The sequence below is a fragment of the Nelumbo nucifera genome, chromosome 6 (assembly GCF_055504915.1).
Source record: "Nelumbo nucifera cultivar China Antique chromosome 6, China Antique-T2T, whole genome shotgun sequence".
Lineage (NCBI taxonomy): Eukaryota > Viridiplantae > Streptophyta > Magnoliopsida > Proteales > Nelumbonaceae > Nelumbo > Nelumbo nucifera.
This window is the reverse complement of record NC_142654.1, coordinates 19,611,824-19,724,373: the sequence shown is the minus strand read 5'-3', so window position 1 is coordinate 19,724,373 and position 112,550 is coordinate 19,611,824. Positions and strand designations below refer to the sequence as shown.

At 36.4% G+C, this 112,550-nt stretch overlaps 5 protein-coding genes, 3 long non-coding RNA genes and 1 other non-coding gene across 24 annotated transcripts in view; 5 read left to right on the top strand and 4 right to left on the bottom strand.

The window, feature by feature from the left end:
- Positions 1-12,703: 12,703 nt before the first annotated feature.
- On the bottom strand, positions 12,704-15,546 carry LOC104591281 (uncharacterized). The gene is made up of 2 exons (XR_016077237.1): positions 15,073-15,546; positions 12,704-14,910 (listed from the first exon to the last, which is right to left on the bottom strand). It is a non-coding gene; the product is annotated as an uncharacterized LOC104591281 (long non-coding RNA).
- An 11,777-nt stretch (positions 15,547-27,323) lies between these two features.
- LOC104591391 (uncharacterized) lies at positions 27,324-33,678 on the bottom strand. 3 transcript variants are annotated; one of them, XM_088889946.1, is made up of 8 exons: positions 33,480-33,678; positions 33,007-33,079; positions 32,017-32,390; positions 29,263-29,490; positions 28,824-29,178; positions 28,596-28,723; positions 28,342-28,477; positions 27,324-27,924 (listed from the first exon to the last, which is right to left on the bottom strand). In XM_088889946.1, the coding sequence occupies exons 3-8, from the start codon at positions 32,358-32,360 to the stop codon at positions 27,685-27,687; spliced, it is 1,431 nt and encodes a 476-aa protein (XP_088746072.1). In that variant the 5' UTR covers positions 32,361-32,390; positions 33,007-33,079; positions 33,480-33,678; the 3' UTR covers positions 27,324-27,684. The 3 variants fall into 3 exon arrangements, with proteins under 3 accessions (XP_088746072.1, XP_088746074.1, XP_088746071.1); XM_088889948.1 differs by having other exon boundaries at positions 33,064-33,079; positions 33,480-33,675; XM_088889945.1 differs by lacking the exon at positions 33,007-33,079.
- A 4,783-nt stretch (positions 33,679-38,461) lies between these two features.
- On the bottom strand, positions 38,462-43,057 carry LOC104591280 (uncharacterized). 5 transcript variants are annotated; one of them, XR_016077898.1, is made up of 5 exons: positions 42,682-43,044; positions 40,971-42,572; positions 40,467-40,530; positions 40,263-40,312; positions 38,462-38,821 (listed from the first exon to the last, which is right to left on the bottom strand). It is a non-coding gene; the product is annotated as an uncharacterized LOC104591280 (long non-coding RNA). The 5 variants fall into 5 exon arrangements; XR_734248.3 differs by having other exon boundaries at positions 40,467-42,572; positions 42,682-43,057; XR_016077899.1 differs by lacking the exon at positions 40,467-40,530.
- Positions 43,058-51,259: 8,202 nt separating this feature from the next.
- On the top strand, positions 51,260-61,824 carry LOC104591279 (uncharacterized). Its single transcript, XM_010250083.2, has 7 exons — positions 51,260-51,643; positions 51,788-51,856; positions 51,980-52,147; positions 52,415-52,585; positions 52,733-52,942; positions 60,338-60,426; positions 61,025-61,824. Exons 1-7 carry the CDS (start codon positions 51,559-51,561, stop codon positions 61,673-61,675), a joined length of 1,443 nt encoding a protein of 480 aa, XP_010248385.1. The 5' UTR covers positions 51,260-51,558; the 3' UTR covers positions 61,676-61,824.
- Positions 61,825-62,502: 678 nt separating this feature from the next.
- TRNAA-UGC (transfer RNA alanine (anticodon UGC)) lies at positions 62,503-62,575 on the top strand. Its single transcript has one exon. It is a non-coding gene; the product is annotated as a tRNA-Ala (tRNA).
- Positions 62,576-64,883: 2,308 nt separating this feature from the next.
- Positions 64,884-69,859, bottom strand: LOC104591278 (ATP-dependent zinc metalloprotease FTSH 2, chloroplastic). Of its 2 annotated transcripts, XM_088889502.1 has the most exons (6): positions 69,673-69,773; positions 69,325-69,367; positions 67,978-69,202; positions 67,543-67,856; positions 65,618-65,858; positions 64,884-65,485 (listed from the first exon to the last, which is right to left on the bottom strand). In XM_088889502.1, exons 3-6 carry the CDS (start codon positions 69,163-69,165, stop codon positions 65,147-65,149), a joined length of 2,082 nt encoding a protein of 693 aa, XP_088745628.1. In that variant the 5' UTR covers positions 69,166-69,202; positions 69,325-69,367; positions 69,673-69,773; the 3' UTR covers positions 64,884-65,146. The 2 variants fall into 2 exon arrangements, with proteins under 2 accessions (XP_088745628.1, XP_010248384.1); XM_010250082.3 differs by lacking the exon at positions 69,325-69,367 and having other exon boundaries at positions 69,673-69,859.
- Positions 69,860-73,463: 3,604 nt separating this feature from the next.
- On the top strand, positions 73,464-85,280 carry LOC104591277 (uncharacterized). Of its 9 annotated transcripts, none has more exons than XR_016077933.1 (7): positions 73,464-73,811; positions 74,035-74,786; positions 75,268-75,451; positions 78,447-78,565; positions 80,560-80,646; positions 82,265-82,403; positions 83,534-85,280. It is a non-coding gene; the product is annotated as an uncharacterized LOC104591277 (long non-coding RNA). The 9 variants fall into 9 exon arrangements; XR_016077934.1 differs by having other exon boundaries at positions 74,010-74,786; XR_016077932.1 differs by having other exon boundaries at positions 73,465-73,811; positions 74,043-74,786.
- A 3,633-nt stretch (positions 85,281-88,913) lies between these two features.
- LOC104591276 (germin-like protein subfamily T member 2) lies at positions 88,914-90,783 on the top strand. The gene has a single exon (XM_010250080.3). The coding sequence runs from the start codon at positions 89,784-89,786 to the stop codon at positions 90,462-90,464; it is 681 nt and encodes a 226-aa protein (XP_010248382.1). The 5' UTR covers positions 88,914-89,783; the 3' UTR covers positions 90,465-90,783.
- Positions 90,784-108,935: 18,152 nt separating this feature from the next.
- Positions 108,936-112,550, top strand: part of LOC104591390 (putative disease resistance RPP13-like protein 1) — a 10,415-nt gene continuing 6,800 nt past the window's right edge. The window contains 1 exon segment of the mRNA XM_010250176.2: positions 108,936-112,550. This exon segment is cut by the window's right edge and continues 1,338 nt beyond it. Within this exon segment, the coding sequence (XP_010248478.2) occupies positions 109,892-112,550 (2,659 nt within the window). The 5' untranslated portion in view covers positions 108,936-109,891.

The window sequence follows — 112,550 nt, the reverse complement described above, 5'->3', positions numbered from 1 at the left end:
GTTCCCAATTCTAGAAAACTGTTAACCAGCTGTGTTTCCCATTTCCTCAGTGATTCAAGAATTCAGGAATTTAAGGCTGTTGATGAGTTGGAGTAAAAACAGCTTCTACTTGAGCTCCACCATTGGATCCATGGCCCCAAATTGATCTTAAGTTGGCCTACAACTGCCAATTTGTTTTTGGGCTTTGGTTTGATTTCTTCCCCATCCACATAATAAACACTTCAATTTTTTTTCTTTTTTTTTAAATCAATTGGTTCAACTTTCATAGTTAATTAGTTAATTAATTAATGACTAACTCAGAGGAAAGTCCTATGACCTTTCTTGTTCATGCATAACTAGTAAATGGTGATCCTGCCAAGGTTTATAATCCCTATTTTTAACATAATGATGTTTTTATGTGCGAAGCCGACCTCGACCTCTTTTTTTTTTGCAAAATTTGTAGGCTAAAGCTCCACAAAGCTCAATTGGAAATGCAATGAGGCATGACCACAACAACAAAAATAGGCTGTTGCTACTTGCTTGTACAAAAAAGAAGGTAGCCCATCTGCAAGAGAGTTGTCCTTTCAATTATCTTTATTTAACAATTTTAAGAGAAAAGTAATAACAATACAGTACTTGTTGAAAACCTTTTAATTTTCAAAGCATTCAGACCAAGGTTTAAAATATCAATATGCATCGGCTAATATGTATTGTGCCGATGGTTTACTGATATGTTCCTCTAGGGATTGTATCGGGTCAACCACTGGTTTAGAGGGTAGTTGGACCTTAAACTGACTCTTTTGAAAAAACAAAAAAAAAACAAATGAAACTTTAAAAAAAAAAAAAAAAGATGTACCAACACGGGCCAATATGCCCTATCATGTCGATATTTAGAACCTTGAATCAGAGCAGATCTCTGTAAATGACAAAATATGGTCAAATTTCTTTGTTCTCACCAAACATTGCTCAAACTACTTTCCATGCCTTAAAATCTGTGAAAGCTTACAAGCAGCTCTGGATAGCCCTCTCAGATGGATATACATTTTTTGAGTAATTAGATAAGAATATAACCTTGACCATTGCTTTAACATACTATCTTCATCAAAAAAAGTATTGTATTGTTTGTTTTATGCAAACATATCAATAAGGAAAACACCCACCAAAATCCAGCTCAGCCTCATATGGTTTGACAGGACATACGCCAGCCAGTCTGATGAAGCAACACAACACTGAAATGAAGTAGGATTATTTGGTGAGAATTGTTAGATGACACATCTCACTTGCCTATCACCCAAGGCTGCATTTGGATTAGATTTTCATATGTTGAGCCAAGCTTAATAAAAATAGGTCAGAAATCAGCAAAACAATGTGCGAAAAATAAAGGGCCTAAGTCGCCACATAGAAGGCATCTGGGTGGTGCCCATATCCTTTTTTTAGTCTAGTAAACATATCCTATGTGCATAGAAAAGGGATAAATTCTTGAAGGAAGAAATGAAAACAAACCCAAAAAACAAAAAATAAAGAGAATTGTGGACTCCCTACCCCACCGTTAAATCTTTATTAGAGCCACTTGGGAAGGACAGCAGCTCCTAAAGAAGGGCAGATGCGATTAGACCATTTGGTTGAAGACTTAGTATGTTGTCTTACCAGCTTTTCCTTCTTTTTAATCGGAAAAAGCACAAGGTGCCCACAGCCAAAACAGCAAACCTATAATTTAAAACTTCAGCTGCATCCAACCAAACACAAGTCCATGGACTGTTAGCTGTGCTTTAGGGCCTCCATAATTATCCATGTTCAAAAGAGTGGCAGTACATGCATGCTGAAAACTGCAGCGCTGGATGACTTTAGCTCAATTGCTTTTGGAGCATTGTGAGCCATTTAAGCCTTATCCTAATCACAACTAGCTCCAATACTACTAGAAATATCCTGTTTCTGATTCCTGGTAAAAATAATTAGACAACAAGCTCAAACTCCTTGCAACATATTGGTGCACATCACCATCATTTAAGTTTTATCCTAATCAAGGTTCAAAATATCGCAACATATTGGTGTATATCATATGATATGTATCACTTTTCGAGGTCATTAACATGTGTGTTATCTAGATTTTGGATTTTTAAAAAGGTTCAATAATAGATGCCATACATTGTCCAACTATCAAAAAAAAAAAAAGTAAAAATAAATAAGAGTTTCAATGCTTCAAAAATTTTGATACACAAGAAACGTATATTAAGAGTATCAATACTTTCAACCTTGGCTTCAATTATATGGGGTCAGCTACATTAATCCTGTTTTGTCATTCTACAACTTAGAATGTCCTACCCTACGGTTTAAGCTCCGTCCAAACAAGCTTTTACTTTGAACTTTAGGAAGTGGAAACATAATTGAGGGAAAAAGTACTGAGCCTTTAATTAGTTTGAGTTGTTTTTAAAAACATTATGATCTAAAGCCAAGACACTTTTAAGCCCAAAGCAAAAAGCCTGAAATTGGGGCTTTGCATTCCAGGCTTTAAATGAAAGTATAACATCGTACTTTTCAGGCTTTAAAGGCACAAATCCTGAAACTTTATCTAAATGCGCATGCTTCCATCTGATACGAGATAAGATAATAAATGGATTGCTGCAAGGTTAAAATTTCATCACAAGAACAGAAAAAGCTAGGATGTTCCTGCTTTTAAACCAGAGGAATCTGTGATCAATTCCTTTTGTTTTATCCTTCTCCAGAGGGCCAGAGCACCAGCCACACTGCCACAGTGTTCCAACAAGGGGCTCTCCAGTGGCTTGATGGGAGCTAAGTTTAGACCAGCACCATGTAATTAGTGGACCATAAAGTAGGGAAGAAAAAAAGGGAATATTAATTATTAATTGATTGCAGTATAGGTTTCCTAGTGATTGGTTCAAGAAAGAATGGAACAAGTCTGTTTTCTGAAGGTTGCTGAACTTAAACTATGAAAGCCTGAGTGTTGCTCTTAGTCTTTAACAATCTTGGGTTAGATAAATAGTTAAATACCCTGCATGGAACCGAAGTGGTTCAGTATCAGTAGTAGTTACTGATGATCATTTTGGTTACTGTCCCAGACTGAAATGATAGATAGTTAAAACCGATTAGATAAATAGCTATACCAACCAAGGGTGAAGTGTTTTTGCCTTTGGGTTGCGGGTCAGAAGTTTGACCATCAATGGATCAGACCTTGACTTGGTGGCCGGGTCAAGTGGATCAATGGTTCAACTGCATGTGTTGAATCGATATTGATCGAGTCGAGGTTTTTTGGTCAAATCCTAAATTTTTAGAAATCCGGACCCAGAAATAAGGTTGGATGAGGGGTGGAATGATTTAACCATCCAGATCAACGGCATCTTGAAAACATTGGTTCGAAGTGCAGAAGTAGAGACTAGAGAGGGCAGAGAAATGGTGATAAGATCATCGCCAATTGGTGGTAATCCAGCCCAGCTAAAAGTCCATTCTGGATATGGCGTGAAGCTTGGGCCAGGCCCACAAGGCTGGTGAGCCGCACTTGCAATCTAGACCCATTTGGTCTGACTTTGACCATGATTAAATTGTCCAGCCCATTGCATGCATCACTTTAGCAGAGTTAAATAACTAGGCAGAGCACCATGGATTGCTGCCTCATTGCAAGGAAATTGAGTTATGGCACATAATACATAACTAAATTGGAGTTTGGCTTCAGTCAAGGCAAAACCCATTCGAGCAGTCTTTATTGTCTTGCATTGAGAATATTTTCATACTTTGGTGTTTTATTTCATAGGGAAATATTCCCAATATAAGGTTGAAAAAATCTGTGAGAACGATGTGGGCACAGGTTTGCCCTGATAGAGGCCAATCTCATAAAGGGGCATTTGAAATTTGGAGGGCAGGGATTATTATGCTAAGGCCACAGAGTCGGGATCTACTGCTAGAATTAAACACGCTTTACACGTTTTAATATAGCAATCCAGTCATACATTAGGAACATTTTCCCATGAATAACAATACAAGTATGGGCAATGTTCCCAAAGTCAAAGTGTAGGTGGATGGTGTTAATAAAGCATGTTAACACATTTTGCTAGCAGAAGATCCAGACTTAGGGCCTAGGGGTGTCAATTGGACTGGATTTGGTCCAATCCTATCTAGTCTAATGTGAATCCATTATAAATGGACCAGGTCCAATTCAATCCAATGAATGTTTTGAATCAATTTGGACCAGTTCAATTCAATATCTGACTGTCCAATTTGTTCAAATCCATTTTGATTTAGATTAGTTTTAACCTAAACCTGGTCGATTGATATATATATAGATAGATAGATAAATAAATAGATAGATAGATAGATATACATTCTTATCTTATATCAATGAACCAGATATTAACTTAATCTAACCTAATCTTTGTTACAGACAGATCAGGTCCAATCCAATCTAATAAATATTTTGGACCAAATTGGTCCAATCCAAGTATACACATTAATTAATACTATTAAATTGGAAATTTTAGGAGTAAAATAATAATTAATAAGTCAGATTGTTGTAAATAATAAAATTAAATTCCCAGGGTTATTTTGAGTTTATTAATTTACAACTCATTCTAAGAATACAAATCGAAACTAGGAGTAGCAATTAATTTCCAAAAGTCTTCATGGGTAAGAAGCTTAAGCCTTTTAAGGTGCTTTGATTCAAATTTTAAGACAATAATATAGTGGAATTTGTGACACTTTTTGAAGCAAGCATTAACATGTCTTAATTGGATAATATCTAGCTAGCTTATACATACACTTCGATACAAGAAAAGAAAACCTCGGACTCTAGACCATATGAGTTCTTATTAGGCCATTTCTCCTTTTTTACCAAAATAAGTTTCTTTTTGCTTGACCAACTTAACATAACTATAAATCATATATTTTGGATATTAGGTTAAAAATGTGATTATCTTTTGAGGATTTAATAGCAATTTTATATTAGTTGTTTGATCTCAAGATAGTTTTTCTGTGTAAAAATTTATCCACAGTGGGTTTTTTAGATCAATAGCTTATCAAAGGAGCCATATACAATTATATGCGAATAAAAGTTACGTGATTATTAATATTTTCATAGATTTTACATTATTTTTTTAGGCATATACCTAGTCTCTCTAAACTCAGCAGCATTGCCTCCACCTAGGAATGGCAACGGGGTGGGTTCGGGGCGGGGATTATATTTTCTGTCCCCGACCTGATTTCTAAATCATTTCCCATCTCCGTTCCTGATCCCCGTTGGAGAAAGAAATGCTCATCCACCCCGATCCCGTCGGGGATGAGTTCCCCATTGGAGACTCGGATCCCCGATTGCTTTTGAATTCCCCGTCAGAGAAAGGAAAGCTCCTCCATCTCAGATCTGTGGCTGAGATTCACATTGATTATCGCCACGACTAAGATTCACATTGATTCACACGAGTTGCAAAGTTTCAGATATGCAACTTGTGAACACTGAGTTGAGAGAAAGAGAAAGAGACGAGTAGCAAAGTTTCAGATCTGCAACTTGTGAGCACTAAGTTGAGAGAAAGAGAAAGAAAGGACCATTGCGGGCTTGCGACGTTGTCTCACCTGAGAGAGAAAGAGAGCACCGACGGCGACTACGGATTTTGAAGACAATAGGATGGACAAAGAATGGAAGAAAAAGAAGAAGGGTAGGGTTTTGAGTTTCAAATACCACACTCTGTCCTTTCTTCTTTCTTTGTTGAATGTCTTATGTCTAGGTAGTAGAAGAGAGTGACTCTCGAGAGTTGAGAGTTTTAAGTTTTTGTCTTTTACTTTTTTAAGTTTTTGTTATTTGTGTAATTATAATATAATAATATTATATAAAGTAATATATATATATATATATATTAATCAGGGCCAGGGCGGGGCGGGGATTGCATTCCCCATTCCCATCCCCGAACCCGATTGGGGATTCAATTTTAGCCCCATCCCCGACCCCGCCAAAGCACTCCCCATACCCAACCCCACCAGATCGAAGAGCCTGGGTACCCGTCAAGGACGGGGAAAATTGCCATCCCTACCTCCACCTTTAGCCTTTTAAAAACTTTGTCAACAACACTAAGACCATGTTTGGGAGCAAGATTCAAAATATCAATATGTCTGATATGCCGATAGGGGCATAGAGGGCAAATCAATACACATTTTGGAGACATTTTATTTTATTTTATTTTATTCGCAACTGGTTCAGGGGGGCGGTTTAGGTCTCCTCTACCCCTTAAACCGGTGAGACCTCTGATACACCCATTGTAGGGGTGTATCGGAGGGGTCCCGAAATGATACGTATCGGCTGATACGGGCCAATACGTGTTGATACTTTGAACCTTATTTGGGAGTGCTTAGAAATAACTTAATAAGTGCTTATTTGGGTTGGGATCACACCATTAAGGACTTATTGGTGTTTGGTAAATAAGCCCAAATTAAGTTCTTATTTTAAAAATAAGGCTCAATTTGGAAAGAGTACAAATGCAAATATGTACAATGTAAATACATACAAAATAATATAAATTATAAGGTTTTGCACTCTACATATTTGTATTTGTACTCCTTCCAAACTCAGCCTAAGGGCTTATTTTTTAAACCCAAATTTCCAGCTATTTTTTAAGTGCTTATACAATAAGCACTTATTAAGATTTTTTTTTCTCCCAGAATTGTTCCCAATAAATTTTTAGAATATCAATTATACCCTTTTCAATATTGTTACTTTTAGCAACAATATTGTTACTTTTACGAAATCACTTTTATCAAAGTACTTTTACTTATTCACTTTCGATTGGATGTTTTGAAAATTTGAAAGAAAATGAAGGACAAAAGAGTCACAAATGTTTATTGGAGAAAAAGACTACCAAACCCCAAATATAAAATTAGTTCTTATTTTTTTAAATAATCACTTGAAAAAGATAAATGTCGAATGCAAATAAGTGATTATTCAAATAAGCACTTATTTTAAACATAAACTCTTAAACGTAACCTAAATAATAAATATGAAATATTGATACTTAGTAGTTAATAATAATACTAAATACCGGCTTTCAGGGCCACCGATATGCCAAATACTGTGAATTAGTTCATTTTAATTGCTTTAAATGTTAATACAATATCACCTATATACTGATAACTAGCCATACACAACAGATAAAAATGTTAAAAGTTTTGACAAAATAAAATTTTAACATATTTTTTGTATCGATATTTGAACCTTGATTATAAAGGTATATACACATAAAGAAACAAATACTTTAATAATTCCAGTGTAAACTATGTGTATACACTTAGCAAGCATTGAGAAATGATAGAATAACTAAAATATGCAATATTATAATATTTATAAGTACATAAAACGCAATAATTAGTTGTGCTTTATATTTTTGTCATGGTTTTCACAATCAGACCGGACCGGAAAAACCGGGAACCAGTCTCTTGACTGGTTCTATTTTCCCTTAAAACCGTTTTTTTTTCTAAAATTGTTGATTTTGGTCAGCAAACCGTTGAACAGCCGGTTAACCATTCGAACGGTTAATGACCGTTTTTCAATTTTTTAAAATTTTTTTATTTTTTTGTTAGAACGGACGGCCATTCGGGTTGAACAATCGAACCGTTCGAACCGATAACCAGACCCCTGACTAGTTTAGTCACCGATTCGTTTTTAAAAACCATGATTTTTGTCATACATGCACTAAGAAGAAAAAAATGTCTGATTGTGAAAATTTAGAATTAATCCATATAATATATAGCAATTGAAACGTAGTGCAGTGGTGGATTTACTGCTTTTCAATCTAGAGACCCAAGTTTAAATTTTCTTACTTGTGGATCTCTTATATCTCAAAATTTATAAGGTACATAGTTGATTGGGGAAATTTAATGGAAGATGCAGATGGTGGCAATTGGACTAGATTTCCAATCCGATCTAGTCAATGTGAGTTCATTATAAATGGATGAGGTTCAATCCGGTCCAATGAATGTTTTAAATCAATTTGGATTGGTCCAATTCAATATCTGAATCATTCAATTTGTTCAAATTTATTTCGATTTAGATTGGATTCAACCCAAACCCGGTCCATTAACACATATATTCTTATCTTATCAATGAATCAGATATTGGCTTAATCCAACCCAATCCAATATAAATTTATTACAGATAGACCAGGTCCAATCCAATCTATTAAATATTTTGGACTGGATTGGTCCAATCCAATATATCTTATTGGTCCGTCCAATCCATCCAAAAAGATTTAAGACTGGACGGGTCCAATCCAAAACCGGTCCATTGACACCTTTGCCGCTATGCTCAATCGCAATCTCAGTGGACTCAAAAGCCTTGAACCATAAACCCAACTGACAGTAGTGCACTAGATAGGGGTGCAACTTGCTCAGGTTGAGTTTTTGTCAAAATTTTGAATAGGCTCAAGTTGGGCTTTTGTCAATATCTGTGGGCATCAAAAGCTGCCCTCACTTCCGCTGTAGCTAACTAGCTATAGATGAAGATATCCACACCTGTTTTCGCCCATTTTAATCATTTCTCCTTTACGGTTTCGGATAATAAAACCAAAAGCACATAGGTTACGTTGTTGCCAACACAATTTTGGCACAAAGTTCATTTTTAACTCCTTCAGCTTTGGAGTTTGAAGGTGACCAACTAACCCAAACGTCTGTGTTTAGATGTTGCTCATTTATCAGGCCCATAAGTTTTTGGGCTTCTATAAACTCTCTGGACCTTGTGAAAGCTTGATCAAGAATTTCAGGGGATTGTAGATTTTATTATTAAATATTTTTTTATTTCTGCTTTTCGATAAATACCACATTATATATCCAATTTTCTCCCAAATTCCATATTCTTCCTTAAACATCTTTGCCTCATAGATGATAGATCTCATTTCACCATTCAACTAAGTTTTGGTGGAATAGTGCATTAATTAGTATTCTACCTCTCCACACACTTGGGATTCATATTGAAACCCAGGCCCCATCAAATAAGAAGGCCTTAGTTGGAAGTTTGTTTATCATGGCAATCCAAAGAAATTGTTTTAGGGAAATTGTCAAAAACTCACCATGAGTTTTCAGCATTTCTCTTAAATTCATCACAACTTTTCAAAATGTCTAAAACTCACCATGTCACTAACTTGACGTTAAAGACACTAACGGCTGTTAATATATTATCATTTTAACCGTCATAGAAAAATATAAAATATATACATATTTTAATATTTAGACATGAAAAAAAGGAAAAAGTTCAAAAAATATTTTCAAATATAAAAACACAGAAATTACAAAAAAGTATAAAAAAAATTATAAAAATTGCACACAAAATAAAAAATTATTTTCTAATTATAGAAAAACACAGAAATTGCTAATAAATAACAAAAAATACAGGAAATATTATAAATGGTAGAAAATAGAAAAATGTAAAAAACAGAAATTATAAAAAAAAACATTAGAAATTATAACAAAACACTAAAAATGAAAAAAAAAAAGAAATTTGAATAATGAAAAAGACCCTTTTTTCTTTAACTCGCCAATTGCCATTCAAGGATGATTTAGTCATAAAAATTGTTATTTATGCTGATGTGGACACTTCTGTTAAGAAACATTAACAGTACACTAACGGAAGGTGAGTTTTGGACATAATAAAAATTTAACTGTGTACATTTATTTGTTTACTACTTTTACCACTGTTCTTTGAACATAATTATTGGGGTCTTCCTCTTTATTAAGTAGCTCATATAGGATGATTTAACTGTTAATTCTCCACTAGGGCTGGCTCCCCATACTAAATCTTCTCTTCTTCACTCAGAACAGTCCCCAATCAATACTCAAATCTTCAAAGAAACTTCGTTGCTGCTATATATGTTTCGTTCAAATTTTCAAATCATTTTTCTGGCAACCTAGTGGTCCCTTGTAGTGGATGGATCTTCTAAAACTAAACTACAGATTCCATCCTCCTTTATACCACATCCTTTGTGTGTTTAGTTCAAACTTAGGTTTTGAATGTTGAATGCATCATTTTTCCTGTTTGTTTCTTTCAAATAAAATCAAGATATTTTTTCAATCAATTGTTCTTTAATATTCACCTTGTTCATCTGTTTTACCGCTTTTGATTTCAACTTTCCTGTTCAACGGCCTATCTTTGGTTTGCTATAAATGGTTCAGATTTTCTCTACGCTTGGACCAAACTGATTTAACTCATTTAATCCATTTAGGTAAAATTTCTATGTTCTGATTGCGCAAATGCCTTCAACAATCTCAGGCTTTCGGCTACCATTGAAAACAAAAACAAAAACAAAAAGGAATTACACAATTGCTTCCTCTTTGTTGTTGTTTTTTTAATTTCTATGTTTTCTATAATTTCTATTATTTTTCTCTCCAATATTTTTATACTTTTTGTGTTTTCCTATAATTTTTGTTATTTTTCTGCAACTCTTATATTTTTATTGTAATTTTTGTTTTTTATAATTTCTACTTTATGGTTTTTTCTATAATTTCATTTATTTTTCTTCATTTTTCTGTGGTTTTCTATATTTTTCTCCTTTTTTTCTATCTTTGTTTTTTATTTATATATTTTCCTCTATTTTTTGCATTTTCTTTGTTTTTTTTCATAATCATTTATATTTTTCCATGCAATTCATATATATCTCACTAAAAAGTTATTGGGTTGGTTTAAGACGGATTTGGGTTGAACCCAATCCTTTAATTTCATCTAAATGGATCACTAATGAATTGTGGGTTAGATGGTTTGAGTTGAAGTTCAACCCAAAACCAACCCACTCAAACCTTCCCAATTGCCACCCTTACTCGGCTACTCCAACCTTCTAATTTCTTTTTAACTTTCCTTAGACAATCCTAGACGGTAGCTTTGGAAATTCTACGTACCTTTTATCATTAATAGGGCTCCTAAGTATTTGCCCCTATCTCCTTTTCCTGAATTCTCGTAATTCTTGCTATAAATTTTCTTTGCTTTTGAGCGATGTTGTCGGAGAAGTAAATTTTAGTTTTTCCATAATTTGGGAGTTGGTAAGATCCTTTTGCAAAATTTTCCAATAGGTCCTTAACCTTTAGGGTGGCTTCAATTGAGGCTTTTGAGAAGATTAAGGGGGTGTTCTATAATGTGGATGAGAAATTGGTGGGTGTAGACTGTCACCACTTTTATAAATGTGGACCATTTTTATAAATAAATATATACATTTATAGGTCGAATCAGATTGGATAGGGGTGCTCCGAATTCTAATTGGATCCAATCCAAAAAACCCGGCAAAGGGTTATCTAAGTTTAACAAAAATAGGATCAGATTCGGATTGGATGATCCGATCCATTTTCACCATATAATCATGAATGAAAAAATCACAATTTAAGCCAAAAATAATCTGAAATAAGAATATAAAATAAAATACAAATACGTAATTACTAATAAAAATAAAAATAAATATATTTATCATTATAATATCATCTTCAGCAATAAACAATTTAAAAAATAATTTCAATATAAATTAAAATATATTAAAATATTAAGTAAAATGAGGGTAGTTTGACCAATGTTAATGCACCTACATTACACTAAATCCTTTCCACAAACTGTCCACATCATATTGAGGCCATCGACGAGAAAATACTGCGGATGATAAATTGGGGTTTGGTTTGTCCCTGTCCACGCTATTTTGTGGATGGGGACTGTCCACACAAAGCAAAACAACACATTCTATTATGGGCAAGACCAAAACGGTCTCGTCCATGATATTTTCACACTGCCAAGCATCCTTTAACTTGATCACAACTGCTGGCTTGTATGAATTGCATGGACTTGACACATGGCAGAATGGGATTCCCTAATATGGGGAATGACCATTTCGGGCTTCCCCCTTAGGAATGGGATACCATTCTAGAGTTTGTCAAGAAGTAAAGAATTCTTTACAAAAAAAACCTTAATATTAATAAAAATATTAATAAAATAATAAAATAGTAATATATTAAAAGTTAAATAATAATATATTAATATTAAAATAATAAAACATAAATAATAGGATATTAATAAAGTAATAAGAAAATAAAATAAAATAAAATAAAATAATATTAATAAATTGGTAATAAAATAATAACAAAACAATAGTATATAAATAAATATTAAATAATAATAAAAAAGTATTAATAAAATAATAATTATACATTCATAAAATATTAATAAATGAATAATAAAATACTAAGATATTGATTGTTAAATACTAATAAATCAATAATAAAGTATGAATAAAATCATAATATTATTAAACTGATAAAAAATTAAAATTTTTCAATTGATTCAAATTCCATATCCATATAAACCAAACAACAATGATTGGAATCACACTCTGTTTCTATTGGTCGGAATTAAATAGTTGGGAATTGACGATTCTTATTCCGACTCTCATTCCTATTTCAATTCCAAGTGTGAACGAAACGGACCCTCATACATCCATGCATCCTTTAAATTTAGGGGATGTTTGGAACCGTGGCCGTTTTTCAAAAAAACGGTGCCACATTGGATCCACATATGTGTGTATCCTTTGTGGTGTTTACCTGTCAACACATACATGAAAAACGGTGATGAAAATCACCATACCAAACAGCATAGTATTGCTCACTGTTTATGTGGCAGAAGCGTTTTTTCGTGAAAAATGAGTCTTGAAAGCATAGACGTTTTTTCTTGAAAATCGGTCCCAAAAAGCGCCCACACTTCCAAACACCTACTTAATTTAGAAATAATAATGTAAAGTATAAATAGGTATAAAATAATTCAAAATACAAGGTTTTGTACTCTACATATTTGTATTTATATTCCTTCCAACCTGAGCATTAGGCAATACAAATGCAAATATGTAGTGTAAATACTTACAAAATATGAGGTTTTGCACCCCAAAATAATTTCATTTATACTCCTTCCAAACTGAGCCTTACAGTCTCTTTGATTGGTGCGACTGACAAATGAGAATATTCTCTTTAGATTCCCATTTTCATTTGTTTGTTTTGCGAGACGGAACGAGAAACAGTGAGATGTGGTTTCCCAAAACTTTGAACGCAGGGTCGCACTAAAATGGTGTGACCCCGTGAGAAAGGAAACCACACGCGAAAAAAGATCGTCGTCAGCACTGAAATAGTAGCGGCGTCGTCAGACCGTCGTTGACGTCAAAGGTCCGGTGGAGGCGCACTGAAATAGTAGTGGCGTCATCAAATCGTCGTCGACGTTAGAGGTCCGATGGAGGCGCACTGAAATAGTAGCAGCATCGTCAGCTTGTCGACAACGTCAGAGGTTCGGTGGAGGTGCACTCAAAATGGTCGCTTGACTCTGGTTCAAGTAGCAGACTAGAGGCAAGCAAAGAAAAAGATGAAGAAGAAGAGGAAAAAAAAAGAAAAGGGAGAGGAGGAAAAAGAGGAGAGATATCTTGATCGATTGAAAATCTCCTTGAGAAATCGTCTTCTTTCATGACCTTCATTGCTATTATTGCCGAAGAAACCACCACTAGAACCGATTTGCAGAGATATAAGCGGTGCAGTCAAGGATGAAGAAAATAAATTTTCCCTTCTCTTCCCATCCATTGCGCAACCAAACGGACTGTTAGGAAATTTCACCGAAAAACCTGTGGTTGTTGATTTGCAGTCGTCTTAAATTCAAGGAAATTTGCTGGGAAGCCTTCCAGAAAAATGAGTTGTTGCTTATAATCAAAATCGTTAGATTGGACACTAACCAAAGATTGGCAGGAATCTCGCCGGAAAATTCATTATTCTGAATCAAAACATCGGTCAGACTATTGCAATTTCCAAGGGATGACGGCACTTCTCCTCTGAGATTGTTCGAAGAAACCGACACTCCCATTAACACACCACCGGCGCATAAATGAGCCGGCAAATTGCCTGTTAGCCTATTGTTCGCAAATTCGATACTTTTAAGTTTCGAATGAAGGCCTAATTCGGGAGGCAGGACCCCAGTGAAGTCGTTGTTGAATAGCCGAATGTCTTTCAGAGCTGGAAGTCGACCAATATTTGCCTGTATCTCGCCAGATAATCGATTATAATACATAAACAAATACTCCAAATTATTCAACTTTCCAAAATCTTCCGGTATCGTACCGGTCAAGTTGTTGATCGAAAGATCTAGTTTGTTCATACTCAAACATTCAATCCTTCTAGGAATCTCACCGGAAAATTTGTTGTCGTAAAGATACAGATGTTCTAGCTTATTCAAAAGAAAAATACTGTTAGGAATCCATCCGTTCAAATTGTTCCATGCGAGATCCAAGTGGCGAAGCTCCGTAACATTGCCGATTGATTCTGGAATTTGCCCAATAAAATTTGTACTCGTCATCCACAAATACGTCAGTTTCTTTAACCGAGTGAATTCAACCGGGAACCTCGAAGGCAAGAAATTATTGTAAGCCATTTCCAGGGATTCAAGGTTCGACAAATTACCGATTTCCGGAGGGAAGGTCCCATTAAAAGTATTGTGATTAAGACGAAGGGTCTTCAAGTCTGATAAAAGTCCAATTGCCGCCGGGATGTCACCGGTGAAGTTGTTGAAGGCTTGAAGCCCAGATTTAGGTAGGTGAGGCGAGAAAGTCGGTGGATATCACCAGGAATCAAGCCGGCGAAGTAATTCTGAGAAAGGTCAAGATATATGAGTTTCGAACAGTTGTACAGAAAGGTGGGGAATTCTCCAGTAACGTAGTTGTATGCAAGGTCGAGGTGGTTGAGATTCTCGAGATTGCAGATGACCGGAGGGATTTTTCCTGTGATGTTCCAGTTGTAAAATGAAATGGCGGTGACGGAACCATCGTGGCAGGTGATTCCAGTCCAATTGCAGAAAGGAAACGATGAGTGCCATGAGTTCATGGGAGGTTGATTCTGCCAGTTTTGCTGTAGTTTGAGTAGGATGAACTGTTCATCGTTTGTCGTTTGGGAGTTGGCCTGCAAGAAGGGTAAGAAGAAGAGGAGGAAGAAGAGGAGACGAGCAAATAGAGGGAGTGAAATCCCAGATATTGTATACATTGGAGTGGGGATTGATGAATGAAGGATGACGATGAAACTGACATAACTTTAGTTTTTTGCTTTGCCAGGAAAGGACGTTACCTGTATTAGCATGTGGCAAACAGCTTATGAAGAAAGAGCAAAGCCCAGTTTTGAAACTCAAGACCGGAATTCGAGCTTGACTTGTTTACCTTGGGAAAGGTTATCTGCAGCGAGGAGGGAAGTCGCCGGAGAGGAGAGGGCTGGGAGTCCTTGCAGGCGATCACTTCACCGAGGCACTGACGGACGGATACTTTTGTATTTTTAATGATTTGGGCTATGTCCTATAATATGTGTGTGTTAGTTCTATATCGTCGTTCATCACCCAATGGATTGTGCTGAATCAAATGAACCGAGTAGACGTAGAGATGGACGGCTGAGATCTTGGCGTATCAAATCTGCATATAGGAGAAAAAGAGTAGCGCACAATATAGGATCGTCAAAAAAATGCAAAAAAGAACTGTCAAATCTGGATGGAGCCAAAATTTGGAAGTTGTTTGACCTTCTAAGTTATCTTTGATTTTTGCACGCTCGCTATCTTTGTGATAGCTATATATATACATGATCATCCAGTCTAGACTGGGTTAAATGGATATCCATGATTCAATAAGAACTGAAATTTGGATCCAGAATAATCCAACAATATTGGTATCTTCATGTATAAAAACATTTTCAAATAAATAATCAAATAAATTTCTTTTTATAGAAAATAAATAAATAGATGATAATTTAAAATGAATGATTGTGTGTGAAAGTATTGCAGAGAGCATAAAATAATCGTCTTCCATCAACATGTGGCATTAAATAAGGGTCTATAGCCACTTTAAAGTCTTCAGGACGCCATTGTTGACAAAAAGAACGTAGAAAAACACAGTAAACTAACAACAGACGACGAAACAACAATGAACACTAGGAGTGAGGATTCAAACAATGTTGAATCCGGGTTTGAATTCCGTGGAGTGTGATGAGTACTTTTCAAACTCTTCTCTTCGCTTCCATCCAAAAAAAAAACTCTCTTTCATGGTGTTTATCATCTAAGACCTACATATTATGCCTTACAGAAAGAGTTCTTATGGTCAATGTTTTGGTGCTGCTTCCCAACTTCACTCTGTGGTCAATGGGCCATAACACCGCCATTGAAGCACCATCTCTGTCACAACGGATGGAGTAAAAAAGCAGCCCAAGTTTTCATTCATTGACAATGGAAACGTTTTTTTTTTCCCTTACCATAAAAGTATCTACCTAATATTTTTTGGCAAAAAGGAAGCAACTTCATTAATATGAAGAACAAATTACATGGTCATGAGTGTTCAGGTTATAAGATTTATTCATTTGGCCCTTACAAGCAAGATAAGCAAATAGATGGACTAATTTGTTACGATCTCTGTTTATGTGGACAAAAGAAACTGATTGAAATAAAAGTTTGAATCCGGTAATACGAGCCCAATGAAGCTGTTCTGCCCCACATGGTAGGCTTTCCTTATAAGTTCAAAAGATCTACCAAGTCTTTACCGTCAGAACATCATAACTCCCAATTGCATAGCATACTCTTCCTTCTGTAATGGTGATGCTGCTACTGGAGCATTGGAGGAAGAAACCTTGTCCTGCAAAAACTGTTTCAGGGTCGTACGAACCATCAATACAGAGATGCAAGAGCTGTGTGGCTTGCATCATTGGTAGGTTGCTGAACTCATATACTTGGTTGGTTGGTTGGATAATCTCTTCAGCCACCAGATGGTATTGAAGTTTGTGGAGAATATCAGTGGGCATTGGTTGCAAATTTTCATGAATTTTCTTGCTTTCCAGCTTCCCAGATGAAATATAAAAGTATGCAAAACTTACTTAAGTTAAGATTGACTTCCTGTTTGCTCAAATTAGCCTCCAACGATTTTAACCAATGTTGGAGAATAACGTGTAGGGACTGTTGCTGTAATGAATCTGGACTGTGTCTTATCTGTGCCCCACACCATACAGCCCTACGAAAAGAACAGAGAAAAAACAAGTGATGAAAAGTTTCACCCTGAGCTCTGCATAGACAGCAAGTTCGATCTTGACTTCTTGAATACCGGAAATGAGTCCATTACAAATAGGCCAGGTCCAGTCCAATACGATGAATACTTTGGACTATTTTGGACCAGTCTAATTCAATGTCTGGACCTTCCAATCTGTTTGAATTGGTTTTAATTTAGATTGGTTCCAAACCAAATTTGGTCGATTGACACTATTTTTACCTTCTATCAATGGGCCAGATATTGGTTCAATCCAACCCAATCCAATATAAATCCATTGTGGATGGACCAGGTCCAATCCAATCCAATCCGATAAATACTTTTGACCATTAAGTCTAGACATATCCAATTTAATGTGTCTAATTGGTCCATTCAATCTGTCCAAATTGATTTTGACTTGGATGAGTCCAGCCCAAAATCGGTCCATTGACACCACTATTTCCAAGTAATGATTTGAAAGCGAAAAAGGATACACAAGAAAAACAGGTTCATTGATTAAAAAATAATTTTACAAGGTTTTGGATAGAAGAATGATATGCTAGAGTGACTTTACCCTTACAAGCAAAGTAAGCAAAAAGATGGGCCATTGAAGGATTGGAAACTAAGCAGCAGCTTCTGGATGTGAGCCCAGTACATCTGTTCTACCCATGAACTTGGTCTGGTGTGAATTGTGAAGAAATTAACCAGTTTTTGGCAATCAGAGTATACTGTTATATCAACTATATTGGTTGTTGAGGCTGCTTCTAGACCACTAGTTAAGGCATGAAGCTCCGCATCATAATTTTCTACGGCCCAACAACTTCTGCCTTCCACTATTCTGAGGTTTCTACCGGTGTCTTGAAGAACGAAAGCATGTCCTGCAGCACCTGTGTTTGGGTCAAATGATCCATCTATGTGAAGAGTAGCACAATTCCCTACTCCAATCATGTTAATGCGTTGTGCTTGCATACCCCTTGTCAATTGATTGTTATCACCGGAGAGATAGTATTTGGCTTTGCTTGTTATATCAGAAGGCATCATCTCAACTCCATCAAATATTTTCTTGTTGCGTGCATGCCATATTATGTAAACCATTACACAGAATTTCCCAAAGTAGGAAGAGATTTCTTGCTTGGTCATTTGAAATTGCAAAGACCTAAGCCACTCTTTAATTAAGAGTTGCAGAGGTTGCGTCACCATTGCCTCTGGATTGATCCCAATCTGTGCTTCACACCAAACAGCCCTAGCATAAGGACATGTGAAAAAAAAGATGATGAAAAGTTTCTTGCTGTTGTAAACAAAAACAGCAAATTTGATCATGTGGAGATAGCCATTTAGCACACTTGTCCTTTGTTAATACACCACCCCATAACGCTTTCCAAACAAAAACTTGGCATCTATAAGGGATCTTAAGCTTCCAAAGCAGATTCCAATTGAAGTGAGGGGCTAAAGGAGAAGGCAGTAAAGAGAGAAAACTTGTATACACAGATTTGACTGCAAAAGCCCCAGAATTGGTTCTTTTCCAAATCATTTGATCCCTTTCTAGATCTGTCTGAGGTCTTACTTGTGTGATGCGACTCAAAGTAGCCTCATCAAAGAATTGTTGTAGGACTCTTAGATCCCATGTACCTTCCCCACTTAGAAGGTCTGCTACCTTCGGCTTCAAGGTGTGTAACTCACATGTAGGACTTGGTATCGGTATTCCACTTGGAATAGTTGGTACCCAAAGATCATCAAAAGACGATATGGATGAGCCATCCCTTACAATCCATAGTAGATTTGGCTTTAAATCAGCTAATAAACTTTGAGCTTGTTTCCACCATTTTGAGCTTTGCTGCCCTTTCTTTGCCATGAAGGGATTGCATTTAGGAAAATATTTTTCCTTAACTAATTTGCACCATATACTGCTCTGCTGTGTGAACAACCTCCATATCTATTTGCTGAACATAGCTCTATTCATTAGTAGACTCTTCCTGAGACCTAATCCTCCAGCTGCTTTAGGAAGACATAATTTTTGCCATGAGATAGTGTGTTTAACACTATGTGATTCAGCTTGCCACCAAAAGTCCCTTGTGAGCTTATGTTAAGTATTAAATGTATTAGGAAGAATCATAGATACCATTGAATAGTTTGGAATGGATTGTATGACTGACTTCACTAGTGTGGTTCTTCTCGCTTGAGAGAGTAGCTTTGAGCTCAGAATTAATTCTGGAGTGTATGCGGCCCAGCAATTCTTTATTGGAAAGCTGATTTTCGGCATTTAGTTCCACTCTAGAACCTAAATATTTAGTGCCCCACATGGATTTACTCACCTTGAGAACTTTTGAGTAGAACTTTTGATGCTGACGTGGTACATTTCTGCTAAACATCAAGTTTGATTTCCCATAATTGATTCTTTGTTCTGATATGTTCTCAAAATTATGAAGTATTTCTCTGAGGGTCTTGATTTGCGGTAGATCAGCTTCAAGAAAGTATGTAGTTATCAGCAAATAAGAGATGTGTGATAGGTGTGCCATCACGATATAGTTTGATACTGATGAAGGGTATTTTTGGTAGCACCCTGTTATTCGGACTACTTCTAGGTAGTCGATGACTCAGAGGCCAAAGTGGAGGATTCTTATTGGATGAGGACTTGGATCCCGAGATGACTAGGCCGAGCTGGGGATAGATTGGGTGCCGAGGTAGGTTGATTGCTGAGCTGGGTAGTTCTTCAGAGAAACCTGCAAGGAATCAAGGTTAGAGGACCTGGGGTGGCAAACCCGACGAGGTCGCTCCGATGATTAAGTTAGTACTCTCATAGTAGATCGTGAGCTAAAAAATCATAAAGTATGAGAGCTAGAATGTGCTTACTCGCCTCCTCCTATGTCATTGGGGTTGGTGCCTTTATATAGGCATTGATTGGTTTGGGCCTCACGCACCGCATCCGACATTTCTGAGAGGTCGTGCCTAATCGGTCCGAGATCCTCGAAGGTAACTGCCATGCACGTTGACCATCTTCCAGAACATTAGATACGTGGGCCAACTTCTAAGAAACCCTGGAGCGTCTAGATATGCATGCCGAATTTGTCGGTGAGCACATCTTGCAGGTTGCCGCCTGGTCCCCAGTCAGGTCGGCAAGCCCTCGAGGGAGGTCGCTCCTCGCGTCGAGGTCACTTCGGCCAATGACGAGGTGCTACAGGCTGACCCTAGACGAGGTGCTACAAGCCAACCTAAGTTGTGGTCGAGGTCGCTAGGTTGGCGTAAAGGTATGTCGCCAAGCCGGCGGTGAAGGTAGGTCGCCAGGTCGGCAGTAAAGGCAGGTCACCAGGTCGGGGTAAAAACGAGCCGCAATATGGGACTCCAAATCATCACTTAGGTGGTGTCTAGGTGTCATCTACCTATTCTAAGATGCCATGTGTCACAATATCATTGGAGGGCCAAATCCGCCCTCATCAATTACCCCCCACTCCCGAGTTGAAAGTAGCTCGATGAAGGGAGTAGATCGCTCCTTTTGGCCTAGAATGACTGATTCGATAAGCTCATAGTCGTAAGCGTCAGTCCAATTTGCTTCTCAAGTCGGAAGAGTCCAAGTGTTTGCAACCTTACGTAGGACCTCGCCGTCTTGATTATCGGGGCACAAGAGCGAATTCACTTACTCGATAAGAGGTGGAGTAGGTACCCCAAGAGCATCTACCTTATTAGGGATGCGACCATCAAGGGGTTCTACAGTCCAACTAAGTACCTCAAGAACGAAGCTCATCATGCCATCCTCAAGAAGGGGTTCTGTGTGGTTGTTTTATCAGGTCGCTCCACCTAGGTAGACTTCGATGCAGTGTTTCTCGAGCTGGTTCTCAAAAGAGTAGTCAACGAGTTTGATGCAGAGCTAGGAACCAAGGTGGAGGTCGACCGTGAAGAGATCATCCAAGTTTGCGTCCATCATAATGCTAAAAGCAAACTACTCTTTCCTTTGTTTTTCTTTCTTGTGTCGAATTAATCTTCCTTCTGTCGTTTCTTTTTCTCTTTTTCTTTTTCTCCAAAAAAATTTCTAAGTGTGGATTCACCCGAGGTGCCGAACTGGTGGGCCGGGCATAGTTAGGAATAATCCGAGGTCGATGTAAGCCGAGGGGCATGAACACTATAGGGAATGTATCCGACATGTTTGCACACCGATGAACGCGAACTGCTTTTTTTATTTCGCCCATGCTGGAGAGGCGACTGGGGTTTAGGTTACCCCTGCCGAAGCGACTAGGGTTTATGTTGCCCATGCCGAAGCGACTGGGTCTTGTGTGGTGCGGAGTTCCTCTATCAGCTCGCCAACATAACCCTTAGGCCTAGGGAGTGACTCATAGTCCACTCTCCTTATTCTTGACTTTGCCCATGCCAAAGGGGCGGCTGGGTCTCAAGTTGTGTCGAGGTCTTTATCAACTCAGCACCTTAGCACTTAAGCTCTGAGAGTGACTTCGTAGTCCACTCTCCTTAATATTATTTGACCGATGTCAGCCTGACCTTTCCGCCTACGCGGGTAGTCATTCTGTAGTAACTTCTCATATGGTTGCTTCTACGTCATCTCGTGGAATTATCTTCCTGAGTGAGTGCTTGTGAGACCACGGCGTATATGTTCTGCCCCCCTTGCAAGGGCATAATGTTGTTGTCGGTGTGATTCGGAAGTTCAAGGCCACGGCTGCACTACATCAGCCTCGTAATGACGTCGATTGTCCACTCCTACGAGAAGCAACAGGAAGCTCGACCTACGAGAGTAGCTCTACTAACTGTAGGTCGTCGACTCGCTCGGGAGCCTTGAGGGGCTCGACCCGCAAGGATGTTCGCATAGTTCGTAGGTCGCTAACTCCCACGGAAGCCACGAAGGGTTCAATCTGTAGGGGAGACCTCGCAAAGAGGACTGATGAGTCTTATCTGGGCTAAAATAAAGTCGACAGAGATGCTTAGTCTATTGGCCATCAACTTCCTGGGGGAACCATGACTGACTCTTGACCTATGGGGACAGCCTTACTCCGAGGTGCTTGTCACCAGACTGCTGGTTGTTAAGGTCATTCTAATGTTGCCTATTCTGCATCGACATGAATATGCCGTGCTGCTCCCATGCTCATATCTGGAAATTCATGCTTCATCTCATGGAACTGCCTCGCTTCGATCCGGCAGGAACTACTGATGACTCTACCGCAGGGAGAGGGGTGTTCACATGCGGTAGCGGGGTATTTATCTGGGGCACTGGGGATGCTAAGTTCGGCCTGAACTTGTCTGATTGTCATAGGGGAGTTCTCTAGGTTCATCACAAATGTTTTTGCCCCCCCCCTAGTAATCGGTATTCGTTCTGGGTGTTGATGCTACTCAAAAGTGCCTTTGATTTCATAAAAAATGGAAATTAGAAAGTGAGAACTTTAATTTCTAAAATGTGAGATCTTAGTTTTCTAGATGATAAGGACTTAGCTTTTTAGAGGTGAGAACTTAGCTTCTTGTAGCATTTTCCATAGACAGCACCAGTTGATGAAGGGTTTTTTTGGCAGCACCTTGTTGTTCGGACTACTTCCAGGTGACCGATGACTCAGAGGCCGAAGTGGAGGGTTTTTGCTGGATGAGGACTTGGATGCCGAGCTGACTAGGCTGAGCTGGGGGTAGATTGGGTGTCGAGCTAGGTTGATTGCTGAGTTGGGTAGCTCTTCAGAGAAACCTACAAGGAATCAATGTTAGAGGACCCGGGGTGGCTAACCCGGCGAGGTCGCTCCGATGATTAAGTTAGAATGAGAGCTAGAATGTGCTTACTCGCCTCCTCCTGTGTCATTGGGGTCGGTGCCTTTATATAGGCATTGTTTGGTTTTGGCCTCACGCACCACATCCGACATTTCCGAGAGGTCGTGCCTAACTGGTCCGAGATTCTCGGAGGTAACCGCCATGCACGTTGACCATCCTCTGAAACATTCGATACGTGGGCCAACTTCTGAGAAACCTGGGAGCGTCGGGATATGCATGTCGAATTTGTCAACGAGCACATCTCGTAGGTCACCACCTGGTCCCCAGTCAGGTCAACAAACCCTCGAGGGAGGTCTCTCCTCGCGTCAAGGTCACTTCGGCCAGTGACAAAGTGCTACAGGCTGACCTTGGATCAAGTGCTACAAGCCGACCTAAGTTGTGGTCAAGGTCGCCAGGTCGACGGTAAAGGCAAGTCACCAAGTCAGCAGTAAAGGCAGGTTGCCAGGTCGGGGTAAAGACGAGCCGCAATCTGGAACTCCAAATCATCACTTAGGTGGTGTCCAGGTGTCATCTAGCTATTCTAAGATGCCATGTGTCACAATGTCATTAGAGGGCGAAATCCACCCACATTAGATACCTTCTATGAGACCTGAAGTAGTTGCATTGTTTAATAATTGGGAGAGAACCTCCATGCCGATTATAAATAAATAAGGGGAGAGTGGATCTCCTTGACGAAGGCCTCTTTTGAGATGAAAGTGGTCATGGGCTTCCCCTCCTAATTTAATGGAAAAAGAGGGAGTGGAGATGCATTGATGTATTAGATTGCACCATTTACTAGGAAAATTCATTTTATGAAGAGTCTCTTGTAAAAATCCCACCCCATTCTATCGAAAGCTTTCGACATGTCAAGCTTGAGGGCTATGTATCCCTTAACTCTTTTATGAGCTTTCGTCATATGTGCAACTTCCATTACTAGAAGAATGTTGTTGATAATTTGCAGCTCCTTTAAAAAACCTGTCTGAAATGGTGAGATAATCTCCTGCAACACTGGTTGTAATCTCATGACTAGCCATTTGGAAATGATCTTGTAGAGCATGTTCCAAAGGCTAATCAACCTGTAACTAGTTGCATCCATTGGTTGGTTGTTCTTTGGAACAAAAGCCAAGTTAGTATTATTTATCTCCTTTGGCAAAAGCTCAAAAGTGAAGAAATGGCACACAATGCTATAGATATCATTTCCTATTGTGCTCCAGTATTGTTGGTAGAAGAAAGGTATAAATCTATCTAGGCTTGGGGCTTTATGGGGGTGCATCTGCTTCACAACTGCTGAGGCTTCCTCATAAGTTGGCGGCTGCATCAATGAGTTCACATGGTTGTCTTGAAGCTGAGGGAGAGTGAGATTGTCTAATGATGAGGGATCAAAATTTCCGTCCAATCCTCCAACCTCTAAAATGCTATTCTTGAAGATTTCTGCTATTTCGGCCTTGTTGGAAGTCCAGGTATCATCTGATTTCTTCATCCATTCTATATTATTTTTCATATTCTTGCAGTTTGCAATATGATGAAAAATTTGGTGTTCTTGTCTCCATCTCTTAGCCAAAGCTCTCTAGATTTCAACCTCCATAATTTCTCCTCTTATTCTTGTATAAGGAGATTTAGTTGCTTTGAGTCTACGTCTGAGCCTATGCTCATTTGAAGACTAGAGATGTGACTTGAGAGTCTTTGGAGCTGGACTTGTATGAGACCAAAACTTTTTTTGTTCCATTCCCGTAGGGGTTGTTTACATTGTTTCAGCTTTGAAGTGATTTGATAAGCTAGGGTACCACTCATATAATTTCCCCATATATCAGAGATGATCTTTAAACAATCTGGATGCTCAGACCAAAAGGGGAGGAAGTGAAATTGAGACCTTCTACCGTTGGATATATGTCTGTGGATAACTTAATAGGCCCATGATCTGATTGGATAATTGGGAGATGATGAAGAACTGCTTGAGGGAAAAGGTGTGTCCAGTTTGAGGTTGGAGCTCTGTCTAATCTCTCAAGTACTTTTGATGGTCCTATTTGACCATTAGACCAGGTAAAAGGTGGGCCTATAAAGTCAAGATCCATTAAATTGAAATGATCAATAAAACTTTTCATGATTTTGGATAATCTTGGAGCTGAGTGACGAAAATTTTTTTTGATCTTGATGAAGATAAATGTCATTCATGTCTCCCAAAAGAAAGCCACGGAATGGTGGTATTTGATTGCAAGTGCAATAAATATTTCCAAATTTCTTTCCAATGTTGTCTTTGCGGATGGCCATAGAACAAGAGTAACTGCCAGGGGTGATTAGGAGGGGAATTTTCAACATGTATTCTTATAAGGTTCGCTTGCACTTGCAATGTTGTTATTGCTAAATTGTTGTTCCAGCAACATAGCAATCCTCCTGAAAGACCTTCTAATGAGGGTTAATCGAAGTAATGTGATTAATAGTGGAGGTGTCAAACAAATTAGACAACACAGACATGTCCCATGAACGATCTGAATTTAAGAAGTCAGATGCTTTCAAATGGTGGAAGACAGGAAGATACTATTTGCAGTTGGGTGTGGTTGAGGTATTCCACCCTCAATTGTTGTACCCATGGAGATATTGAAGATCCATCCCTTATCAACCATAGCAAGTGAGGTTTTATTTCAAAGAGCAAACTATGTGCCACTAAAAGCTACATTGACCTATCTTAGCTAAGAAAAGGTTGGCAGCTGGAAAATATGCTTCCTTAATGGCACTACTCCAAGTGTTGTTCTGATTGGTTCCCAACCTCCTTGGCACTGTGCAAATATGATTGCCACCAAAAAATTCTTGAGGATTTATCCAGCTAAAAGGGAAAATTGTTGGGAAGAATAGTAGAAGTCATAGAGTAATTTGGGATTGATTGTATAAAAGATTGAACAAGGGTAGTTCAACCAGCTTGTGAAAGAAATTTAGAGCTCCAAGAGTTGATTCGAGAATGTATTTGATCCAATACTTCCTTTATGGAAACTGATCTTTAGGGTTGAGACCTGATGAGGGGTAATTTAGCCCGACCTGCTAGCATGTAGACATGTGGAAGCGATCTATTGATTGGATGATGACTCGGCATTCCCCGCCACCTCAGTAAGCCAGGTCAGCTCGGGTATCTCGAGCACCTTGACCAAGACCAAAGTTCAAAAAGCTCGTGATGGCCCGACCCGCCGAAGTGACACATAACCAACTTCTAGAAGCTAGCCAGCTGTCTCCGACCTCTCCAGGGTCACATCGCACATCTGCAAAGCCTTATCCTTATCCTGTCCGGATCAGACGGACTCGATAAGCCTTATCAGCTCACATGAAGTCCACCTCCAAGTGCAGAACGGACTCCTATCAGCACGGGCCGAGAATCTCGAAGGTGTTACATAAGACCTATGACAACTTGCCTATATAAGGGCCTCAACCCCAACGTTACAAGGTACACACGATTATTTGCTCACTAGCCTTCTAGCTTACAAACCTTCAGTTCACATACAGTTACTAACTTAAGCATCGGAGCACCCATACTGGGTAAATCACCCCAGGTCCTCTGAGCTCACTTTTTTGCAATTCGATCGGCCAACCAAACGAATCGATGTCCAAGCTACCCTCTAGCTAGGAGCAACCAGATCGTACACCATCAAGACCCACAAAGGAAACCAAGTATTTGTGGAAGAAATTTTTCTAGTGCCGCGGTTCGTTTTGGCTAACCATCAAACTGGACTTTCCATGATTAATCTTCTGACCTGAGAGGAACTCAAACAATGTACTTGTTATAATACTTTGACTTGTTGGATCTCATTCGTCAACAAACAACAAATGAATTATAAGGAAGAATAGCATTCCTGTATAACTTGATACCCTCTAATTGTTGCAAGAGTGAGGACTGTCCTACCAATAATGAAGAAGGTGACAAAAGATCACCTTGTCTAAGTCCTCTTTTGAGGTATTTAACTAAATTGGGAACCAATTGATTGAACTATGTTTGTTTTACTTGCAATTATTACTTGCATTTCCAACAAATTGAATTACTAAATTTTGATCTTCACATAAACTTGGAGTACCTTTCCCATCTTGTCTTCCAAAAGAGAAGGGATGTTTTACCCCTTGCAAAATCCCAATCTATATGTGCCATTTTCTATTTTGGAGAACAAAGAATTGCCCTGGTTCGCCGTGTGAAAGAAAAAAATTAAAAAAAAAAATCCTGTTAACTCATTTATTTAAGAATACAAGACCAGCCGCTGTTTGTTCATCACATGAAGACAAAGGTCTCTGCCTCTCTGGAATAAAACCCAGTCTTAATAGTTTTGAAAACATATTTGCCGCTGCTGCTTAACCACTACTACCTGTCCTCCGAAGAAAGGGTTTCAAAAATTAATCCTGTGGTTCGAATGGTTAAAACTAGATTGAGCACCACCGCAGACGATCCGGAGTGGTCTGGCGTATGGTTGCATTTTTCCTTTTCCTTTTTTTTTTAAGCAATTTTTTTTGGTAGAATTTTTTTATGCCATTTGTGCTTGCATAACTCAATAATGACAAGCAAGATCAAGATATGATAACAAATTTAGGCAAAGAATTAAAAGAAAAAAAAAATGAACAAGTAAGGTCTCTTGGGAACTTATGATCAGTAATCCTTAAGTAAGGTCTTAAGAGACCAGTTTTACAGTTAACATGACCCAATGGTAGAGGAGTAAATTAGATGAACATCTGTTTTTACTGAAAGCGCCTCATATCTGCCATGTGCCCTCAAGTGTATATCAAGCAGTTCCCCACCAAAAAGCAAAAAGCAAAAAGGGAAAGAAACCTACAGCTGGACTACCTTGCGACCTTGATTTCAATCTCTAACCTTCTGATGTTAAAAAAGGGAGGATCTACTTACATCTCTCGGCCCACCAAAACTGTTGGGCAGCTCGTTGGCACTACCACCCATTTCTTTTGTAAAGGAAACAACCGTAGGGCAAGAAGGGACTTAGAGACCGAAGAACCCCAGCTCACTGGCTCTTTCCTTCTCAAATGTCTCGAAGTACTGGTAGATGATCGTGACTGCAAGCAGAATACCAGTTCCGGAACCAATTGCTCCCATGAAATCTGCCAGCACTGTCAATGCACCAATGCACATGCCTCCAAAGGCAGCCGCAGTGGGTATGTAGCGGTTCAATTCCTTCTGCAAATTCGACTCTCTATGTCCGGGCATCACCATTTGTTGTTCCTGCTCATGGGAAAAAAACATGTAAATGGCACAAACACGTAGTCCAAAACATACTGTTCACTTGTTCAAACTTCGAGACCATTTTCATTATCGTTTATAGTTGCACCAATACACATAACGCATGCTTTAACTTAGGGAACACATAATGTATGGTGTCACCTCCTACAACATCATACATCAAAACCACCATGAAATTTTGAACAAGAATCTTAAGTAAAAAGTCCATAAATACTCAAAAGTCAAACACTGTTTAACTTGGATAAGATTACCAAAACCCCAGATATAAATGATGTACTTTGAAACCCAGATAAGAACACACAAGACCCAACAGCGTCTATAACTGTTTATGCTTGTAAATTCAAAATAAACCAAAAAACATCCACACAATTAAGAAAACCAAAGGCCACATAACAATACCTTCAACTGCTTGGCTACATCTCTAGCAGATGATCCAGATACTTCAATCCAGGTTTTTGAGAAGAGTGCACATGCTGATAGCATAAACACAAGATAGAATAGAGCATGAAAAGGATTTGCTGCCATATCTTCCAAGCTGAAAATCACAATGCAAATATTGGAACATAAGACTCGCAGTAAAAAAAGATGCACAAAAGGAATCCTCCACACTGCTAATACACTCAGGAAGTAAAAGAATTAAAATCAGTAACCACCTTGATGGTGCAGTGATGTAGTAGGCAAGACCACCAACAGGGATAAATTGACCGCCTGAATATTCAGATTCCTTCCACTTACCTAGCAGATTGACGAAGAAGTTTCCACTGTACCTTCTGTACAGAAGCTGTATGGAAACAAATAGCATTAGAACCTCCATAATGTTAAAACAAGGAAAATGACTCCAAATTCCAGACTTGAAGAACAAAATTGTCTTCCTGCTTTACCTGAGAAATAAAGTAAAGGTTGGACACAAGTGCAGATTGTAGAATAATGGGCATATTGGAGGTGTAGAACAGCTTGATTGGGTATGAGCCTTGCTGTCCACGAGCATTCTTTGACCTCACAGGCAAGACAACACGGAACCCTTGGAAATAGATGACAATAAGGAAGATCAAGACTGTAGCTAGTAAATTGGTCACATTCGGAAGGTTCTGTCGGTAGAAAGCCTCACGAAGAGCTCGGACTTTATCAGTCCGGGTTATCAGCAGATGGAACAAAGCAATAACAGCACCTTCAAATTCAGCTCCACGACCACTATTAATAGTTGTGGGGCTAAAAGCCTTCCAAATGATGTTCTCACTGCAGAAAGAAGCAAAACTGTTTGGGTAAATGTCCACAAGAATAATATTGCAGAGTAAAAAGAAATACAAATTAGATACTCACCAAATATTGGTTGCTATGAAAAGAGAAATACCAGATCCTAGACCATATCCTTTCTGAAGAAGTTCATCTAAGCATATAACAATGATACCGGCAAAGCAAAGTTGAACAATTATGAGGATGGCATTACCAACTCCAAGTTGGCTCACGCTACCATACATCCCAGATAGAACATATGCAACCGCTTCACCAACAGCAATAAGGATACCCAACAGCTTCTGTGCACCATTTCTGGAGGAGGAAAAAGGCATTGTCAAGCACACTGCTATAGCACAAACCCAATTGTCAAGACAATGATGTAGATATTATTGCATATGTCAACACCTCTGAAAAATGTGGCATTTTTCAAAGAACATGAATGACTGACACTATCCATTTCTCAAAAGAAAAATGGCAATTCTGAAGACCTCAATCTAAAAATAACATTGCTAGAAGTCAAGAATCCTGTTAAATTGGAGCTTTGCCAACATTTTCTACTTTGACAAAAGTAGAAATCACTGTTTGTAAATCAGGATGAATTCCTTGTGAAGAGAAAGAAGAAGATGAAGAGTTTCAGTAACAGAGAAGAAAAGAGAGGAAAGAAAGAGTGGGACACTAACCAGAATTGAATTAGTTCCGGCTGCCAACCCCTCATTATATTTTATACTTAACTTAAAAGAATGAAAGATTACAATAATGCCCTTAGTAGGGCGGCTACTTAAGTAGCTAAACAGTCACAACTTAAAAAACATAAGCTAATGGGCCTAAAGCCCAACAACTTCCTAACTTAACAACTTAAAATAAGAACAAAACTGGGCCCACCAATAACTAGAAATCAGGCCAACTCAACAACAAATATGGTACTGGTGGCTCTTTACTATATCCCAGATAGTATTTATAACCTGTCTCAAAGTTTAAGCATTCTGATGCTCATTGCAGCCTCTTTAAAATTTCAAAATTGTTATAGAAAACAGCTTAGCAAGGAATGTTAATAGAAGGACCAGGAAAAGAATAGAGGCATTTCTTAATCACATGAATCCCTATAAAGATCAGGTGGAAGCATTAAGGTAGAGTTTAGAAGTCTGAATATGTCTAAAAGTAATTAAGTGGTTATCACCCTTTTAGTGTGTTTGGTTATGCCCAAGGATTAAAACATCGACACGATACGGGGCATATCGTATCGGTATCGACCTCACTGGCACTACGTCACCACTGGATACTTATCCTGCAAGTTGTGTATCGGTCCAATACGCTACTGTATCGGTGCGTATCGTATAGAATCGGGCGATATGCACTGATACGCCAACGTACCGTGCTTTCGTGTCCATACCTTCGTCTGACAACTACAAACCACGTCTCACTTTTAAAAAATGAGGCTGGTGTGATTCAAACATAGAACTAAAGTCACCCAACGGCAAAGAGCATATGCCTGCCTCTTCAACCACCAAGCCACTTACCACTTTTTGATAATAAAAGAAATACATCAACCTATATCAACATTAAAGTCTAGTAGTCTACATACAACCCAAATAAATAATATATACTAATATTCAACAACTCCAACTATAAATTAAAAAGAATAATTTTTAAAATTAGTATTTTATGAACAATGGAATAAATAATTTATAAAATCTACATATATACCAAAAAGTGATTTTTAATTTCAAGAAATTTATACAAATAAAATTATTATATAGAATAATTATTGTAATACTTAAAATATATAAATTTGTACATTATATGTATATTCAAATTTTTATAAATTATTAATTAATACTTTAATCTACATTAAATAATAACGTATTTACTATTTAAAAAAATAAAAATATTATTTACAAAATATTTGAGAATATAACATAAATTAAATTGGTTAATTCCACTAATCTACATTTATATAAAAGTAAAATAATTTTGTATTAAGAAATTTTATAAAATAAAAATATTAATAATGGAATAATTATTTTAGTAATTAAAACTTATGAATTATCATATGATATATATCTTCAAAATTTTAATAGATTTGATATATTTTAAGTTAAGATTATATATTTTTTATAAATTATTAATTAATACTTCACTTTACATTTTATAATAACATTTATTTTTTTTAAAAATGAAAATATTGTTTACCAAACATTTGAGAATTGATTTTTTTTGTTATTGTTAAAAAATAAAAATAGTAAAATAGAAATATTGATATAGTAATTCAAATAGAATATAGCATACATTTTGTGCCTTGGACTTTAATAGAAAATAAAATAATAACGGCTTTGTTCATGTATTAATTTCTAAGAATCTACATAATATGTCTTAGATTCTTGATTGATGCACTATCAATAAAATTGCATAATATCTATGCATCTCGCTATATTAGTTGTAACATATTTCTTCATATATACCATTAAAATATAAAGCTCCTATGTATTTATATATTATTTATAATTATTTTAACATTAAACTTAATATTATAAATATATTTATGGAATTTTTGTGCATTTCCCTAGTGTATCAAAGCGTTTCCATATTTTTCGTCCATATCCATGTGTTTCCCAAGAATATCTGTATCCATATCCATATCCAATTTGTCTGATATGATACCCGATACCAATACTTTGGTCCTTGGTTATACCTCTTGTAGGACCACTTGTATCTGAAATTTGCTCTAATCACAAGTGACTGAATCATCACTTGCTCTAATTAACAAGTTACTGAGTTAGATGAGCATCAGAAGTAGAATATTAGCTAGAAGCCTAGAAGAGAGAGATAATTGTTACTTACAAAAGGGCCCGGTCTTCACGAACACTATTGTCCACTTCAATGATCTTTGAACCAGCCAAAAGTTGCATCACCAAGCCAGATGTCACAATTGGGGTGATGCCAAGTTCCATGACAGTCCCACGGTTTGAAGCAAGAATGACACGCATCCAATAGAATGGATCTGCTCCTGTTGTAGAGTGTATGCCATAGAGAGGGAGCTGACTGCACACTAGAAAGATGAAAAGAGAGATCACAGTGTATATCACCTTCTCTCTGAAGGGAACTTTGCGGTCAGCACTCTGAACTTCAGGTAGAAATGACAGAAATGGTCTGACAAGATGCAAAACTCTGAACCCTCCTCCCATTTTGAGTTGACCAAATTAAACCAATGCAACCTGAGGCCAGACATTCATTAAAGGGAATATATATATATTGCCATCAATTTGGCATAATGTCATGCTTAAAGCCTTAAAAATACAAATTCAACTCAAACAAAACATGATACAAGAAGTTTTGTTGTTATCATTATTATGGAACCCAAATACTTCTGCAGTCCTGTCAGAAATGGAGTTATAGGAACAACAATAAATTCAATGCACAAGGAAAAAAACAGATATCATATCTTCAATATGAAAAATGCATTGAAGTAGACTAAATGATACCCAGAATCCTACGTTTTCCAGAAGAACAGACAAGTAAGACTCAAGCAGGTAGAATTCATTCAACGACCAGATATAAGAATAACCACACATTGTCAGAACCAGTAAATTATGATCATGGTCATTGCTCGTAGGAGGCATGTACAGAGAACACTTAAATTATCACGTATAATTCAATCATACACGGAACAAGAAGCAGGGTACGCCTATCCACCTAAAACTAGGCATAGATTAACATATGCGTGAACGCAAATCCATCAACTTTGAAATCCTAGCAAGGCAAGTTTATTAGATTAAAAGCACCCGTTGATTCACAAATGCAGACATACACATCCATTCTAGAAAAGTGTACCTTTGAATTGGTCAAAAACTGAAGAATAGAACAGTTATGTGTACATTCAGCAGATACCTTTCCAGAGAAGTTTCTGCAAAGGCAACAACATCAACTCAATAGACAAACCAGGAGATCAACAGCCGCATGCTGCATATTAAACAGATCCACAACATTTCCCTCTGTCTACACATTTATTTGAAAAAAAATGGCAATTAACACAAAGTTGAATCCGATTCTACAGCAATTCCATTATAGGAATTACAAGCATCTCGTATTTATAGACTAACGCTTACAAACAACTCCCAAGCATCCGATTTCCAGATCCACAATCAAATTAAAAAACAATCCATCTCCGTGGAACAGTAAATGATACCATAAAAGCACGATGTGAGAAGAAACTAAAAGGAACAAAAAAAAAAGTAAAATTCGAGTACAGATCTACAAATCCTCGAACCAAATAAAACAGCGTTGAGTACGATTTAGAAGCTCACCCTTCGGAATCAAAGATCTGAAGCCCTAAGAGATCTGACGGAAATGATATTCCAAAAATCAGCGCCAGAGATCGAAACCCTAGGGATTCTCCCAAACCTTCCCGGATCGAAGAGACGAAGAAATAAAAAAGAGAAATGAAAACCCTCGCAGGGTTTCAGAGACCAGTCCAACTGAAAATCATGCCGAGAGACATCTGTCGAAAAGTAAAAGTCGACTCTCTTTTTATATATCTGACACGTGTCTTGGTGCCACGGAGAATCGCCCAATGGAACCTCGCTACGTGTGAAATCGCATGACATGGACTCGAGTTGTCGAACTTCATCATTTTTTACTTCACGTACAGTTGTACCCCTGTATGTGGATTAAATTACAAAGATACCTTCAACCTTGTCAAAAACTCAAAAAATATCCAATAGGAGATTTATCTAGCAGTGGATCCCATCAGAGCTCACGCAATAAAATTGGACGGCTGTACATCTCTACGGGCCTGCTACCTGACTCAGAACTAGAATTGGTGCTTTGATTATTAACACGTCATTTCTAACTCATGCAATGGACGGTTTTGATGAGCGGAGTACAAATTGCCATGGAATTTAGAGTATAGATCGACCAACTGGTAGCTTTTGACTGGTCTACTCCCAGTGGTCGGCTCCGGCCCCGGAGCTCCATCGATATGATTCAGGTCAGTTGGAGTAAGAAGTTCCAACTTCCAAGGAGACTAGGATAGGAGAGCATTCAAAAAGATGACGGGTTGTCGGATCGGATCGGACTAATAATTGTCGCACATTGCAAGCTGGGAAAACTGGGTCAACGCTGTGGTGGGTGTGGGTTGGACGAAAGATTTATTTTTCTTTTTTATTTATATTACATGTGTTGCCTAGTGGCTTGCACGTTCCACTCAACCAGATAAATGGATTAAAAATTGTTTAGACTTATATGGCGCCGTTCGTAAAGCTACGTAAGTGTATCCAGTGTGACAGGTATTTATCCATCGGGGGAGATTGGTATCAAAGTGATATTCCAAATAAAGCGAATTTACTGTGGGTTTCATGTAAATTTGTGATACGAATATAGAAAAAAAAAAAAAGGAGAATGATGGTTCAGTCCAAATTATGAATTTTTAGGCCTAAATACAGTTGGATGGGTGTCAGCTCGGAGTTGATGCCAATTCATAAGCAGATATTGGTGTAAATGGGGGTTTTGACATTTTGAATGTTTACAGTTCTTTAATAGAAATCAGAAATCTGTACTGGGTATGTCCATATTTCTCTGAAAAAATAATCAATGGTAAATTAGTAATTACAATCTTATGAAAATACTATGACCGTTTTGAACTTAGTTGTTTTGAGAACCTATGTGAATGACACTTAATCATGTAGGTAAAACAGTATTTATACTTAATATTTTTTTAATTGAAAAGAGAAATGAGGACCTGAATTACTTAAGGTGTCATGTGTAGAGGCTCCCGAAACACAGGACCTGAATTACCTAAGGCATCATGTGTAGAGATTCCCAAAACAGCCTGACTGTTTTGTAAAAACAGCCAAAGTAATCGCCAATCTTTCCCTTCAAAATCTGGAAAATGAATGAGACTTTAAATATCATAATTTTTCCCGATTGGTTGGCAATTTAGTTTTAAAATTGGGTATAGTTGGCATCAATTTAAATGTGGAATTGTGGATGAGAGGTGACCCATACTGATGTTTTCCATAAATATATATTTAGTAGTAATGAAATTTAGCCTTTTTGGCTTTTAAATAAACTAAAGACAGCGTTTGGGGAGAAAACTTTGGCTGTTGAGGGCCAATAGCCTAGGCTGCAAGGTTCAAAATATCAACATAGGGTGATATGTCGGTACGGCATATTGGCCTGTATCGATTACTGCTTTTATGCATTTTTTTTTTATTTTTTTCGAAACTAATTCAGAAAGGCCGGTTTAAGGCCAGTCTATCCTCTGAGCCACTCGTCAACCTGAAACACCTCTGTAGGGGTATATCGGGAAGACTCCAAAAAGATACATATTGGCCAATATGGACCAATATGTGAGGTAATTTTAATCCTTACTAGGTTATTGGCCCTGTTTCTATTTCGGAGGACTTTTATGTAGCGGTTTATGGCATGGTAAGGTAGGCCTTGCATGGAAAGCCATAAAAAAGCCCAAAAATACTTGTATTGAATTGAGAAATTGAATTTTTGAACTTGTAGAAGGCAAGCTCTCTACGTTGTAAATGCCAGTGGGCCCGTGTACATTCTTGCTAACCCCACTTATATATAGGGGCCAAAGCTACATCAGTGTTTTAAAAATGGAACCGTTTTTCTTTCAAGGTGGCGAGTCAGTGGATCAATCATAATTGGATCAACTTGTATTATTGTGTTGCATCCGATTTCAGAATACATCAACAGTAGGCAGTAGGGTGTTCTTTTTTAAGTTGTTATTTCATTTGAGCCAACAAAATGTGGTTTCTGCATAGCTCAAAAATATTGTAAGTTGTTCACATAGTTTATTTCTTGTGTCCCCAATAACACCACATTGTATGTTTTGGGTTTTATTTAGCATTATTGCAACTGTGCATGGGCATATGCTATGCATACATGTAGAAAAAGATGAAGGCCCCTTTCGCTTTTCGGTAAGTTATTTATCCGGATAAATGCAACTATCTGGGTAACTGAGAAATACTTACCCAAGTAATTGCATTTACCCATGTTCTTTTATTTTTCAGGTAAATAAAGCAATAACCATTTTAACCATAGAAATCCATTATTAAAAGGAACATTTTTGTTCCAATCAAGTTTTGTCAATTTTCCTCTTATGTGGAAAAGTTATTTGTCCACCTAAGCCCACGAAAATAAACTTTCCCTGGTCCCCACATAAAGTTGAAAAAAGAACATGGAATTCTTAGTCAATGGGAACCAAAATCCCATTAACCAGCTTCCCCCCTCTCCAAATCCAAAAAGAAAACACCCCCAAAAAGGTAAATTAGGTATTAAGTTTATATGATATGATACTTTGATTCAACTTTTATGACTTATACCAAAATAAAGGCAAACTAAGTGTCAAGATTATATAGTATAAATACATAGATAATTTGGTGAAGGTGCATGGTAGACTGTCGGTAAAGTTTTTACCTGGGACCAAGTCCCGCTTTAGCCCGAGTTAAGGGAAGTCCGGATCACCTGCTAACAAAACACGTTCCAACTTCCAACCCTCTACCAATATGACCTCATACCGCACATCTCATACATGGTAGGTCCCACTTTTATGGTAGGTCCTTGTTTCATGGTGAGATGTGCAGTGTTAAATGTAGTTGGTAGAGGATTGAGACGTGTTTTATTGGCAGATGACCTCAAGGGTATAGAGGTTTGGGGAAGAGAAAACATTTCCTATAACAATATCGCATGTCACTTGCAATGAATTTTTTTAGCATTCTTCCAATGAATTGCGTTACACCACGATTTTGAATCAGAAAAGAGATTTCAAGAAATGGAAAATCTATTCACTCTATCAATAATCGAGCCAGATCTGGTGTATCATAAGGGATTTGTCTTTTCTATTGATACCTATGGATTGGATAAAAAAAAAGTTCTTGAATAATGAATAAGGTATTCAACTCTATGGATGAATCGAAAAAGAAATCTTTATTGGTTCTACCTCCTATTTTTTATGAAGAGAATGAATCTATTTATCAAAGGATTAAGGAAAAAAAAATCGGTTCAAATCTCCTGCAGGATTGACTATTTGTCCCTCTATTAGAGATATTCCAGAAATATCTACTGTCAAGTAAATAGCTCTATGAACGAATAGATCGATATATTAGATACATATGACTTGATTGATGAAATAGTATCTCTCTCCAAAAATGCAAAACAACGGGTCTTTGAAATTAAAAAAATAAATAAAAATCAATTGATGTGGTGTATTAGATTTAACCGCAGGTGTGCTTGAATATGTTATTGAGGGGTCCATGCATTGCCCACCACAGCACAGCATACACAACATTACCAAAGGTGTGGTGAGCAACCTATGGTTTCAAGCACACCGAGATGGGACCCAATGGTTTAAAATACACTACACCTATTTACAACCACAATAGAGCACATCCTAAGGCTATTCATCTACTGTACCAATGATACGGATGAGAAGTTAATGCTTTAATTGATTTCATAGAATCATAGCTTATGATAGGTGTTTCCCTGGCCCCATTTTGTTGCATTTGAAACATCTTTTACTTTTAGTACACGATTTTGATTGATTATAAATGTTTTTCCTTGTATATGTTGCTGGTTATTGTGAGATTTGGTCAATTTACCACCAATATAAGTATGTAGTGTTAATAAAGGATCTTCTAGACAATGGATGATATTAATTACTTTCGTTTTTAATCATCTTATATAAATATCAGAAACAAACAATTAATTATTTCTGATTTGTGGAGTGCAAAATTTTACATCTAATTTAGGAGTGCAATTCTTGATTCTCCATTTTTCTTAATTCATGTGATGTAATAAATACTAGAGGGATTCATGTGATGTACGGGTTTTGTTAAGTGAAATTGAATAAAAAGAAGGCCATTAAATTAAAAAAGTACTAGCGGGGTGGCCCCCGCAACGTATAGAAAAACAATTCTTATAATATGTGAAATTTTCTGCTTTGGAGAGGCTACGAGACCAGTTGGTTGAAGGTAAAGTTATATTGATTGTGGGGCCATCATGATGACACCCCAGCATAGCCCCCACCCCCTGAGGGGTGTTTTGACAAAAGAGTGCGTCACAGAAATAGTGAGCAATTAATTAAGGATTGCAGGAATTCGTTTTTAAAAGAAATTAATTAAATATTTGGAAGTTGTGTAATAAGCAACGCCCATATGAATTTGGTTGCAATGCAAATGATTTGAAGGTAAATTCTGACCTATTTTTGTTTCAAATTTTAACTTATTTTGTTTGATTGTAGTCCAAATGAAGGAATTTAAGACATGAAGCAAAATAAAGTAAAATCCAAAACAAACTTAAACAAGAATTTGCATATTTTACATTTGTACTCCCATGCATTTGTAATGGTGCAAATAAATTTGCATTGCAACCAAACATAGCCCAAGTTGAAAAGTTTCGACCTATATGCTTCTTACAAAATAAGAAAAAAAAAACGTGTTCTTTACATAAACAAGTTAACATCTTCCACTTGAGGTAAGCTATTTGAATCGCTTTGTATAGCAGACATTTCTCTTCAATGGACAATTTCGTCTCTCAACACCATGACTAATTATTTGTGATTAAACGCCAGGACAGAGAATCAAACTTGCGGTTGTCCCAACTGATCATCTTCCATCTTCAATAAAAACCAAACCTGCTCAATTAAAAAGGAAAATAAATTATTAAGGAGCTGCTAACAAGGGAAAAAGATTGGCAGCCTAGTCTGAACGTACAACAATAAAAAATAAAGGAAATTTAGTGCAGTTCTTGCTTTTTGTTAAACGAAAGAGATAACCAGACAAATAAATAAAAAGATAAGAAAAAAGATTTGATCAAGAAACTATAGATTGTCACAACTAAGAACCAACTTTTCCAATTCCTATTTCTTTGAAAAATCTATAGGGAATTTTGTTTCATTTGGGAGGAAAATGACTCAAAAAGGTCTGTAGATGTTCATTTGGATGTTCTCTTTTCACTGGAACCTTTCAGAAAATTACCATACCATGTGGTCATTGGTTAAAATATCAGTCCCAACACTTGGGTTATAGAAATTACATACAAGGTGAGCTTAATTATCACTATCTAAAAAATTTCCTTGCTTGATAAATAGATGATCATGTTATATATACATCTTATATGAAACAAGGTATATCAATTTTTCAAACTTCATTGATGGGGCAAAAACTCAATGATCCCTGCTGATCTCTCTAACAATGTGAGTTTTGTAAGACCTCACTATGCACCTCCAACCAAAAATATAAAAAGAAGAAAGAACAAAACAGAAATTGATTCTCTCTCTCTCTCTCATAACTCCAATCCTTCTCCCCATTTAGTGTTGGCACTTGTCTTAAAACCATGATATTCACCTTTGCTAAAACCATATGATATTCACATTTCACAAATAGAAATGAACAGGTAGTCTGGTATATTTAAATAGGTACTTATTCACATGTTTTACACCTGTAGTAGCCAAACCCATTATTCTCTTTAGGCACTTGTCCTTCAGCCCAATCCCAACAAACATGTATGAACATGAGGATCAACAATATAGCAAATATAATATAACCTAACCAAGAATAACAAAAATATCATGTGTTGTACTAAGGGAGGTAATATGGGAATACAAACAATAAATCCAAGAATTTTGAAACATATTCCCTAATCTTAATTGTATGGGAGATACAAACCATACCGCCAATGCAAAAGAAATTTGGGGGTTGTGCGGCCTCCTAACTCCTAATAGAAATTGAGTCTCCAATAGTTAGGACTCGCTTAAATTTGTATCTTCATAAGCCAACATTGTTTTACAACCTCTATACCCACATAGATAGGATTTAACAAAATTCTATCTCCTATCCCCCATTACTTCTTAGTTGATTGTATCAAACTCAAAACCTAAAATATGATGATAAGTTTCTCTAGAAACCAAAAAAGAAAAGATCAAGTGATCATCCTAAGTGGAACTGTAAAATACACCATTTACTTTAATTGTTAGGGAAGATTTCAGATAAATCAAAATCAAGAGAAGGGGCAAATTTTAACAAGATAGCCACATTCTTATCCATTTATGAAATTACTCAAGATATGAACTATACCAGTCATGGTTCCACTTGAGAATATTTGGTGCCAGCAGGCACTGCCTCTCCTGCATAAAAATGGTCCATACAGTGAGTTTAAGAAATGGAAAATGGTGAATTAGAAAATAAAACCTAGCTGCCTTAAATTAAAAGAGAGAGAAAGAGAGATGGAAGGAACAGGGTTTGAAAGTAGCAGTAGTAGAAGAAGAACAAGAAAAATACCTGTAAGAAATGCAACCTTGTTAATCATGTTTTAGTGTTTCTTCAATCCACTATGCATCCACTCCTCATTTGTTTAAGGAAAGGAAAAATAGGTAACATGAATGAATCTTGTATCCATTGAATATAAATAAATACTTGCTTTGGTTTAGTACAAACAAAAAAGAATAAAATTCTAATCCCTACAAAAGATTCACGGTTGGTCTCCAAAGGTAAATATGACTTCATAATCTAAAATGAATAAAATAATCCTTCCTAAACTAAAATTTGTCGTGATTAATTCCATAAAAATGATCCAATCCTTCATAATCTGAAAACTGTTTTGCACAATTCCATAGAAATGATCCACATTTTTAGCCATTTAGTTGTGTATCTCACCCATGGAATCAAGTGCAAATTTATAGAATAAGTAGAAGTTAATTTCCCTCTTACGTAAGCTTTCAATACATTTTTTTTTTAAATCTGTAGAAGTTCATTTCTTTAAAGCACAATTTTAAGCACCCTTACCATTAATTAGGCGGCAACACTTTTAGCCATTCAATTTTGCATCTCACCCCTGGAAGATCCTGGGATCCACTTTTCTCAGTGATATTCAGGTAACAAACCTATAAATCCTAATTTTTTCATGTGCATATTAGAAAAAGGTCATTATCTAGTAAAAAAGACAAGAAGTAAGATGCAAGAATGAGAAGAACATAACAAATTAGAGAGAATAAAATCAAAGAAAAAGTGTACAAAAACTTGCAACTCATAAATAAAATACTATTAGATGGTTATAATCTAGTAAAAAAGACAAGTAGGATGCAAGAATGAGAAGAACATAAGAGATTAGAGAGAAGAAAATAAAAGAAAAAGTGCACACAAACTTGCAACTTAAACCAACCTTTCACGGTTACTCATTGGTTGTAGCTGGGAAGCAATAATTTTTCTTACAAACTTTAGGGCCAAGAATCAATGCTAGCCAAGAGAACCGTTTAGAAACATTGCAATTCATACTAATTAGGCATTGCATCATCGTTTTTGAGGTTGTTATAAGGCCACTAAACTAAATTGATAAAACCTACCAAGCTCTAGCAATTAATTACCTCCAAGACACTTTGCCTTCAAGCAAGAAAAAAAATAATAATAATAAAATAATAAAAAACAAATGCAAAATTTTAGCGAAATGCCACACCTGAGCTACTAATTGACTCCGTTGAACCGCAACATTAATAACCTAGTGTAATGCTCTCTCCTTTGGGAAACAAAAAAATCCAAAAAGAAAACAACTGTAGAAATCGACAAGAGTTCAGTACAGTAGACAATAGATACATAGGATTTGTCCATATCATTTTGTGCACCATCCATGTTCACATTCACATTCTCGTCTTGTGGCTTTGGCTGGAGAAGCACCTGAAACAATGGGTTATGGAGCTGCAATTAAAGTTTCCATGAAAGATGCCATAATTGAAAACCAGGCGTTGTCAGTATCATGGTTTTGCAATCTAATGACTACACTTGGCATGCAGATCCAAACTCTTAATAAATTAGTCATTATTCAAAGTTAAATCGAAAAATTGAAAGGTTATAACATAGTTAAAACCTACATATATAATCAATCATTCTAAACCTCTAGTAACACAAGACTAAAAAATACTATTTCCAAGAGCCAAATGATAAAATTTCCAAAGTTACACCTGAATAGGTAAGGGCAATTGAGCAAAAGAAAAACCTGAAACGAAAAATCAACAAGGAAAAATGCACAAGTAAGAAAAAAACTTAAAAAATGAAAAGCATCAAAAGTAAAAACCTAGGAAACCATTCGGCCCATAACAGTAATACCACTCAATGCTAAAGCCAAAAAACCATTCATGCAGTAGAAGACCTAGAAAAGATAACAAAATCTTAACCATGACCAAAAGCCAAAACCATCATAGCAAGGAGGAGAAAATGAAAACTCCTAATGAACTGTACCTCTACGCCATAATCAACAGTTGGGGGGAATAAAAGCAAAAGAAAAGATCAAACATTTCAGGACCAAAAGCAAACAAACCTCCCTGTTTAATAACGATTCAAGATATTTGGGTGAACAGATCGATCCAAGATCGAAGAAAAACTTTCCCCATTAACCTGTAACCACCATCGTAAATGGGAAAACAATCAAAAGCCTGGTCAAGGAAAATGAAAAGATTAAAAATCGAAGAAAGAATAGGAAAAGTAGAGCATAGCTAAAACCAACCTCTGACTTTACCACTTGCAGTAGCTATATGGAGTGTAGAGAGACTATCATAAACAGTGGTTTAATGCAAGAGACTTTGAGTCTCGCTCCAACAAAACTTCAAATTTGTCCATGTCTACAAAAGAGAAAAAGGGAGGGAGGAGAAGGGAGAACTGGAGAAGACATGGCGGGAGAGAGAATGCATTAGAAAAGGGAAAAGGGAGAGTGGAGAGAAATTGAGAAGGGAAGGTGACTTGCTCGACAAGCTTCTCCTCGGGAGAGGTGAGTGAAAAAAGAGGGGGGGAGAAGGAGAAGACCGAAAAGAGAGAGGAGGCGAAAAAGGAGAGGAGAGAGAAAAGTACATGACCCATGTCGAGTTTACTGGCGTTTGGATATCTGTCACGTGTATATATATATATATATATTTGTGTAAGAGTGCAACTTAGGTGAGTCCAACCTGAACAACCCAACCCAACCAAAGTTTTGCATGAATTGGGCCTAAGATTTTGTGCTGCGGGTTGGGACTAGGTCAAACCCGGTTGAGCCTAACACAACCCAATTTGGGCTTGGCCCAAGCCGAGTCCACCTCAAAAAAATATATACATAAGTGTATTATATTCATATAAAAATATATTTTTTGTAATTATGTATACATGTGTATATGTATAGAATATGTATATGTACACTTGTAAATGAAATTTGTACATTTTAATCAATTATACTGTTAATTGGGCCATAAATCCTAATAAAAGATGACTATCTGAAAATATATGCAGATATTCATTCAAACCTAACTAACCCACCCAAACCCGTCTAACCTGGTTCAGCCCATCCTAAGCCCAAGCCCAACCCAAGTTATGTTGGGTTAAGCTTGGTTAGGCTTGGGTTGATAAACTTGGGTTTAACGTCAGGTTGGGCCAGGCCTGAGTCCAAGGTTTGCACCTTTAGGCTTAGGCCTAAGTTGACCTTTAACCAATCCAATCCACCTGAGTTGCACCCCTAGTTTTGGGGTTATGGATATAGGGGATGTGCTATCCTCATTGTGTGTACCGATGAATCAAAAAAATAAAATATTTATAGTATATTATCAATTTCTAAGGTCACTTGTGCCCGATCCAACCCATTTTACAAATTAAAGTTGTTATTTGATTTTAGCAATATATCTATATAAAATTTGTTATCTAAATATTATATAAAAACATTACCATCATGTAACTTCTAGCCTTCTAGGTAAGGCTTGGTGTGGATCCAAATTGGGCCTAACCCAAAAAATAGTTGCTTGAGCTTAAAAATTTGTAGGTGTGGCTAGGCTAATCTAGGTTATAAATGATCATCCTAGGTAGAAAGAGCCTTATGGCATTTCCAATTGTTTTTATTACTTTTAATATTTTTTACATTTTATTATTATTAATTATATATTTTTCTATTATATAATTCAAATGTATTTTACATTATGAACTACTATTTTTTATTAATTTCTTATTTTTTTTATCATTGCTAAATAAAACATGCTAAAGTTTAATATTTTTATTTAGTAATTTCAATTAATCAATTAATGGAATTTGAATATGAAACAAAAATCGAATTTGAATGAGAATAAATTTTTCTCTCTCCCTCTTCTAACAAACGTCCAGGTGTAAGATAGTGGATTAACATAAGTACAATAACTCAATTAACCCAACATAAATTTAGATCAAATCGGACTGGAACATATGAGTCCAGGGGCGGAGCCAGGGGGTGGCAGAGGGGGGCCATGCTTTGAAAATCCTCATAGTAATTATTTAAATTTCACATATATTTTGCCCCTCTAACCTATGTTTCTTATCTTTTGGCCCCCCTATCTATATTTATTACACATTGACCCCCCTCAATAAAGAATCCTAGCTCCGCCCCTGTATGAGTCCTCTTTAGCATTGAGTAATTAGAATTGAACATTCTAGATGCAAAGATGCATCCAACTGAGTTAAGAATATTCTATAGGCTCAATTTGGAAGGAGTGCAAATGCAGATATATAGAGTGCAAAACCTTATATTTTGTATTATTTTGTATGTATTTATAATGTATATATTCGCATTTGTACTATTTCCAAACTAAACAGTAAGAGAAAATAGATATGTATTTTAAATGATTGAACAAAAAACATTATAGAATACAAAGGTAAATTTGGAATTAATGATTAATAGGAAAATTCTGGAACCCACTAACCTAAAATACTATAAATAGGGGTCATCATACCTATTTTGGGGGACTTGGAACCTAAAATACCACCTCTTCCTTCTCTCTCCTCTTCCCCCTGGTTCATATTTGAGATGGACTATCCTTATCCTCACCACTAGGCTTACACCAGGAGGATGATAAGTTGATAACTCTTGACATTCAAACTGATTCTTTTTGTAATATGAGTGGAATCAACACAATGATAACCCTTGTTCCAACTAGTCCAATTAATCTTCTTTTGCCATCTGAACCCCCCCACCATAAATTTTTTGAGCCTTTTTATAAGTCTTCACACACCCTCTTAGGCAACAAGAAGTAGGGCATGCAATGGGTAGGAATTGCAATAGCAATAGACTTCAATATGATCTCATAGAAGTTGTTCCTTCCAATTGTTTGTTTTCCTTTGAACACTCTCAGTTAAAAGAATTAAAAGAATGCATTTTGATCTACCTATTGTTGGAGGAATCCCCCCCCCCCCAAAAAAAAAAATGAAGGCTTTTTTCACCTTTATTAAGTGAAGACTTCTAGCCAAGATTTTTTCTGAAGTCTTGGGTGTGAATCTGAACTAAAAGTGATTTAGATTTGGAAATATTCATCTATTGACCAAAAGCCCACGCATATAGCTTGATTGCCTCCATGGTCTTCCTTCCTTCCTCCAAATTAACAGCGGTAAATGTGTAGCTATCATTTGCAAAGAAAATATGTGAGATTTAAGGCATTTCCTATTCAACTTGACACTATATATTTGATGATCATAAAATGTCGACTTTTGTATTTTGATGATAACAAAATCATTTAAAATACTAATGAAGTGGTGTTAAGTATGAAGTTGCTCCAAGTAACTCCTATTGAGCTATAATATTTGACAAACTACTATAGAGTATCAAGCTTGGAATGAAATGCGTTGGGCAACTGTCAATCAACTAAGTGATTCTCCAAATACAATGACTTTCTATCAAGAGTTGAAAGGAAAGAAGCATCAAGTTCCAGTACTTTGAATTGTGTGTCTTGTTTTAGAACTTGATGTAAATCATTTGCATGACTATTTCTACTATCTATAAAAGTGTGAATAGGTGTCTTTGCCTTCTGGAATTTCATTGGACAAAAAATGCCCCATCTCTAAAGTTTGAATAAAAAACAATAAAAGACAATTGCTATTTTACATCTTCATTTAGTAATGCTTATTTGATAAAAAGACACAAAAGTATTTCTTTTGTTCAATAATTAGAAAACAAGTTATAGCAAAAGTGTCATTTTACATTTGATGCTTTTATACTGTTATTAAAAGAGTGAATAATGGTATGGAACTTTTGTTTACTAAATTATCCCAATTTTTTAATTTGGTCCTTGTTTAATTTTAAGGATGAAAAGGTAATTTAAAAAACCACTTTTATCCTCATTAAATCCCTCGCATTAAGTCTCATATTTAAAGTATTAACTCCCATTAACATTAATTTAATCATTTTTTTACTAGAATGCCCTTATTTTTTAATTTTGTTCCTCTCTTATTGTGATTACACAAAATGTAATTTGAAGTACTACATTTATCTTCATTCCATTCCCTCTCATTAAGTCTTATGTTAAGGTATTAACTCCCATTCCTTTATTAAATCCTACATTCAAGATATTATTTTTACAAAATAAAAACATATAAACTTATATATATATATATATATATACATTACTCATATTAAAGAAATAATAATTTATTTATTGATGTTGGAAATAAAATATAAAATTTATAACCAACCCAAAAAATGAATTTGTTTTCTTGGTGGCAAGTTAACAATTCAACCTTTCGGGCCATATGTGTCAATCATTGATTTCCTAATCCAATAATACAAATTTAGAAAAATACAAAACACAAAATATATGAAAAAGATAGAAACTTTATAGAAAATATTTGGACACATATATAATATTTTACATTGATCGTATTAAAAATTAGACATGATAAACAAGAATTATTTTTAACTTTTATTGATGATATAAATAAAATATAAATTTCAAAATTAACCCAAAAGTCAAATTGTTTTCCTATTTGGTGGTATATCAATTCAATATTTTATGTCAAATGCGTCAACTTGTGAAGTTATAATTAAATAATAAAATTATAAAAAGATAAAAACACAAAAGTAAACAAAGAAATATATAAATTATGTAGAAAACATCTTGGTATATCTCTATATTAATGAACCGTAATAACTGTGACAAATAAGAATAATTTTATAGACAAAGAAATATAAAAAATTAAATTGTAGAAAATTTTGGAAACATATTATATACTATCATCATCACACAATTTGGTGCGTGCAAAGCATATACACAAATATTAGTATGCTTAGATGTGACTAAATTCTGTTGGCCTAACTTTATAGACCAATGACTAGAATTAGGTATAGTTCTTAGGTGTTCTTAAATTCATTCATGAACTTAGATGTAAAAAAACTAAAGTTTAAAAACCTAAGAAAATGTTTTTCTGAACCTTTGGAATCAAAATCTTAAATTTTCTAAGGTTGAGAGTTGTTAGTAGTCGACTAACTTAACAGTAGAGACTAATGTCACTCATAAGTCAACTACCTGTGATAGGCGAGGCTAGTGTCACTGGCACATTACTCAATAGTTGATTATAGAAAATCTATAGTTGATTATGTCTTACAATGAGGCTGGGCATTCTTGTATTGGACCGCTTGATTAACAGTTGACTACTAGAGAAAAAAGTCCCTGTACATAGTAATTGACTATTAGCTTGTGCTAATTAACTACTTGGCAAAAAAAGACCATTTGAAGGTATAATAGCTATTTCCTATTGATGGAGGGTGATTTGGCCCGACCTCGTAGCATGGGGACACATGTGCGTGACCTGGCCCAATGAACAGTTCAACCTGACAGCACAACTGCGACTCGACGGGAGAGACACGCCAAGTCCAACACTAGCCACTCGGCGGGTTAAGCGACTCGCCGAGGACTAACACCCGGCTAACCTTGACTCTCACCAAGTGTGGGAGGTCCCGAGCTCCTCCCAGGGCCCGAGCTCCCCTTGAGGCCCGATCTCTTCCTAAGGGGCTCTGAGCTCTCCCTTCCTAGAAGGGAGCACCCCGGTTTTCGGCTAAGTATCCCGAGGGAGAAGCACCTTGGGGCAGCACCGCCTCCAACGCAGGCACCTTGACACCTTGGTACCGAGACAAACCTGTCCCAGGTAGTCCGACGTACAATAGCTCGATAGGTTGTGGGGAGGCCTACTTGACATCCGTACTTGCCGGACCCAGTGGCAGGGCTCTGATCCCTTGCTAGGCGGCGTTCTGTTTGCCGTCTCTAAAAAGCATGGCACATCAGTCAAGTCCATACCTGGCAATAGTAGTCTGTAGCAGCAACCTGTGTCTGCCACACCTGCTCTGACAATAACGGCTAGGGTAGTGGTGGTTATGCCAGGTATGACCGAGCTCCAACATAAAAGAACTCCAACTCTCACGAAGCAAAGGTATTGAAGCTTAAGCACTTTCAACACTCTTACTCTCTATTCTTTCTTTAAGTGTTCCCAGGAGAACTCCCCGGGAACCCTTCACCTTCTCCTTCTTCTCAGGTGCTGTCCGTTCCAGCTAGAAGCCAAGTCACAGCCAGCTAGGAGTGCCCAGATTGTGCAGCATCACCTATTATAGTAAGGCTTTAATCTTGTTGGGAACCTTTTTTGAACATTTCCAAATATAGTTTAATCAATTCCCAATGGATATATAGCTATCACATATTCTTAACCACTAGAAATAATTAGTTTTGGATTGAAAGATCGATGAACTTGATTAATAGAAATCTACTATGTCAAATAGAGCATATTATGTGTAAGAGAGTTTTATAAAGGAAAAAAAATATGAGCTTAATCAGTTATGACTAATGAGAAAAACTGAGTAACCTATGGGCTTATTTATTTTTCAATGAGTTTTCTTAAATTTCTTCAAGCGTTTTAGCTTGTAGTATTGTGCATACTCTTGCATTTAATATAGTTTGATTGCATTAGTTTTTATTAGCCTTTCTAGAGGCATTTGTTTATTGTATAAGTGCTTTACTTGTTATTATTTGGTTGTATCTGTGTTCAAGTTTGAACACCATTATAGGCCTAGTTAGCACCTAGAAGTCCAACTACTAAGATTTAGTTTACACCTAGAACTTCAATCATTCAAATCTTGTTAGCACCCACAAGTCCAACTATTTGTAAAGTTTTGTTGACACCTAGAAGTCTAGATGTTTAATTGAAATTCTCAAGAGGTTGCTTGAGGAGAGGATGTAGGCTTGCGTTTGGCCAAACATCTATAAATCCTTCTATGCTTTACTTTCTTGAAATTTGTTTACTTGTTTATTTATATCTTTGCTATTTGCATCACATTGCATAGCACACACAACCTTCCATTTCTGTCAAAGCTTGCATTCATAAGTTCTAGAAGGCTTTAGTTGGGGGAAAATTGTGTAGTGCCTAATTCACTCCCCTCTTAAATTAGGCTAACTAGGAACATCAACCACCTTATTTATAATATAGGATATGACATTATAGTAGAATAGAAAGATGTAGGAAGAGATCCTAACCTTCCATTGGGAATACCATTCACAAAAACTTGACATGACATTTAGATAATACACTTCATAATCCAATTGACCCACTTATTCCCAAAACCCATCATCTCTAGTATTCTATACACAAAGTGCCACTCAATATGGCTATAGGCTTTGCTCATATCCAATTTATATGCTTTGGTAAACTTCATGAAATAAAAAAATTGATGATGAGCAATTGTGATGTTATCCTTTGAGGAAAGCATTTTGATTAGGGGAAATGAGAGAGAGCTAAGCTTTGGTTTTAGCTTGCTCACTAAGATATTTGAGATAATCTTGTAGATTTTATTGCAAAGGAATATCGATCTACCCTGATTGGTATGAGAGTATTGAAAGTTGAATTAAAATCCTTGAATATATAACCCTCATTGAATAACTTTTTAACAACATCTCCCCTATTATATTCCACAAATTTTGATGGAAAATGTTGGGATAGTCATCATGACTTGAAGCCTTTCTTGGCTACATTTGGGGTAGAGCCCTTGATTTTGAGTTGGAATCTCTTGCCAACAAAACATGTTCCAACACCTTACCAACTTGAACTGACACCACACATGTCACTATGAAATCGAGGTCCACCATAAAAGTGGGACTGTCATGTATTTGATGTACGGTGTTAGATGATATTGGTAGGGTGTTGTAACATGTTTTGTTGGCATGTGATCCAAGCTCCTTAATTTCCTTCTTAGAAACATCTTTCTCGAGGTCAACTGCTTCCTTAGTCGAAATGAAATTGTTAATATAATTCAAAACCTCCTCAAGTCCAAGGGTTTGAAGAAGAAAACAAATTCTCAAAATACTTAACAAAGACCTTGGAAACATTTTTAGTCTTCACCCATATTTTTAATCTTAAGCACCCTCTACTCACTCTCATTACTTTAAACCTTGCCCATAACCATTTCGACTTTGTATCAACACACTTTCATCTTATTCTTTTTTAGTTTTTCTTATTTCACACATAAATGACTCATTGGGTTGATACGTATTGATACTTTAAACCTTGCCTATAACCCTTCCAACCCAGTGGGAATGGGATTAGATCACGTGTTTGGCATCGATGCCGTTCTTTGAAAAAATGGTGTCACATCAAAAAAAAATGGTGCTTCAGAAAACAACCTCTTATTTGATACCGTTTTCAGAAAAATTGTTGTTTCAAACCATACATTGAAAATTGAAAAAGTATGGTATGAAGCAACGCTAAATTTGATATTTTCTCATAAAACAATCCATTGCTACCAGCGATGCAATGATGTTTTCCTAAAAAACAACCTACGTGATAGCACTGCTTCCAAACAAAAAATAAGCATCTTTTATGAGAAAATGGTACTTACAACTCACACATGCCCATACCGTTTTTACAAAAAAAGTGTGCGGTGTTCCGAACACCTTGCCAAACACCTACAACAACATTCCGCTACAATTAGCCACAAACCGTGAGTTGGTCACGTATTCAGTAGCCAGACCCAAATTTGCCTAAAAGCAATGACCCAACATTAATGAGTACTGACTACTGTGTTTTGTATGCGATCTTTGGTCTTTAATGCCCCCACCAATCACCAGGGTGTAAGTACCATCCTTGAAATGGCTGGAGTGTGGAGTCAAGCCACACAACACCCTTAATTACTGGGTTAGACCCATGGACCACTATCTGACGAAAAACCAATGTTTTGACGAGATCCGGCCTGTCTTTTACTCTATAAGCAGCGCGTGTGCCGTGTGGTGTAACTTGAACGGTTTCGGAATTTCGATCAAAAGTGGAGATTTCTGTTTCTCGCTTTTATCGAGATCACCTCTTATTAATGGAATCGCATAATTCAAACGCAAGCCTTTCCCTTGGCCATTAAAATGCATTTCTTTTCACAGGAGAAAGTAGCGTAGAATGGAAAAGTGACAAACCAACAAAAGAAATCCAGCTAGTCTTCACTCTTAACTTATACAGAAACCACCACTGACCAGTCTGAACCCAGTTGCAAAACGCCTACTGCTTCCTCTTCCTTCCTCTCATGATTTAGAGATTTAAATCTCTTTTTTTGACGGTTCTTAATAATATTGCTAGGCTGCTTGGATTGGAGAGGGTCATGGGAAAATCTGGATTTTACCCTTTTTGCTTAGCCCTCTTCGTTACTAATCTTCTCCTGTTTCAAGCCGGAGCTGCTCCTACAGGTTATATTTAAGAAACCCATTTCTCTTTTTTCCTTTTTTTTTTTGATAATTTCTCATAGGTTGGGTTGATCAACTTGGCAAATGGGTGTGCTTCTTTTCTGCTCCTCTGATATAGTCTTCTATTTTTTTTTTCTGTCCTCTTAGTGAACTTAATAAAACATTTATCATCTTTTCTCAAATGGACGAGGTCATCCCAGAAAACACCTCAAACAGGTTGGTCGAAAGAAGAATTTCTGCTCAGTTTTATCCACATGATTATTTTGTGATTATATGAAGGTTTCCCTTTATGGGCATCTGTGCAAACTGAAACTGTTGTCGGTTGTTGCTTCCGAACAGATGGGAACGTTGTCCAGTTTGAGAATGGTTACTTGGTTGAGACTGTCGTGGAAGGGAGAGAGCTTGGGGTATCGCCACATTCCATCCGTGTCTCCCAGGATGGTGAACTCTTTGCAGTTGATGCTGTCAATAGCAATATTGTTCGGATAACTCCACCGTTGTCTCAGTGTAGGCCCTCTATTTTATCCTACTCAGCTGAAATCTCTTAGTTCCTTTGTAGTTGCAAATATTCTTTCCTCTTGTAATCCAGAGCAATTAGGCCTGGAATCTGTTAGATTAGAGGGGTTTAATTTGGTGCCGTTTCATCCATTCTATAAACACTTTCAATTACTATCTAATGTGCCTACCGAATGAACCAGCTACAATTTTTTGCCTTGCTAAACCATAAAAGTGCATTTGTTTCATTGCGAATTAAATTTGGTACTGGTTGTGCAGATAGCAGGGCTAGATTGGTTGCTGGGTCATTTGAGGGTTACTCAGGGCATGTAGATGGGAAACCAAGCGATGCTCGTTTTAATCATCCAAAAGGTGTTACAATGGACGATAAAGGGAACGTGTATGTTGCAGATACCTCTAATCTTGCCATCAGGAAGATCGGAGAATCAGGTTTGTGTGGCACCTGAACAGGTTGATGTATAACCTTTTTTTGATAGTTAGGTTGACACATAACTGAAAAGGAATACAAAAGGGTACTTCATTCTTGATTCTTCTTCCCTACAAAAGAATGCTAATTAAATTTGGAATTCTTTGCAGGTGTGACAACTATTGCAGGAGGGAAGTCAAGTATTGCAGGGTACAGAGATGGGCCCAGTGAGGATGCAAAATTCTCAAATGATTTTGATGTGGTGTATCTGCGGCCTACTTGTTCCTTGTTAGTTGTTGATAGAGGAAATGCTGCTCTTCGGCAAATTTCTCTCAACCAAGAGGATTGTGATTACCAGAATGACTCAATTACCGCTTTAGGTTCGAACTCCACACTGTTGGTTTTTATTTTCTATTTGAAAGTTAAGACGACATTGAATGGTTAAAGAAACTTTTCTGTGTCAGTCTTATAAGGATGATACTGTATAATAATTAATGAAATCCAGTTATCTTTTTTTTTTCTTTTTTTTATTTCAAAAAAAAGTATAGAGATGAGTGGTTGTTAATATCAATGGTATAGAGATACATGAACGAGATCATATACTCTTCTCTTAGCTCTACTACCATAAACGTAAAAAAATGGAACAGGGATGTCCTAATGGAGTACTATTCAATTTTTGCATGCCAATTAGACTTAAGACCAAATTATATTGGACAGTGACTACTTATTCTTTATGAAGCAGGAAGTTGTGCAATTGATAAAAAAATGCACCTTTGAATGGGTTTATATTAAAGCATAAAACTAGAAAAGATATTTGAAAATCAAGGTTGAAAAAAGAGCATCCTGCAGAACCTAGGAGTGACTGATAGGTTATAAGTAATTAAGATGGTTTGTTTATGTCCAAGGATGGCAATTGATTGTAGATTGGGTGCATTTTCACATAAAAGAAGAAGCTGAAATAATTTGATATCCATGTGAACAAACATTTCTAGTCTAAACAAATAATTAAGATTTGGAACAAGGTTTAGATGTAATGCGGTAGTGGTAGCTATAGCCAGGGAGGGAGTTGGGCTGTGCTCCCTAGCTTGTCACCTGTTTAACTATTGAAATTATCAAATTTATGTTTAGATATTGATTTTGTTCCAGTTTAGTTACATGATATGCTCCTCTCTAAAACTTGTCTGGATTTGAAGTATCACTAGAAGAGTGAGTCTAAGGTGTGTGCCTCTAATTAGGTTAGTGTTGGGTTTGAGTTGTAAAATTTCAACCTTGATGGTTTGGGTCAGGTTCAGGTTGTGGCATGCACAACCCTTGTATTATTATGCCATTAAGATTTTAATTGTTTGTATGTAGATTTCAAGTGCTCTTGCCTTTTCTTCCTATCATAGTTTTCAAGGCACCAATGCAAGGCTAGGTGATAGGGGGCGCATTGCTGCCTAGTTTCCTAGGTGATGAGATTTTTTTTTTTAATTTTTATTTTTTGAATAACAACCATGAATCCTATTGTAATTCCTTAGGTTCTACTGTAAGCAACAACCATCTTAAGAAGATCAATGTGTTGATTGGACAAAATTTTGAATTCTTCCAATGCTTATGGTTCAGGTTTTGAAGTCTTTGAGGGTTCAAGACAATAAGAAAAATAATAAAAAGAAACTAGTATTTAACTTAAACTGAACAATTTAGTTTAAAAATGTCTTTTATTATTATAATTTCAAAAAGTTAAGAATACAAAAGTATCCAAGAGCACCATGTAAACTTAGCGATTAAATTAGGTGACCCTTCATGAAAGCCTTATCGCTTAAGTGTCACTCTACATGTTAAGCTACCTTGGTAATACCTGATTGTCATAGTTAGGTATATATCCTAGAGATAGCTTTTATTTTATATGATAGTAGGTTGTTCTTATATCATTTGGTGCAGCAATAATGAACATGCCTTCATTGGGCTATTTAGTTTTCATTTGATTGATAGCGACATGTTTGTGTTTTATCAGATGGTCACAAGACATTGTTGTGACTATATGAGCTCATGAAAACCAGATCACCCAGACATGCAGTCATTGGCTTGGGTGATTTGGTTTGTTCTTTGACTTATAGCATGTCTAGGTTTTTTAGAGGCCATAAGAAAGTGTTATTGATTATGTGAATTCATTGCTCCATATGTTAGGCTACATTTGTATTTCTTGATATTCCTAGTAAGGTAGTGGATCCTAGAGGTAGTTTCCATTTTATCATATGATAGTGGTAGTTCATGTATCACTTGGGGTAGCAACAACTAGATGCATTCACTGGGTAATCTTACTGTGTGGACTAATTGAAACCAAATCACCTTGGCATGCACTGACAAAGTGATTGGGTTTTAAATTTGATTATTAGCATGCTTTTGACTTGTTGGAGGGTCACAAGAAAGTGTTGCGACCATGTGAACTCATCGAAATCAAATCACCCAAACATGCACCAAGTAGGTGATTTGGTTTTTCTTCCGATTGATAGCAAGTAGTGTTTTATTGGAAGGTCACAAGAAAATATTTTGACTATGTGAACACATCACATGTTCACAACAATATTAGGTTACCTTTGGCAATTATTGATTGTTATAGTAAGGTAGTAGACTGTAGACCTTAGGGGTAGTCTCTGTTTTTTCATATGGTTCTTGTATCATTTGGCATAGGAAAAAGGAATGACCTTATTTGGTGATTTGATTTTTCATTTGATTGTTAGCATTTTTGTGTTTTATTGTAGGGTTGCAATAAAGTGTTGTGACCATGTGAACACATTGAAACCAAATCACCCAGGCATGCATAAGATATTAGATGCACTCGCTAGGTGATTTTGTTTTTTTATTTGATTGATAGCATGTTTTTGTCTTATTGAAGGGTTGCATGAAAGTGTTGTGGTCATTTGAACTAATCACTCAGCATGTTATGCTACCTTGATATTTTTAAATTTCATGGTAAGGTAGTAGATCCTAGAGGCAATCTCTATTTTCTCATATGTTAGGGGGTTGTTAGTGTGCCATTTGAGGTATTGACAATAGGATGCACTCACTGGATAATTTGGTTTTTCATTTGATTAATAGCATGTCTGTGTTTCATTAAATGATCGCAAGCAGGTTTTGTGACCATGTGAACATATAGAAACCAAATCACCTAGGCAAGCGGTCACTGGGTGATTTGGTTGATAGCACGTTGTGTTTCATTGGAAAGTCAAAAGAAGTGTTGTGATCATGTGACCCATTGCTCCACATGTTAAGCTATCTTTGTATTTCTTGATTGTCAAAGTAAGATAATGGACCCTAGAGGCATAGTTTTCAAGGTGTTGAGGCAAGGATTGGTGATTTTTTTTTTTTGAATAAGAACCATGAATTCTAGGAAAATTCCTTTGGTTCTGTAGCAAGAAGCAACCACCTTTTACCATTAATTGTTTATAATCTTCATAAAAAATTTATAAGCTTCATTTGAAACATAGGAAATCAACATATTCATGATAAAATGGAAGAAATAATAGAATTTAAAAAAAAGGGGGGGCTGGGCCTCTATTTTTGTCTTAGGCAATGAAGAAAAGAAAAGAAAAGTGAAAGAACAAGAATGTCTATTTTAACTTAAACTATATAATTTTTTGAGAAAAGGTAATGTAATTTTTATTGATAGGAAATACTAGTACAAAGACCCCCCAACTACACCTTAGATGGGGAAACAGCCCAAACATAGCAAAATTACAGATGCCATAGGCTCCTAGAATTCAGCCTAGCCCCCAATTGAGCAGCCTGAATTCCCTTTGAAGCCGAGACCCAAGAAATCAGCTTTCCAAAAGAAATAGATATAGGTCTTTCGGATCCTTATAGATATTCTGAACTAGTCTTTTGTTCCTTTCTGCCCAAATGGTACTGATGATTGCAGCTGGAATGGACATCCACACAACTGAAGCAAGCTTTGACAATCCCTGTAATCCCCAGCTCCACAACATCTCCTTCACCGAAGCTGGCATTGACCAGGCAAGACCCACCGAACCAAGAAAATGATTCCAAATTCTAGCAGATATTGAGCAGTGCAGAAACAGATGACTGCTATCTTCCACTCCTTGACTACATAACACACACATAGGTGGGCTTTAGTTAAACACCTGTCTAGAACTGCAGCCCACACTAGGGCATTGATTTTTGAGGGAGAGGTTAGATTCCAGATTCTGGAAGCAGGCATAACTTCTGAAGTACTCATTGTCATGTGAGTGGCAAATGACTTGACTGACAAGAGGCCATCTGTACTCCAAGTCCAGGACCAGCTGTCTTCTTTGAGCAGATTTAGGGGTTGAAGGGAGAGCAGATCGAGTAGATCAGCCAGAGCAGGAATTTCCCAATCCTGAAAATTCCTTCTGAAAGAAGGTTACCAGGCTACTGAGTTCCCCACCACTTCAAAACATTCAGAAATCACTGCATCTTGGTGGTCTGCTAACTGAAATAGATGTGGGAATAACTCTGAAAGGGGAGTGTTTCCACACCAGGGATCTTTCCAGAAGGACAGCCTGTCACCCTTCCCAATATTGGGGCTTAAGCCTCTACTGAAAATGGGGAGAATGTCCATTATTTTCCTCCATACCGAACAGCCTAAGGATAGTACCGTGTAAAAAATATTTTGGTGATTAAGCAAGATGGCCCTCCGTGAGCGCCTTGTTGCCTAGGTGGTGCCCTGACAACTATGATTATATTTTACTTATTCTTTCCCTTGCATACATACATGTCTTATCACTCCCCCACTCTGCTCTATTCACATGCTGGAGTGAAATCAAGTCAGGTCGGCTTCAGGTTAAGCCCAACTCAATGCCAAACCTGATTGATTGCCTCCCCTACTTTCTAGCTAAGCTTTGCTCATCCATTGGGGAGATTTTTTCTCATGTGAGATGTTTCCCAGTGATCTCCTGTGCTGTGTCCAGGATGATATTAGGTTTGTATATTTATATGGATAGATGCTTATTTTTTTTTTATAAATAAACTTATCTCCTTCCAGAAAATGAAAAAAGTTAACATCATTGATTAGGTGCCAGACTTCTCTTACTGAAGAAGAAACAGATACACCTTCATTTTTTTTAATCAGTGTCTTGGTGGAATCACACCAGGCAGGACAAACTTGTAATTCTCTTCAAATTTATGTTGGACTGATATCCAATTAATTGGTCCACAAATTTGAGTATAGGCTGTTCCAGATTCTCTGTTGAACTGTTTGCACCTTGTAGTTGTAGGGAAGATAGTTTGGAGAATGGAGATTATGTTACCCAGATATGACAAGGAGACATCTGGAAAAGATGTTGGATATGGAATCTATACTAAAAATTAAAGCATCTGACACGGCACAGCACCCCTGTGAAGGTATATGGGTATCATAGCTTGGAGAGTGACTTAGACCATTAAATTCTGTACTTAAAAATAACCAAGATTCTCAATAAAAAAGGAGAGTATGGAAAATGATGTCTTAAAAATCATCATTGATTTGGTGAAAGTAAAAGTAGCCCATTGGGTTATGGCAAGTGATGAGTTCAGGTGAGTCTTTGAGGCCCCAAAAGTAGTCCCATCATAGACGGCCTTGTCAGAAAGATCTCTCTCTCTTGGATCAGTAAGAGACCTTCTTCACAAGGACAAATGGAACTCAATTTTAATGAGGTTTGTCTATTCTACATAGGATCATTTGCAGCTGGTGGAGCCTATGAGTATTACAGATTGGAGGTGATAATTACATTTTCCAGTCCCGTTGGAGAGAGGAGATAGATGTTGAGGAGGATTCTGTGGTGGTCATGGCATGAATATGTTCATTATCTGATAGCCTGTGGGACTTACAAATTATGAAGGAGATGAAGACAATTAGCACATTCAAATGGATTTCTAGTTTCTTTGCAGATGGTTTGGCCAGAGAGGTGCATGGAGTAACTTTTTATTTTGGGGGACAACTTTGTTGAAATGTAGTAGTTTCATTGTTCTATTTCTTAAGACGTGTGTTTGCCAGTGTTGGCTGTTGCTTCCTTTCTCCCCGCCCTATAGGGGTAGGGAGCATGTTTTTTTCCACAACTATAAAAGATTACTTTTTATCTTAGTATTGATGTAAAAGGCTGTGCCACTGTGCTTTTATTGTATAAAATAAATAGTCATGTCATATGGACAAAACAAACTTACTTTTATTGTAATTTAATATTTATCTGTATATTTGTGCTTTTCTATTTTTAGTTTGAAAAACCTAAATTTGATGACAAAGTTGAGTCATGCATATATGCTCTTGTGGATAACATGAAAAATGCCTTTTAACATCCAACTGGCAGAGGTGGAGAGCAGCTGGATAAGGTACTTCCTAACTAGATTACGAGGCAAACAATAAATTGGAGACTTAAGTGAAGCTTTTTCATGTAAAGATAGGTTTCTTCCTTTATTTTTTTAGTAATAGAGATAAATTTTCAATAAACAAAAAATGAAAAGTCAAATACAAATGTTAGTGAAAAGCTTTCAGTACCAAGGAAATCATAGTTTTCTTCCTACATGTAGAACTGTTGGGCTCTAATTTAAAATTTTAAGCTTATCCTTGTCAGAAGACAAGCATCTAGATACTATTTTCTTTCCAAGCACTTGCATTATTTCTACCATGGCCATCTCCCTCTTTGATTAACTGGTGAATAGAGACTAAAGGAGACTTGTGTGGGACAGTGGGAGAAAAAGATTGATGTTGAGATTGTGAAGTCTTTAGTCTTCTGTAATAGAATGAACAAGTCCTGGACAATGTTTTAAAAAATGACCTAGAAATGGAACTGCTTTTCCCTCTGGGTGGCAGGTTGGCAGTTCAATTGTTTGAATTGGCCAACCCATAACATCATAATTCATGTAATAAAATATAAAAATAGATAAATTACTGAAAATTTGTAGAAAAACTGGGCATGTCTCTAATATTATATTAATATATTTATCATACTAAACAAAAATAAGTGTGGTAAATGAGAATTATTGTTATTAATGATGGAAATGGCAAAAGATACAGAAAAATATATTTGATGTCTTCTTACCCGTGACTTGCTGATTTGGTCAAACAGCTCTGCAGTTCAATCAGATGGGTCACTGGGTCATTGACTAAGTCAATGCTTTTTTTTAAACAAGTGTCAGGGGATAAATGGGTACAGAAACCTGGCCATGGTGGGTTGAGCAATTCCACTAGCTGGGTCAACGACAGGTTGAAAACCTTGGTCCTGGACTAGAGGTCACAGTTGGTCAATCTGGGAATTAGGTAGCTCTAGGAGTCCATGTCCATGTCTTGCTTACTGTATATTAGGGGTTGACATTCACATTCTGTTCCTTTGACTCTGAGAATTAACATAAGAATAGACTGAACACTTTTTATTCTTCAGTATTAATCATGATTATTGTTTCTTGGATTGGTATTGTCCTTTGATTGAGTCTGGTTTACGAGTTAAATTTTATTATCGATGGACCAAACTTTGAATTGGCGTTAGTCCTTTTTGCTGATTACCAAGATGTCATTTGTGGGGTAGCTGAAGTTATCACTTGGGAGAGATTTTATTACTAGTGCTATAGGCTAGAAATTTGGTCTTTATGTTAGCAATCAACATAGTCCTTGCTTCTACATCATCGCCTTTTTTGTTTCAGTCATGTCACCTTTTTAAATTGCTTTGGTCATTGAAAGAGAATTGTTGTCTGGAAATCAACTATGTAGACAATAAAAGCATCATCAAGGTGCCTAATTAAGTTGCAGATGCTCATTGATATTTTATTTGGATTACTTGTGGCAGATATTGTCATGGTTATTGGTGCTGTATTGGTTGGATATACATTGTGTATGATTCAGCAAGGATTTGGACCTTCTATTTTCTCAAGGGTGGTAAGTTCCATACTCTGCAGTTCTTCTACACCATTTGTGCAACCATATGATCAACAGATCCTGTTCTAACTTCTAAGCACTTGGAAATTCTAAGTACTTGGAAAACACCCATTTATTTATAAAAGTTAAATAAGCAGCCCAAGTTTTGTCAATTATGAGTTGTGTGGAGTGGGCCAGTTGGGTTCCAAGTATGCTTTTCTCTGTTAGTTGTCAAAGGCGTCTATCTTGAATAATCTTGTATTTGTCTGTCTGATACTCTGATACTGTTGGTCTAGTGTGCTATGAACAATAAAATTTCTCACCCCATGGGTTCAAGACCATATGGTGAAAATGGTCTTGCAATTGGGGGATGATATTGACTGGTTGCCACAGGAACCAGTGCAGTAGTTGCTTATTGAACTTGTTAGGAACCATTATAACTAATATCATATGGTAATTACTCTCTGGTAATCATATAGTCCTGGTGGCCTTGGTTTTGGGATTTGCAAGATTCATGATCAGTTTTAGTAACAATATGGTGTATTTAAGATATTTCCATTGATTATTTTTCTAGCTTTGTAACACAAGGTTGTGAAATCCATTTCCTGTGCCGATGCAGCAACAAACCTCAGAGAGTAAGATGCAAGATCAATCAACAAAGGAGAAACCTACTCCAGTTGCAGAGAGTCTAAAAGAAGAACCTGATGCTGGATGGCCATCTTTTGGGAGACTTCTCATTGATTTATCCAAACTTGCAGTTGAAGCCCTGGGAAGTATCTTCCTTTACTTCATCCCTGCCAGTCTCTGGCCAGGGAGGTCGAAGAAAGATCTTACTCCACTTAGAGACTCTCTAGTGATGCCTGAAGATAAAGCTGATTCTCCAGTGGTGCAGAAGCAGAAAAGCACTACCCCCGTCTCTGAAATACGACAGATCCCTACTCCAAATGTGGGTACGGAGCAGAAACTTCAAAAAAGTAAATCAGCCAGTTTAAGGGATCCTTCACTAAGCAAGCATCGATCATCAAAGCGACAGGAGTATGCACAATTCTATGGCTCAACAGAAACTTCTACGTTTGGCCAGTTAAGTTCCAAGAGTCAGAAAGAACAAATCAGACATCGCCACCGTGATAGAAGTGGGGAGGTAGTTTTTGGAGCTGTTGGGCCAGATCCAAAACCTGTTGAGATGAAACCGGTAGACTATGACGATCCAAAATTTGATCATTTCAACTTCAGGAGCAAGTATGGATCTGATAATTCGTTCCATTTCTAAATAGGATGCACTTTACAGAACAATTCCTTTGGGTGTTGTACCAATTCTAAAGTTCAAATTTTTGTAGTCTCATTTAATCTCGTTTTTTATTCTGAGTTTGCATGTAGATTTTAAATTTTTAATAGTTGGAAGCAAGAATTGGTTGCAAATCCTACTCTTCCAAATTCTCTCTCTATCCCCCGCTTCATCTCCTCTCCACTAGGGGTTCAAATCAGCCCCCACAAGACTGCCCCCACAACGTCCCATAGCATATCCCCGCCGTGTATTGGGAACATCTCCCGATGATAATACCAGAATAATGATGTCATCATCGGTAGATGTTCTCAATACACAACAAGGATGTTGTGGGGGGTTGATTCAGTCTCCTCTTCTAGGCCAACCTCTAAAGGCTAAGAAAGCAACGATTTGCATCTCTTTGGAACAAAGGGAATCTAAAGGTTTTATACAGCGGGATAAGATTTCATGTATAAATTGTTAAAAAAAGAGAGGTTCGGTTGAAGAGTCAATTGGTCCAACGTTTCATGGAACATCTGTAGAACATCTCTAATCCAATGGCCAGATGTGCACCAAATGGGGGCTTTGTATGAGATTTGAGTGGATCATGCTTTCCTGCTACAATGCAGTGATCCATGAGGAAGCTAATTAATATATATCACCTGTATGAGCAAAGTTCGATCTATCTGCTAGTGTGTAAGGTGGTAAGCTTTACTTTGACCTGTTAATACGCTCATTTGTTTGATATGATGATGTCATCTGATTTGAAAATTCAGAAACATAAGTGTTCGATTAGCCATTATAGATTCATTGAATCAAATTTTATTTAATAAGGGGATGTAGCTCAAATGGTAGAGCGCTCGCTTTGCATGCGAGAGGTACAGGGTTCGATCCCCTGCATTTCCAATTTTTGGTAGTGTTCACTTTTCGGTAAGTTACAGGTAAAAGTGTAAAGTGGGCCGGGCCGGCCTGTGGATAATCCGCGCAAAGTGCGGGCCGGCACGGGTCATGCTGCCTTCCCCGGTGAAAATTCTGGGGGTTGGCCCGACATGGCCCAGGCTGTGCCGTGGGTTTGGGCCGAAGTAGGCTAGACTGAATGGATTACAATTACCAATAAATAAATAAAACAAATTTTATTTCATTTAAATTTAAATGAATAATAATACAAATTATAAAGCATACAAATATTGAAATATACAATGTTTGGATACTTCATACTTGGATGAATAAAATATGAAAATGGAATAAATTAATAAAATATAAAAAATACAATATATTTACAAATTGAAAATACAAAATTACATTAATAGCAAATAAATTAAATAAAATTAAAACAAAATTTACAATAATTTGAAAAAAATAAAAAATTCTATACAACTAGTCAATTATTGTTCATGAATCATGACTTTTATCATCTGCTGCTTCAGGTGAAATATCCGGTGCATGTAGTAGTATCATGCCCTCCTTTGTCTTGTAATTGTAAAGTTGTAATCTATATTCTGCATCATGACTGCATCTAGCCAATCCTGGTATAGTGGTACCTGCACTAAAACAACTAAATAAGACTCCGATGGAATTGTAGCCTGTAGACACTGAAGGGGTTAGTAGATCATGGATCACGTGCTATGACGGCGAGAAATGTTCTCCCAACATTTTTAAAATTTATTTTCCATTATTTCAACAATTCATTTAAATTGTGGGTTATTTCTTTTTCCTTCTCATGTGTGAGAAAATGTCTACTCAAATGGCCAATACCACCCTTGCTACAATAATTAAAGTCTTTTCTACATTTTTGGTAAACTGTTATTTTCCTCTTCCCCTCAACATCCTCTATTTTAAATATTTGCCAAATCGAGCTACTAAATTTGGGGTTTTGGAAAGAGCCGACTATTTTTTTTAATTCTAAAAAAATAAAATTAATTTAATTGGACTTACCCCGGATTGCCTGTTTAGAATCCCAAATTGATTTCAATAGTTAAAGCCTTTCAACGTCCAAGACTCTAAGCCTCCCAAATTGCTAACTTGGAGAATCAGATAATCAGCCAATCAGACTATCAGAGTTCACTCAGATTGCAGAGAATACATGAGAGAGAAGGAAAAGATTAAGAGAATTGTTGAATTGGTGTGATGAGAAGAATGGTGGAGGATTGTGCTATTTATAGGAATTGAAAATGATTCAATTGCCCAAAATACCCTAAAAACGGAGGGGTATTTTTGTTATTATAAAGATATTTATAACTTTACCCAAAAAGTCCCCCTAAACTAGTTGTGGGGGAATTTATGTCATTATTCTCCCCTTCATAAGTAAAATACATAAATACCCCTAAGAGACAATGATCATTTTAACTATACAAATTCATTATTAAAAGTGGTATTTTCGTAGTATGACAACTTGATACCTAGGAAAAAATAATATGAATTTTTTAACAATCCTATTTACCGACTTTCTCTCCTCTCAAAATCCAAAAAGTGAACACCCCTTCGGTCCATTTTAATCGACTGCCTATAATTACGATAAGGCATGGATGATGTTGATGTTTCCAGGGCTCCACAAGGCAAGTTATTTGTGATCGACAAATCATCAAATTTTATTAACGATGGGTCCCATCATTCTGGGACATGAATCATGATCCCTCCCCGCACCATTTGACACTCGATCCTGTTCCCGGTTAACAAGAATATCAGTCGCCTTTGATGGGTTTAAGTGTAACTGATATACAGTTTTGGAAATCCACCGAAGGCATCTGTGTTTCTTTTAGACTCTATTGATCCTAAAGCGGACTAAATAGCTTGTTTCCTTTGTATTCAATTGGTAATCAACTATGCTCTGTGGGTTGAACAATAAATGAAAGTTGTCGGAATGCCTTTAGTTGTTATTGCAGCATATACAGCCTTTCCCTGTCACCATTTGGCAATTGCACTTGTTTCTCTTTAACAATTTCCACCAAATTCTGATATTCATCAATGTCAAGATAATCTTCGAGGACGCTACTGCAACAAACAATATCAATGCATATTTTATCCCTCCTGGGAGATGTTTGATCTTGCTCTTCATAAACCGTTTTTTGGCAGAATGATTAGTAGGGTTTCATTTTTCATTTTTTTCAATTTTTTTTTTAAAATTATGGGATCATGTTTGATCTCAAACAGAATTTCTGTACAGTAAGAATAAAAAAGAAACAGGTTTTTCCCAACTAATGTCATCCAGTAAATATTGATGTCAAAACCACGTAATAGTTTAGATTTCTATGGCAGATAATATCAGAACAAAAGATTACATTTGCTTTAAACAAATGATGTGATAAGGATTTGAATTAGTAAATATTCTATGCACCTATACCTGTAATCTAACTTGGAGTTGCTGAAACTTATACATAGTATACATTGAAACTCAGATAACAATGGAATTGGTCAATCAACCGCAGATCAATATGAAACATGAAAGGGTGTAATTGAGATTTACAGTTTATAAATGGTTTATACAGTGACAGGAGATGGCACTGAAGGAGGGACCCTATTTTCAGCAGGGATTTCCACAAACTCTGAAAGAATTGCTCGGAACTCATCCCCACTCAGGGTTTCCTTCTCAAGAAGGACCTCTACAATCTTATCAATGGCCTCACGGTTATTCCGAATATGGACCAATGCAATCTCATATGCACTGTCTGAGATTCGCTTAACAGCTGCATCAATGTCTTCTGCAAGCTTCTCTGACATTGAATTCCTTGCCATCATTCTCATTATTACATCTGCACTTTGTGACGAGTCCATAAGTGACCATGGGCCAATTTCAGACATGCCAAATGTAGTTACCATCTGTAAGTTAAAGCATAAGACAACAAATTCAGTTTGGTGAATATGATTAAAAATTAACTATAAGAAAAGAAAACAGTACTTGAACTCAAGAACTAGTTTCAGTTAAAAGAATAGTATAACTTATTAAATTACCTGTTTTGCCAAACCTGTGATTTGCTGCAAGTCTCCAGCTGCACCAGTGGTCACCTCAGCCTCACCAAAGATCACTTCCTCAGCAGCTCTGCCACCAAGTCCACCAACAATTCTTGCAAACAGCTGCTGCTTAGAGATCAGGGTTGGATCATCCGCAGGAATGAACCAAGTAAGTCCCCGTGCTTGCCCACGTGGGATTAGTGTGACCTTTTGCACAGCATCGTGCCCTGGTGTCAATGTTCTATGAGAATGACAAATAACAATATATTAGTTGCTTAAAATACAAGTCTCCTTGCAAATAGATAACCAATTTACAAACATGATTTCTGTGGCCTTATATAAGAACTTGTGGAAGAAACAACTAACAGTTAAAAGTTCATTTGAGTTAATTAAGTTCCTTTCGGCATAACTAAGTTATTAAGCCACATAAGAAAGGGCAAATCACTGCCCTTCTTGATCAAGTGTTTAATCATCATAGTTAACTATAATCAGTAAAACCTGCATGGAAATTTATTACTAAATTAGTTATTAAGCCACCCAATACAGCTGGGTGAAAAGGACTGCTAATTCTTTTGCAGATGGGTTGGCCAAGCAAGGGGTGAATAGGGAGGCTATTTTTTAATCTTCTTTCATTGTAATTTTCTGATGGGGAGATAAGACTCTTTATCTCCCCCTTTTTTGTACTTAAAGCTTCTTAATTCTTAATAAAGTTTCTGTTATTGATAAAAAAAAAAAAACTGATAATGCTTGCAAAAGCTTTGAACGTATTGACTTCTCCATCTAGATATTTCAGCAAGTCATCAATGTGAATAAAGAGGACATTGCAAGACTAATGAAAACAAGTCCACTTTCTCTTTACACATTAAGCTTGGAATAGAAAGACTGTACCATTAAAAAGGAGGAATTCAGGTGCAAGTATGACACCTAATGCACCAGAGATACAGAATTGAGCGAGTGAATCAAATACAATAGAAGGTCACGGGTCTTAACGCAACCAAAAATTAGATCTTCAATGAGCTTGAGAAGCCTGAGCCTCAAAATTAATTGAATGGTTCCAACCAAGGGGAAATTGCATGAACTTGGGGCAAATTTAGCTTTAAAGTATATGGTCATTGTGCCATACACCACTCTCTTGGATGAGATTATCTATAGGTTTCTTAATTGCTCTGTATATATTTTTTATTTTGATACTTGTCCAAATTCTAGTCCTAATTTTACCAAATCTCAGCGGAAGATCCAGAGGCAAATGCAGAGACAGGAATGAGATATTAGAATAAAATAATGAACGTTAACTGATAAAATAAATATCTTAGACTTCAAGAATACCTTGTAATAAAACCATATTCATCGTACATCCCATCTTGGTATAATTACTTAAACATAAGTCATACCTCAGACAGAAAAGTACAGATACTTAGCCTCTTCTCAAGCATTTTACAAGCAAAACAGAAACTGTCATGTGTCTGCCTAATGCCAATTCTTTGCTTATTGTCATAATATTAAACTTAACCAATCCAAATGTCTTAAGCCATTACATTTCTTTTATTTTTTTGGCATCAAAACTATATCCACAATGATTACCATATGGCTAAAAACAGAATAAAGATGAACTATATATAGGACAGAAAAATATAGAGATTAAGTACCTTCCATTGTAATCTGTAATATGCAAATCCTCTTTAAGCATCAGAACCCACAATCAGTATCTAAGTATTTGGATAATAACCCAACATCCAAAAAATAATTAAAATCACTCTACAGAAGGCAAGAAAGCAGTTTTATCTGGGTAGAACCATAAGTCAGGAAACAAGAGACTTGTTCAAAGGCCCTGGGTCCAGTAAGGCACAGCCAAGAGTAAAATAGGGGAAAACCCAGAAAATAGGATGAAATCTAACTATGATTGTGAAAATTTGATCGATGCTTACCCACATATGGCATGGCCCACTTCATGGTATGCCACCAAGCTTTTGCTCTTCCCATCTGTCATAACTGTTCCCTCCATTCCAGCCACAATCCTATCAATTGAATCATCGATCTCCTTAGATGAGATTGCAGTCTTACCACGACGACCAGCCAATATAGCAGCCTCATTTAAGAGGTTTGCAAGGTCTGCTCCACTAAAACCAGGTGTTCTCATGGCTATCACATCAAGAGAAACATCTCCATCAAACTTTTTATTGCTGGCATGTACCTTTAAGATCTCTGTCCTTCCACGTACATCAGGAACATCAACAGTTACCTGCAATAGTATTCTACAAAGATTATTTACTACATAATAAAAAGTAACCAAAGCATAATAAAAGGAACCATTTTTTTGGATATGTATGTTTACAAGGAACCATTGACAGATTCATCCTAACCTGTCTGTCAAAGCGCCCAGGTCTGAGTAAGGCAGAGTCAAGAATGTCTGCACGGTTGGTTGCTGCAATTACAATGATACCAGTGTTTCCCTCAAAACCATCCATTTCAGTCAGAAGCTGGTTAAGGGTTTGTTCCCTCTCATCATTCCCTCCTCCAATTCCAGTTCCTCTTTGTCGTCCAACTGCATCAATCTCATCCACAAATACAATGCAAGGAGCATTCTCCTTGGCCTTCTTGAAGAGATCACGAACTCGAGAAGCACCAACACCAACAAACATCTCAACAAACTCAGATCCAGAGATGGAGAAGAATGGGACACCTGCTTCTCCAGCAATTGCCTTGGCAAGAAGAGTCTTTCCGGTTCCAGGAGGACCAATGAGAAGAACACCTTTAGGAATACGTGCACCAACTGCAGTGAAACGTTCTGGTTTCTTCAAGAACTCCACTACTTCCATGAAATCTTGCTTTGCTTCATCTACTCCAGCAACATCATCAAAGGTTACTCCAGTGTTTGGTTCCATTTGGAACTTAGCCTTGGATTGGCCAAAGGCAAGAGGGAAACCTGGACCTCCAGGCCCACCAATTCCACCAGAAGAGCGCCTCGAAAGAAGGAAAAGGCCTCCAATCAGGATGAGAGGGAAAGCCAAGTTCCCAATCAAATTGAACAAAAGAGAACCTGAGTCTTCCTGGGCACTATGTGCAGCAAAATCAATGTTTTTTTCTCTGAATTTCTGAAGGAGCTCTTGGCTAAGTCCTGGAAGTTGCACCCGCACACGCTGGACCCGGTTACCCAATTCGGGAGAAACAGCCTCGACAATGGCAATTGTACCATTCTCAAACAAATCTACTTTTTTCACTCTATCCTTGTCCAGATACTCCAAAAACCTTGAGTAAGACATCCTTGATGAAGATACACCTTGCTCCTCAGCATTAGCATTCCCAGCACCAAGTAATGCAGGTAAGCTAAGTCCAGCATTTCCAAGCAAAAGCTTTAAAAAGCCTCTTCTCCCATCAAGTTGCCTCCGGTCCAAAAACGCTTTCACAGAGATTGATTTAAACACCTTCCCCGATGAAGGAAGACCCGAGGAAGGAGACAAACGCTTTCCATAAATCTCCCTATTCAGATTTAGTTTACTAGACCGGGTAGATAAAACATTCCCAATGAGGCATGCCGAGGATGCAGCCATTGACGAGAACTAGCGCCCAACTCCCACAGAGCCAATACTACGCAAACAAAACCACCCAAAAGCTAAGAATCCAAATCCAAGTATAATATAACAGAAAGCAAACAATTACCCACAGAAGAAAAGAACAAACTTCACAACAACAAGAGCCAAGATTCGTACATGGGTTTCTAATGTTTAGCAGCAGTGGCGTTGCCAAGAGATGCTAAGAACAAAATATAAACCAATCAACTAATTAATACTTGGTGGGTCATTGAGTTGAGTCAAAATTCAAAGAAGATTCTAAGCTCAAAGGCACAACCAATACAATCTAGGGTTTGCGGGTAGGATTTCTCGTCAATTAAGAACAACAGTAAACTGAAGCTGAGATTATGAAGGTGCCCAGGCATCTAATACGAATGAAACATCAATCAACAATTACCAAACTCCCAATCAATACTCACTCTGCCTCACTAAACATAAAGCTGTAATCCAGAAAAGCAGAAAAGATAAAAAAAAAGAAAGGAGTACCTTGAAAAAGAGAAGAAACAATTCAGGGGAAACCGACGAACAACAAACAGAAGAACGATGAAAATTGAGCAGGGTCCTTCAGCCCTGGGGGCGAGCAAAATGCAGTGGGAAGCAAAAGGAAGAAAAGGGTCGGTCTTTAGAGGGAATGGATGTGGTTTGCAAATCGGATACGTGTCCAACGCTCAATGGCTTGCCTTCTCAGACTCTCAGATTTTTCCTCCATCCCTTTATTCCATTCACATCTCTGTGGGGCATGAGCACCATGAAGTCTAGAACACCTTCAAGGCTTCAACATTCTAGACCGTCCATTTGGGTGGGTCATATCCCAACTGTCATCTCTTATATTCAGATTTTTCTTTTTGGGTTGAATCTCTTCTTTTCAGATTGGGTGTTAGGCTGAAAACCTCTCGTTCTAACGTTCAGGATTGATGAACCATGACAGTGCCACCATATATTCGGCTATTCGCTTACTCTTTCGCGATTCAAGATTCAACAAAAAGATAAAAAAGGATCAAAACAAGAAAAAAAGTGTAAATTACTTCTGAATTTTCATTTATACTATGATCCCCTGAATTTCGACTAATATCCTCTCCGCTAGGATTCCCTCAGTTAACTTCACAAACTATCCTTTTTTTTTTTTACACCGGTTGTTTTAACAATGTTTTCCATTTTATATAAGTTTCTCCCATGGGTATTTTGATAAATTAACTTTTCCCTCATTCAATTTAATGGGGAAGGAGGTATTTGTCAGAATCTAAAAATTCAAGGAGTCTTTATTGCGAATAAAAGTTTAGGGAAATAATTGCCACCATCGCCAAAGTATTACCCAAAAAAATCTATAAAGTCGCTACGTTGGTTTCTGATTCTTGCACGTATACTGTCCAAGGTCCACAAGCAATTGAGGCTTGAGAGCGAAGGAAAGAAATGGCACAGGGACGTCCACGACTGCCTCTGTCTATCAAGAACGTAATTAGTCAATGGAGGGGACTCAAATTTCTGAGTTTGGAAGACCCATCCATGGGGCCTTACCAGTGGAAGATGGCCTTCTCTCATTACCTTTTCCTACTTTTCTCTGGATATTTTACAGTAGATTCATGGCAATACACACATCCAATTGAGAGGAAGTGAGAAAACTAAGAATTAAAAAGATCAAATAATTCTTTGATGAATTCAATAAAGTTTTATCTGTTAAAAATTATGAATAAACGATCAAATTAATCATTAGTTATGAAGAAGCATTTTCTGCAACTCAGTTAGGTAAATAGAGAATCACAAACCCCAACTTGTATGCTGAAGACCCCCAAATCGCGACCTCCAAATTCATGGCTGTAACTCCTCTTCGAATTGTTTTTGATGATTTCAAAACATGAATTGTTTTTCGAAACAAAACTAGTCTATTTTTGTTTTACAAAGCAAAATACAATTCAAGAGTGTGTTTTTATTTTTTTTGCTAATCCGGGTTCGTAGAATGCTCCCTTACCCAACTGCAAGAAAAGCTTGTCTTCAGACTTTATAGATAGCGGCCCTTATGTGCTATCATGATAGTGTTTTTAAACCATCATTAACCTGAACTTAGATGGTTGAACCAATGAACCAGTGACATGGGCATGTCACAAGAAAAACAGTTTAAGGCGGCGGTTTAGAACCAGCGGTCTTGTAAGACCACTGCCATAGAGAATGCTAAGGTGGGCAGGTTTGGAAAGACCACCGCCTCTAAAATCAAAACTCATGCCGGGTGGCGGAAAGGGTCTTTCCATCATTTATAATTTTGAATTGCATTTGAACCGGTACAAACCCATTCTTTTATAATTTTGAACACGACTTAAACCGGTCTAAACCTATTGCGTTCGAATCGACATATCAACTAAAAGCAAAACACCAAATAGAGGCTATCCTGAGTTGTTCTTCTCCTTCGCACCTTGTGCTATTCCTTCCCATGTTTGAGTCCAAAGAGAGGAATCCAAGGGAGAATCCAACTTTTGGCATAATATTTTGAGAAAGGGAATGCAAGAGATCGATCAAAAGGAGGAAGACGTCTGCCACTTCTCTTGTTTGTGAAGGCTCAATATGATCATTGTTTCACGGGCTGTGCTTCGGGCCTGACTTACACTGTGTCGAGCTCGGGCCCCATAAGTCAAGCTCGAGCCAGACCCATAAACAGGTCTATTATGTCTTGATTGAACGAGAAAACGCTTGAAAACGAAATTTAGCACATGCCCTGTTGAAGCTAGCTCCAGTCATCCCATTTGCATTTCAATTGCACCGGATTGGATCCAGTTTGTACAAGGTTTGGACCAGATATGGTCCGGTCTATTTGTAAATGGACCAATATTGGACTGGATCGGATTGGACCAAATCCAGTCCAACTGACAGCCCTATGTTCAATAAGGTATGCGAAACTTATTTGATTAGGTTAAAGGTTGTTTCCTTCCCTCTATGTTTTTGTTTCTGTCGTCTTGCTTAGGGTTGATATCTCAGTATTCGTTGTAAGGATTTGTGAAGCTATCGTATCCTTTGGCATAGTTGGTTTGAGGACAAAATGTCTTTTCCTTATAATCATTGTTAGTGCCAACCTCCCCACCCCCAATTGGAAACCCGTGAAATTCATTATATGGATAGAATAGATTGGAGATCGATTGAGAGGGAACATATTTACTTAATTAACTCTAGTACTAGTCTTATTCCTTTACAAACACTCCCCCCACCCCACCCCTGAGAAAAAAAGTGTGCAAGGATATGTATAATAGCTCATAAAGTCATAATGGTTCTCCTTTTTTCCTTTTCTTTGCTTAATAATATTAGATTGAATATTTGGGATTTCTGCAGGATACAGAAGACACACAAACAATGGTGAAGACCTAGCAAGAGCACTCCAAGATAGCTTGAACATGCCTTCATATCCTCCACAATTTTCCCCTGGGGATATACGTCAGTTTCATTAAATCTTTATTTCTTTTTGTTCCCTCACTGTACTTCAAGAAGTTGGAGTCAAACTCATGGTTCAAATCAATTACTGTTTCTGGAGTTTTAGATGGCAAACTAAGTCAATATGCTTAGGGGCCTTGGGTAGGATCAATAAAAAAACATTAACTAAAGCATTGAGCAACTCTGACACAGACGACGCCAGATGACAACCTTGGAGATGAATAATCAACAAAGTTCATGGCTTATCAAGTATGTCACAACTCATAATCTTATAAACAACTTGTGGGATTTCCTAGACGTAAAATTTCTTGATATTTGTGTTGATTGGTTCTGGCAATACATATATGCATGTTCCTCTCAAATATTGTAGTGGTTGCAACCATGAAATGGGCTATAGCAAATACTTGGGATGCATGCAAGATTTTTGGCACCCAAAGTGCTTCTGCCATTCTTTCTTGTGGTTACCCAATCACTAAGCATGAGGTACACTATTCTTTGTTGGGGTTTCAGTACTCTTTCCAAGTAATCTTGATTCTTTGAATTCTAGAAGCTAGCTAGCCCTACCTCTGTTTTTCTGTTAAATCAGTTAAACTATAGCATAAAATAAAATGTCAAATGTTTATTATACCTTGTTCTTACATTTTTATTTGTCAAATCAAGTTTTCTTTCACTACAAGAAAATCATTTTCTACAATGGCGTTTGCTTTAGTTTAATGGCGATTTTAAAAATTGCCATTATACATGCAGTAAAATCGCCACTAAACATAATTTTTTAGTGGCAGATATTTAATTGCCGTAAAAAGCATATTTGAAATGCCGCGCTATATACAGTTGTTTTAAGTGGCTTTTATTAAATTGCCGTTAAAAACATTTTTAAAGCGCCACTAACATGGCTTCGGACACTCAAGAGGTATGCTTTTACTTGAACCATTGATTTGGAGATGCAAATAGGAAAATGTAAATATAAGAAGTTTCTACACATTTTCGTTCGAATAAAGGAAGAACTATTCATCGTCTCGTCGAAGTCGTGCACCCACCACACTCTAGACAGCATTCTCATTCGAAGACATTGCCCATTCAACTGTTAGTCTCCTCTCAAAATCGAATCCGTCTATCACATTTGGTGTTCTCGTTCAAACAATTCCAGAAGACCGCTATTGAAGTGTTATTCAAAACCTATTTCGTTGGAGGAACTAGAGCCGCGCATTTGCTTGGTATGTTTTTTGTTTTTCTTTTTTTCACTATAAATATTTTTGGTATTTCATAGAGGTTTGTTTTATCTTTGTTCTCTCTGTTTTTTCTTTGGGTATCACTTTGTTTTTCTTCAACACCGCTATTGAAGAGATATTAGTGCACTTTGGATTTGGGTTTTCTGGTTTTGATATTTTTGTATGCTTTTAATCGCATCCCAGGTTAGACTATCATCTCTTTTAAAAGTTCTGCAGGGTTCTGCCATTTTGTGAGACACCCAACTGGGGATTAGAGAGGAGAGGACATTGCTTGTGAGTTTTGTATCCTGGAGGCTTCTCTACCAGTAGGATTTCCGGTTGAACCGGTACAGCCGCAACGACACCTCCTTTGTTTTCCCAGGCAACGTGGCATGGTGTTGATGTCGGGGCTGTTGTTGACCCAATTGTTGCTGGTGTGAAGCGGCTGACTCAAGCTCTCTACCATCAGAATGTTTTGGGAACCCATAGAACTATTGGACAAAGTGAAGATTTGTTTTCCATGAACCCTTTTGTCAAGCGCCCTAGGTTCGAAAGTACAAGCAATTTGCCTATTTATCCATAGAAACCAGAAACCAAGGGGAAGTCCCTAACCTTCAGAATACTTTAACCATAACAATAAAAACATAGAGTAGTGAAGAGCAAATCACCTACAATTTTCTTTTACACTTTGTTTGGTGCCCAACTTGAATCACTGAAGTTCCTAACCTTCCGAAGACCTAAACCTTAACAACAAACACACAGAGTAGAGAAGAGCAAACCGCATGCAATTGGCGCTGGGGTTTTTTGAGAGGTACTATCAACCTAGATGTCGGAAGAGTATATTAGAGAAGAGCAAAAATTACATTCCTTTGATGTCAGAGAAAAAAAATTGTAACAGCTCTACTAAATCTTGGAAGAACCTCCACTTTTGCAATTGAGGCACTATTGATCTCCTTAAATCACCAATTTTGCTAATTTGGGGTATGTTTATCTCGCCTTGGAAACAAATTTTCTTGTTTTTAATTTATTTCGTTCATGCATTTATCACGAAACAAATTTGAGGTATGCTTATCTCACAGGTTTCCGCTGCCTTTGGGCTTCTTACCATTATGAATGAAACCCAGATTTTCTGGGTAGTATGGTTATGTTATGAATGAAATCTACACTGTTATTTACTTATAAAGATAATATACACTTATCAAAAAAGTATCTATTTGTTAATAAAGCAACTATTTTATTAGAAATATTTTTTTCTAGATAAGCACCGATTTTCATTCATTCATTAATTATAAACAAAATGTACAATGGATAAAACAAACAATGGAGAGCGTAGAGTGCATCTCCCCCTATTTATCATATGACAAAACAGCCCAGAAAAATTAATTTCCAAGTGCCCCTTGCTTCACAAATATTTTTCTGCTTTATCTCTATTTTAGTTGGTGGTAATGTTTTCCCCTTGCAGATCCATCTGGATTTATCTTGTTTCCTCTTGTTGTTCACTCTTTTGATCTGGTGGTATCATCGGCTGGAATACTCTCAATCAGGAGTACGCGTGAATCTGAAGTGAAGTCTCCTACAGAGGATCCTATGACAATTCTTCGGAAGAGCCATTCAGTCACAATATTTTTGGTTGTTTTTTTGGAGTGGTAATCTCTCATCTACTGCCATTGATTTATAACTATATTCATGCAGTTGGTGTTATACAAGTATTTCTGTTCTTCACTTAATTTTTATGTATATGAATGGATTTATTTGAAGACAAAAATTTTAACTTAATGTTAAGCATGTAAAATCTTTACCTATATTTGCTTGATGTTATCTGATTTTCTCTTGGGTGTTTTTCTTCACTTTGCAGTCTATTCGTTGGCTACTTTATATTGAATAAGCACCTTTGCATGGCTGAACTTTGACTTGTGTGGCTTGGTTGGAATCATCACAGCCTATGTTTTTTTTTGGATCACTAAGTATTATACCAATTACAAGCATGGGTGAACAACAAGCTATTGATAGATAGGGGAATAATCACAACCATTTATTTATAACTATATTCATAGCTAGATGCAGTCTCCTTCATCTAGCTATTTCTTCTCTTATAGGTTTCTTCATTTTACTTCTCAAGTAGTTTATGGTTTATGGTTTATTATTTCTTTCTAATTTTCTAGTTTAGATATTTGTACTAAGTTGTCCTGCATCCATTTCAATTCACATTCTCTCTTCTCTCCTATTGGAGTTGGACCTAGGATCCTACAAAGGTGTTGTTTGATAATGGCTTAAATGGATGAGTTGAATAATTTATTATTTTATCTTTTATCGAATAAGCCATCAAGTAGTTTATTGTCTTATAATGGTTGAAATGTTTGATAATGTGTCTTATTGAAATATGTTACATCTTGAGGTTATAATACCTTGTATTTCCATATGCCCCCTGAATATTTTAATCAAGAATGCTTGAGTTCAAGACTTCACAAGTTGAAGTGTCCAAAACCAACCAATTTTCCATACCTTGCCTCCACTAGAACCTCCAAATTAAAATACAACTGGAACCAAGTCTACTTCTCAACTTGTAAACCATTGTTTATGAATACCTTCCCACACTCCACACCCAAATGATACCTTTACATCCCAGCCATTAGCATTGATTCATACCTTTCAGTGCTTAATTCCTCCATAGTTTGTTTAGCTCAATGGACCCAAAGGTCAGCCAGTAGGGGAATTTGACATTAATATACGTACTCTATTTTATGTATAAGGCAAGTTTGATTGTTATTGAAGTGGCTGGTCTAAGACCTAAACTTGTGCTCATTTATTAATCTAAGATTTTACTATTCCATTCACCAAGATATGTCCTTCATTCTAATAGTTTTTTTAATTGGACATTTTCGGGTATTAATAAAAAAAGATCATGGAACATGAATTTTTTAGGTTATTTTGCTCCCAAGATATTCAACAAAATTAAAGGGGAGCCAATTTCAAACAAAAAGGGGAGTGGTAATAGCAATTTCATAATAGGATGAAAGTATTTTTTATCAGTGAAAAATGAAAATACTTATTAATTTTCTTAGCTGTTGTGTATGTTTTAGGGATTGACAGAGAAGATCTCTACTGGGGGTTTCTTGAAGCAAAAGCTTTTTAATATTGCATACTTAAAGTAAGTTCCATGAGACCAAATTATCACACGAGGATTGAATAGTCTAATAAAAGACTGCTTTTAGGCAAACTTTTTTTTTTTTTTTTTAATTTTCCCAATTAATAGATAAGGTATTTTATTAAAGATAGAATGGGGCCACTATAATGTTATTTAGCCAATGATTACCAAATCATTCCAACTCAATCATTAATAGCACAGAACGATGAGTATTCCTAAACTCCTTATTTTCCATACTCCATGATGTCATTGTTCCATTAACATTCTTCAAGGCTATACTTCCTCTGGAGTAGTATGTTTTAACTTCAAAAGTTCTGTTTCTTCCTGTCTGTATTGTCCAAGTTATTGTCTACTACTGCTGGAATAGTGTGTCATTGTAGTTTCCCTTTTTATTTCTTAACCTCTTTACCATATCTCCAACACTTCCTTGACTATTATTACAATCAGTGTCATTCCAATTATTGCCATAAGTGGATCATCCAAACCAACAGGCATAGAATAAGAATGGTTATAATATTTCATTCCATCTTTACCTACTTTGCAAAAATGACTAGGTCCCCCAGTGGACAGATGTTAAAATTGAGTTTGATTGTACTCCCATTTGATTTATAATCTTATATGTTCATCATGTCCATCATAATACATTTGAATATCCTTAATTTCTGGACCAAACCATTCAAATTATGATAAGATCCATCACCGTTGGAACTGAATTTTGCTTGTTTTTGAGTATCTAGTATTCTCTTTCCAATTCCTCTTATTGCCCAAAAGACAGTGTGGAGCAAAACTCTCTAGCCATGGGCTTGAGTAGAAGTTGGGTTGTGGAATCTATATAGATACTTTTGGTTTGAGAACTAAGGAGGGTTCAAGCAAAATTCTCATGTTTTCCCTCTTCCAAAGTTTATAATTCTGTTTTATGTTAAATTTCTAATTCTATTCAAGACACAATAAGATTAATGTTACTCAAAATTTAGGCAAATATGTTGATAATGCAAAAACAACAATTTATTGGATGCTTCATGCTGAGATATTGAGAAGATAACAGAAACAATGAAAGTATGGTGAAATCTTTCAAAAAACTAATGCTTTTGCTAGGGAATGGGTCCCATGGTCTGATTTGGAATAGGGGACTCTAATCCTAGTGGATAATTTGTTAAGTGCTATGTGAGTTTATTTTGTTTTTTATTAAAATTTGTGTTGTTGTACTGGTTCCTTACTTCACAACTTCTAGGATGCTAGAATTTTATTCTTGTCTGGATGCTTAGATATGACTGACAGGAAGAGATTGACATTTTGATGAAATGTGTTCCAAATTAGGCAAATTGCCAATTTTTCGGATATTCTAGGTTTTCTAGTTTGTATCTAATTTAATTACAGAAATCTCTAGCTCATCTTTGAGGTTTGTATGGTTATCTATTTAAAAGCTTATTTACTAATTTATAATGTTCTGTACGACTGGATAAGTTTGTTCTTCACATAATCTTCATTTATGGAAGGTTGTTTGGGTATGGACTATGAATCTACCATATAGCACTAATCGGTGACATCAACGCCAACACTTGATTTGATCTCTTCACCACAGCATTGAACCAATGTCTCGAAGTCTACATTAGAGGTAGAGTTGACATTTATCAAATCCTTTTTAAATCATGATTTATAAGTTTCTGCTTAGCTAAATTTCATTCAGTGATAAAATATGTTGTTCTTATCCCATCATATGAGTGCAAACTATGATATGTGGATTGGAAACTTTACATTGTTACAATAATTGCTTTTGGTGGATTTAGCTAGTTCAACATACATATAGTATAGACAGAAAACCATCTTATCCCACTAACTTCAGTCCGGAATTCCTTGAACCCTTAAGCTGAAAAGAACTTAAATTCCATAGCTCATTTAGAATTTAACAATGGTTGACAAAACAATTTCCAAATTAGCAAGACAATGAAGAAACCTATGTAGTCAAAATATCAAAGGTTGTAATTGGACTAATAGCCAAACATGGATGGCAGTTCTTAGTTAATAATTGATTGTGGTTTTTACAACTAATTGATGCAAGATTAACTACAATGATTCCAATTGATATATGAAAGATTCAACTCGAGGTGGATTTTGTAGAGCTGGTTAAAAGGTTTAACAGGACTTGGGCATCAATTCATGCTAATAGGTAGAAAAATTTGGGTTAGGAAGGCTCTTTGGGCTTATTGAAAGAATAAAGATTTGTCTTGAAGTTATGAAAGGGTTCTAAGTGAGCAAAAGAAGTATACTATTGGAACTAATGAAATTTTGGATGAAGGCATAGAATGGAGATTTTTAGGAGAAACTAAGTTCAACAAGGTCCTAGGTATATGGCCATGCACACAAGGACACAAAATATGCTTCCCAAAGAAAACCTAAATTCTAAAAATTAGGGTTCTAGGTAGAGTTTTAGAGTGAATTTTGGTAGAACAAGAAGTAATCAAAACTTACAGCAGTTACCTAAATGAAGGTATTTTTAGAATATTTGGCAGAGTTACAAAAACTATAGAAATAGCAAATTCTTGGTATTGGAAGAATTAATGAAAGAACGTACATGGATCAATAGCAAACCCTTGTTGATTTAATTTGATGTTTTCCTTAGTCAATAATGTCTTTATATGCTAGAATCAAAAAACTTCTAGAGGAAGTTAGAGAGAAAGAAAGAGGAGAAAACCCAAAATCACTCAACAGGTCTGAACAAAAATATATGTGGATTACCTCCAGTTTTTCCTCTCCTAAGCTTATCCCAAACAGAATTCCAGCTCTTGATGATGGAGAGATGATAAGTGGATCAGGCCTCTTGTTTCTTTGATTATTAATAAAATTTCTGGTGGCTGCCCCTCTACTGGGAGTAAAGTTTGGAGTTCTAAAAATATGATAAGTGGAAAGTAGCTTGAAGTTGGTCTCCAATCACATTGTCCCACATGACAGGCTGTGGATCTAGCCATATCCATCATTACATCCATATTCCACCATTTTCTCCCAAGGTGGGTTAGGACCCATTTTCTCAGTTCATACCAGAACTCTCCTTTCTCCCATGGATTTACCTAAAAATAATGATCTCTCTATCATGTTATAGCTTAGAGTTTTCTAGTTCTTGTCTTTGATAAACATGAGTTGCTTAGCCTTGAGAGTCTGAAGTTGATAGACAGATTGGGCCCACAACCTGTATGTGTCTTATGCGTGTGAAGCTTCTACTTGATTTTGGGGTGAACTTTAGGTTGTCTTAGGTACCATGCTGCTTTTACTTTTCCAATCAATGCAGCAATGTTTACACAACTATTAGCTCATAGATTTATCTTATACTTCAAACATATTGGTGGTGGAAACTCTTTCAAATAATCTTCTCCAATGGATGTAGGTTCGCTACCAAACCAATGCAGCAATGTTTACACAACTATTAGCTCATAACACTTATTTTTATCAACATGGTTTGCATGACACTTATTCAATATCTGATTGCATAACACTTAATCAATAGGGTATCCATAACACTATAAATATATAATGATTAATTTATAACATCTTCTTTAATAGCCAGTTTTATGTTAATTGACTAATTTTTATAATATGATATAATTGCTTTTTCAGAAAATTGTTGACAAGGAGCATATTGAAGATACTTTTGGCTATGATGGAGAATTTTAAAAAGCATAGAGCAAGATAATTTACTTAAATGTATTGTGTTTTGAAGTACAATTTTTGTTGGTTTTGAAAATCTCTATTACTGGATTTGACTTCAAAGTGACATTTGTATATATGAACATTTAATAATGAACTAGTTTAATTTAAAAATGGTTTATTTGGTTAAAATTTGTAATTATTTAATTTTTTCTTTTATTGAATATACAATATGCATTGAATTCAAATTTGCATGATGAAATTAGTAGTTAGTGATAAAGGTTCTTTTAGCACTATATAATAAGCAACATTTTTATTGTTGCTTCATTTATATTTAAGCATATATATATATATATATATATAGACCTTTAGCGGCATTTGTAAATGTCGCTAAAGCCTAAATGAATGGAATCATTAAGACTTTTTAGTGGCATTTAAAAATGCCTTTATATAGGTAAATATTTTATGACATTTAAAAATGCTGCTATAGATGACCTTGTAGTGGTGCTTATAAGTGCCCTTATAGAGGTTGCTATTTAGTGGCACAAAGAATTGCCACTAAATGTGACAATAAATGCCATTGTTAAATTTAAATATGACATTTGAAGCTGCCGCTAAAGGATGAAAAATGCCACTAAAAATATGTTTGGCTGGCGTTTATATTAGTGCCATTAAAATTTGAATAAATGCCACTAAAAGTCAGTTTGACTGGCATTTATTTATGTGCCACTAAAAATTGAATAAACGCCGCTAAAACCTTTACTGACATAGGTACTGGTGGCGCAATTTAAAAATGCTACTATAGCCTTTAGTGGTGCTTTTACGTATATTTAGCGGCATTTTCTAACGCTGCTAAAGGTCACTTTTCTAGTAGTGTTTGAGGGAAAAATCAATACCTCTTGCCTTGTTTCAAAGAATTGCATCATCCCAAGTGTGAAGTTTGCCTTCAATTTGTAAGCAAAGTTTCAGTGTATTTGAACTTCATTGCTTGTTTTTACTTTATTGAAGGAAAATGAATAAATCTCAAACCCTAAACCCAATATTGATAAATTAGAATATACAAGTCTTCCTATAACTATTTTGCTTTCTACAGTGTTGGTGCTTCTTAAATGTCTACTTCGAAACAACCAACCATTAGAGTTGTGACTATCATAGCTGAAGGTGTTCTAGAATCAGATGCCAAACAGTTGATTGGACATAGAATAATTGAATGCTGGATGCTTCAATGAGCGACACGATAAGTTGGCATGGTGTTCTATAGTTAGTCACAAGCTATTAGTGAGTTTAAAAAGATAATTTTTAGATTCATTTAAATGTCTTTTGCATTACATAATCAAATTCCAATATTTTGACATGTAGAATAACTGAATACTTGATGCTTTAATGAATGATACAATAAGTTGGCACAGTGTTCTATAGTTAGTCACAAGTTTTAACTGAGTTTAAAAAGACTGTTTTGAATTAGTGTTGGGGATTTCTTTTAGGTTTCAGTTGCAAACTTTCAATAACTTATTGAATTATCCTAATGCCAAATGATTCTGACAAAGAATGGCCAAAAGCCAAATGCTTATTCACAAATGGAAGCAATTGGCATAATGCTATTGGGTTGATCTTTCTTTTTCATTTTCCCCTTATCCCTTTTTTTTTTCTACTTTAGTTCTTATGTTTCTTGTAGTTTATTATTGGCCCTGCTACTGTTGGAGGCATTCAAGCTGGAGCTTCCAAGATTGGTGACACTGTAGGAACTATTGACAACATAATCCAATGCAAACATTACAGGCTTGGGTCTGTTGCATTTGTGTCCAAATCGATATGTATAGATTCTATGCCTTTTACCTTCTTCTTTTGTTCCTATGTACCAAAGTGAAATTCTAATGAGAACATACTAACAATGCTTCTTAATGAATTGACCAGATTGAGCTAGTATTTGAAGCTGTAATTTTCTAATTAATCTGTATGCTTGGGTCATTTATATCATTTATTTTCATTAAAGATGTTTTCATCCTTCCATTTTCATATTGTATTGCCAATCAAAAAGTGATTTCATCCTAAGATTTAGATATGAAATTAAGTAAGCTTGGTAAAAAGATGCCTGTTTGAAAGCAGGCTCATGATAGTTGTGGAAAACTTTTAGAATTCACTGTTTGGGATCAAAACAAATTAAAAATTGCTGCTATATTTAGCCTAGAAAAAACACTGATACAAAGATTTTTGGGTTCATTTCAAATCCAGTAAGCCACAATAAAGGCCCCATTCTATGTAAAACCACTTTCAGACATGCATGATGTAATGGAATTTATGTTCCAATGCTTGTTGATGATCTTGAGGAATTCTTTACAGTTTCAGGTATGCAACCAGTTACTTCAAGATAGGAAACTCTCTTCTTTTAGCAAAGTTCTTTTTTCCAATTCTGAGGAAAACAATTTTCTCTTTTATTGACTTTACCATAATTTTTAGTTCATTTATTAGGATTTGGTTACCCTAGATTGTTTCTCTTCTTGATACCAAATGCCATCTTAATTTTAGGGGCCACTATTTTGGTTTAATGGTAAGATGTCATGCTAACAAGCATGAGAATAACCTGGGTTCAAGTTTGAGACTGGCCACTTTGTGCAAATAATTAAATGCCAAAAGTTAGGATCATATCCAGGCTACCCCTCCAAGACCCCAAATAGTTGGGACCAACATTGGGTAATGGGCTTTATGTCATCTTAATTTTCATTTTCCCCTTTTTCAAGAACAAGTTTAATTAATAAAATAATAGAAAACTTCATGTATTGAGTAATTATTAACCAGATTGGCTAGAAAAGTATTTGAATATTACATAACCCATTTTTTCTTGAAACATAATCTTTTCTTTGGAACCTAATATGTTATTTGTACTTCTTTTCCTTAATGAAGTTTGACTTATTTTATCATTATTGTTGATGCTGCTCGATTCAAGGTGTTTCTTGAATTGAGATCGCAGTTAGATGATCATACCAATTAGGCAGAGCTGAGGTGGAAGAACGAAGCTGCGCAACAAGATCTGAAACCAAAGTGGTTAAAGGCCCTAGGAGTTATTCCCCGGGTAGGTACTCCGACGCTCAAGTTAGTCAAGAATGGTGGGTGGTTGAGCCAAGCAGGTGAGAGGACAGTGCTGGTCTGAGCAGAGTAACAGTATAGATGCTAAGAAGTAAAAAGTCGAATCCCTTACCTTGAGCAGGAGTTACCTTTTTATAGCCAAAGATCCATTTCTTAATTAGATGAGGCTTCCAGGGTTGTCGGGATGAGGTTGTTCACCGAGATCTTCGGGATAAGACCTAATTCCCGACGGAGCTGTCCTCCTTATCCGTACGACGCTCTCCTGTTTTGGTCATGCTTATCTGATGACGTGGTGCCAATGTGGCTAAAGTGATAAGGCGGCCACGAAGATGACATGTGGCACCCGAGGCCAGCTTAACCATAACCCAAACACTTGTGAACTCAATGTTGGAATCCCATACAAGGAAGCTATTACCAGGGGATCTACTATCCACATTATTCATTAGTTGATTAAGAGTAGGACAACATAGATGTCCACATAGTATTCTACAATCTAATCCACTCTTATTCACTTCCATCTTTGCTTGATTATCTTTTAAGTTGTTGGCAGTATTGGAAATCCAGCTGAACAAACATTAAAGGTTGTAAGATAAAAAGTTAATGCTTTTCTAAGAGTGGTTTTGATTGTAGTCAATCTATCACAACTTGATAATCTTAAACAAAATATCTCATTCTTGCAAATGTTCTTCACAACTATCAACCCTTATAACAGTGCTAGAAGTTCAACTCTCAATAAGCTACCAATTTCAGCTAGGACTGAATAGCTCATTAAGATGTTAACATCATTGCCCCTTATGGATCCCCCTATCATCAATTGACCCAGGCTTTCCAAGAGAACTACCGCCTTGTACTTGGCTAAGGTTAGATGGTAATAGGAGACAACTTCTTTAAAATTCCATACTTGAGTTCCTATAATTTTATATAACATATTGGTCTTGCTAAGATAACATCTCTTTGTAGGGGTCTGTATTCGGACAACATTCTGGTTGTTTCTTGCCATATCCAATGCCAACATTCTGGTTGTTTCTTCTTGCCATATTCAATGCTTGCATTGTCATCACTAGATTTGGAAGAATTGTAGGGGAACTTTTTGGCATGTTGTTCTATTATCCAGAAGCCCTCAGGTATCTGTTTGATTTGCATTGAAAGAAATTATGAATTTAGCACATCTACTAAATGAAAATTGTTACTAATAGGTAGTGCTAAGAGAATTACCATTACTAATGGCTTTAAAGTCCTTGTACTATGAGGGAAATGCATGGGTGGCCTCATTTTAATATTTTGTGCAGCTGAATGTCTATTTCTATACACTTTTCTATTAATATCTCATCTATTTGCAGGTTTAACCATTATGTTAAGTGGATTTGCAGGAAGATGTGCTATATTATTCATTGATTTTTTTAGGTCCTTGAACTTTTTACGTCAATTAGATATTGTATTTTAATAATTTGTTTTGGATATAATAATAATAATAATAATAATAATAATAATAATAATAATAATAATAATAATAATAATAATAATAATAAGTTGTTTTTATGTATCAATTGTCATGAGATTTGTAATAAGCAGGTGTTAAATGATGAATCAATGAAGGTGTAGGTGAACAACAATGTTAGAATTAACTTGATATATATAAATAAAAATAAATAAAAAGATCTAAGCCAGCGGTCATGCAACCGCCAGTTTGGCCACAAACAACACCTAAGGCAGCGGTCATATAGCATTTAAGCCGACGGTTCGAACCACCACCTAAGGACACGGGGGAGTTTGACAAAAATCTAAGGTGCGGTTTTTTGTACCTGAGCCAGTGGTCAAAATTGCCGCCTTATTAATGCTAAGCTGGTGGTTCGGTGTGACCGCCACTATAGATCAATTTGAGTCGTCTTCGACTGACCATCTAAGGCGGTGATCTTTTGCATCTAAGTTGGCGGTCCCAATCTAGGGAGACAACTGATAAGGGGGCGGGTGCCTGACCGCCATGTACCTTAGATCTAAGGCGACAGTCTAAAGGCCTAAGGACCACCGGCTTTGATCGTTTTTCTTGTAATGAGGTTTTGAATGGTTTTGGGCATTGCAACAAGCAAACCACCTGGTTGAATTGCCAAACCTGTCACTTTTGGACAACTGATGGGTTATAACCACTAATCTATTTTTAATACATTGCTGCTTTATGGACATTGTTGCACAGCTTGTGATTGTAATGTCTACCATGTAGCAAAAGAAAGGTGAGCTTTATTTCACTCTTTTTTGGTCAGACCAATGCTTCCGACTTGGTTCGACCATCTCTTGGCTTTAAAAAATTGGTTTTCATACTTAAATCCTAAATCCTAAACCCTAGATATATACAAGACATTTGGTAGGATGCATTCCACCTATAGGTTCAATATGATGCTGGAAAGACATGATCATAGGATAACTTATAACCAATCAACCAATATCATAGAAGTAGTAATCTATCAAGTGTGTTTTCATCAAAATTCATGGGGGTCTTGATTAGACCTGTTCATGGGCCGGCATGGCCCGGCCCGGCCCTTGGACGGGCTTGAACACGCAAATGAGTCTACGGGCTTAACCCCGGGCCAAAAAGCCCGGCCCGCAATAAATTTGAGCTGGGCTTGGGATTTGCCAAAATAGCCCGGCCCGAGCCCGGCTCGGCACGACCTATAGACTAAACTTAAAAAACCCTAACTCCCTAAGCTGAACCTCTCTAATCTTTCACCTCTTTCCCCTTACCTGAACCTCTCTTCTCTTCAGTCTTCACATCCTCCTTAGTCCTCACACTCTCAGGCAGCCACATAACCGGCGAGGCGGCGAACATTCACCGGAGCAACAACTCCGGCGGTGAGTCCTCTCCTTCTCTCTCTCTCTCTCTCTCTCTCTCTCTCTCTCTCTCTCTTTTTCTCTCTTTCTTGTTTTTCTTCTCACTTATCTTTCAAATCTCAGACACCGGCGGCGGCGGTGAGTTCTCTCTTTCTCTCTCTCTCTCTCTCTCTCTCTCTTTCTCTCTCAGATGCAAATTGACACAGTTTTCACTGTTAAAATAGCAGCTCACAGTCATCGCGAACTCAACTCCGACGAACATAGTCACTAGCTAACATAGTCACCGTCGGGCTTCGGGCTCGGGCTTGGGCTTTTTATCAGGGGCAGGCTCGGGCCTAAGTTGTAGGCCCGTTGGTCGGGCCAGGCTTGGGTTCGGGCCTAACAAATTTCTATTCATGAAGAGTAAAAGCCTGGCTCGGCCCGACCCATGAACAGGTCTAGTCTTGATTGGTCAAATTCTTTTCAGTATATCTTTCCAACATCTTTGCCTCCCATTATGTAGGAACAACTTTTTCTTTTGGTTTTTTATTCAAGAAAGATCGAGTGATGTGGTCAATTGGGTGATACTTACTATGTCAACTTTGGCCATGTTTGATTCACTGCTATGAGCCTCATTTTTTCAATTCTTATTCATTCTAGGCAAAAACTAATAACATTAGATGATTTGGTTACAAAATTCTTGTCATAGGACTCATTCATTTTAGAATGAAAAATAAACTCATGACATGAAATTCGAGCTAATTTGTAGCATGAAAAAAATGGTGCCTCATATTTCTCATTATCGTTCTCATTCTTCAATATAAGTTGTATGCTAGTATATCCGGTAATCTATTGTGAAAACTTATGCTAATAGGCATTGACCGTTAGTTATTCATTGGTAAAAAACCATTCAGAGGGTTTTTGAAACCTTGGTTGGTAGTTTATGACCGCCAGGCACCAGCATAGAACTTCTATGAGGCACTGTTTTATGATGTTTTACCATATTTTATGACTTTCTTAATATATTATCTTTATTTAATATATTATTTTCAATTTGATGAAATTACTATACATTTTATACTTTTTCATGTACTTAATTTTATAATTTTTAAATTCCACTTCTATTTTGAAGTTGCAAGCTCTTTTCTTCATTTACACAACTTCTTATTCAAATCAACAGACTAATTTCCTTTTAATTAGTTTTTAATAGGTATTGATTGCTTACTTAAAATTTTCTTTTATATTTTCTCTATGCAGCCAAATGCAAAAGCTTTCCTAATTTCTTGTTTTTTTTTTTTTTAATATTTTGTGTTATTGATGTAGGACCCACATGGTCGATTTATGTTTTGTTGGTGTGAGTCGTGCATGTTTCTACTATATATCTACTAACGAGTATTATATGTATATGTAAACCTATATTACTATTTTGGTTGATAGAAAGAATGAAAATGAAATGTATAACCAAATGGGTTCAGAATTTATTCTCATCCTTGCCACAAAAAGAATTCATTTTTTTTAGAAAAAAAAAACATTTGATTCATGACCACTCATTATGTTCATTTTTACCCATTTTTGTCCGAATTTTATTATTGGAAAGAATAAATGGGAATAAGAATTGAACCGAAGATGGCCTCGATTGCCATGTGTATAAAAAAAAATTCAAACACTATATCTATAGTCTGAAAAGATAACCATCGATCTTATGGACGAAGTTCATCTCTCATCACCGGATAAAGTTTTATGCTATCTTTCTTTTGGTTTTAGGTAAGTCCGAAGGAAACAAATTGAAGCCGTCTTAATTTATGCTACAATTAGAAACAGAAGCAAAACCTCGGTTTCCTGGTCTAACCTATCTTGTGAGGAGAGTTTTTAGCGTTATTTTTTACTTGAAATATCAATTTATTTTTATATATATCCAAAAAAGTAGAAGGAAGTTTTTGCAAGTTATTCAAAATGACAATGTATTATCTGGGCAGCTAAACCATTGAACAGTCAATTCGGATAATGATTTTTTATTTTATTTATTTTTTAAAGTCAGAGCGGGCCATTCATTCAAACTCGACAGTTGGATCGTTGAACTCGAACCAGTTCCCAAAACTGTTCCTTGTAAAAACCTTGATTTGTTCTCAAGGCACTTCTGAGATGATTGTTCTTTGAGGAGTGTCTACAAGACTACAAGATGAACTTTGTCAAAAAGAAAGTTGGGACTTGGGAGAAGCATGTGAGAGTTGGGGTTTTAGGAAAACAAAACCAGAAGTGTAGTTTGGGGTTTGAAGGGAGGGAGGAAGGTGCTAGAATGTAGAAGTTCAGGGATCTCTTTGTCGCAAAACATAGTTCCGACTTCCGAGAGATAAGCGAGTGATTGTCTACAATTTACCCTAATTTTAATAATAACTATCAATTCCAAGCCAAAGTTGTAAACCATTTCTAAAATTTGACAAAATCAACAATTTCTTGAATCACACGTTTTGAATGATAGAAAAATAACCTTGATAGGAAAAAGATAACAGATTATATGTAAACAATTAAAAGATCGACCAGCATCTGCTTGGGTAGATTAGCATCATCACAACGAGACTTGATGGCTTGACAGTCGGTAAGATCAGACTGCAAATCATCCTTTGAATTTGATCAAGTGCAGCTTGTTCCACACAGAAGTAAGATTTGCCATTTGCCAATGTCGAAAACTTTACATTTGCAGAGATTTGGTATCAACACGACTGGGTCGTCCAAATTAACGAAGAGACTTGATCCACCAGAAAAACGAATTGTTCTTTTGGAGACCCAATCTCAGTCTGTCAATCACATAATCCTCTTAATTAAATGATCATAACTGTGTATAAATAACATAGAACGAATTATATAGGTGTCTTACATCTAGAACCTCCTCTGAACAAATTCAAAGATCTCTCTCATTTTGTTTCAAGAAAAGACTATCTCATCCTCAACATTAGTCATGCTTGTGCATCTAATTAAACCTTACAAAGTCAAACATCACTCTGTCTGGATCAGAAATTTTGCTTTAAAGAAGAGGTCTTTAAAACTGGTCTGGACTCTGGAGGAGAAGAACCTTCCTTTCTGAGCTTAAGCTAGCTACGACCATTTCAACTCGAGACTTGAGAGGATTACCTAATCTGGCTTAATTTCTTTGTGCATCCACTTTTCCTGTGTTTTTTCTGCTATTATATAAGGAAAGCAATCCTCCATCGCTGAACACACCTTGAAAGATCAAAGATCAGGAGGTTCAGGAAACAACCACCACCCCATTAGTCTTTAGTCTTGACAAATTAATTAAGGACACAAACGCCATGGCCAGCAAGCTTGCTGTTTCAAGAACAGTAGGTCCCGTCTACCTGTTTCTCCTCCTGATAGTAGCAGCGTTCCTGCCTTCACCTACCCTTTCTTCCGACTCCGATCCTCTCCAAGATTTCTGCGTTGCGGACATGAAAGGAAAGCCATCTGTGAATGGGTTCCCCTGCAAGCCTGCAACTCAGGTCACTTCCGACGACTTCTTCTTCAGTGGGTTCACCAAGGAAGGGAACACAAACAACCGCTTTGGATCGAACGTGACTGCAGGCAACGTGCTTGCCTTCCCGGCGCTCAACACCCTGGGGCTATCCATGAACCGCGTCGACTTTGCGCCCGGTGGAATCAACCCTCCTCACTCTCATCCGCGCGCGACTGAGGCGGGGGTGGTCGTTAAGGGGAAGCTGCTTGTTGGGTTTGTCACCACTGAAAATGTTTTCCACTCCAAGGTCTTGACAGTGGGAGAGATGTTTGTGATACCCAGGGGGCTCGTGCACTTTCAGCGCAACGTCGGTAAGGGAAAGGCTTTGGCACTCACCACCTTCAACAGCCAGCTGCCCGGGGCTGTCCTCTTACCTAACACTCTCTTTGCTTCAACCCCCACCATCCCCAATCAAGTGTTGACCAAGGCTTTCCAAGTAGAGGAGGACATCATCAATAAACTCAAAATCAAGCTTAGTTGATCTAATTAAGCTTGGCTAGCTTGGATATATACATCCCTCCCTAGCTACCATCTCAATTAATATATATTAATGCCTTTGAATAAGAATTACCCAGTAACAATTGTTTCCTGCAGTATGCCCATAAATCAACCGGGTAATGATCGTTGGCTCTGTCTTATTTTCTTGATCCCTCCTTATTTGAGGGGTAATCTTATAATTCAACCCATTGTTCCTGTTTGTGTGATATGGTCATTATCATATATATACATTTGTTGTTTAATTCTTCTGTATGTACTGAATATTGATTTTTCTATTTTTTTAAATAAAATATGATTCTTTCTATGTGGAATCAAAATTAAATTAAGAGCTATTTACAGTATAAATCCATTCCATTCGACTTAGCCTTGATCTCAACTATTTGTTCGCAATCCAAATGAAATTTGCACCAATATTAATGCATGGGAGTGAAAATTTGGCTGATGTAAATTCTGATCTACTTTTTATGAAAGGGAATGATGAAGGAAGGCTAGCTCTATTCTTTTTCTTTTTACTTTTGTTTTTGATTGGGAGTAGAAGTAGGGGTGTCAACGGTATTCGAAAATTCGATATTTAACATAATCGAATCGAATTTTGATAATTCGACTATATAATCAGTCGAATTCGGATATCCTATTCTTACTGAATAGTTAATCGGATTCGAATTCGGATATGACCTGATTCGTTTCGATAAATATCTGAATTCGACCGATTATTTAATTCTTGCATACAATATATAAAATATTTTATATAATTTATATATTTATATACTTTATATCAATAAAATATTTATTTTTATTTTTATTAATTATCTAAAATAATTAATTAATCGAATTCGAATATCGGATTTTCTAATCGGATTCGAATTCGGGTACCGATCTCTTTACACCCCTAAGTAGAAGACATAGGAAATAAAATTATGTGAATCATTTGATCCCCACTTCGTATGAAAGAAAACTAGCGTAGGAGAAAGTGATTCAATTTTTTGATCAATTTTTAAATGTAAAATTTGCACGCATGGTCAATGAAACGAGACAAATTAAAAAGTACAAATTTTACATCAAATAGGAATGTACAAATCATAGTTAAGCTGATCCATTTGGAAGGGGTACAAATACAAATATGTAGAGTACACAATCTTCTATTTTGTATTGTTTTTTATGTATTTGCACTGTACATATTTGAGAACAGCATAATCAGATCTAAACCAAGTGCAAAATTTTTATCCTGTTTAGATTTGCATAAATTTGCGGTTCAGATCAGAACAACATAATCTCTTCACGCAAATAATGTTGCAATACAGAATAGATGGTACCATAAAGACCACCAAAGGAGTAAAGGTTTTGACATGAAAGCTTTAGAGGAAACATTTCATATTTGTCTACCTAAAAAACCATACCTTTAGGAATATTGCACCCTGCAATCTATTCTATTCCTCCTTAGACACCTTAAAAGACTATTCAATAGATAATAATTATATGTTTAAATAATTAAGATTTTATATTAACTATTTTATTAATTAGTTTAATTATGATTTATTAATTATTAAAATATTAATGAATTTCTATTTATTATGTAAATAATTAAACTAAATTTAAATTTGTATAATAATTAAATGCTTATTAAATAATTATGATTTAATTACTAATAAAATATTCTACCAGTTAATATAGTTCATTCATTAATTAAGAAATTAATTAATTACTTTGGTATTAATTATTAAATTATTTATTAATTTCTAGTGTTAATTAAATTTTATTGGTTGTAGACACAATTGCCTATGTGTTGTGAGGTTGACATGAGTAGCCATGCAAATGGATCGTATCAGTATATTGGAATCTGATTCAATAATACAAATCCTATATCTGATCTAATACGATGTTTCAACAAATCTTACAAAGACTAATCTGAATTCAAATTCGCTAAGAATGTTGGATGTATTCAACAAATTATTAATAGGATAAAAATAAAACAGTACGTAAAAAAAACACAAACATTTTTTCAACTATTTTTGTCATTGTCCACACAAATAGAATGGATTCGAATCCAATCGTGATCTCATCCATTTACACCCTATGCTAAGAACATAGGGTGTAATTTTGTCTCTAGCTCATCCCAACTGCGTTCGAACAGCCTTGCATCGGGAAACAAGGTTTTAAAATTGAATCGGACAATGAATCGGTCAGGGGTTTGGTTTTTGGGTTGAACGGTCCGATCGTTCCAATCAAACAGACAATCTGTTCTGACAAAAAAATAAAAAAGTTAAAAAAAAATAAAAATAAAAGAATGGCTAAACCGTTGGACGATTCGAACGTTCGATTGCTCGGTCAATAGTTTTCTGCCAAACCAACGGTTTTTGGTGAAATAACGGTTTTGGGGTAAAACAAAACTGGTCATTCCTGATTTTTCCAATCTGACCATCCGGTCCGGTTTGATTTTAAAAATCATGTCAGGAACGTTTTCGTACTTCTGTGCTTTATTTTATAGGGAGATATTTCCAATGCAAGACTATAATGAGTGTTCGAACAGGCTTTGCAGTGACTGAATCCGATTTCCTATTATTTAACTTTCAACACATACATCGCACAAGTCCCTACTATTTCTGACAGCAAAATCATGCCATATGAATATGATTACGGGTCTACCGTTTGTGCGGTGGCAATAATCCAAATTTGCTTCTTAGCCCGTTGGGATGAGATAGAGACAAAATTATACACACTCGGCTGAACTACCTATCACGGTTGAACATACCATTGCTCAATGTGGGCCCTATCTGAAACTCAGTTGCATTGAACACTGGTATGTTCAACCATGGTAGGTAGTTCAACCGGGTGCGTATGCTTTTGTCTCCAGCTAATCCACTATTGCTCGAACGGGCCTGGCAAAGCTGATCTCAATAATAGAGACCTGACGAACATTCGGCGCTGGACATCTTCAATAGTAAATTTTCAGGTCACGATTTAGCATCTTCAACATTCAAGAGGCACCACTTCAGCAGTTCCTCTCTCATGCTCTTCTGTATGCATCTAGAATGATAAAAGTGGACTTCGATTTCTGTGCATACTTATCCTTTGAAAAAGTTTTTTTTTAAAGCTTCCACAAACAATTAAGCGTTTTACAGAACCATCAATAAGTTATTATGCTCTGACTTTCTTTTTAGTCTTAATTTTGTTCATTTTCTCTTGGTTTTACAGAACCATCTGTAAGTTTATATCTAAGGCTCATCATTGTCATGAATCTGATCGTAAAATATACAGAGAGAAAACTTCTGCAGCAGCACCAACAGACCTATAAGAAATGCATTGTTATTTAATTTTATGATTAATCAAAGGATAACTTGCATTTGCAATGGAATTAGCTAGGTCACCTTGTAATCTAACTAATCCAAACATTTGAATTGCTGATGAGGATCTCTGAACTTATTGGTATTGGCATGCTTTTACAGTTCCCATCTGTTCTTCAGGCCTCATCTATACGAAGCTCTAGCTCACCATAATTGCTTCCAATGGCATGCAAAAGTTAAGGGATCATTTGGGTCATTACAGTTATATTTTGAATATTTGATTAACTTAAGGAATTGTGGTTTTGAGCTATATCTTGGTCAGATATTTAAAATACATGAGTACAACATCAGACATCATTAAAACAAGTTATTCAAACATGGTTGACAGCTCAAAATTGAGTTTCATTGGTACTAATTGATCTTCTGGACATGTTTGGTCTTTTTTGATAAAAGTTTCAAACTTCTGAATTGTCTAAAGCTGGTCCGCCGTGCGGTCAATTGGATTTATGTTAATTAAGACATTCGTTTTTTATTTAGGCTATGTTTGGTTTGAAGGAAAGTAGGGAAAGGAAGGAAAAGATAAGAAAATCCATACAAGATCTGTGAAGGTTTTCCTATCTTTCTTTTTCTTTCCCTATTTTTTCCTTCAAACCAAACATACTGTTAAAGTATAAATAAATACAAAATATGATTTGCAAAGATTTGAACTCTACATATTTGCATTACAAAAATAATATAAAATACAAGAATTTGTACTCTACATATTTATATTTATGCTCCTTCCAAGTTGAATCTAATTGAATTTAACTGAGTAAGGTTTAAGGCTGCATTTGGCGGGGTTTAAATTAAGCACTTCTTATTGCGTTTTAGAAGCCAAAATCACCCCCCAAAAAGCGATTGTTAAATAGAACTTTAGAAAAAGCAGTCTCTGGGGACTCCGGATCTCCTGTCCATGCCTACCCACAATACACTATACCTGTGAATTGGGAACATCTCCCCCTGCATAATACTATGTAGAGGATGAGATGTTCTTCATGTGTGGCTACGATAACCATGGGCAGAGTTTTCGTGGGCAGGAGATCAGGACTCATATCTGGGTGGTTTCTTGCTTAATATGTTTTTTTTTCTTCCCGTCTTTGCCCACTAGTACTTTAAGAAATACCAGGAGTACCCCTTGTTGAGCAAAAACGCTTGCCCCATCTTCCCCATTCTTCCCTTTCTATTAAAAAATATCTAACTTGCAACAGTGACAATCTAAAAATATGTTTCCCAATTTTTTTTTATAATTTTATTCTTGTTTATTACACTTAATTTTATTTAATATGATAAATATATGATATTAGAGATGCGTTCAAATGTCTTCTACAATTTTTTTTTGGTATTTTTATACTCTTGTTTGTTTTCTTCATTTTTAATTTTTATTATTATTTAGTTATGACATCAAGGGTTTATACATTTAACCTAAAAGGTTGAATTGTTGACTTGCTACCAAATAGCTAGGATAGCAACTCTGTTTTGAGTTGAATTTAAATTTCTATTTTACTTTTATCATCAATAAAAGCAATTATTCTTTAGCACACACTTATTTTTTTACTATGGTCAATTAATATAAGAGTTAATTAATGAAAAATGGGAGTTAATACCCTAAATATGAGACTTAATGAAAGGGAATTGAGTGAGGATAAACGTAGTAGTTCAAATTATATTTTATTCCCTCACAAGTGGAGAGACCAAATTCAAAAGTAGATGTGTTGTAGTCAAGAAAAAGGTTCAATTAATGTTACTTGGAATTAATACCTTAATTATAAGACTTAATAATAGGGATTTGAATGATGAGAAAAATGATTGTTCAGATTACATTTTTGTCCTTACCATGAGGGAGGGATCTAATTAAAAAATTGGGGTATTTTAGTAAAACAAAAAATTCCGCTCTTTGTTACACTTTTAATCGTAATATAGATGAGGTCTTAATTAAATTTCTATTCATAAATATTGTTCATTTGGTTTACTGTGTCAATTAAAGCTTTTATTATTAAAATACAAATTTTCCCCCATGATAGCTCAAGATCAAGAGGTAAATTCTGTCCAACGAAAATTCTAGAAAATAAGATCCAGTCACAATAAGTAGTATAGATAATATTATATAAAGGCAATTCTAACCATTCCATTTCATACTTTTTCTTTTTTTATTTTCTTCTTCTCAATTGTTATATTATTGAATTAAAAGCTTTCAATACCAGTTTTTGCCATATATCAGGTATAAGTCCTTTTTTTTTTTTAATTTTTGTTATCTCGGAAATCCCCTCCCAGACAAACCGTCTAACACAATTTTGTTATTAGATATGGACTGTATGAACATGTGATTTGGATTGCATCTTGTGACTATTTGATGTCTTATACTAAATGAATTTTCAATATGTAGAATGCTTGATAATGTAGCTATTCGAATTTTTATGATAATTGATATTGTATTTTATATTGTGTTCAGATCTCTAGAACCGATATTAACATTATATTATCATCGGCCGTAAAATAATAAAATAAAAAATTACTGTTAATGTAATTAGGGTAAATTATAAAGACTCCCTTGTATTATAACCGTAAGATAAAGACCCCCTTTGTTAGACTGTTATAATATTTTTTAATTCTCATACTATCCTTCTAATAACTAATACTTCCCCAACCTCATGATACACGAACAACAGCAGCGGCGGTAATTTCCTCCACCTAGATTTCTTCACATTTCTGAAAAGGTCAAATGACTTAATTTGTTGATTTTCGGGGTTGACGACCCCGTCGATGAAGAGGTTACGGACACCGAGTGGTTCTTTCTTGTGTCGATGATGTAGTCGTTCATCAACGGTAGGTGGCCTTGTTGGTCTGACTTTCTTCGCGTCGTCTCTGGTGTGGCTTGCTGGGGGTGAGAGGCTTGCGAGCTCGTCTTGCGAGCGAGCGAGACAAGGTCAAATTTTTGGCTTGCGGACGATGGTGTGTATACCTTCGGCTAACGGTGTGTTGAATTCAGTTCGACGGAATGGATTTTTCACAGCTCGGATATGATGAATAAGGTTATGGTTTTGTTTAATATCAACAACAATAATTCCGACATGGGTCCTTGGTCCACGTCTCAGGCCGATCAGGGCGAGAATGATCCGTCCTCCCTCTGGCTTTCGGATCCGTCGTCGATGATTGAAATTAAGGATTCTCTTAATACAGCCCTAGCTGCTTCTGCTGCCGCTGCTGCTACTGTTACTCCTGCTAATCAAGAGATCACGAAGCCAATTCAGTTCGAGAACCAAAGCCCAAGTAGTTTAACCGAGAATCTTAGCACGATATCAGTCCAAACCCAGCACCAAAACCATCACCACCAGCAACAGACGCAGAGTTTTTTTACTCGAGAACTAAACTTCTGAATTCGGATACGAAGGAAACAGTGCGAGGAATGGTTCTGCTCAACCGTGTAAGCCTGAATACGAAGAGCTTTTGAATTGTGGGGAGAGTAAGAAGAACTTTTGCAGTGCAAATGATAATCTGTTCTGAATAATTCACAACAGTTTGTGGCTTATGACAAGAAGCGTTTTACCTCGTCAAAAGGAGGTAACGATAAAGGAATGCTATCCTTCACATCTACTGTGGTCTTGTCTTCTTCTTGTGTGGCGAAATCTAGTGGTGGAACTGCGGATTCTGATCAATCTGATCTCGATGCTTCTGTTCGAGAGGCCGAGAGCAGTAGAGTAGGCAAGCTGGAGAAGCGATCCAGGAATCGAGGGAGGAAACCTTCACATTTCCGGAACCCCGAAAATGAACCTTCACATCAGTGGAAGCTTTCCCGCTAGTCTTTGCAGCCTTACCTTGAACCTTGAGGACCAGATTCCGGATGCCGTGGACAGACTAAAAAATTTCGTTGTCCTTGACCTGGAGAGAAATCAATTCAAAGGAAATATCCCGGATGCTCTGGGCAGAATCTCTAGCCTGATTCAACTAGATTTATCCCAAAATGGATTTAGTGGAAATATCCCAGTTTCACTCGCCAATCTACCGAACCTAAGTTACTTCAACGTGTCTTATAACAACCTCTCTGGTTCCTTTCCCTCTCTCCTATCGGAAAAATTCAATCCTAGCTCTTTTGTTGGGAACCTTCAGCTATGCGGGTACAGTATTTGGATTCCTTGTCCTTCCTCTTCTTCGCCATCTCCATCACCAGAGATTACGAAACCAAGCCGCCGCAAACTGACCACCAGAGATTCGAGCGGAACTGCGTTCATTAATGCACGAACAAGCTCCTCTGCGGAGGCATATTCCATGGATTTAGGTCGTTCGACACCATAATTATTGCACCAGTTACGGCCGCTGCTACTGTTCCTGTATTGTGAGATCAGAGAAAATGAACAGTATTTTCCTCCTCCGAATAATTATTATAATGGAGATAAAAAATATTGCAACCGCGTTTTAAGATGGAAGGTTAATGGAAGAGGATCTTTGTCTCACCGTCATAGTACAGGGAAGTCTTTGTCGCAAAATAAAATATAGGGGAATTTTTGTCACAGACCCCATAGTACAAGGGGGTCTTTGTAATTTACCCATATAATTATTATAATGAGAATCGATATTATGTATAAAATATATATTTTAAATGTATAGGATTGGGTTAGGTCTAGGTCAAGTTAGAGGTAATTTTGTTATAAAATATTTAATAAGGTTGATTGGTCATTCAATGCTAATTTGATTATATAAAATAATTAAATGCTTATATATATATATATTTTGTAAATTATCACAAATGGTGATCTAACAGATTGAGTTTTAGATAAAAAATTTACTAGGGAGTCGGGTCACCCATGAGTTTTAGATAATATCCAAAAAAAGAGTCCAACCAATCCCAACCGAACTGTTCTGACATGAACCGGTTAACTCATTTTTGCCTTCAGGTCATGGGTCACTATTTCTATCAAATGGGTCTTACTGTGCCACGTCATCAATCAATGTATGTATACCGGAATGGGTTTGACTGTTCAGAATGGAGATTCGGATCAGAATCAACCAAATTCGAATTTGATTTGATTATAAAAACTTGCATCCAAATCCGAACATACTTGAATTATAATTTCAATAAATCTAACATATAAAATAATGATTCATTATTAATACATGTAAATTATAATTTCAATATATTTAACAAGTAATACGAGTGAGAACTGAGAAACAGGGAATGAAAAATAAAATAGAGGGGTGAGCACGTTCAAGAACAAGAGAAATTGGTGTGGCTGGGCTGGCACGTGATTTTGTGTTCCAGAACCAGCCGCAGCTCGTTCTAGAATGAGCCACACCTTTTAATGAACGCAATTTAACATGGCTCATTTCGAAACGAGCTGAAATACGACAGAACTACACTGTCGATTGTCGATCACCGCTTAAATCTTTGCCTAGGAAATTTTCTAAGCAAAGTTTCACTAATTATAACATCTGGAATTAACAATGCAAACGACCAAGCGTAGATTTTATTTACAGGTACAAGTTAGATCGTCTTAGTGTTTTAAAAGGCACACCTAGGCCTATAGGTTTAATGCTGGCACCGTTTGTTTGCGATACAAATATTGAACTAAGGCATTTATGTACCCCAGTTCGGATTTTTGAGTGTTTGTTAGACATATACAAATGAGTGGGTTAGATAACAAAAATGTTTATTTTTAACAGGTCCGTGCTGTGAAGAGAGTGCATTTCTGTATCCATTTTTTGGATACAAATTTGTTCTCTCTTGAAAATCGAAGTAATCAGACTTATTCATTGTATCAATCGAGCAGGAGGAGAGACGCCACTCCCATGGTTCTGCCAACGGTAACTTTTCCTCTTCTTCTCCGACCATTGCATGGTTGTCACCGTCAATGGCCGACCTCTTCTTCTCCTTCGATACAGGCACAATCAATTAGTGCATTTAATGTTTACTCACATAATTTTACCAAACTCCAACAATTTTGTATAGGTATTTGCCTCAAATGAAACAAACGACAAGAGTACAAAATAGGTGAACCCAGATTTCATCCTTGAACAAGAATGAGTGTGTTTCTGCACTCTACAAATTTGTATTTGTATTGCTTCCAAACGGAGCAATTTACTGTTATAATAGGTTCCCATGATGTTAAATAGAACTTGAACGGTTTAACCTATGTAGGACATGAAAATATAAGGCTATAACCCTAATGTTAATAACATGATACTCTTCCATATATCATACATAGAAGTGTTCTGCTAGTGTCATACATAGAAGTGTAAATCGGGCGGGTGGCCCGATACGAAATTGGACCAGCCCAGCACAGCACGGCACAGCAACCCACAGGTTGTGCTAGGCCTGGTATGATGGTCTGTGTTGTGTTGGGCCGGGGGTTCGTATTCCATGGGCCGGCACGACATGGCATGGCTTGCACCACAGCCTGTCACGGGCGAGTATGGCACGACCTGCAGGGCTCATAGTGGGTCGTGCTCAACCTATTCAAAAACTAGCCGTTGGCCCCCCCGGACCCCCCAACAACTAGTTTTAGCTTTTTGGGTTTTTTTTTACATAAATACCCCCTAATAGTTATAAACAACTATATAGGGGGTATTTATGTATTTTGCTTATGGAGGGGAGAAAATGACACAAATGCCCTCCAATAGCTATATAACAACTAGTTTAGGGGAGATTTTTGGGTAAAGTTATAAATGACTTTACAACGACCAAAATACCCCTTCCAACAACTAAAAAATAGTTAGTTTTTAGGGTATTTTGGGCAATTGAATTATTTTCAATTCCTATAAATAGCGCTATCGTCCCTATCCTCCATCATTCTTCTCATCTCACCAATTTAACAATCAACATTCAACAATTCTCTTATTCTCTTCCCTCTCTCAATCTCTCTCAGTCTCTCATATATTTTTTGCAATCTGAGTGAACTCTGATAGTTTGATTGTTTGATTCTCCAAGTTAGCAATTTGGGATGCTTGGAGCCTTGGATGTTGAAAGATTTTAATCGTTGAAATCAAGTTGGGATTCTGAATCAGCAATCTAGGGTGAGCCCAATTAAATTAATTTTATTTTTTTAGAATTAAAAAAAATGGCATGCTCTTCCCAAAACCCCAAGTTTAGTAACCTGATTTAGAAAATATTTAAAATAGAGGATATTGAGGGGAAGGGGGCAGTTTGCCAAAAATGTAGAAAAGACTTAAGCTATTGTAGCAAGGGTGGTACTGGCCATTTGACCAGGCATTTTCTCACACATGAGAAGGAAGAAGAAATAACCCACAATTTAAATGAATTGTTGAAATAATGGAAAACAAATTTTAAAAATATTGGGAGAAGTCGGAGAACATTTCTCGTCGCCAATCCTGCCATGACACGTGATTCGTGATCTACTAACCCCTCCGGTGTCTACAATCTACAATTCCATCAGAGTCTTGTTTAGTTGTTTTAGTGTAGGACTTGCAGGTACCACTGTACCAAACTACCAGGGTTGGCTAGATGCAATTATGATGTAGAATATAGATTACAACTTTACAATTATAAGACAAAGGAGGGCATGATATTATTACATACACCGGATATTTCACCTGAAGCAAATGATGAAAGTGTAAGTGTGAATGCTTTCATCATAATGTATATGTAAATTTTAACAAATAACCCACAATTTTTTATTTTTTTTTTCAAATTACTGTAAATTTTGTTTGAATTTTATTTAATTTATTTGCTATTATTGTAATTTTGTATTTTCAATTTGTAACTATATTGTATTTTTAATATTTTATTAATTTATTCCATTTTCATATTTCATTCATCCAAGTATGAAATATGATTTATGAAGTATCCAACCATTGTATATTTCAATATTTGTATGCTTTGTAATTTGTATCATTATTCATTCAAATTTAAACGAAATAAAATTCCTATTTGAATTGTTTTATACTTTTATTTATTTATTTTTGGATAATTGTAAATTCATAATCCATAACCATATCCATTCAATCTAGCTCAGTTCGGCCCAGGCCCAAGGCCCACCCTATGGCCCAGCCCGGCATGGCATGCAGCCTGGCTCGGCCCAGACCCACGGCACGGCACAGGCCTGCACAGGCCTAGGCCGTGGGCCGTGCTGGGCTGACCCCCAGAATTTTTACCAGGGAGGGCGGCACGACCTATAACACCCCACGGGCCAGCACGACACGATCCACTTTACACCTCTTGTCATACATCTTCCTTCTTCTTGATACAAAACGTCTTCTATAAAAAAATGATAACATCTTCCTTCCTCGTTACCCCCTCCTCTTAAGGAGGTTTATAAGGCTTACACCTCCTTGTGTTGTGGGAGGCTTACTTTTTTTATATTCTAAAATTAGTCATTTTGAAACTCCTCACCCCCTCCTAGCCATGTAAAACGGACCGTGCTAGGTGGGTATAACATATCCTACACAAAGTGCGAGTAGTGTTGTGGTACCCCGCAGGTCGTGCCTCCCTTTCTTGGGATAATTTGGGGGGTTGGTCCAGCACGATCCATGACTCAAGCTCGTGCGGGCCTGTGCTGTGCCGTAGGCCTGGATCAAGCGGGCTGTAAATCATGTTGTGGGCCTAGGCTGTGCTGGACTGGGCCACAGACCGAGCCTTGGTCCTAGGCCAAACCGGGTTAGACTATTTTTTTTTATTTTTTTGGACAAATTGAAAAGAAAAATAAGAAATTAAAAAAAATACTTAACCAAATACAAAGTGGACAACAAATTGGAAAAAATAGGATTATTAAACTTAAATTTGAACAATAGAATGATCGGATTAATGAAATATGGAAAACAGAATAAATTAATAAAACATAAAAATACAACACAATTGTAAATTGAAAATAAAAAAATTACATCGTTGCAAAATATCTAATAATTTAAATAGAATTAAAAACAAAATTTACAATAATTTGAAAAAAATGCCACACAATTATTGTATACAAAAAGTATTTACTTCTTCATTTTCTTTAAATTCCACCCGCACTTTCATCCCCTTGACTTTGATCATCTACTTTAGGTGAAATATAAGGTGTAATGTGATGCCCTTTTTTGTCTTGTAATCTATCATCAACATCTAACCAATCTTTAAAGCGAATGCACATCTCCAGACTTTCATCATTCATGCGTAAGGGTGCAAGTGGATCGGATCATGATCTGGTTCGATTCGAGATCCATCCTATTTGGTCGAATTTGGATCACACCTGTTCGGATCTTCGGATCAGTTAATAGGATCCAATAAAAAATCAAATCGGATTTGGATCACCCCTATCTGATCCGATATATATTATATATTTTATTTATTTATTTATAAATATATTTTTATATTATATTTCATAAATTTATTATATTATTTATTTTTCTTATAAAAAATTTACATATATATGATGAAAATAATTAAAAATACTTGTATTTTTTTACTTTATTTAAATTAGTATATTTTATTTTTCTTTTAATAGTTTATTAGTTTTTAAAGAAGTCGGATCATATTAGATCCAACTTATCGATAGGATTCGAATTCAAATTGAGTCCTATCTGATCCGATTGGATCTGGCATGAACAATGTCTGATAGGATTCAAATATACCTTGATCCGAATTCGACTCGATCCGTTTGCATCCCTATTCATGTAGTTTCTCTTGTCGTCCATCACCCTAGTAGTTGCACTAAAACAAGACTCCGATGAAACTGTAGACACTAAAGGGGTTAGTAAATCACATTCCACCAGGTTAAAATATTAAAATTATTCATTTCCTTCGAGTCGAAGGAATCATCTAAACTAGAAAAATTCGCTTGTAAATAAAAATTAAGTTCAGTAAATGAACTTGATGAAGTGGAAAATGCACTTGTACAAGTTGCAAACTTCTTATGCCCTATCATTTGAGATTCATATAAACTATATATTTCAATTAATAAACTATTAATATCTTCTTTTTGATTTCCAACTTCAATATTCATGTTTTCACAATATATTTCCAGTAAAATATCTAAACCATCTTTCCTAATCATAGGATCTAATGTTGTAGCTAAGCAATAAAGAGGAGAAATTTTCTCCCAATATTTTTTAAATTTATTTTTTATTATTCCAAAAATATTTTTAATTAAATTATGAATTTTTTATATATTTTGCAAAAAAAATCACAAATCATCATTAATTGATAAGCTAAATTACAACTAGTTGGGTAATAAACACCCGATAATTCATTAGTTGCATCATAAAATTATTGCAAACAAATATTTTATACAAATTGTCATTTCCTAGTCTTCTTCAAGTATAAAAATTACTAAGAATTATACAAATTGGCATATTTGCATTATAAAAATCACTAAGAATTTGTTTGTAAGGAAAACAACTTTTTAACATGTTATAGGTAGAATTCCATCTATGTTGAACTTCTAATATAAAATGTTTATATTTTAAACCATATTTTTGACATAAATATTTAAATTCTTGTTTTCTTGCTCTATAACTTTTAATATATATATATATATATATATAATTTCTAATTCTATAAATATTTAAGTTCTTGAATACATAAATTTAAGATGTGAGGTGCACATCTAATTATGAAATAATTTACCATTTAAACAAAGCTTTAATTTAGATTTTAAAATATTTATTGTTGAATCATTATTACTAGCATTATCAAAACTAATAGAAAAAATTTATTTTCAATTCCATAAGCATGTAAAGTATTTAAAATACTTACAACAATAGTTGGGCTAGTATGTGACCATTTAAGCCTAGTAAAACTTAATATAACTTAAATTTAGAGGTCGAAATATCAAAAGTAATTGCAACTCTAGAATTAATGCTTGATAAAGTATAAATTAGACTTTGTTTATATAAATAAAGAACTTTTAAAGCATTTGGCTTAATAGTATTCATAGAAACTTTTTAAAATTGTTGATTTATAGAATTACGTAAAAATCTTTCAAGTTTAGTATCTTTAACTAATGTTTGCCCAAATGGCTATTACCACCCTTGAACATAGTGGCATTTTTTTTTTCTTTTCCCTAGTATCAGTACTAAGGGTGGAAACTCTGACAATATCAGTAACATCCACATGATAATAAACTATCATATTGTGACTAGACATCATCGATATTGAATATGTTGATGTTGGGGAATTGGTTTTGGGAGGAGCCGACCCTTTTTTTTAATTATAAAAAATAAAAATTAATTTAATTGCACTTACCCAAATTGTTGGTTCGGAATCTCAACTTGATTTCAATGGTTGGAGCCCTCCAAGCCTCCCAAATTGTTAACTTGAAATACTTGAGCAAACCTTATTCTTGTTGAAACTTCAATAAAGTTGAAAATTGGAGAGTAGAGATAGAATATGGTAATGTATGAGACATTGAGAGAGTATGAGAAGAGAATTGTTAAATTAGTGTGATGAGAAGGGTGGAGGATAGGACTATTTATAGGAATTGAAAATAATTCAATTGCTCAAAATACCTTAAAAACTAACCGTTTTTTAGTTGTTGAGAGAGGTATTTTGATCATTATAAAGTTATTAATTACTTTACCTAAATGCCCCCCAAACTAATTGTTATATAGCTGTTGGGGGATATTGTTATCATTTTTTCTCCCCCAAAGCCAAAATACATAAACACCCCCTATATAACTGTTTATAGTTGTTGAGGGATATTTTTATAAAGAAAAAAACTCCCCAAAAGGCTGATCGGGTGGGTAACACTCAGCCCACTACGGATTCGCAAGCCATGCCGGGCCATAGGCAACACGGCCCATTTTACAATTCTACCCATCCTCTCAATTTTTTAAAAGCATGTTATATAAGGTTTGGGGCTACCCCTAAAACAAGTCATACCCTGAAATTGCCCATCGTTGAATCGGTGATACAATATGTATCTATTGATACGGACCAATACATTGTGAAACTTTGATCCTTGCCGCTAGCTTGTGTCAGACCTCATTTTTTAAAACAATGACATCTTTTGAATTGTTTATTACTGATCATTGTTGCCTATTCTTCAAATTCTATCGATTTTGTAGGAATCTATATGGATTTTGGTGAGGGAGATTGAGCTTCTTTGTTAGCTTAGATGTTGGTATTTCGCACTCACTTGGAGCTAATTTGAAATTAGTTAAATTCTGGGAACCACTAATTGAAATAGTGGTAATGCTAACTGGCTGGCCTGGGCCTAAATGTAGCCCAACAAAATAGAATGCCTATATTGGTCCAAATTCTCCAAACTTGTGCTGACGTCAAAATTCTTGTAACAGGGAAACATAAATCAGACACAACTAAAAGGCACAAGTTAATAGTAATTTGACTCAAATCCTAGACCATTTTATCTGCTCATCTGCTCTATTGGTGAAATCGGATTTGGTACTTACACGACTGTGTTCATACTGTTCGTACAGTTTCTTGTAGCCTTGCATCGAAAATATTTCTTCATGGAACAAAAGCATATAAATAAAGAGATATTCTCAATGCACAGCATGAACACGGTCTTGTGAGCATTGAAGCCGATCTCTCTATCAGTTATCTGGTTCTATGCTTAATTATTAGGGTATGTAGGATTTCCTCAAGGGATGGTATTCCAGTTGTAGGACTTTTTAAGAAAATCGGACTTAGAATTGTGACTAAATGATGGTTCGAACGATTCAATCATCTGGATCAACGCTGGATTGAAAACAATGAATTGCAGTTGTAAAGAACTATAGACTCTAGTTACTGAGCAAAAGAAAATGGTTAGAGATATAAATGAAAAATAATTTATTCAAGGAGGTTGGTGTAATGGTAGCATGATGCCAGTTCAGTCCGGCTACAAAGGAGCTATAGCTGCTAGAGGCTAGAGTTTCCAATCAAAATCAATTACATCTATTGTAGAATTGGGATCTTCTGCCAATAAAATACGTTTCAATTCTTTATCAACTTGATCTAACACCACACATCTTATCATAAGACTGGGATCCAATATAAAAGTGAAACCCATCATGCATGTGATGTGCGACGTAAAGTCATGTTGATAAGTCATTTGAATGAATTTTGTTGGCAGGTGATCTGGACTCCCTATTGTAGCTGAGTTGCATAAAATGTCAATAAATTAACCAACTTTGCCCAAATTTGAATTAATTAAATAGAATATCTAGAGTTTATTAAGGATGGTAACCTCTGCAAGTTGAATGGGTTTGATGTTCCGTATCAAAAAAGAAAGAAGGGTTTGATGTTAATATTGTGAAATTTAATTTTTAAAATATGTATAAACTATTTATTTAAGGCTAATTCATTGACAAAGAATGGTGGTCTCCATTGGTACCAGGAATCATTGTAAAACTATGGATGTTGTATAAAGAAATTCTAATATTACATCCTATGTTTGGTTGTATTTGAATGTGACATAGCAACCATCTTTGTGCCACATCAAATAGATTAAAACTAGTGTAAATTATAGATAGGTACCCTATACTTTAGGGTAGTGACAGATAGGTACCATAAGTTTTTAATTGCAACACTTGAGTACCTTGAACTTTCAAAAATAGACACATAAGCCCATCTGTTAGTATTTCGTCAGTTAAACATTATATAATATCAAAAATATCTTATTGTGTATTTTTGAGATCATTCGCAAGTAACTGAACGTCTCCCCATGATGCAAATAACATATTCAAAATTTCCGATGACGGCATTCTCTAGCGATGATTTTAAGATCTCAAAAATACAGGAGAAGGGTATTTTTGACATTACACAATACTTAATTGACGGAATACTAACGGATGGACCCAAGTGTCTATTTTTGAGTTCAAGGTACTCAAGTGTTGCAACTGAAAGTTTACGGTACCTATCTATCACTACCCCCAAAGTATAGGGTACCTATTTGTAATTTACCCTCAAAACTACTTACTTCATTTTATTTATTAATAAAACATGCCTTGTAGTTCCATGGATTTATTAAAAGTTATCTTTTAGTTTGCGTTTTACTAAAACATCTCATATAGTTTGCAATAAATTTACTTAATAGACCTTCCATTAGATGAAGGTGAAAAATGACAGTTTTTATCCTAATTTACTAAAACATCTCTTATAGTTTGCAATAAATTTACTTAATAGATTTTCCATTAGATGATGAAGGTGAAAAATGACAGTTTTGATCCTAATATCCTTTCAAACAGATATAATTAAAAGAACATAAAAATAAAAAATGCCATTTTTGCCTCTAGTAAGACATGAGAGATCACTCCATTTTGGTTCTATTTGTTCAATTTTAATTCAATTTCTATACGTAAAAGTTTTAGGCCTACTTTTGGGATAAACAACCATGGGTCTATGCCCTTGAACATTTTTCACCCTATTTAGATGAACATGTTACTATTTTCAGATGGCAAATAGTAGAATATAAGTTATAAGGTAGGTTTAAGTAAATGTATGAAATTATAGCGGTGTTATAATAAATGACCCTTAAATTTTATTTAGTTCTATTGAAACCTGCACCTAGAAGGTTCTAATTGGCTCATTGGGTATGGTCTCTGCCTCTTTTGGTTGGTTGTACCAGATACTTGGATTGGGTTTTTCAATACGAAATTGGTTGGATTGAATATTTGATTGGAAGTTGTAACTAGATAGAATGCACATACAAGTTTTGCTTTGCACTCTAGCACAAATCGATCCAACGTGAATAAATTTTTGGTTGTAAGAAATGAAATCCATTTCAGGTGACCACCGCCTGCAGACTGCAGTGTCCAAATTTTATACACAACAAAGAAACGTTTCGTTTTATAGTCGTTGTAAAGCTGCATTTGGTTCCGGTGTAAATTTATTTGTATTGGTGCAAAGTTATGGTAGTGAGAAATGGTTTGGGTGCAAATTCTAATTTATTTTTGTTTCAAATTTTTACTTAATTTTATTTGACTGCAATAAAAAGAAGTAAAATAGTAGGGGTGAGCAAATAGGTAGGTTCTACCCAAAATCAAATGAAGTCAACCTTAAACTGACCTTGAAATAACCATACCCAATTTATTACTAAATAGAATCTGGTTCAAAGGTCTAAGGGTTAATCCTACCTAAACCAACCTGAAGAATTGGCCTTGGTTGGATTTGGTGGAATTAGCCTTGAAACCAAACTTGCCTTAAAAAAAAAATCTTAAAATACATTGAGGATGTAAAAATTTGAACATATTATATACTCATGGTTGCAACTTGCAAAGGCCATGGTCTCACTTGACCATTGGGCCACTTAAGTAATTTATCTTTTTTCTTTAATATAATATGAAAATGTGAAAGGGCATCAAGCCAGGTTTTTTATTCCAAAAAACCCTTAAAAGTTCTCATATCACATGTGTCCACCCCTTTTCCAAACAAAGTTAAAATGTGGGGAGAGGGTTTATTTGTTTTCCAAAAGATAGATAAAGAGCATTATTAGGACTATTTTCAGAATAAAAACCTTGGACCAAAGGCCCCTTCATATTTATTTTCAGCACACTTTAAGGGATCATGTGACCATCCCTAGATGAAAATACAAATTGTTCTTAATAAGAGGTCAATTAAGTAAAACATATGCAAACTATAGGGGTGTTTTAGTAATACACAAAATAGGATAGGTTTTAGCTAATGCTTGAAACTATAGATCAAATTACTCATTTTTTTTGGGGGCAGGGGTAAAAAAGAATAGATTCCACAAGTGGACCTTGAAACCAACCCCTACCGGTTTGGTTCCATGTTCTGCCGAACCTTACCGACCCATGCTCGCCCCTAAAAATAAGACCTGAAGTGAAACAAGTATAACTCAAAACAAAACTAAACCAAAATTTGCATTATTTTCATTTATGGTCCAATGCATTTGCAATAATGCAAATAAAATTGCATTGCAACCAAACAATTTTTTTTAATCAACCAGCATGGTCTAGATGTGTTTGATAGCTGCGCACCAACAGCAGTGAATTGTTAAACGCTTTCAAGACCAAAATCGATTTTTATGACTTACACGGAAAAGCTAGTGACGAAATTAGAGTACAGAGCAAAACTACAGAATATTCTTTTCTGATTGTTCATCCTATAATTGAATTTAACTTGAGCTAGCCTGGGCGTTGTGCTCCTTGTAACTCTTCTCTCTTGTTCCATCTCTCGATTTTTCATTCGACTGACTACAAGATGTCTATTGTGGCACAGGCACTTCTTTCCGCATACCTTCAAACATTGTTCGACAAATTGTCCTCTCCAATCCTTAGAGAATTTCAATCTCTGTGGGGTGTTGACAAGAACCTTAAGAAGCTGCGAATTACATTGGTGAAGATCCACGCTGTGGTCAATGATGCTGAGCGAAAACAGACTAGTAACTCCTTAGTGAAGATGTGGCTAGAAGAATTCAAGCATCTGGTTTATGACGCAGAAGACATAGTAGATGAATACACGACCGAAGTTGAACGATTCAAATTGGAATCAGAAACTCATCGGGCTGATGCTGACCAGGTATGGAGCCCGTTCTTTTCTATTAGTCCACTTGATAAGATAAAGGAGATATTTGATAAATCTGGTACAGCATCTAGAATAAAAGCAATCACAAAGAAACTAGAGGAACTCGCAAAAGAAAGGGATGAACTCGGTTTAACAGAAGGTGCTGGAGCGATTCCCTTAGTTGAAAATACACAGAGACGAGAAACGAGTTCTCTGGTTGACGCATCACGTGTTTACGGTCGAGAAAACGATGCAAACAAGATCATTGAGTTGTTGTTGGATAAGCCAAGTGAAGAAGATGTGTTTGATGTAATTCCGATTGTTGGAATGGGTGGGCTTGGAAAGACAACTTTGGCTCAGTTGATATACAATGACCACAGGCTGGAGGATCACTTTGATCTCAAGGCATGGGTTTATGTGTCCAATCAAGATGTTAAGGCTCTAACAAAGGCCATCCTTGAGTCTGCCATTGGGGAATCTAGTGATTTCTTACACCTGGATCCACTGCAAGTTAGACTTAAAAATACATTGAGTGGGAAGAGATTTTTACTAGTCTTTGACGATGTTTGGAATGAGAACGGCAATGACTGGGATGCCTTGAGAGCTCCTCTAACATTTGCCAAACAAGGAAGCAAAATATTAGTAACCACACGAAGTAACACAGTTTCATCTCTCATGGGCACGGTTTCTGCTCATGATTTGGAGGGTTTATCAAATGAAGACTGTTGGTTATTGTTTAAGCAATGTGCATTTGCATCCAGAGACCCAGATCCAAATCTGATAGATATTGGTATGAAAATTGTGAGCAAATGTAAAGGCTTGCCTCTTGCTGCAAAGACACTTGGAAGCCTCTTAAGATCTAAAACGAACGAGAAAGAGTGGAGATGTATATTAAAAAGCAAAGAATGGGATGTACCAGAGGACAAAGACAATGTTTTGCCAGCTCTAAGACTGAGCTACCAACATCTCCCAGCACACCTGAAACGCTGCTTTGCTTATTGTTCAATCTTTCCAAAGGGCTACCTTTTTCAGAGAGTGGAGTTAGTTTTGTTGTGGATGGCAGAAGGGTTTGTAAACTCAACAAGTGAAAAGCTAATGGAAGATACAGGTTGTGAGTATTTTGATGATCTATTATCGAGGTCATTTTTTCAATGTTCTCGCGACGACAAAACAAAGTTTGTAATGCACGATCTCATTCACGATTTAGCACAATCTATTTCAAGGGAGATATGCTTCAGATTGGAGAGCAATAAGTTGAGCAACATTGCACCAAATGCTCGCCATGCATCCTTCTGTCCTACACGAAGCCAACCGATACAGGTTAATGGGTTTTGCAAGGCCAAGACTCTACGCACATTTTTTCAACCTGCAAATTATGAAGTACTCTTAGATGATAACCACATTGATGATCTGTTTCTTTCACTGAAATGCTTAAGGGTGTTGTGCTTACAAGGTACCCTCTATGAGTTGCCAGATTCAATATGCAATTTAAAGCTCCTACGGTACCTTGACATACGCAACCTAGATATTACATGGTTACCAGAGTCAATTTGTAGCCTCTACAATTTACAAACTTTAATACTTCCTTGCCTCAATAGGTTACCTGAAGGTCTATGCAATCTAATCAACCTCCGACACATCAAGACTCCACAAGGATGGAAGGTAGAGGAGATGCCACATGGAATTGGAAGACTGATTAATCTTCAAAGCTTGTCTGAATTCATTGTAGGCATCAACAGTGGGTCCACTACAATTGGAGAGTTGAAGGATTTGAAGCACCTCAAGGGAGAGGTTTGCATTTCGAAGCTAGAGAATGTAGTCATTGCTAAGGATGCTGTTGAGGCCAATCTGAACAAAAAAGAACACATTGAAGTGTTGAGGTTAGAATGGAGAAATGATTCAAGGGACGCAAGAAGAGTTGTTGATGAGGAAGTGATCAAATGTCTGCATCCTCATTCCAATTTAAAGCAATTAATCATTAATTGCTATCACGGATCGTGGTTCCCTGATTGGATTGGGATGCTTTCCAAACTGGTAAAAGTTGAGCTTGGCAAATGTAAACAAATCAAGGTCCTTCCTCCTCTTGGAGGGCTACCCGTGCTCAAACATATTGAGATACTGGGTATGGATAATCTACGGTCTGTGGGGTCTGAATTTTGTGGGGCAGGATTTCAATCACTAGAAACATTGATATTCAAGGAGAACCATGAATGGGAGAAATGGTGTTTCGGAGGGACAGACCAAGAAGAAGAAGATGCTAAATGTGAACAACTATTCCCTCGCCTCTGTGTGCTTACAATTGAAGATTGTCCGAAGTTGAGGAGACTGCCTTCTTATCGGTTTCCTTCCTTGTTAG

What these genes read in the sequence shown, in the direction of transcription:
- LOC104591391 (XM_088889946.1), bottom strand. Translation starts at nt 32,360, where the DNA reads ATGGGAGGAGGGTTCAGAGTTTTGCATCTTGTCAGACCATTTCTGTCA. An exon ending in TTCATAGCAACCAATATTTG is followed by an intron (nt 29,179 to 29,262) that starts GTGAGTATCTAA and finishes TTCTTTCTGCAG; the next exon opens with TGAGAACATCATTTGGAAGG. An exon ending in ATGTAGCCAAGCAGTTGAAG is followed by an intron (nt 27,925 to 28,341) that starts GTATTGTTATGT and finishes TCCCATGAGCAG; the next exon opens with GAACAACAAATGGTGATGCC.
- LOC104591279 (XM_010250083.2), top strand. Translation starts at nt 51,559, where the DNA reads ATGGGAAAATCTGGATTTTACCCTTTTTGCTTAGCCCTCTTCGTTACT. An exon ending in AGCCGGAGCTGCTCCTACAG is followed by an intron (nt 51,644 to 51,787) that starts GTTATATTTAAG and finishes CTGTCCTCTTAG; the next exon opens with TGAACTTAATAAAACATTTA. An exon ending in CCAGAAAACACCTCAAACAG is followed by an intron (nt 51,857 to 51,979) that starts GTTGGTCGAAAG and finishes GCTTCCGAACAG; the next exon opens with ATGGGAACGTTGTCCAGTTT.
- LOC104591278 (XM_010250082.3), bottom strand. Translation starts at nt 69,165, where the DNA reads ATGGCTGCATCCTCGGCATGCCTCATTGGGAATGTTTTATCTACCCGG. An exon ending in CTGGGCGCTTTGACAGACAG is followed by an intron (nt 67,857 to 67,977) that starts GTTAGGATGAAT and finishes ATACTATTGCAG; the next exon opens with GTAACTGTTGATGTTCCTGA. An exon ending in TCACAGGTTTGGCAAAACAG is followed by an intron (nt 65,486 to 65,617) that starts GTAATTTAATAA and finishes TTTAACTTACAG; the next exon opens with ATGGTAACTACATTTGGCAT.
- LOC104591276 (XM_010250080.3), top strand. Translation starts at nt 89,784, where the DNA reads ATGGCCAGCAAGCTTGCTGTTTCAAGAACAGTAGGTCCCGTCTACCTG.